The 144,179-nt window shown below is 40.1% G+C and overlaps 2 protein-coding genes and 2 long non-coding RNA genes across 10 annotated transcripts in view; 2 read left to right on the top strand and 2 right to left on the bottom strand.

Moving 5' to 3' along the window:
* LOC308193916 overlaps window positions 1-59,660 on the top strand; it is an 88,719-nt gene extending 29,059 nt beyond the window's left edge. Inside the window, exons 3-4 of the long non-coding RNA XR_013950054.1 lie at window positions 25,945-26,064; window positions 58,709-59,660. This is a non-coding gene — a long non-coding RNA (uncharacterized lncRNA). The remainder of the gene's footprint in view (window positions 1-25,944; window positions 26,065-58,708) is intronic.
* On the bottom strand, window positions 14,027-32,615 carry MFAP3L (microfibril associated protein 3 like). Of its 3 annotated transcripts, XM_080589051.1 has the most exons (4): window positions 32,435-32,615; window positions 31,763-32,072; window positions 20,856-21,263; window positions 14,027-17,822 (listed from the first exon to the last, which is right to left on the bottom strand). In XM_080589051.1, exons 3-4 carry the CDS (start codon window positions 21,154-21,156, stop codon window positions 16,954-16,956), a joined length of 1,170 nt encoding a protein of 389 aa, XP_080445177.1. In that variant the 5' UTR covers window positions 21,157-21,263; window positions 31,763-32,072; window positions 32,435-32,615; the 3' UTR covers window positions 14,027-16,953. The 3 variants fall into 3 exon arrangements, with proteins under 3 accessions (XP_080445177.1, XP_080445178.1, XP_080445179.1); XM_080589052.1 differs by lacking the exon at window positions 31,763-32,072; XM_080589053.1 differs by lacking the exon at window positions 32,435-32,615 and having other exon boundaries at window positions 14,027-17,819; window positions 31,763-32,395.
* Window positions 59,661-67,374: 7,714 nt separating the features above from the next.
* Window positions 67,375-85,653, bottom strand: AADAT (aminoadipate aminotransferase). 4 transcript variants are annotated; one of them, XM_080589047.1, is made up of 14 exons: window positions 85,533-85,653; window positions 83,790-83,858; window positions 81,974-82,142; window positions 80,870-81,002; window positions 80,192-80,266; window positions 78,728-78,937; window positions 78,149-78,214; window positions 76,860-76,942; window positions 75,535-75,631; window positions 74,658-74,719; window positions 72,300-72,364; window positions 70,732-70,838; window positions 69,997-70,098; window positions 67,375-68,811 (listed from the first exon to the last, which is right to left on the bottom strand). In XM_080589047.1, the coding sequence occupies exons 2-14, from the start codon at window positions 83,854-83,856 to the stop codon at window positions 68,773-68,775; spliced, it is 1,275 nt and encodes a 424-aa protein (XP_080445173.1). In that variant the 5' UTR covers window positions 83,857-83,858; window positions 85,533-85,653; the 3' UTR covers window positions 67,375-68,772. The 4 variants fall into 4 exon arrangements, with proteins under 4 accessions (XP_080445173.1, XP_080445176.1, XP_080445175.1 ...); XM_080589050.1 differs by lacking the exon at window positions 85,533-85,653 and adding an exon at window positions 85,312-85,381; XM_080589049.1 differs by lacking the exon at window positions 85,533-85,653 and adding an exon at window positions 85,187-85,279.
* Window positions 85,654-85,709: 56 nt separating this feature from the next.
* Window positions 85,710-132,985, top strand: LOC308193917. 2 transcript variants are annotated; one of them, XR_013950055.1, is made up of 5 exons: window positions 85,710-85,817; window positions 88,253-88,516; window positions 88,591-88,634; window positions 91,445-91,505; window positions 92,886-132,985. It is a non-coding gene; the product is annotated as an uncharacterized lncRNA (long non-coding RNA). The 2 variants fall into 2 exon arrangements; XR_013950056.1 differs by having other exon boundaries at window positions 88,253-88,634.
* The last annotated feature ends 11,194 nt before the right edge of the window (window positions 132,986-144,179 follow it).

Raw genomic sequence — 144,179 nt, 5'->3', positions numbered from 1 at the left:
TTATTCCCTTTTAAATAATGTGTGTAGATTTTTCAAAAAATTGAATGGCTTCTTCCCAATTTGAAATACCACAGTCTTTGGTTAGGCAAACTTATGTTTTCCAGCCAGGCCTAGTCTTTATCATATCCTTGCAATAACTGTCTTTCTTTAATAACTGCTGATGGAGAAACTTGAGGAAAGGTTTGCCCAACTGCTGGCAAAGTAGGCCACCTCTTGACTCTAAAGTCACTTCTCTAAGTACCAGACTGGAGGATGGAGGTCAGATTGTTTGAGCCCATATTCGCTTTTACTGTGCACAGTTCCTGTTTCTCAAAAGGTGAAATCACAGATCTGAAGGGGTGGCTGCCCAGGCATCAACCTACCAGAGTCTGTTACAGTTCAGCAACAGCAAATTGTCTTTCTTAAAAATGATCCAGCAGATACTGAGACTTCCAAGTTACTAGGTATACTGAAAAGAAAACATACTGTTTTTTCTAATAAATACCAAACAGCCATTAAAAACACTGGCTTTGAGGTTGCTTTTTATTGATGTCAGTGTAATACATATTGTACATTAGAGACTGTGTAAATACTGTATTATAAATCCTACATTACATTACGTACTCTAATGTAGTGTATGTGTAATGTGTAGGAAGTATTTTGTGCTGGTCAACAGTTAAAGAAAGAGTGGCAGCATCTCTGAATGGTGTGCAGCAGATTGGGGTTCAGGCCTCCCCTCTGACATGGATGTTCCATATCCCTTTGGGTATGCTGTGTAAAATGCCACCCTGTCCCTGTGTGTATCAGTGACAAATCATCCCTGTCATTTACCAATGGAAGATCATAGCCTTGTGCCTCCGTTCCCCGCATGTGAAATGGTGTTCCGAGTCTTCTTCCAATTTTATTGCCTTGCCCTTTTAGCCCTCAAGTTCTTTGTTTTCTGGAACAGTGTTGATGTTTTATTATGTACATGTTTGTACTGCACAGCAGGGACATGGATCTGAGCTGGGCTGCATAAATAAATGGAGTAATATAAATAAAAATCATCATCAGCTGATGCATCAAAGGCAGATAAATAAAATGAGCAGAAGACAAATATACGTGCTTGGAAGTAGTGCCTTAGAACAACCCTTTTGCTTTAGAATTAGATTTTTTTATGAAACAGCCGCATGTTCTTTATTACCTCTCAGAGTCAGTAATCAGCTTTTGCCTTTGTTTTTGTTCTGCTCAGAGATTAATGTGGGATTTCACCCTTGTTTGAATATTTTTACTTTGCTGGGTTAAGTCTCTGTTTGCCTGATCAGTTCAACTGACCAAACGAAAGGAGCTGCTTTTAGAATGCCCTGAAAGCAAAGCATTTTTGTATAGTTTCTCTCATAAAAGTTTAATGCAGTTTATAATTAGAAGAGGTTGAGTGCTTCCATTAATTCTGCAAAGTTTTCTCACCCATTTAGTCTGATAAGCCTAATATTTTGCTGACAGAACGAATCTAAGCGCAATTAGAGGTGTATGCAAAGACATGTATCATTGTACCCCTGAAACCACATCCCACAGGAAGGGAAGCAAAGCTGGAGGTTTCAGGAGGCTCAGCTGACATTTGCTGTCCTCTCCAAGCTTTAGGGAAGATGGAGCACTGCGTGGGAATGTTAAAGGCTGGGAATCCCAGATATGTGGTTAATGGAGTCAAGCAATGTGCAGATCAGTAAGATGTCCCCATGGAATTGGTGCTTTTCGGCTTCTGTTGCAGATCCCTTCCCCTAATAGCATGGGCTGGGCAGAGCCGTGATGTTGCTGTAGTTGTGAAGAAGCAGTGGCAGAAAGAAATTTGCAGGAGATAATGCTGCCTGAGGCGTCATTAACTCCTAATGGAGCTCGGAGAGGACAATATTGTGAAGATCCTGTCCTGCTTGAAATCCCATGCAGTCTAATCCCTCTGTGTACTTGTAATAGTAGTGATGTAAAAATATACATGGTTCTGTTACTACTTCCATTCTTTGCTTTCTATTTTACCTCTTTTTGCTGGAAAAATGACTAAAACTAGGCTTTCTCAGGAGTTTTCAGAAAACTTTATCCGTAGGATTATGACTTAAGGATCCCAAATAATACATGTATCTGTTACACTTTGTGCTTATAGCAGCCTCCAATAAATTTGGGGAAACACTATGTCATTACCTACACTTCTCACAAACTTGAATACTGTTTCCAAACAGTGTTGCTAACTTCAGAACAAAAGTAACATAAAGGAAATCGGTCTATAAATGTGTCTTTTAAGACACTCTCCCCTCTTTTTTACTGTCAAGTTTCAGTGCAAGACCTCATTAGAATGCAAAATTTCCGTATTTCCATGCAGTGAGGTACAACGTAGCTTTACTGTAGGCACTTCTGATCATCTCAGGGAGGTGATTTTGTAGTCTCTGGTGGGTGGCCTCGTAACATATGTGTGTGGATTCTTGACTCCTTAGAACCTGAGAGAGTGGCAGCATCTTACCTCCCCTCAAAGTGGTTCAGACTTCTGGACAAAATATAACGTCAGTGATTTCTGAGCTTGGTGGCTGCTGCTTTGGTGTCTAGCCAAGTCAGCACTGCAGAGTGCTGAAGGTAATGGATGGCAGCTCTTACGGAAGAACTATTGCTTTCTTCTGTGTTTGTATGTAGGTACCATGTGCGTATGGAGCTTTTCCTCATTAAATGTGGTTAGTTTGTCACCGGAGTATGACTGTGTGGAGGTTAAAACTTTCTTCCTTTAATAAAAGTATCTGACAAGCAGGCCCTAAACTTACATTGGAAATGTTTCAGTGCTCCTTACTGCTTTCTAAGATGCCTGCCCCGCTCTCTACCCTGTCCTACTCTCCACACACGTGCCGTGGTATGGAGAGTACAGGCTGTGAGTTATCTGTCAGAACATCTTTCCTGTTTTTCCACTGCATCAATATAATTCTGTAAGTTACTTGCACAAACAGATTTTGTGAAGTGCCAGGGAAAGAGAAGGAAGGTTAAAGAACCAAATGTCTTCCTAAGAAAAACATTAACAACATTTTTCTGTAAGAAGTGGAACATTAACCTGTAGGCAGATGTCTTAACTGCTAGCTGCTTCTGTGAAACAGGCTGGTGAAATTAGCTTGTAGCAGGTTGTAGCAGAGCATCTAACGCAGAGGCTATAATAATTTCTGCCACAGTGCCACTGAAGTTAGTTAGGGATGTCAGGAATGGATTTGGCTCTGCTGCTTGTTGGCCTTTTGTACTTTGTCAAAAAGATTTTCCATTGTCTGTTTCCCAAAACAGTCGTGTCTTTCCATAGAGGGCTGTGTTGAGTCCAAATGCGAGGGAACAGATGCCTCATCATCCATTCCAATTAAAGAATTTTCAGACGGAAGGAAATCCTGCCATGGTGCCTGAGTCACCGAGCTAACATCAGCAACCAGCATCTTGTTCCCATTGTGTGCTGACTCAGTCCTTCCTCTGCTGCCATTTAAGTTGTATCGCTTTCTCTGCTCTTAGGAATGTGAAAAACTACTCTGGGCTTCTAGTTGCATTGTAACGGGTATCTTTTGCTAGAAATTTGGGATAGAACTCTGAGATATAAATACTAATGAACTTTCTGAACAATTACTCTGAATTAAGTTTTGTGCCACAGAATTTTTGTTTAAATTTAAAAAAAAAAAAAAAAAGCGGAGGAAAAAAAAGTTGCAAGACCCTATTTGTCATAATTGTAAAAAAAACCTTCAAAATATGTCCTAGGCTTGTTTACGTGACATTATTCAAGAACCGCTATTCCTGAGTAACTCAATATGTGGATATTTTTATTCCATAATTAGCATGACTTTCTCATTTTTAGCTTAACTCATTTTCAACATGCATTAAGTTGAGCAAGAGCGAAGCAGTTTGAGAAGTGAAATTTAAATCCAGCCTCCTGAAAAATGCCTTCCTGTATCCCAAGACGGTATGCCTATTAGTAGTGCAGGCAGTTTACAAGATGGTTTGAGGACGGATGATGGGGATCGATCATCCCAAACCAGCTGCCAGCCCAAAGTGGTGACGTTATCATCATGGATGCAGTACAGAGCTAGTAATTAGCCACATAAAACTTTTTAAAAACAAATTTAGAAACGTATTATGGCCTATAATGTTCAGGAGGGAAATACTTTGAACTGAAACATGCACTGATTCGTCAGTAGGGACACGGGAAGAGTTTTACCCCTTGTTGATAGCAGTTGTTGTTAATTAGCCAGTCAAGCACAGAACCCAGTACCTCATCTAGCAAAGTGATGTTTTTCAACTCCAGGGGAGTGAAACGGTTTAACAAAGTGGAAATGGTCACCGGACATACTGGATAAGGAGGAAACAAAATAAGTTTTATGGAGCCCCAGAAGAATTTTAAATAGGAGCTGGCTTGCAGAGGTTATCAGTCCCCAGCAGGGTATTTATTCTGTGGTGACCATCGGCTGCGTGTGGGAGTCACCCAAAGGGGCAACCTTTTGTCAGGCATCTGCAACTCTTCAACTGCACCAGGAAGGAGAGAGAAAGAAACCTTTGTGATTTAAACTTAGTGTAGATAGAAAGAGGCTTTTATTTCCATCTTTCTTTACCTTGTTCTGTAGCAAGAGTGCTCTCTGAGTAGCTGGGTGATAAGGCATTCCACACCCAGCAGGGCGGTGTTTCTAGAGCCATCAGAGCCATAACTGGGGGACATCTGCAGCACTGGAGCAAGTGTTCTGCAGTGTATCCGAAGGGGAACAGCTGCATGATTCTGGTGGAAAGAGTGTAATTACTGGGGCCTAGAGGGGAAGGAGGGTTTTCTGGTGACAGGTTAGAGCTGATGGTAGAGCTCACTGACAACCAGAAAAAAATGGACAGCGTTCTTGGACTCTGGGTGGCCAGGAGGAGTTTGCTACAGTCAGCAACTACTCCTGCCTGGCATGAACTGCAATTTCAGCACCTCTAGTTTGCCACAGCCGTAAAAAAATACACGTGTCAGACACAAAAACCCGACTCCATGCTTCCCAGTATGGAGACCACACAGGAGCGGTAATAGGGAAATACCTAACCCCCAGCCATAGGTGGCAGAGGTATGTGTAATGGAGGGAGGCCTTCAGAGCCAGCCTCAGTGACTTTACAAAGTCTCTGGAGACTCTGTGGTGGTCACCACAGGTTGACTGACGTTGGAAGCAATTATCTGCTGAAGGGTTGAGAAGAAACAGGAGGATCCTTTGTGAAAATAACACCACCAAGAAACTCTCGGACAAGCACTGCCCCTTGTTTTGTGAGACGCTGTACTTCCCCCTGGTTATGCATGAAACAAAAGGAGTTGCTTGAAAGTGAGAAGTGCCTACTAAAATAGGTTTTATTTTTGTGTCTGTATCGGTTTGTTCTTTATTAGCATATCTGAATTGTTTACTTTCTGCTATTTTCTTTCTGTTGCCTAGAGATGTTTGGTAAGTTGTCAGCACTATAACAGAGGCAGATTTAAGATTCAACTAGAATGAGTTTTAACACAAAAGCATAGTCTTTTTTTTTTTTTTTTTTTTTTTATTAGGGCTTAAGCAATTAAGACTTCGTTTTAATAGGACAACACTGAATATACCTTCCCAGTAAGATCAGCTTCTTGTCTTTTACCCTGTAAGGTCCTGCTGAGGCAAAAATTCTCTCGAAAACCATTACACCTTTCTCTGCAAACCAGGCTGATGGTGTTGCATGCGTTACAAGTCACTAATTCAATACTGATTTTTTAAATTTGCTCTTTAAACTTTCCTTTCTGATTTTAATCTCAGAAAACTCTCTGCTGTGTTTTATCTTGGATGTGATGGGTTTATCAGAACTTTGACTGCAAGATTTTGAACACCTCCCTGAGGTATGCTGTTATCTCCCATTAGAGTTTATGGAAGTTTATGATGAAGAGTGCTTCCTCAGCATCAGTGTTTCTGATCAGATCATTCACTGTGAAGATGCACTGTGCCAGATACATCTGCAAAGTGTTCATGTCTGGCATTTTAGAGTAAATATCACATCAGTATTTTTAAATGACTGGTACAATATGTGGGTATCTACAACAGAAATTCCTAAGCCTCAAGTAGGATAATTGAGATGATTTGATTATATGAAAATGTTGCCAGAATTTATGTTAATGATAGGTCTCAGTTCATATCTAGCCCTAAATGTTTATTTTGCTTGTGAGACAGTTAGAAACATGTTGATTTTTCCTCCAAGTACGCACCACTGCTCAAAGATGAACGAATATTAAAAGGTTCATCATACCATAGAATCCACACTATTTATATTTAAGTAGTTTAGTTTTAGATTATTTAATACATAAAGTCCCAACTGTATTACAATTCACACATCTTTACTAATTCTGCTGAAACATGCAGTGATATTTCCCTAAGTAACTACCAAGATGATCTTCCTAACACTGCAAGCTGACCAAGGAAGCAGGCTGAGTAGTTGTTCTGACCTGTGCCGATTGCTTGAGATGCAAAGCAGTGCTGAGAATTTTCTGACACCTTATTTCAGACACGGTTGTATGTATGTGCTATGCCCCATATCTTCTGAGAACCTTATCCTCTGAGACCCGAGGGTGATCATATAAATAGCTTGCACCTCATTTTGAATTTACAGACAAGTCTTGGAATCAACAGAGGAAAACATGCAGTAATGGGAAAAAACGTAGCAACAGCAGAGAAAAGACTGATGGCAAATATTGGGAAAGAGCCAACACCTTTCACAATGGTCCTGTTCATATATATAAATCACATGTTTATGTGTTTTTCTGGATCTGGGCCTAACTGCACAACTGGCTTTCTTTTAAGCGTCAAGTAAGTGCAAGAGAAAGCAGAAGATAAACTTGGTCTCGGGTTCCTCTGGTGGACTGAAGATGCCTATCTTTTCCACCTTCTGTTAATCTTTGTTTTTATTTTAAGAAAATGGGGCTGGTTGTGGACTAAAGCCTTTCTGAGATAAAGAACAAGGCTAAATTTTGGTGTCTGAGGAGGCTTACTCCTGTTTCTACACAGAATAAGCTTTTGAAAGCTTTTCTAATAGCGCAAGAACCCTTGATTTGGTAATGGATGGTGAGCATGAACGCTAGTGAGAGGATGGGATGGTTTAACAGATTGGTGAATATACCGAGTGCTATGCAATGGAGAACCAAAGTGCAAGTGGGTTATGGCAGATTCCCTTAGCTGTGGAATCTTAGCTTTGTTAATATGCAGGAGGCAAAATAAATGTTGTTCATCTGCTGGATCAGAGATCCTGCTACCTTGCTTAATCTGTTCATTTGTCAGGTAGCCAGCTGGCAGCCTAAGCTCTGTGCCATACATTTTCTTATTTTTAGTGTTTGGGTGTTGCATAATAAAAATACGGGAAATGCAGAAACAAAATTGTAGTTTGATCTGTTTCATTTTGAAGCAAGTCATTCGAGTAGGAAATTTATGTCTATCCTAAGCCGTGTTTTCCTCTGCACAGATATACATGGAACTAAAAGGAGCATTTATTAGCTGATGGCACATTAATGTCATCTAAGGACTTAGTGAAACAGAAAGATAATTGGATTAATGTGTAAAGTATAATATTTGAGCCCAACAAATCTAACAAATGTGACACTGCTTTATCTGATGAGTGTAAATGAAATCTCGCACAAGATATTAAAGAATGCAGTGCTTTGTACTGCAGAATCCTCCATTCCTTTCCAACCACATAGCCATAATCATAAGTCATTCATGACAAAAATCAATGTCTTACTTTTCTGATGGCTTTTGTTCACTGTTCCTAGGAACTGTTTTCTAGCTTTTCTCAAGAGGGTATTTAGAATTTAAGCTCCCTCTCTCTGCTTGTTTATTATGTACAGTGCCATTCATTTGCTGAGTGACCACGGTGCCAAGTTCCAGCTTGGCATTTGTGGAACATTTTCCTTTCAGTCCCCTGAGAATGCATGCTTTGGCCTCTCCAGTGCCAGCAAATTCTCAGCACTCTAATGAAGTGGTGTGGTCTAGGCTGAAGTGGGCAGAAACGTTACCAGCTTCTGTCTTGGTGTTTGTAGCTGCACTGATGATAGCTTTTGAAAGAAAAAAAAAAAAAAAGACATTTTCTGATTATGTATTTGAATAAAATCTGATTGCATGGAGCATTCTAGTAGATGTTATGGCCTATAGCAAATTCTTAAGAGAAAAGAGAAAACGTGCAGTGGTCGGCCAGTAATCTCCTAAAAGATTATCCAATTCTGCTCCCATAAAAATGACCTTTTACAATCCATTATATAGTAGGTTAATACAAAGGCAACAGACCTCACTTACAAATGGGAATTCCCAGTGTAGCTGCTTTGCAAACAGGTTACCTGATCAAAAGCACTGGCTATCGGTACTGCTAATTGATAGGGCCTTAAAGCCTTTTGTGTTGTTACCTGGAGGCAAGCTGAGGACAACCACCTTCATTGAGAAAATATTGATTTTTCTAGGATATCCTGTGTTTGTTCTGCAAATTGCAAATAGATACAGAATACAATTTAAGTCTTTGTGAGAAGAGAGTGTTGTGATTAAGTCTGGAATCTGTGTTCTCTTAACCCTTCATTGCTCAATTTTCAAAGGTTAAAAAAAATCGTATACAACTCTCATTTACAACATAGCAATAGTTCAAGCTGCATTTTGTTAAATCTGGCCAGGATCGTGCCATTACAGAATAAGAAGCTGAATAAGGATGCAGGGCTGTACGAGGCAGCAATTTAGAATCTATTAATTTATGTTGAGGCGTCTAGCTTCCACACGTCATCCTTTAGAACAGAATAGTTCCACTTGAATGCTGGCAGGCCTCTGGGAGAGTCTTTATCTGGTACAGTGCAAAAGCAAGCTCACATGCGCTAGTACAGCATGTGTTTGCATGCTCTTCTTCAGCAGTTGCCTGGCTGAAGAACTCGTGTTTAGTCTCCCATGAAGAACTACGAGGCAGCGCTAGAGCAAATGAAGAGGGGTACTTTGGTCACAGTATCAAGGCAAAAGAAAGAAATGAGTTGTAGCAAAAGGGTCTGACTGCACCAGCACCAGCCTTTGGTTATGCTTGCAGTGCCCTTCTTTATCTGGAAAGAGGCTCAGAGACACTGTGGAGACACTGAACTGTATAGTTTGGGGACTGTATCATGTTAACACTATTCATAATCTCCTGCACATTGCCAATATACAAGATATGGCAGAATTTTTTCATTGTTAAAGTATTGTAGGCTACCCCGAGCAGTGTCTTTAGCTGCTGTCTGAAAACTGACTGGTAATTACCGCCAGAGATGAATTCGCATGCTTCAATGAGCACGTCTTTGGTGATACTTTAGCTCTTGCATCAGTTTTAGAAGGAAGACCCCAATAATTACTGAAGTTTGTTGTTGTTGTTGTTGTTTTCTGAAAAACATGTAAAGCCTGTGGGTACTCCTAAGTGTTTCTGTCCCTGCTGAGAAGAGATGGGTTTTCTCTGGAGCTATTTTTTTCTGAAATTGTATAGTACAGTAGGAACATAGCTCTCAGCGATGCTGTATCATATAACATTGGCTAGTGCTCTGGGGCTATTTCTAATAACTGCAACAGGAGTTACAGCATCACAGTAAGTATATTATATATTCTAATAAAATGACTAGTAGTCTGATGCAGACTACATGAATAACAGTGATTTGGAGCCTTTCACCTCATTTGTGGCATATATATTAAAGAATGAGCTCTATGCTTAGCAGAGATTACACAGAGATTACGAAATGTAGAAACTGTAGTTCCAAAAAGCAGTTTTATTCAGCAGCAGATTACTGTCATTTTACTGCATACTTATGAAGAACTTGAGTTTTTAGTTAAAAGGATACAGAAAAAACAGACTCTCTTAAAATTTAATTATCAGCCTCCAGAGAAATTCAGAATTTCAGTTTAAAAAATGTGAAAAAGCATTTATCAGTGCATTTGAAATGAATATTATTTACATAGTATCAGCAAGCCGTCTGCAGTCTTTTCAGAAATACCTAATTTAGAGAGGCCCCTGCACTTAGCAAGCTGTTCGATGAACAAGGTAAGCCAATACAAACAGTGGATAGCTGAAGTGCGAGTGTAGGAACTGTGCAAGGGTGTTAGTCCATCAAGGATGGGAGGCTAAGCAAAAAGAAACATGTTACTTAAGGCTGGGATGTATCATGTGTCACTTTTTTGAAGGGAACAACCAAAGGAACATAACATATTCACAGACCAGTTATGACTGGGTATACTTCTATTTCACCTGTGTCTTGGGAATGATGTCTTTAGCTGTTCTGTTGATGCTGCTCTGCAAAAGTATTTCAGTTTATTCATTAGTTCAGCAGGCACCAACCTAGCAGTAGTTAAATGTCCATCTGCATAACTAACATTGGATTATACAGATGGGTGTGAGTGATCCTGCCCCCATACAGCCAACCGAAAACAACAACAACAACAACAACAACAAAAACCTCCTCCACCACCAAAACATTAGTGTCCTCTATTTTAAAAAGGGAGGAATTTTAGGGCAAACAAAACAAAAGCCAAATACTAAAGCAAAATGCAAGAAAGGTATCAAAATGGAGTGCTGCCCTGGGGGATAGGAGCAAGATAAATCTCCTTCGGTGGAATATTTATTTTTATACACAAAGAAGAGATTACACATGGTAGAGAATATTTAACCAAGAAGACACCAGGAGAGAAATGTGCTTCCACAAGTCCCTTAAAGAAGCTGCAGTCATCTAAGCAGAACTATAAAAAGGACTGGAAATATATTTCTTGATAAAGGCTATCCTGAGAGAAGGACTCTCAGGCAATACTTTCCTTATTTTTGTGATGATTTACTTTGGGGCCAGGGGTGAAAAATTCCTTGATTTTAGGAATCTCCTTTTCCTCCATTGGAGTATGTTTAAATGAAAAAATGATTAAAATGATTTAGAATTTAATATACTTAGAAGATAAACACCTCTGGATGTTCTGAGTGAGGAGAAAAATTTCCCATTTTAATCATAAATTTATTTTTATTTTTACAATCTTTTCCTGAGGCTGTTTACTCTCACAGATGTTAGAGAGAAGGATAACGAAGCATTTTAAACAGGCAGGGTCCATACTTGTCTCCTTAGGACAGAGCTTCATTTTGTGACTGCTCTTTGCTTTGAATCCTGCTTTCCGACCAAGGTCCTGCCCCTCTGGCAGGAAGGTGCTAAAGGACACCCAAACCAGGCAGGAGATACCTGTCTGTCTGGGCTAATCTTTAGGAAGAAACAGTAACAGGCTGCAGAAAGAGGCGAGTGCTGGTGGCATTTATTTATATGTAATTATCAATTGAGAATGACTGGGCCTGAGCTGTTAATACAAGTGCTCTTTATTGGGTGGTATAATTAAGGCCTATGCAAGAGAAGACCAAGGTATTTCAGAAAGACTACCTTGTGCCTCTTGGGTGGGAGCTTCTCAGCTCCGGGGCTGCCTGTGCTTGGCCTCTGACACATAGCTATTTCAAAACTGGTGGGAGAAGGAGACAAGGCTCTTTCTGGTAACTTGCAGTAGTTCCTTGCCTACAGTGCTTGCCCGCACAGGAGAGCTCTCCTCAGAGTAGATTAAGAGGAATCTGTTCTCCAAATGGAAGGTGGCTATAGAATGGCAAATTGATTTGGTACTCATTAAATTTCTCTTAAATGATAAGCAAGGTTTTACATACACTCTCCATGCTATAGAAGGCTGGCTGTTAATAGTCATTCTCGTCTCTCCTTGTGGTATGAAATAACTTCTCCTTATGTAACTTCAGTGTCCTACATCTGCCGCATTTAGTGGTTGCTGCCATGCATTGTGATACAGTAGAAGAAACCAGTATCTTAGCTTCGGGTTCTCTGACCAGTTTATAGATGTGCACATGCTACCATGGATCTGTGAGTCAGCCTTTACTGTAAGAGTTTAATGACTCAGTTTGGGCCTGGGAGCCAGAGAGCTAAATATAGAACATAGCATTAGAGCCTGGTACAGCTGGGGAGAAAAAGTCCATTTGGGGACTGGACTTACAAAAAGTCAGTTTGGAACAGAGGTGCCTGTAATGCAGGCACACTTGCCCCAAGCACTGCTTTGCTCTGTTCTGAGACTTCTCATTCGAGAAGTAGCACTGCAGAGCTGGTAGGGACAGAGAAAAGAGCAGGAAGTTAAGACATGAGGAGAGGAGACGTGGAAGAATGGTCACCAAAAAGGAGCTGATTCTAAAGTCTCTGAGCTGGTTATTCCAGGCACTGGTGCAGGACATGAACTCGAAAATGTTCTCTTACGTGGGGAAGTGAAGTTGTAGCACTGCATATAGGTGGGCCCTGAGCTACGCACCAGCTTTCCCTGCCTCTGGTCTCAGTAAGAGAGCAGAGACCCCTCTGCCCATCCCCATCTTTCTCTGTCGAGATACCACCCCTCAGCAGCACTTAGTTTTGGGGTGCCTCTGTCGATATTCACATAAAGCATTCTCCTCCACCTGACAGATACCTTCCCTTCATAAGAAACACCTGGTCTGGGAGGAGCCTGTTTCACAGTGTTCAGGAGCATAGGCACGATCCACCAGCTCACGGGGACCAAGTGATTGGTGGTACCCTGCCTTCCTGGAAAATGCTCTGAGAAAGTTGTTGGGAGTCCTTCAGCATGCTGAAGGCGGGTGCAGCCTGAAGGGGTGCCGATCTATATTAAAAAAAAAAAAAAAAGCCACAGTGTATCAAGCTACCCCAGTTACAGACACGGTCCCACACTGAGACAATAAAATATCATATGGCTCTGGCCATATGTATGCTATTTTTATGCCCCCTTCACTATTTTTGATATACATTTGTAGATAAATTGTGGAAGTTTTTCATCACCATTTACTCAACTGAAACCACTGAAGAAAAACGTGTTCTGAATATGTTTTTCAAAGTTAGATTACCTTTCCAAAGCGCAGAGTTAAAAGATAAAACATTGTAGGTTAAAAATGCATTTCCTTTGCATCTACAAAGCCTTCAGTTGTCCCACGAAGTATGGCTTACTTAAGAGGCCAACTCTTAAAACAGCGTGCTGCCAAGATACTCCATGAGAACTTTTAAAATTCAACACTTAGCACTTTTCAGAATTAGTTGCTCTGAATCAAACGGAAGGTCAGAAAGCCCTGATTATGTTACAGTACTTTTGTCAAAAGGTAACTGCAAATAGAGGAACTGACACGGTATGTACATTAGAATAAAACAGGCACTGATTTAAAAAAAATCAACATCTGCCTGTATGCGCCATTCTGCAAGACTTATGATTACACAGTAATTCTTAAGCACAGGAGCAAACTGCTATGCCTCACCTAATACCAATAAACCTGCACAAAAATGCTGATCTGTACTTTAAAAAAAAATTTTAAATGACAATTGTAAAAAAATGAAGGGTAGAGATTTAATCACAAGCATACTCAAATCAGACAACAGAAGAGGGTCAGCAGTAAACAAATGCTGCTCAGAAAGAAAATGAGTCAGTAGACAGTGAGAACTACGTTCAAGCGGTCTGATTAATACAGTCTTACATTTAGTGCAAAAAGAATAATGAATGTCAGAAATCAAATCCAACACTGACTTCTTGTGCTGCAGAAATCTAGTCATGTTTCATAAAATTCCGGAAAAGTATTTTAAATGGTGTAAATATATCCTGTAAATCTCTTTTCCTTTCTAAACCCGACCTGGTGTTCTTTATGCTTTTAGAACACAAACTCACTTGGACAGGATTTTCCAGATGCTGAGTGTTTTACAAACAATTGCTGCTTGGTGATGTGATAAATAAAACAATATAACAAAAGGTGTGCATAGACCAAATATGAGAACAGATTGCTTAATGTCCCTGAAGTGCTTAAGGCGCATGAAAATACGTAACAATGCAAATGCTAATGTTTCCTTAGAACCATCATGGATTTTATATTTGTTAATAGTGTCCTTGCAACATAAAATAGCCATTCCCTTGGAAATACTGCAAAACAAAGTTGCTTACTTTATGATAGCACAGCCAGAAAATCTGAAAGAGGAAAGAAGGTTTGGATCTTTGCCCACAAAGCTCCCACAGAAGAAAGTACCTGAAAGCATGTAAAAAGCTTTATTCTTTCAGGTGTTATATAACAGATGCATAAAGACACATGAAAAGAGAACGAATACATAAAACAGAACCATTACAATCTGTATTTTCTTTAGATACAGTGCTGTTGTTTTTATTCTGGTAATACCACCAAGCTAAATGTCCAAAGGCTTTACTGGCTAGGCCAGTCCTACCTGTGGCCTCTCAGCTCTGAGTGACTCCGGCTCCAGCAAAGTCAAAGAAGTTCCTTTTGACCTTGCAACAGCGGAAATTCAGCACTGTACCTATTACATGCCTCTAATCCAAATAACTGTTGTTTATAAACAGTTTGCAAAGTGTGCTTGTATTTAAATACACAGTCTTTGTGGGCAACCTTTGGAAAAAAATATAATCTGTATCTTCAAGGAAGTTTGCACAGGGACAGTAAAGAAAACCATGGGGATTGTTTGCTCTTCCATATTGCTCAATAAATAAATAATAAACAGGTTGGGCAGCAGTCAGGGTCAGACCTGCCTGGTACCCAATCACCATATGAATATGTGAAGAGGTCTGATCCGCACTGTAAAAAATTTATAATTAAAATAGTATTAAAATTAAATACTGTACTTTAATACAATAAGCTAATATTGAACCTTTTTTGTTACTGAAGAGCAATTTTAAAGTTATTTTTATGCTTTGAAACAGAACATCCTTGCTCATCTGAGCAGTCTTAGTTGGGCACCAAGCAGATAACTTCAAAATGAATTACATTGTTTGTAAGTGCTGAGCAGGTAGAAAAAACAAGATGCATCTTTTCAGGAGATTAAGGTGAATAAAAGCAATTCAATGCAAGTTCCTGCTTTTGTTTCTGCCCTCATTCTTTTTTCATACTAGAAGCAAATTAAGGGACTTGAAGAAAAACTGATGTGAACACTGAACAGAAATGTACTTTGGACTCAGACAAGGAATTAAGTTTGCATCAGAAGTGTTTTCAATCGCACTGGTCAGAAGTGAGGTTCCTCATGGTGCTCTACCCTGTGTTCTACATTTATATTGCTTCTAAAGTATTTCCAGCCACATTCCTAAAGGGACTTTGCCCCTGCATGTTTCCTTTTGGGTATGTGCAAATGCGTTTTGTATAGATGCCTGCCACAGTGGTAAGCACAAATGTTAGGCAACTAAATGCTGTCATTTTCACAAGTTCAATTGCAATATCTGAAGACCTTTATTAAACAAGTATTTTTTAATAAGTATACAAAGGGAAGTCACAGGGTGTTCCTGTACTACACTGCTGTTGAAGCTCTGCTCTTTAATGTGAAGAAGTCCACAAAAAACCTCAGTGGTTTTTACAGATAGCTGCAACATTGCCTTTGCGTTGTCTTAATGACCTGTGCAGTTAATATAGCTGATTACCTCTGAAGGACACATGTAGATGTGACTACTTCAATAAAACATTCGGAGAGCCATCCATGCATCATCTCCACATAGACTTAACTGACTTCTTTTTCTTCAGTATACTCGATTCCAGATTTGAGTATCTCTACTTACAATACAGGCTTTCTTAAAAACTATCAGGTGATTGTTCATTAGTTCCAAATTAAATGTGTGTCAGATAATTAATATGCTATTAAGCCTACGAGGGCTCCTCTTGGAAGTGCTTTCTTTTCAGACTCACTCCAGAAAAGGTCCTTTTTATTGTCTGTCTGCAATAGAAATCAGCACTTTCCTTCCACTCCTCGCGTTTTCTGGCATAAATGTCGATCCTTTTTAATGCCACAATTGCCATAATCATTAAAGCTTTACTGGGATAGAGTCACGTGTTCTCAAGTAGTGAACATCCTACATATGTAGGAGGTTCTTAAAATACAAAAGGAATTATAACACTGTAAGCAGTTTGTGTGATCATCATTGTAATTTTACAGCACACTTTTTTGTTTGATGTTTTTTTAATTTGGATAAAACATTCCCAGACTTATGCTTACAGATGAATTTAGGCTTGCCCCTCAGAATATGAATCTGCAAAAAAAAATGAGAATCCCAGTAAAATGGTCTTCTGCCATTTCACCCTCGTCATCAGCTGTTCCCTGGAGTTTGCAGGATTGCTGCTAACGCACCTGCATGTCTTCTAGTAGGGCTGCACAAACTTACTCCTACCAAATTACTACAAAACAAGACATCTGGCAGATTTGCAACTGTTTTCCATATAAACTTCTGGCAAAGTCAGAGATGGTCAAATACATGCAAAAACACCCTGCAGAGCTGTGACTACAGCATTCTGTAAGATGCTGAAGGGCTTTCCTATCTGTAAAATACACCTCAAAGTTGTTTCTTGATGTGAAAAAAATACTTGTTGGCATCTTCATTCCATGGAAAAGAGGAAACTATTTCCCTTTGTGCCTAAGCAGCCTGGTCTCAAATGAAATGGAAACATTTTAACTTTCCTTAATAGCCCTCTAAATCACAATGCAGCTCAGCAAACAGGCTTTGTAAATGGGATCTATTAGGATTTTATTTGGCTATTGGAGTGCTGCCTCTTGGGCAATAATTCAAATTCACAAGACAATATTTGCAAAAATGCAATAGATGGAAATAATGAGAATGAAGGAGGAAAATGAAAACCAGTTTTGTGTTTAGCAAGTTCAAGTGTCCTACATCAGATACTACCAGTGACTTCAAGAAGCCACTTACAGGTGACTCTGACCTAGAAAATGCTGAGGTAAATGTTTCTTGGAAATACTCCTAACCCCAAAGAGCAATTAATATTAATGTATTAGCAATTATTCTGCCATACATCATGGTAAACTAAAGTCAAATTGAGAAGAAAGTGCCAGATAATCCACATACATGCTTTTGCTATGATAGTCTCCAGGTAAGGCTTAGCGGCAAGTACAATATGCATTTTTAAAAGAGCTCCACCTGATTTCCCTGCTATGCATAGATTCAGGAGTAACTATCCTACATGGCTTTCATATATAACACATGTACTTTTGTCATTTGCCAATGCTGTGTCATCAGAACTGAGTTCAGCAGAAGGTTCAGGAGGAGGCTCCACAGGAAGTGCTGGTGTTTGAGGAGTGCCTTCTTCCTTGGTGTCCAGCTGCATGCTTTCTTGTGACTGACCATCCATGCAGTCCTTTTTGGACAACGGGTGAACCGACACTTTTATTGCAATCTGTTGAGGTGGCTCGTGCAGTGACGATGCGTCAGAGTCAGCTGTGGGAGAGTCACTCCGCTTCAAAGCATTCGGGATCATATACAGCTCATCTGTTTCTGTGGTTTCCTGGCCTTCTGCTGTCTGCCGTACAAAATTCTGTCCTTGCTCCTCCAGACCGACAACCTCCATAATTTCTTCCATTATAGTCCTGCAGTTCATGATGAGAGGTGGCAAAGGTACGCTGCGAGCAAGCTCTTCGATGTAGCGAGCAAATTCCATTGTCTTGAACTGTGTTACTTTGGCGAGCTCGAGCGTTTTGGCTGAAGTGATAATTGGGATACGCTTTGCAATCTCAAAGGCTTTCTGGAGTTTCTCTGCTCCTTCCGTTCTGAAGAATTCATTGATTGCTTTCTCTGTTTTCTTCAGGTGACTGCTCATCATACATAACTGGGTAATGTTCAATATCATAACAATGGTAAAAGCTACGAGGCAGACAATCATATAATAGATTCCCATATCTCCGGAAGTATAGACAACCCTCAGTGTCACAGTATTGTTAACACTGCCATACGTATTAGATGCGACACATGTGTATTTACCTCTGTCTTCAAAAGACACGCTGGTAATGTTTAGTAGCCCATTGTCAAGAAACCACCATTTTCCTGCTGGAGAAGAGACAGAATAACTTAGTTAGAATATTTTGTTCGCATGATCAACATAGTCTTAAACATCAGCTTTGTCAAACTGGCCTCAGATTTTAGAGGAGGGAAATAATGTTGACAAGAAGACAATGAATTTACCATCTCAAAGAGTTTTCTCTCCCTGAGATCCTAGCTAAGGTTACTGTCAAATCATTGACATCAACTTTGAATATCATAGAATCATAGAATCATAGAACGGCTTGGGTTGGAAGGGACCTTAAAGAACACCTAGTTCCAAACCAACACTTTCCACTAGACCAGGCTGCCCAAAGCCCCATCCAACCTGGCCTTGAACGCTTCCAGGGATAAGCTTCATCTTTATTCAAATGTTGCTACCATTTAAGAGCTGGGGATGTATAGTTTTTTTGCTTTATTGTGTGTGATACAATTTATTAAATTGCAACTTTGCTGGAAAAAAACGCAGTTCAACTCCAATGTGAAAAGCTGGTATCGATTCTTTGCCTCATGGAAACCCACCCCTGTAAGTTCATACAGTGGATGGAACAGCAGAAAAGTGTATGAGTGCCTCTGTGCCTTCTGAATATTTCACACAGGGAGATACCATACAGAAGATTTCCCTGTATAACAACAGCATAGGCTGATGTAAGTGAACAAGATCATCTAATAAATACTGCTGCTCAGAGGCAGTCAGCTGCTTCCTAACACAATCCGAAGCCATTCCTGAGAGGTATCTGTGAAGTCAATGATGGATTTTCAATAATCTTCCACACCAAGGGATTTCAGGTGTTTACCTGAAATTTTGTTTGCTGTATGAAAGATGTATTTCCTTAAACCTAACCTGCTGCAATTTAAGTCTGTTGAGGCAGCTGACCAAAGACATTGAATCTGTGATTAGAGGCGTAAAACACCACAAAAACCCAGTGCAGTGGATTTAAATCACAAGGCCAAGATTGCAGTCCTGCCACAGGTTGGTATATGTCTTGCTTCTACATTTATTTTATCCTTTTTGTGGAAATTCTTTTGTTGTTAAGAAGATTGTTCTGTTTCTTACCTTATGTCTTTCATGGAAGAATCTGTGGGCAACTTTGAGACTCAAAATAAGTCTAAAAAAGCCTTTAATTCAGAGCAGTTATGGGCTTTTGCCAGTTTGAAAGTTTTTCTAACTAAACATGGCTTGTCCAAATTGTTTTTTACATTATCTCCAGTAAAAGCCTATATAGAAAATACTCCCCCAAGATCCCTACTTCAGTCCATATATGTAATTATATCTTTCGATAATCCTCATTTAGTGGTGTCAAGCTTACTAGAATTTATAACTTAGCCAAAACAGTACATTTGCCCTAGCTTAGTTCTTGAAAACAGCTGAATCACTTTGCCTGAAATTAAAAAGCATAGAATAAACAAAAAAATTAGTCTAAAGCAGACCTTCACACACACACAAATCACTCCAATCAGTTAAAGTTAGGCAAATTTTGAGGGAAACTGTCTTATAGTGGATGATACTTCCTTCTCCAGCTCTATGATAAGATACACAGTATTGGCTGCTAAACATTTCTTGGAATTGCAGCATTGGCAAAGTAGGTCTTTATTCACTGTAAAATGACAAGATGCCTTGCTGATGTACCCTGGCTCCAGCTCTTATAAATGACATAATAGCATTGAACTGTGACTCAAGTACTGGTTTTGTGCCAATGGATCCTGGCAGATAGTGTAAGCCTAATGAGAAAACAATGATTAGAAAAGGTATCATTGCTAGTTTTGTTATAACAATTCAACACCTTTTTCAGCCTAACCACATACATAGTAGAGGAACGTCTTGTGCTAGGAAACATTTCTTAAAGGAAAAGCATCAATTTCTTAAAGGAGGAGTGCAGTGTTGAAAGTCTAGGTTAAAGTTATATTGTCTTAATGCCACATATGTAATTTTTACTGATTTGTTCAAAGTTTTTGCTTACCTACCTGAATGTTTGTGTTAGTAGCTACCTCTCTCAGTCAACTACACAAAGACCTAAAGTTAGATGCCTAACTAAATGGGAAAACTTCCGGTGGTAAACTCTAGTAAAACACTCTGGAGCTCTAGTCACAGTATGTTGCCATGACCAGAAAAATTATATCTGAAAGTCTGCTTAACTAGCTCAAGTAGTTCTTTTCCCCAGCTTTACAGAGAATGGTAAAATACACCTGTTAAGCAGTTTACAGACACACTGTTGAAGCACATACATCTGGCTCAGTCGTTACTCCATCATAACAAAGTTCTCCCTCAGCCCAGCTATTATACAAGCTGTCCTGCATTCGCACGAATTACTGAGTTTATTCCATCCTGCTGTGAACAAAGCAGTCAGTACGGAAGGATTACATGAGCAAAATACCTTTCCTTCCCAGAAAATATTCCCTAGAAGTATAACTAGGATTATTCATCAAACCTTCCTTTAAGGAAAACATGCTCATGTGAAATGAAGGTCTCTGACAAATACACCTGAAGAGTCTTATTGCAGCCAGGATGGCTCAGACTTGGCTTGTCCCTGTAGACTGCTGCTCCTATATAGATTTTTCTCTTGGTCATTCAGGGCATCTCCTGTTTCTCACACTCCCATGGCACTATGCATAAAGACAAGAGGGCTAGCAGGGAGTTAGCTGTGTTAAAATCACGGCAATGAACTATTCCCATGTCAAGAGAATCCTTCCTTGAGTTGGATAATAGCTTTTCTGTGTTCTTTGGTGCCAAAGAAAACAAAGAGGAAAGAATGGGAAATAAGATCAAACCTGAAGTCTTCCAATGAAAAGAAACTTGCCCACACCTTAAGCACTTCAGCTTGTTGGTATGTTTTACTATACATAACACATCACAAAAACATTGTTGTTTTCTTCCCAGGTGTGCACAACACATTTATAGTTGCCATGATCCCAGTGTGCTTTCATATATTTTCCCGCAGGCAAACACCATTGTCAGGCCATTAAATTAAGGTTTTTAGTTACCTTGCTGAAATCAGAAGTGTCTCAGGACAGGCTACATTACTGAGAATAATAAAATCTTACCTTTATTCTCTTCTTCTTGGAGCAGCTGGCCATTGGAGTTGTACCATCTGTAATGCGGACTAGGACTACCTTGGACATTGCAGTCAATCAAGGCACTACTCCCCTCCTTGACTATAATATGGTCGATGCGGGAGATGACCACAGGCACAGATCCCGTGTTCATGTCAGTGCGGTTGAAAGTGCTATTAGTCACATCCTCAGCAGTCGTCAGAGCTGCTAGTAAGATGACAAGGTGAGTGGTGGGCAGAAAGTACAGAAAGTGGCGGCTGCTTAGTATGTTCATTTTCCTCCGGTGGTACATGCAACTGGCAGGAAACTAGAGTCGGAGCTGTTGAATGCAGGCCCTTGAGGTGAGGAGGTCACAGGAGAGTTTTACTTTGATCCATGCAATTTCATGTTTAAAATATCCTATAAAATAAATTAATAAGTACAATGAGATGGCATGTATAAACAATCCATTAGACGTGCTCTTTTAAAATAGTGACACATCCATTAATGCATTTCACAATCATCAGCTCACTGTCTTGTCTAAATGCTAATGTTATCACAGTCCTTTTTCTTACTGGAAAAAGATGCATACTTTTTCCTGACAATAGTGTTGTTCAGAGTGGCAGGCGTGGGAGAAGGCTTTTATCACCTAGACACTTAGGAGCAATTTAGCTACAGCAGCAGCTACAGTTTTATTCCAAAAGTTCTATAGATTTCTCTCTCTTATTTTTTTTTAACATTTGCAAAATCAACAGGAAAAACAAAGGTACAGCACATCAAAGCTGTCACTACCAATTCAGTGCTGCAGCTCTGTCATGTGCATGGTGAACTGCAGATGAACTGTGGAATGACATAAGAAAGAATTACTCCAGGAAAGGTTTTGGAGCTTGCTAGTGACATAATGATGGGCAAGGTTGCTTCGAGGTACAAATGAAATTGGGTCTTTTTCATTCCTTATGTGGCATTAAGTGTTTTGCCTTTACAGTTTTTGCACACTCTCACTACAATATTTTTCCTCAACCAATCATCTACAATGGGCTCTTTCTTAAACAGTGATTTCAGTTTGTAGACAGAGGACAGGGGTTTACAAATGTGCTCTCTATCGGCCACGTTACGCTCCCAGTGAACACAACTGGCATTCACTACTGACTGATAGCACAATGCTGGCCTCAAAATGAACACCATCGAAAATTTCACTCAGAGTCTAAGGGCCACAAATTATGTTTAAATCACATCAGAATATCTAACTCATGTTTTTGTAAGGTAAATAATACAAACTTCATGAAAATTATTAGTTAGAGAAATGTACCTGGAATCTAATATAGGACACAGTAAGTATCCAACAATCTTACCCCAACTGAACATTTCACCTGCAAAAGGTTTGAGTTTTATTAAAGACCTAGGTGACACCAAAGTATCTCATCTACCTTAGAACAGAAAAATTACTGCTGACAAGGTTAGACAGTTCCAGATATATGGGAAACACTAAAATAAAAACAAACAAATAATCCCCTTCCTTTTCTCCTTCATTCAAGAAGGAAAGAAAACGTTACTGTCTTTCACCGGTAATATTTGAGTTAGGCTGTTTTCTTCTCCATCCTCTGTTCTCTGTAAGGCACTGAACTTGATTTCATACAACTGTTATTAAAAGAGCAAATTAGTTTCCTCTGTGTTGTAGGATGAATCATTACTGGAAACGACAAACTATGTATTTTTAGGTAAGCTGCATGCATGGTATGGATGTCTGTCACAATTCCAAGCTTGCTCTCCCTTTTCCTCATTTTTTCTAAATACTCAATATGGAAATATTTGCCTTGAAGAGCCAGACTAATTTTTTAACTTTAAAATTAATATGCAAATCACATTTGTCACAAAAAGCTATATAAACATTGACTTCAGAAATCCATTTCCAATTATGCAAACTGTGTAGAGGCTGTGTTTCAGAAGCCCTCTATAGGTACAGCCTGTGTAAATCTGCACTTTGCAAAAAAATCTTCGATTCTGCCTGTTCACTTCAGTAACTATTTACATCTCATTTCTACTACTCCATTAACCTTGGAGACAGCCATTCTTTATGGCTACACATATTCAGTCTATAAAATGTTTTTGTACAGCGTTATAGATCTGCATTGCGCCATACAGAAAAGCCAAAAGACACGTCACACTTCCTGGCAAGGGAGCAGGAACAAAGACTGGCTGGATTAAGACAATGGGAAGGGCAAAAGAACAACATACATTCATCAAGCTTTGTATTGCTAATTACTGGCTGCAGCCAGTAATTATTGTATTTGAGCCTACCGTATTTTTTGATGGCAGAAAAATCTGTAGCAATCAAACACATTGTTTAGCATGGAGAGGAATCTGAATTCCAGAAAGAAATAAAAGATCACCTCAGCAGGTGAACAGAAACCATGTGAGGAAGGACCCCTGGTGTACTGGGAAGCTCGGTTCGGTTGGTGGCCCACTGAATCCCTGCAGTGTAGGGATACTATGGATGGATATTTTGCAGAATGTGATGGCAGTAACGACGTGAGGCATGCCTGCCTGTTCTGTATGTTCACCTGTGCTTAATATGGAGCGTATGAAAGTCGAACTTCTGTGTAGCAGTAACAAATCTGACTGGTTTACATAGCCAAAGGGCCAATCGCTTGTCTGAAAATAACAGCAGCTCCCTCATTCTGGCACCACAGAAGTGTATCATAAATAGCTGCAGTAAAATTGAAGAAATAGAGCCGAATAATTTACGTCTACTGTGGGAGATTCGTGCCTACTCGTGTCACTCTTGGGAATGTACTTTCCCATGTATGTTCCTGGAATGCAGAATGTTAAGAAAGCACTTAAAATGTCCGCGGATGCATTTCTGCTTGAAATAAATACAGTTTGATGGCTGGAATGAGCAATAACCAGGCAGGAGACTTAAAGCAGGATGTTTGGAAATGGTGGCTGCTGCTTTCACATGCCATCCAGGGAAGGGCTCTTGGGTATGTCTGAAGAGTCAGGGAGAGATGTCTCTGAAGAAGTGTTTTAAGCTGCCAGTTTAAACAAATGTTCCCAGGGCAACTAAGAAGTGATAGGGAATCTTCTCTTTGGCATGCATATCCTAGGCACTGTTACTGCAGAAAAAAAAAATGGAAGAAAAAAAAAAAGGTTTTCTCAGCCCTACGTAGCAAGAGAAAGTTAAAGGGTGGCCGCTCAGGGAGCTGCACATCCCAGACCCTCTGCTTATCTGTTTATCTGTTGTGCAGGACCACAACAGCTGTAATCAGGGTAGGAGAGCAGGAAGAAGGAGGGGGAGAGAGACAACTGGAAAAGTAGAAAACATGCTCACAATGGACTCTGGTGTGAAGGGAGATTTCCTGAGAGTTTCTGTCCTACTGCTTTGCCTTAGGCACAACAGCAGCCTAAGGATATTAAGGAAAACAAGTGTGGGAGTCAGCTGCTTTGTTAAACCTAAGTGATGCAATGGGTTATGATTCAATCACACAACTAAATGGAGAGGGTAAGGAGACTGAAACAGGGCTGCTAGTGATGTCAGCCCACTTCTGGCAAAGACATGAGAGAATCCAGGATACAAGAGATGTGGGCACAGTGCTACCATGCTGGATCCTGGCCATGACAGACGTTAATTAACTGTGGCCCATGATAAACCTGATGAAGGCAGCCAAAGTGGTAACCTTTTAACCTGCCCCTAAGTCAGAGAGCACAGCTAGGTTGACTAGACGAAGACTGCTGCAGTAACTCCTCAAGTCTGAGGATAACACAGGACACAAGACACTTATGTCTGCACTGTAAGTATTTGCTCTGTAGGAACAGACTCAGTCTCCGGGAGCATTTTTGCCCCCAAATGGGAGATTAATATAAAGTAAAATTTATGGTCATGGAAAGAATGGATGCATTCCTTTCTGCCATCCTCAAAACACACACAAGATACATGTAAAAGACTTAGAAAAACTAAAAGTTTATAGTAGTGTTAATGTGGTTACATACTCTTACCTTTTTCTTCTTTTTTTAAACTGTGGTGCATGAAAAGGAAAAGAAACACCCTTAGCTGTCTGAGCTACCTCTCCCACCTACAAAGCTGTAGCGAGGGACAGGCTTACCTGTGGTGGTACCAGAAGAATCCCTAAATTCTCCTCCAACATCTAATACACAGATAACATCCCCTGGCATATTGTATCTGTAGCAAAATTTGCCACTGAAAGATGGTTGCCAGGGTTCCTTACGTTAAGTGGTTTTGTTTTTTTCTTCTCCAACCCACATGGTGTAAACTGAAAATCTGAAAGTAACAGTGCTGCTCATGGGATTAACTTCCAAGGAAATATACACGAGACAAGCCACATGAGGGAACTATGACAGGTTTTCCTTCTAAGTGGAAGGACTCTGTCACCGCACGCGTGCCCGCTCCGTGCCGCTTTCTCCTCGCTTCAGCCCGCTCGCCCGGCGCTGCTCGAACCGGGCCCGTTAGGGAACAGCAGCACTGGCGAGCTCTGCCAGACCGCCCCCAACTTCAAGACCGTTTAAGTCCTCGGGGCACTTCTGCGATCGCCCCTTACCTCCTGAGGCTGTCCTGTGAAACGACAGGGCAATTTCAGCCAAGCAGCAGGAGGCCGTGCGGAGCGCCGGCGCAAAGCGGGGCAGCTGCCGCTCTCTGACAGCCCCGAGAAGCTGCCGGGGGGACACCTCGACCCTTCATCCGCAGCCAGCCCGCAGCCGGGGCTCCGGGGGCAGGCAGAGCCCCGGGGCCCAGCAGCAGCCCCGCTGCCCGTCCCGGCGCACCCCCGCAGCTACCCACCGCCAGCTGCCGGTGCCGGGCTCCCGGAACTATTACACGTTTTTCTTCTAAGTGATGGAATAGCTGTCTCTATGGTGCTATCTATGCGTTTTTATCTACAAAAGTTCCCTGGAAATAGGCTCAAGAACAAGCAGAGCTGCAGGCTGATGGCATTACTCGTAACCGTGAAATGGACCAACCTGAGGTTAAAATATCTCTGTCCAAAACCATCAGTGGTCTGATGAGAAGACACTTGCAGTTCAGACTGGCTGGGAACATTTATCACTCAGAGACATGTTCTGACCGACCATTTATTTTTTCATGTTGCAGATGAGTTTACTTCCCAGTATTCCCGCCAGGAATAAGGACTGTGGGTGAGGGGCTACATTTGTAAGTACTGCATTTGTGCAGAACGACGTGATGACAGAGCACAAAAGCACAGAAAAGGAGGTCAGTGATGTATACCTTTTCCTGGCTTGCTTTGTTCTGTAAGACTTGCCTGTTCCTGTACTTGGAATAATGTGTAATCCTATTAACTGTGAGGTTATTCAATTCAGAAGTGAAGCACCAGAAGTCAGCTCATTGTACAATGCATAAATTACATTCCGATAGCTTTAGCATCACAATGGTGTCTTGCTTAACTTGTAAGCGATCAAGAAAATGAAATTATTTTCATTCTAATTCCCATTTGTCTATAAATAACTACCAAGACGATGCTACAAAATTAAAGCTAATCCTTTATTATTTAAAAACTACTTACTACATTCCCTATTCAGACCAATCCCCTCTCCTAGTTGCCACGGGCAATGCCTTTTCAAAGTGGACAACAGTAAAAGCTAACAGGTGTTACTGGAACAGGAATGCAGAAGAATGAACCGTGTGGCATAATAACGGCACAGAGAAGCTAAGAAGTTGGCTGCCAGCCCATAGGCTTAAGAGTGAGAACCACTGAATGAAAAGATTAAGCTGTTAGGGTCCAGACAGGCAAGTGAAGAGAAATATCACTCATTTAACAACTAGCAGCAATGTTCTGACTTATTTCTCTACTCATTTGCTAGTCAATAAAATATTAAGGCTTGGTTCTGAAACAGCTACTCTGTTCATTCTTCTGGGGAGGACTTCAGTCCTCCACAGTCCTTTCTGCTTCTCTGGCTATGTCAAAAAGGTAGCACATTGGTAATGTTCATAGGTTGAAGAGCTTCCTTCTGCCCGTCTAGGCTGGTGCTTCCCAACTGGGCAGCAGCTCCCAGCTTATGTATGTGTTTGAGTCTCTTTGGCTGTATTCAGCTGCCTTGGTATGCTGGAAAGTTGCCTTCACAATCCCCTTTATAATCCTTTTAAATGTCATTTTAGAATGAGGAGACAAGCTGAGAGTGTTGACTACAGCCTAGAAGAAAATGTGCTTGCCCTTATCCACTGTACTTACATAACCTATGGTGTCTTTACCATTTAGAGAGGACTTATTTCCAGCCTAAGTAACTAATGAAACACCAAGTTAGATAACTAATAATTTATTTGGGGTATTGGCAGTATTACTTTTTTTTTTCCCCGACATGTAATAGTCAGATTCTAAAGTTCGTGGGTTATTATCTGCTGTTAAGTCAGGCCTCTTGGTGCTACAGAACACTTGGTTCTGCTAAATCTAATCTTGAAATGGAATAAAGCTGAGAGAAGCCAAAGACAGACTAAGATAACCTTTAGATTACTGACTTCAGAGGGTAGATGAGTAGGAAGAGATGTTATTAAAAATACACACAAAATTGAATGGCGTAAAGAAGACAGCCGAGGCATACATATTTGCTGTTTCTCATAATACTAAAACAAGACCAATTTTGAAACTGAGGTGGAAGATGGGACAGTGGGAAGAAAGAGAAGGAAGGTTCTTTTATTAACATATACCTAGACAAAAATTTCTTCACACAAGGTAAAATAAGGAAATTCATGGAGATTCAAGAGAGACCATATATAATTTACATGCAAAGGTTCCTGGATTATTATAATCTGTGCAGTATGTGGGGATTTATCTTTCTTCTGTGTATTCGTTGTCCTCTGAATGTACGGCTCTGGGTAGTGAACAAGAATGGCTGTTGGTATGGCAACTCGAACTCCTTTTTTGGACTCTTAAGTTAATTTTATGTTTCATAGACACTGGTAAACTATTCCAGGCAAACATTTATGAATTTGTTTTACAAGGTGACAAACGGTAAATAAATAAAGAAAATGGAAACATCAGGGGCCAAAGCTTATTCTACCACTAACGGCAGAAGTGGGGCAAAATTCAGAATGAATATCTTTCAAAGTTATTTTGTTCTAGACACAACCAACACTGTAGGGGAGTAAAGTTAATGACTGTAAAGATTCATGTATTTCAGTTTCAAGGTTCAATAGCGTATTGATAAATTGCAGCATGAAAGTACTAAGCAAAAAGGTTATTCCACATTCTGTATTTGTGACCAAACTTACCCTACATAGATAAAAATATCCTATATGCTATATCCAGACTCTTTGGGTAGGCAATGAAGCACACACCATCCTATTCAGCAATGGTAAAATGAAGTTCTTCACCCTCCAGATGTTGCCTTTACAACCGTATTAATGTTTTAGAAGCCTAATTGCAAATAGGTATTTTACTTGCAAGTTCTTCTCAGTACTGCTCCTCTTTGTTCTACCTCATGCCTTGATATTGCAAAACTAGCCAGCGTATGAAATCCTAGAGACTTTAAAACCCCCTTCGCTTTAAAAACTTGAATGGTAGCATTGATTTAACCATGTCTTTGAGTGGTCTGGTGGTTGTTCTCCTCACTCCAACAAATGCTCAAAGACCCTAATCCATTAACCTAAAAATGAATAGATGAAGCCTATTGTTAGGTAATTACTGGAAAGATTATTTAAAAGTACCTCAAGAATGCCAAACCTCTGGAAAATTCCCTTCTGATGTTGCAGTTCCTGTAATCTCAGCACCTCTGCTATATCAAGTCAACTTTTTGTGAAATACACTGAAAAAAAATGCTTAGGCAATTTGGATGCTTTTCACTAAGTAAGTTGTAGTTCATATGCACGCTATTATATGGCATGAGCAATTTGAGTGTTTTCTTGCAGGTATTTTAATGACTGCCATAAAAACAAAGTAAAATTTTACATTTAGCGGAAAAGCTTGCTGTTTTTATTCAAGACAAGTACTGTGGTGGAAATGTCCTTCTTCTGAGCTGTGGGCTACCCAAATCATAAAGCAGATTCAACACTGTCAGGAGTGGAGAGACTTCTAAAGGCCCAGCTCATGTTTGACTAGGTATAAACTCTTTACAGGACTTTTAATGTTCCAAATAAATTCTTCTTTCATGGAGATTATCTAGATTCATTTAGCATTTGTATTTATTTGGAGGCTGGACAATTGCCACTAAATGTAGTTTTGTGTATAGAGCTATTATTCTAGAAACATCTGTATGGCTTTAAGAGACAGACACTTGCTTAACTCCTTGCAAGCTTTCAGCATAGCTGCTGCTGTTTTACTGTTGGCAGTAAATGCAGATGGTTCAGAGCTTGAAAGTCCCCTTTGTTGAGAAAGAAGTAACAAAGAACATGCAGAGAATCTCTCCCACGCTTCCACACACACATGGCCTGGCCTCACCAAGTTCTAGGTATCTTTCGTTTTCTTTACTCACCTCTTATCTTCTATTTATACCAGCACTCTGTAGGCATTATTCTGCAAACAGCCTAAGTCACTGAAGTCAGCAAATACAACAGATCTTATATGTTCTCAGCATGGCTTATCTGTTCTTAGTGGAAGGAACACAGCAATGTGGAATGGGGCCCAATTCATTTCCTTCCACTTTCTCTTCTTTTGAGCTGTTTGCCAAAGCTAACCATCCTTCAGGCATATCTAATTGTTTTCTTTTTTCCAAATGAAGATGAAAAGTTCTACACGTAAGATGTTCAAGCAAGATACAAAAATTAGGTTTTCTTTAAACAAAGATATGAAGGGCTTTGCAGAGCTAAAGACTTCTACTTTTTAAATTCTAAATTTTGTACGTGCTTTGAATAAGTGAATATTTTCAATTCGCTGCATATAGTTTAACTAGAAACAGTATTTTAACAAAAGGCTCCCATTTAAGTGGGAATATAAAAGAGAATAAAAAAAACCTGGGAGAACACAGAGTAAAGTATGACTAATTCATCTATGTCCCCATAGAATCGCAAGATGCATATAATTACCAGTTTTTAATGACTGTTTTTCGCATTTATTGGTTTCCGGGATACTGCGCAAAGAGGTTACACGTGGGTGCTGGGATTAGGACAGGATTAAACTTGTGAGGGGGAATTTAAAGGAATCTAACCATTCATGACTGATTGCAGCAGAAAAGGATCATTTCAGGTTAAAGTGCATGTGCCTACTTCTTCCACAAGAATCAGGAGGGGACAGCAGACAGGATTCAAAGGAGTTTGCATTGCATCACACAGAAACTTGCTTGTATACAAATGGGATCAATACAGCCTTTTCCTAGTACATCTATATATGGCCATAATTTAGGTGCAATAATTTAAGTAGAACTCCTCACAAGTTTACTGAAGAACGTCTACAATTCAGACTTTTGTGCCATTTTATCTACTCTGGACTGAAAAATGTGACTAATATTGAAGTAGCATGACTGCCTAAGCATCTTTTGACAAGCTGATCACAGATTCTGCATGGAACACCTAGCATAGCAACATCAAGCTGAAATAACTGTTCAGAAACATGCTTAGAAATGAAAACTGTACCATGTGAACTGTTATACTATAGCACACCACAGCCCACTGGCATCACGCACCTACTATCCATGGACAAGACATACTGGAGAAAACCCAGTAGTGCTGGTAGGAGTGGGCACCGCATGGTCACACAGGTGTGACTGGGGACTGCACGCACAATGGCGCGGTTGCAATGCAGCGTACATCGCCTGTTCCTGCATGACTTGAAAATATCAGCAGAAATCTTTTGTTGCTATGAAACTCTCAGAGTGGCAGGACAACTAAATGTTAAACCTAAATAGGCTGTTCTTAATGTAATTCCCCCATTTGTTGTGGCCCTCTTCCAAAATACGAGATTTACACATCTGTACAGAGTTCCCTATTTCTGATAAACAGGCACCACTCATGGTAGTGACTTTACTCTGAAATAACACAGTCCACTACCATTTTTTTTTTTGTTACCTACATGAAAATCACTAAATCTGTTTGAATTCCTCTATCTTGATAGAGGAACTTACAGGAGAAGGTACAAGATTTGTCTGCCCTTCACACCTTTCTTGCCTGACAGATTAAAAAAAAAAAAAAATGTTCTAAAATGCTGTTATGAATAATTTTAATCATACTAACTGGTGAGAGGTAATAGCATATCCACTGTCTTGGAAGCGATGTTTCTCAGATGGCTCTGTATGTGGTTAGAAAATGCCACTGCTTTACTTAGCAGAACTAAGTAACAAAATTAAGACTACAGAGAGAGGTCTGCAAGGGTACTGATCTGCATGACCAGTCAGCAGCTCAGAATTGCAGGAATGAAAAAAGTCCAGGCAGTGGTGTATTGAGGAGCCAGGTCTTACGCTACAGTCTTCTGGTGACAGTTAACATAGCTATTCTATCTATAAGCTTTCACGACGGAAACTTGCCTGTGTTGGACAAATACCACGTATCTCTGTAACAAAGTAGGAAGAAAGCTTTTTCTTGGTGATGGTCTGCGATTTGTCTAAGTATCTGAAAGCTCTGAATTCTTCAGAAAAAAATGGTATATATGTGATGTGCACTCAAGCTGTGTGAGCTGCACTCAGAATCTACTGATGTTGATATACTGCAGTCTAAATTAGATGGCTTTCAAAAAAAAAAAAAAAAAGAAAGAAAAAAGAAAGAAAAGGATTCCTACTACAGCAGCCACCGGTACCCAATGGTGCTGTTGCTAACTGTACACACTGAGCCAGACAAAAGATTCCTGCCAAGCAAACATTGCCTCCGCTGAAAGGAGACCTGCCGTATTTTGTCCTACTGCAGTGAAGAGAGAAACTGTTCCATAATGCACTGGCTCTTACCAACTAAAATGCTGCATTTTCCCCTTTAAACCCCCTTGCGTTACCCATCATGAGCTAACTTTACAGGTTTTTTTCAGCCAAATACGTACCAAACGAGGTCGCATTTTGCATTTGGCATTGCCTGCAGCCGGTGCTTCTCCTTCCGAGCGGGGTTAGCAAGGAAGCTCCGCAGGAGACGCTCCGGCTCACCAACTCGGGGAGGACGAAACCCTGCAGGCAGCGCACCCACCGCACGCGTGCCCGCTCCGTGCCGCTTTCTCCTCGCTTCAGCCCGCTCGCCCGGCGCTGCTCGAACCGGGCCCGTTAGGGAACAGCAGCACTGGCGAGCTCTGCCAGACCGCCCCCAACTTCAGGACCTCGGGGCACTTCTGCGATCGCCCCTTACCTCCTGAGGCTGTCCTGTGAAACGACAGGGCAATTTCAGCCAAGCAGCAGGAGGCCGTGCGGAGCGCCGGCGCAAAGCGGGGCAGCTGCCGCTCTCTGACAGCCCCGAGAAGCTGCCGGGGGGACACCTCGACCCTTCATCCGCAGCCAGCCCGCAGCCGGGGCTCCGGGGGCAGGCAGAGCCCCGGGGCCCAGCAGCAGCCCCGCTGCCCGTCCCGGCGCACCCCCGCAGCTACCCACCGCCAGCTGCCGGTGCCGGGCTCCCCGGGGCGGGCAGACGCCCAGCGGCGCCCGCCGAGCCGGCGCCGGGCAGCGGGCAGCGGGCTCCGGGCAGCGCCTCCCCGCGCCCAGCGGCCGCCCCACCGCCGCCCGCTCACCTGCGCGGCGGCCGCCCCGCGGCAGCGCCCGCCGCCGCCGCGCCCCTCAGCGCGCCCCGCGCAGCGCCATGCCGGGCCCGGGGCGGGCGGAGCGCGGCGCTGCCGCAGTCCGTGGGGCCGGGCCGAGCCGAGCCGAGCCGAGCCGTGCCGTGCCGTGCCGTGCCGCAGCGCTGCCCCCCGCACCGCCGGCGCCGGCAGGGAAAGTAGGTCAGGGCGGCACTGAGCATGCTCGGGGCCGGGCCGGGGGGCGGCCCCGGGGCCCGCGGGGGGCGGCCGGGGGCCGGCGGCGCATCCCTCGGCGGAGGGGCGAGGCGCGGGGTCCCGTTAGGTGCGGCCGGGGGGGGCGCGGAGCCATCCGTCGGCTGAGCCGAAGCGGCGGGAGGCTGCGGGCCGGGGCTGCGGGCACGGAGCCGGGGCTGCCCCGCGCCGTGGCTTCACGGGGCGGTGAAGGGAGCGGCGGGGGCACACAGCGGGTGCCGGAGCTGCCGGGAGAGCGTGGGGTTAGGGCCGCGGCTCTGCGGGGCGCGTCGGGGCAGGTGTCGAGCCCGCGTAGGAAAAGGTGAAGGGGAGAGCAACGGTGGGGCAGAAAGCAAGGGGACGCTGACCGCAGGGAGTTGTGCCAAGGTCCCGGGCACTGGCCCCACCGCCTGGCCCGCAAGGAGAGCAGGGGCGGGTGCAGGCACTGGCAAGACCAGGGCTGCTGGCAGCCTTCCTCCTGCTGTCCAGGGTACCCAGGATGGGCGAACTGGTACGCAGCGGGGAAGAAGCATCTGATGTTGTCAGGTTTCGCCAGAGCCAGGTGCCAGCCGAGGGAACAGGTCGTGATTGCTTCTCGCTTGCCCAGCCAAACATTTTATTCATGGGAGGAGCTGTTTCGGTCACAGGACCTTACTTGCAACTGACCTGTGACTGATGCTGGCTTGGCCCCACTTAGCTCTGCTTTTGTTTTATCCTTCTTCTCTTCTTCCCATGTGTAAGCGTTGGTTCTGAACACAACTGGGTGGCTTTTATCTACCAGCTAATACTGGGACAGTTCAAAAACTGAGTCCCCAGTCCCAGAAGCTCCTTTCAGTCAGGTAGCACACTGCTGCTCTCTGTGTGCTTGTCAGATATACGTTGAATTTCTGTGTTTAGAAAATTCACACATTTTTCTTTAGTCCATCTCCAAGTGGCTACCACCTTGCAGTAAGCCTATGTTTTGGGAAATGGCTGTAGGAATTCAGATACCAACACACCCGTTGAAGAGGCAGCACTGCTGGGATTTTAAATTCACTTTCACATCTTGCTGTGAGCCCACCACCGACAGTAGAGTCACCAGTTACTTGCCCTGGGCCCCTTCCTGGGAGGTCACCATCTCCCATGCTTCAGGCGGCTCCCACGCTTGTCGTCCCAGTCGCTGTAGCTGTTCTGTGAGCAGCTCAGAAGGGAGATGTAGCCACATAGGCTGCAATGCTCTTCGTGGTCTGGAGCAGGTAGGCAGCAAGGACTTGCGCCACCACAGTGGTTAAAAGCAGTGGTCAGTGCTGCTAGCCTGCACTTTCCTTCAGTTCAGTGCTCCCCTGTGTTGTCCACTTCTTCCTTCCCCACCTCCCACTCTTGCAACCAACGTGTAGCAGCCCTGAGGAAGAGAGCTGAGCGGTAAAGGGGAACTGCCTTTTCCAGCACCAACGGTGCACAGCCGCTCTCTGACCATATACTGATGGCCAGAGGAGAACGGCCCTGCAGCAGGTCAGGCTGTCTTGCCCAGGATTTGAAATGGCTGATCCTGCGCTTGCTGCCGGCGTTAGATATACTTACCTGGTATATTCTCTGCGTCTCATATGCCGCAAGCTTGGCGTGCTTTCTGAACTGACTGTGCACCCTGGTGGCTATGTTTGATGCCTTTGGTGCATAGGAAATACTAGTAAGGGTCCCTGGGAGGTAGAGGGAAAGCTAGCTTCAAACTCATGCTGTGTCTGAAATGCTGGTCTATCAGTTGAGTGTGCGGACCTGTGGAGGTGCTTTCCTTCCCGACTCCCAGGTAGTGCTTCCACGTGCGCACGGAGATCAGCTGCGCGGGGCGGAGCGGGGGCTGGAATGCAGGCCTTCCGGACATGCACTCTAGCTCCCAGTTAGCTATAAAATCTGCTTAATTTACTTGAGATTAAATCATATACAGCTGAAAGAGCTTAAAGAATAAAACTGGGAACACTGACCTTTTATATTTAGTACTACAGTGAGCACATTTTACTCCTGTAAAACCACAGCATTGTTTAATAGGAGAAAGCCTTTTATCTTACAGTAAACAGCACTTTGGTATCACTAATAGTGGTATCTGAACAGCAGAATCAGGCAAGCTTTGTAATCAAGCCGTTAGAAATTTAAGATAAGATTAAATTGTATGTTTTGGGTAATTCAAGTCCCTCCATCCACTCAGTGGAGCAGACATAAGAAAGGCTGAGACAAGCCTGTGCACCACACAGCATGAGGTAACAGTAGAGAAACAAAAGAAAAAAGGGAAGCTTTCAAATGTTATTGGAGAAAATAGCCACGTTTGATAGCTTACCAATCAACATAGATACATGAGGTGATACTCCGTTTAGAAATCAATGTAAAGCTGGTGGCACCTCTGTAATAACATATTGAAGAAAGGGTAAAAAGTGCTGCACAGCAGTTGTGAGAGAGAGGAGTGAGAAAAGTGTGAGAGACCCAGCCCTGCAGGCCCCAAGGTCAGTGCAGCAGGAGGGCAGGAGGTGCTCCAGGCACGCAGCAGAAGCTCTCCTGTGGCCTGTGGAGAGGCCCCTGGTGGAGCAGGCTGTCCCCCTGCAGCCCATGGGCTCCACATGGAGCAGATCTCCACGCTGCAGCCCGTGGAGGAGCCCCCGGTGGAGCAGGAGGTCTGGGGGAACTGCTGCCTCTGGGGGACCCATGCTGGAGCAGTCTGCTCCTGAAGGATGGACCCCGTGGAAAGAACCCATTCTGGGGCAGTCCTTGAAGAACTGTGGTTCATGGGAAGGTCCCACGTTGGATTGTTTCATGAAGGACTGCAGCCTGTGGGAGGGACCCAATGCTGGAGCAGGGGAAGAGAGTGTAAACAAAGGAGCAGCAGAGATGAAGCTTTATGGACTGACTGCAAACCCCATTCCCCATCTCTCTGAGCAGCTCAGTGGGTTGGGGAAGACCTAGAAGAATCAGAAGTGGAGTCTGGGAAGAAGTGGGGACAAGGGGAAGATGTTTTTCATTTTGTTTTTATTTCTTCCTTTTCCACTCTGTTATGAATTGGCAATAAACTAACTTAGTCTTCCCAAGACAAGTCTTTTGCCCGTGAGCAATCTCCCTGTCCTTTTTTTGACCCCCAATCTTTTTCATTGTTTTCTCTCACTGTCTTGCTGGGGAGAGGGTGAGAGAAAAGCTGTGAGAGTGTCTGGCAGACAGCCAAGGTCAAACCACTGCAGTCCTGCAGTTTTTTTTTTCTTTTTTTTTTTTTTTTATTCTAGAAAGTGTCATCTTCTGAAGTTCAGTATCCCCATTGGTACCAGTAGCAGGGATACCAGAAGTGGCCAGGCTGGGATGAATGCAGAGAAATGCAGGTGGCTGGGCAAGAGCCACCCTTGGCGTGTGTGAGAGCTGCCGGGACATGCGGGCAGAGGTGAAGGGCTCTGTGCTCATGTTGCTGTACAGCAAGATGAGCTCTGCCACAAAGAACGCACGGGAACAGGCTGGAGCTGTTGTTAAAATTCTCACTTGCCTAAAAAAACTCATTTGTTTTAGTTTCTTCTCTTGACTTTGCTTCACCATCATCTCTAGTGTGATCTCTTTCTGACGCATGGTCTGTATTAGCTTGTCCAGGTGCTTTCTCTTCTTTCTGGTTCATTGTGTGTCTCACCCTCAGCCATGAAGCAGCTATGCAAGACACTGCTTCTCCAGACAGCAGCATACCTGAGGCCACAGCAGTCGCTGGGGTATAGTACTTTTGCATGTCTTTCTATCACTGGCAGCCTTTGCACTTTCATCAGCATCCGCCCCTAGAGTGCCAGTTGTTTGCTTTGCCCATTTCTTCACCAGAGACCGGCAGTGTGCAACTGCTTCCTTCCTGAAATACTTCTTTCTGCACAGTTTCCTGGTGTGTCTTGTGCCACTTTCTCCAATTCCTTCGCAATTTCCTTCAGGACTTCAGATGACCTCTGGGAATATTTTCCTGTTTCAGTTTTATAATTTGCTCTTTGAGGACCCTCGGGATGTCAGCTGGGCTCCAACACAGGATGCAGCTGAGACACAGGAGAAGCCCTCCCTGTGAGGATACTCACGCGATCTCCCCGCAGGTCAGCACCAGAATCCAGCTGGGAAGCTGGGTAACCATCGCCCACAGCCACACCTGTGGGATCGCCCTGAGGCTTAGGGACAGGATCACGCTGAGGAGTGGGGAAGCCGTATGTAAGCCGTATGTATGGAAGTATGGGAAGCATACCTACAGGGACAGCTCTAGGATGTCATCGAGGCTCAGGAACAGGACTCCACTGCGTGGCTTGACCACAGTGGCCTCTGGGATGTTCCTGAGGCTCAAACCCGGGGTCCAGCCAAGCTCTGCCATCACTGCTGAGCACATGCCATCATCCACTCCTAGTGCTCACCGTGGAGCAGCCCAGGCACCCTGGACACGCAGGGCCACCTGGAGGAGGATTTGGGGAGTGGCCTCTGTTCAGCACGGGGGCAGCCCCATCCTCTCATCTCACGGAAGCCGTCCTTGAAGCCCCTTTGCTGCCAACACCTTGCCATGTAAACCCAGTGCAAGGAGACACTTCTTTTGGTAACTGACAGGGGAGAGAGCTTGCTTTGTACCAGTCCTGTCAGAAATACCTCACTCTGAATCATGTCCTAGAGTATTGTGGCTTAATCATTGTGTTCTGTTCTCATTCCTCCTCCTTACATTTTGAAGTAACTCAAATTTAAAAACATTAGGCATGAAGCTTTTGATCTTACAGTGTTTTTTATGTTTAGCTCATAAAACCACGTAGAGGTAATTGTTTCCTGGGCTTCTGGATTTGTTACCTTCCAGTTCTGTTGGTTTTTTTCCTTTTTGTCCTCTACAAATGTATGGATAGGAATGACCAATTAAGTTTTATTCCTCCCCATGCCTTCTCTTTTAAGGTATGCAGTTAAAAAAAATAGCTTGGTTTTCTACCTCGATTACGTCCCTTCTTTTTGTTCTACCCAGGAGAGGAAGAATTTTTGTGTAGGAAGACTTTCACTGCAGTGATCCATTTTCATTGCTCATTTCTGAGGGAGCTTCCTGAGCTACGATGTAGACACACTCCAAAAGTGAAACAAAAACATTGATTATGTGGTCACTAGAATGCTCTCTGACACAAGATGGTGTGTAGACAGTTTTATTTATGTCTGTGTTTGTGATGAAGGCGCCTCAGCGGTGTGGGCAGCAGAAAGCCTACCCACGCGGCTATGCTAAACCAAGGTCAGGTATGCCTGTAGAAATTGTTGGCCGCTAAGGGGAGAATGAAATACACACCTCTTGCGATCTGAAGGGAAAATTTCACAATGAAGGAACAAAAAACTAGCTTCAGAGGGCTTGGAGCCATTGTTTAAAAGTTGCCAAGCTCTTTAGGACATGCAGAAATAAAAGAAGGGCTGGTGAAAGCACCTCTGCGCCCCATCCCTCCCTCACAGCAACTTGCAGAAAGAAGTCAAACCAATAAACCTTCAAGTGGATTTTGAGCCTATTTCCATTTGTTTGTTTGTTTAGCAATTTAACACAATCGTCAGTTCTGATTTGAGGCTTACTGCTTCCAGGCCAATTTCAAGCAAAAGCACCTGAAGCTTTTCCCTGGTGCAGAGGAGAGCAGACTTCCCAGGCACACGGGCTTTGGAAATAAAGGAGCCTTTATGGCATGGGTACATAAAAATGGACAGGAAGCACTAGCTGTACTTAAGGAAACTTGCCATGTATTAAGTTGCGGCCAACTGAGAACATGTTACAGATAAAAGAGTTTTGGTTCCTTTCTGTTTTTGTGTCCCCTTGTCCACCCTGGCCCCATCTCTGCTCTCCCACCCCCACCTTCCCTGCCCATGATTTCCTATCCATTTCCTTTAGGTATTGAAAACTGGAGGTGGGGTATTGCTTGAGGGGATGCTGACGAGATGAAACTCTAGGCTAGAAATCAAGAGTCGCTAAGCCAGGAACAGAGGGATCTCAGTACTCTGCTGAAGCCTAAGCAGGCTTTTGTCTTCTCAGAGCAATATTGGATGACAGACGGATTAGTTGGGGCCCTGGGTAAGCCAAAGGCCTAAGGGTCAAAGCAATTGGTTTACAGTTACCCTAATAATGTCAGATGCCTCACACTCTTTAATTCTTTTCCTTTCTACACCAAATAATCTTACTTATTTCAAGTTTCTATTGTATGAAACAATGGTCATTTCTCTGTCCGCTTTTGCTGACGTTGGCTGTCCCATAGCTCCCCAGCTGAATAAACTGAGAGAGGGCATCAAAAGAAAAATAAAAACAAAAACAAATCTACACCTCTAATTAGCTTTTGAAACAGCAGTGTTTACCATTCACTGCATGAACTGACTGTCAGACATTATACCACCATGGAAACACTCCACAGCTGCATGTCATGAATGTAAAATAACACGAGGCACAGAATACAGTGCTGAATTGCACATGAATGAAAAAATACCAGGAAAGCTGCGTGACCTTCAGCAAGATTCAGTGTTTATGTCATTGAGAAGGATGAGCCAAATTATTCATGAGACTGAAAGGGGGAGAAAAGACGTGATCTTGGAGCAGTAAGAATTATCTTATTCTTGTGGGGAAAAATCAAGATAACGACATTAATATTACCTTTTCCTTTACACTCTATCTGAGCCAGAATTTTAGTAATATGTGAAGCTTTGTGTGTATTATCCAACCGTCAAAAGATGGTAGGATTTTAAAGCATCAATCAATGCAATATTTATTTGTTTATTTATTTTTATGAAGCAAATGCTTTCAGAAGCAAGGTGAATCAGTAGGTGTGAGTTATGAATAATATGGCTATAGCATGGAGGAAGCTTTTAAAGAATAAAATGTATCACAGTATCACAGTATCACACAGTATCACAGATTTCTAGGTTGGAAGAGACCTCAAGATGATTGAGTCCAACCTCCGACCTAACACTAAGTACTCCATTAAACCATATCGCTAAGCTCTACATCTAAACGTCTGTTAAAGACCTCCAGGGATGGTGACTCCACCACCTCCCTGGGCAGCCCGTTCCAATGCTTAATAACCCTTTCGGTAAAGAAGTACTTCCTAACATCCAACCTAAAACTCCCCTGTCGCAACTTTCGCCCATTCCCCCTCGTCCTGTCACCAGGCACGTGGGAGAACGGACCAACCCCCACCTCTCTACAGCCTCCTTTAAGGTAACTGTAGAGAGCGATGAGGTCGCCCCTGAGCCTCCTCTTCTCCAGGCTGAACAAGCCCAGCTCCCTCAGCCGCTCCTCGTAAGACTTGTTCTCCAGACCCCTCACCAGCTTGGTCGCCCTTCTCTGGACTCGCTCGAGCACGTCCATGTCCTTCCTGTAGCGAGGGGCCCAAAACTGAACACAGTACTCGAGGTGCGGCCTCACCAGAGCCGAGTACAGGGGCACAATCACTTCCCTAGACCTGCTGGCCACACTGCTTCTTATGCAGGCCAGGATGCTGTTGGCCTTCTTGGCCACCTGGGCACACTGCTGGCTCATATTCAGCCGACTATCAACCAATACTCCCAGGTCCTTCTCGGCCAGGCAGCTTTCCAGCCACTCATCTCCCAGCCTGGAGCTCTGCTTGGGGTTGTTGCGCCCCAGGTGCAGGACCCGGCACTTGGCCTTGTTGAACTTAATGTAATCATGCATAATGTATAAATTAATATGTAGAAACCCAAATAATATGATGATGAGCTATTAAGGATTTTATAAAATAAAAACAAACCCTGAAACTCTTTCCAGTAACATAGCCTGAAGCTTTAGTGACACTCTACACTTATGAAAGGAAGTTGTGCATATTATTTGTGGTCATATTGCAACTGTAAATAGGAGATGTGACTTTGAAGATACTGTTCATCACGAGGAATAAAAATTCTTTTCTTCTACCTGATCTGCAGTTGGGTAGTGCCGCTGAGCTGCACTGATGCAATAAATGCAGAATTTATCCTGACACAAAAGGTGTGCCAGGCTGGGCCTTGGCACTTTTCAAAAGCCACATCTGGCACAGACCAAATGAAAAGCAAAAATATTGGGTGTGCAATGTCTGAATCGTTTCTGCTAAATAAAACCATGTAAAATGTGGACTGGTTCCTGCAGCCGTTTCCATTTACTGGCAGTGTACAGACATTTGACATCAGTGGCAATTTTAAACTAACAAAATGGTTAGTTAAGGAAAAAGGTGGTGGTTTTGTGATTAAGAAATTCTGAGGACTACAAATGAGTGTCACAAGTGTCATCTCCTTCGATGTTTGGGGCATTTAATGCCTTTTTTTCTTTACAGTACTCATCTCGTGATGCTGTATTGGCTGCCTGAAGAAAACTCAGTCAATTGGTTATTGTTTTAGTAAGCTCAGAGTATAAGTTGTCCACAAATGATTTCAGAAAGTGTTGACATAAATGGAATGACCACATTTATATCTGCCTCATGGAAATCGGGCTGTCCTTCAGGGAGATGCAGACAAAACCTCTGAGCACTTACAAAGGAATTCAGTTGATGGAGACATTATAAGTATTTGAAAAGCAGTCGGTAGTTTATTACTGCTTTGGCTGGAAAGAAGATTCAGAGAATTGTAGTTTTAAGAAACCGTAGCCTTGGCCATTTGCAGCCGGTTATTAAGTTATACTGGGCTGAGCAGTTCAGTTTCTGACATGTAATGAAATGTTTCTGAGATCCTCAGGGAGCATCTGGCTTTCCTTCCAGTTGTTTCTGAGGGGACTCCTGGCCTGTGACGGAGTTCTCCACCTGCTGCATTCACCATTTCTCCTATGAACAAAAGCTGCACAGAATTCCCTTTTTGGGGTGCTCTTTTGCATGGTCCCTAGAAAATCATGAACATTACACTCTCCAGCTGAACTGATTTGGTCCTGAAAGACACTTTTGGTATTCATATTCAGTAGCAAGAATCCAGTGGATTCTTACATTAAATATCGTGGGTTTTGTCTTGTGGTATAAACAGTTCTGTGGTACAACACAGTTATCTAAAAGAAGCTTACTTTTAACAAAGATCATTCTTCATGCTGTATTGAGGTTCCAGATTTTTCACTACCTTGAAATATAATATCCACATTTCCCAGCTCACATTAGATCAGTTAAGCCAGCATGTGTGCATGTGTTTATCCCTTTTCAGATATTAATTAGTTCGTTCTCTTGATTAAATAGACTTGAACAGCAGTGGAGTCTTTATCCAGCAGCCCTTTCAATTTAAGACTCAGCTTTGTGACAAGGTAACCCTGCCATCTACTGGAAAGTCTTTAGTAATGACTTTTGTCTCTAAAATCGGGGTGGGGTGGGGTGCCTACAGTTTTTACCTACACAAAAGGACACCTCTGTTCTGAAAAGCACAGGCTGATTTCCTGTTGTTCAGGGGAAATGTGTGTCTGAAATGTTCAGATGGTGAGTTACAGGAGAAGGCATCAAATATGTAGTAAAAAAGGACTTTTCCTTTCCATCTGGGACCATCAACCTTTTCTCTGTCAAAGCTTTCTGAATCTGTCATCCTCCCCTTCAGCCACTTTTTGGTTAGTGTCCCAGGACCAGGGGGATGGCTGGGGAATCCCCTGGCCTCCCAGTTCTCTGTGTGGTCAGAAAAGCTGGGAGCTCGCTGAGCAGTTGGGGTTGCATAGCTGCTTTTACAGCTCAGAGATTTCATATCTGTGGGTCTGAATTCCAGTTACGCATGGACCCCAGGGGTCATGAAGAATTCATCTGGGGAGATGGGAGAAGCAAGCATCTGGATAGAACAACAAGCAGCTGTGAAGGGGAGCTGTGCATGCATCCATGTTGCACGTCTCTAATTCCAGGTGATGCTGTGGAAGAGATGCTGGAGCTACACGGGCTGGTTGGAAGCTAGTTTGTCTTCTTTGTAAGTTACTTTGCAGCTGGTAGGCTGCTGGCATCTGGAAATAGTGGGTTTAGTAACAGGCAAAGGCTCTTCCTGGCTTTCTGAGCGCATGCTTTTCTCTCCCTGTGTATCTGTGCATCTGAGCAGTACAAGGACGTTGTTATAGCACAGTCAGACATATCCTGTTATATCTGTGCTTCTGGGAGCAACTCACCTTGAAGGCATCAGAGCTGACATCTCTACTGACCACAGCCCCACCCCATGTCACGCTCCTCCTATACACACTCCTTGGGGGTGAGTTTTGCTTTAGTTATTCCATAACACTGGTTTTCTGCCCAGAATTAAGCCCACAACTTTGTATAAAAGTCAATCTAAAAAGCAAGAAGGATTATCTTCTCTGAAAGAGAGGGAAACAAAACTCAAGCCAAAACATAAATCAAAATTTGTCACATAAGAGTCGAAGGAATTCGTAAATATCTGGCATTAGTTTTCAAGGACTGGAGGCTATGTCCCTGCTTAATCAACTGCCCTCCAGAGATTCCCAGATAAATTTGTCTGCAGGTGGTCTGTACCCGTTAGTACAGTACAGGCAACTTATACAGCTGTGTATGCTGCACAATGTTCCATGCTGGCGAATGGAGTCAGCTCTGACTTTAGCTGTGCTGGTCAGGACATAATGCTTGACCAGACTCGCATCCAAGCATCATGGGTGGGGTATCTGTATGGGGCTCCCTGCAGAAGGAGCGAGTTTTGATGTGCCAGCACCTGACAGTGCAGATATACCTAACCGGGACTGGCTTTGCAACCACTACAGCTTCCCGTTAGCGAGCAGAAGGTTCTCCAGAGTGATTTTTAAGTGTAAACAGCTTTGCAAATGAAGTATATGAAGCATCTGCTTCAGTTTTGTTTTTCAGACTAGATTGAAAAGGAAGATGCAACAGGCATATAATGTTAAGGATTATCATGTAATGGCAGAGATACCGTCAAAATCTCATTAATGCTCTCTTACCTCCATGTACTATTTTTCAAAAGAGGTGATACTTCTTGGTAAGAGACTCTTCTATTATGGGGGAATTGATGTAACTTTTTCTTTGATAGCACAAAAGACCAAAATTGTTATCTACTCTTCATTAAAATTGTCATTTTACAGCTCATCTCTTCATGGAAAGACCTTGAATAGGGTTGGTATTACTTTCAGATATCAAAAGAAAAAAGTAATTGGTACCAGCACATTGTCTGCTTATTAATATTTCAGGTTTACCTTTGTTGAAAAAAATGATTTATATGATTTATGATAGTTTATTAAATTATTAAATGATTTAATGATTTATGATAGTTTTGTAGTTTTTAAAAGCTCCCTAAAGCTGCTTCTTCCTTTTCACATTCCATTTAACAGGGCTCAGATATTTTAGCTTTATAAATCTTTCCTTTTGTCTACAACACAGGTGGATTTTACTGCCTACTCTCATTGTCCCCAAGCCTACATTAACAAGCCACAGTAGGAGAAATCCTAACAGATCCTGGCAGGTTGCCTAAGAGGGAGAAAGTGGTACCATCTGCTAGAATAAATCAAATTGCTACGAATTCCAAGACTCATAGACTGTCAAAATTTTCATTGTTGCAGAGTTAAATAGGGTAACTTTTGTCTCCGAAAGCTACCTGTGTAGTGTTCAGAGCATATGGATGTACTAAACTTTGAAAAACAGGAAGAGCAGAGCAGAGTATCCACCTGGCCAGCCTCCCGGCAGTAACCCTTCCTGGTGGAACTGGCTGCTGGGAATGTGGGTAATTTGTTCCTCTTTGCATATCTCTTGGTTCCAGCCACAACTGGAGTTAAATTTTAGTGCCACACCTGTAGTAAGTTTTAGTGCACTCAGTGTCTGGTCTGAAGCGCGCTTAGTTTCAAACCCAGTGTTACAAGACAAGAAAGGTAAATTTTGAAAACATTCAGATCTAGGATATAGACATGTCCTTTTTTTGGTTCCCCCAAATCTATGTTTATGTATAGTTTTATATATACCTGTAATATATATATACACACATATAATATATATATACATATGTACATATATTATATGGGCAAATGCGTGGTTTATTTATGTCATCAGTGCTCATGTATTGATGATAAGTGGTTGTTGAAAGTGTTTTCAGCTTAGAAAAAATAAAACACTTCCACTCTGGTGCTTATGGTTAGATTAAAGGTAAGTAATTTTGCCTGAGGAGTTTATTTCTGGAGTCCTGAGAACAGCTTAATACATTTAGAAAGCTAATTTTTGAAACTGCTGGAAAATGTCAGTCCATAGACTGTTCATTTACCATGTATACAGAATGTCTTATTAAATCATACAGTATTTAATCATAAAGGTGAAAACTTTATTTGATAATAAATACAGTATTTATGAATAATTTATATAAGAAATAAGGATGTATTAGATGAAACAGTATTCATATTTTCTTTGGAAAATACAAATTGGTCATTAAATGAATTGGACAGCTGTTAAATATCTACTGGTTTTAAACTCAACCAAGACTTTTAAAATGTACAAATTAAATAGTCATTCACTCAAATGCCATTCATTCCCATAAAGACAAATCAAACTCCCTCTGTTGGGCTGTGGGGGTATTTCCTGTAACTTCTGCTCAGAAATAGTTTATGATGACATTTTCACAATTAAACCTTCTGTTTTGAAATGACTTTGTTAAAAAAATCAGCAACATGATAAGGAAAAGAGACTGTGCACTGCAATAAGAATTTAACTTTTCTTTATGTAGAGTAAGGCCAAGTGCATCGGACTTACTTAGATCCCCTGTAGTGGTATGTAGTGTAGGGGTTCTGCTGGGGGGTTGCATGCTGCACTCGTAGTTGTCATCTCCCCCACATGCCATGCCTGGAGCACTGCAAATGTTCAGATTTTATGTAAAGAATATAGAATGAATCCTCATGAGTCTGCTCTTTCATATTTTAAGATCTAGGAGCGCTAGATAAACTGTATGATGACACTGAGTGTATGCAGCCACTTTCTTTAGTATTACAAACCTGTATGGCTGACATAGTAATGACAGTGCCAAATAGCAGGTAGTGCTTTCTCACTGGGCTTCCTGAACTGTTTATTGAGGAATACAAACACGCTTGTTAAAAAGGAAACAAAATCATTACACATTTTGGTCACACAAAGAGGCAGCAGTGCTAAGTCATACACCCAGGGGGCTGGACGCTCTGAAATCCCAGGCTCTCAGCAAGGTGGGTGTCCTTAAGCAAATCTCTTAAGGTCTTTGCCCTGAGCTACAGTTTATACACCAGTAACATGCAGGTAGTGTCTTCATAGTTAGATGATAGAGATACTTTAGGAGGTCCTTGCTGGATGTTCTGTCATTTGTATACACTGTGTAAAGTATTATTATTTGGATATTTGGAGTTATTGTCTGTTCCTTGTAGTTACTGAAGGTGATATTGCAACTTTTTTTTAATAATTATTATTTTTTATGTGAAATTAAGGCCACAATTTCTATACATTAATAAGCACAGGTTTCAAAAAATGCCAGTTTGTAAGAGAATTTTGTTTTGATCTCTTCATACAATTTATCTTACAATTTCTGACAGTTCCCTAAGCACCTGCTGTTGAAGGTATAGGGAGAAGTGGAAAAGTCAAGTGTCATAAATAAGAAAAGATGGAGCTGATTTAGGCCAAATATCAGCAACTATTGTACTGAATGCTAATATCAAAGTGCAATACTGCACTGGTAAGGGCTTTCAGCAGTAGTGCCAATTCATGTGTTAAAAACATCAGGCTTTCTTTCCATCTGCTCCCCTCCATGCCATTCTGCTTGATGGCACTCAAAGCCTTTGTCCTCTCAAGTAACAACTGACTTGTCTGCCCATTTAGGGTGGCCTGTAGGCTGATGTTCTGTCCTTCAGAATATGTACTTTAATGCAGCTGTTTGTCAGTGTCTGAAGTATTTTCTTTGTGCAACAACACTGCTCTGAAATGAACTGAATAATCCAGTCTGAGGGAGCCAGGGAGAAATGAGCACCATTTCTGCTTGCCTGGGACAGTCTCCAACACCCAGAATCGGCAAACACACTGACAGTATCTCTGAAAGCAGTGTGGTGAGAGACACAAATCATGCACGAGCAGGAGATACGCGGTTCAGCTCTGGAGAAAAGCATATGGAAACTCTGAAGTGTACCAGGAGAACTGCACAGATATGTCACTTTGTGTTTGTTCCCTTCCCTCGGGTGGTCTTGCTCCGCAGAAACCCAGTGCTGGCTCTGCCTGCTCATCTCACCTGCACCACGAGCTTTGCATCAAAGGGCTCAGAAAGCTGGGCAGCAGTAACCTGTACAGCTCCAAGTCAACAGGCATTAACAATTACAAACTTGCCAGTGCTGTAAAAATGAATCCAGCTGTCTACAAATAACGAAAATAAGCACACATTGGTGATGGGGTAAAAATAGGTGGCTTTTTGGGTTGGCACGTAAGGACAGAGAGAAAGTTAAGCATATGCCATTACTTTGCTTTTTGGTACACAGCTGTGTTGCGCAGTGTAAACCACTGCATCCCCCCTCTAACATAGCTCCACTGCTGCCAATTGAAAGCAAACCGCCTCTGCTAGTTTGGGGATTTGCTCCACACCCCTGTATCCATCACCTTTTCAGTCAGGCTGTGGGGTTCCTAGCCTGGGGCTGCAGATCCCTTTGTGTGGCTGTAGTGGGTTTATGTGGCAAGGTTTTGGTAGCAGGGGGCCATAGGGGTTGCTTCTGTGAGAAGGATCTAGAAGCTGCCCCATGTTAGGTAAGGGCCCCACTGCTGACCAGAGCTGAGCCAATAAGCGATGTTGTTTTGCACCTCTGTGAGAGCATATTTAAGACATGGAAAAAAACACGCTGCACCACACAGCAGCTGGGAGAGTGAGAGGAGTGAGGAACAGCCTTGCAGGCGCCAAGGTCAGTGAAGAAGGAGGGGGAGAGGTGCTCCAGGCGCCGGAGCAGAAGTCCCCTGCGGCCTGTGGTGAGGACCATGGTGAAGCAGGCTGTCCCCCTGCAGCCCATGGAGTACCACGGTGGAGCAGGGTTCCACGCTGCAGCCCATGGAGTAGACCGTGGTGGAGCAGGTGGATGTGGCCTGGAGGAGGCTGCGGCCTGTGGAAGACCCCTGCCGGAGCAGATTCCGGGCCGGAGCTGCAGCCCGTGGAGAGGAGACCACGCAGGAGCAGGTGACGTGGCAGGAGCTGCTGCCCGTGGGGGATCCAGGTTGGAGCAGTTCGCTCCTGAGGGATGGACCCCGTGGTACGGACCCATATCTGGAGCAGTTCTTGAAGAGCTGCTGCATGTGGGCAGCCCACGCCGGATCAGTTCAGCAAGGACTGCATCCCGTGGGAGGGACCCCACAGCACAGGGGACGAGAGTGACCGAGAAGGAGCTGCGGTGAAGAAGCGCTACAGACTGACCATAACCCCCGTTCCCCCGTTCTCCTGCGCTGCTTGGGGGGAGGAGGTGGAAGGGGGGAAGGTGCTTTTGGTTTCTTTCCTTTGTTTCTCGCTTCTCTAGCTTGTTAGTAATAGGCAATAAATCTTACTATCTCCCTACGCTGAGTCTGTTTTGCCTGTCACAATAATTACTTCGCGATCTCCCCGTCCTTATCTCAACCCTTGAACCCTTTTCATCGTATTTTCTCCCCGTTCCTCTTTGAGGAGGGGGAGTGAGAGAGCGGTTGTGGTGGAGCTCGGCCGCCCACCCGAGTAAAACCACCACAGCGGCCAAAAGGAAGTGCTTCTAGGAGGGAATAATCCACTCTGGATTTTACTCTCTAAGCTCCCAGCTTTAAAATGAAGATGTTATCTACTTTGCAAAGGCAACGTTGCATAGGCAAGTTGCAAAAATACCTACACTGTATATCCATCATTCCAATACTATGGTGAACTTGAACAAGCAGAAGCTGTTTCTGATTCTGTTCAGGATGCTACTTCTTTGGTCTTTTTGACTCATCCTCATGTAATTACTGACATGCAGGATCACATACTAGCTGTAAGCTTTTAAGAGACTTTTTAGCAGCTAGAGATAATCTCACTGCTACCTGGCATCTCTCCTGCATCTCTCCTGGAATTACACTGATCCAGGCTCAAAGAGAACAGAATTGGCTATAATGTTGTGACAATGTCAGATGTGGTTATAGGCTATAAATAACTAACTGCAGAGTTATCATGGACCAGCAAAAAATGGGCCAGGAGTACCAAGCTGGTGGGCGATATGTGGGCTCAGCAGAATTTATTTAAATGTCTCAGTGCATGCAGCAGTCTCTTGTACCCTGAGGACATAAAAAGTTTATTTTTCTGCAGCAAAGGGGAGGAGAGGATTTCCACTTACCTTTAGCTTTCTGCAGTCTTACAGTTCTTAAAAAAATGTACTGCAAAAGGGGGAAAATACTTATAAATCAGATTACTGATTTTAATATATCTGATTAAAAAAATTATGCTTTTGGGAATGGAACTTGGTTGACTGCCTTGGCAAGAAGTCATTGGCAGATGTGCAAGAGAAAATGCCAGACTTAATCTAGATGTGAACAAGAAATTCCTGTAAATAGTGACCTGCAGAGATGATCCCGTCAGCGGGGCACCCATCAGCGAGGCTGGTTGACCTTCCCCGAGCTGTCTGGTTTGGGGGAGCTGCAGGGGAGCACTGGGGGCCAAGCTGCTAGCTGTCAGTATTGAATCCTCTGCAAGGCTAAGCGTTGTGTCATCCACTTCAATTTTTTAAGTGTCAGGAGCACTTAACACAGGGCTGTGAAATTCATCTATGTTATTTCATTACAGAAACAAATGATGCTGTTCCCTTCAGACTGATGGGCAAGAGATCATGGCTAGCAGGAGCTGTGAAAAACTATAATTTCTTCATTTAAATGAGTATAAGCCAAACAGCAGGTTTAGAGGAAATGAACACATTTTGGTGGGTGTATGAGCCAGCTCCAGTGGGAACATGGAAACAAAGTCAAAGTTGCCAGATGATTGGGAAGTGGCTGTAAATATCTGAGAGTGGTGCAGTCCAACCTCTGCTAAGTGTCAGCTTATGAGACTGGGGAACTCAGCTGTTGTTTAAAACAAATCATTCGCATGTGAAGGAAAACAAAAGTAAGAAGGATTTAATGGGATTCAGCGGGATGAAAATTAAGAATTTCAGTCACAAGCTTTAGATCCCTCACAGCCCTCACAGCACTGATTTTTTTTTTTTTTTTCTGACAAGTTTAGGTGTATGGGCTATCCCTTCTCAGCCATCTATGGAGATCTTGCCTTCTTGTGTCAGAAGCTAAATCTGAGCCTGACAGAGCTTCACATAAGTAACTGCAAGTATTTTGGAGTAGATTCTGGCAAAGAAACCATACAACTATTTACAGAAATAATTGAGGTGTTTCTATTTTGTGGAAGTATTATCTCTGTTCAGTAGTGGAGGAAGAGTTATATGCTGCTTTGCTTATTGTATGAACATCCTGTGACAGTATAATAGTGAAGGAGGATTTATAGGATATCTAGAAAACTCCTGTAAAGTCCTTTTTGCTGATTGAAAAGTGATCCATAGTGACTGTAGGATTAGGAATGGGTGTATAGTTTTGTCCTGTAAGAAAGTAAGTAAGACAATGCCTTGGTAACGAGGGAACTCAATATTAGAACAAAAATTTAAGATGTAAAGAAAGCCAAGGATATATCTTAGACTTTAGAACAGCTGTTTTTTTTTTCCTCCACTCTAAAGTTTTTTTCTAGTTTACTTTTTTACTTTTTTTTTTTTAATGTGTTTGTAAGTTGTATAATGTTCCCAAGTGTTTATATATAAAAAATTTAATTGGTAAAGGAGTTTTGGGGGCTTCCAAGAACCAAGTTCCAATTTTAAATTGTCTATAGTCTGAGTACATACATTGTTTTGTACTTACATCTAAGGTGCAAGCCAGGTTTCACTGGGGCTGAATTTGAAATGCTGTCATTAGAGACAGCATTTTTGAATACCCGACTGTGGTCACTCAATTAGAAGACTTCGTGGCTTCTAGTGTCCTTATAATATTATATTTATTCTTTATCTAGTGTTCCACATTTTTTAATGTAAAACCTGTAACATTTCTGGAAGTTAACACTCCAGTTTTACTAATCTTATTATGTCTGCAATGATATCTTTGCTCATCATGTAAAATCTGTAGAGGTGCAGGGAAAAGAATTGGTAGAACCATTTTAGGTTATAGGTAAGAGGTATTGGTACAAAGATCCACCAGTGCTGGCTTTTGTACACAGACAGGGAGCCAAGTATTCTTCTTTGTGGGCATCTGTGTCCGTCTCATTTAGTGCAATCTTACTGTATTACATTCCCAAAGGAAAAGGTATGCAAATAATAGATCAGACCCAAATCCTTATAATGCTCATATGGTTCCCCCTTCCTACTCCTTGCAATTTTATTGTCCTGTGAAAGAAAATATCACATGACTCGCAGCATACTCAGAACAAGAAAAATTCACCATATGGGTAAACACGGTGCAGAAAAAGAAAACATCTTTCCTTCAATAGTTTCACTTACTCCTCTCTCCATGGCTTCCTCCATGATCAGCTGTTGTGTTTTGGAGATTTCCTTAATTGTAATCCACAAAACCATTCCAGTGGAAGGATGACTCTACGCTGCCAAGCCTGGCAAAAGAAAAGATACAAATGATGTTTTATTGATCCTGCGCTCTCCAACACTGTCATACTGAAAGTAGTTTCAGGATGGGCAAGGTTTCATCTCCAGTATTGTAATTTACTACACATTTTTTGTGGCCATGTTTTGTGTGATGACCAAGCGATTCTCTCTTTTCCTTCAGCCGGGGTTAGGTTTCCCTCTGTCCATCAATGATCATTGCAAATCAGCGATGTGTGCCATTCAGAATGACTTAATCAATGCTTGTTTTACATAAAACGCTTTAAAAAAATAAAATAATAAAAACATATTTATTCTCCATTACTAGCAGACGCATACTGAAACAAAAGGTAGAGAAATGCGGAAATGCTTTCTTAACTTGCACTGGGAACAGTCACACTACTTTGATCCTTTTCTGTTCAGCATATCTGTGTACATGTGTAGACCCTCTAGACTCCTGTTCAGAGCCTGGCAGCTTGGTACCTCGTCTCTTCCCATCATTTGACTTTGCAGTCTGTGGCTGCTGCTAAATTGTTTATTTGCAGTAAGTCGTGGTACCAGGTTACCACATATTTCTCCATGAAAGCTGTAACTTTAAAACCGTGCATCCTCTTTCCAGACAGCCTGCCTGTGACTGGCACCTTTCAGTTAAAGGCCTGCTAACTTCACATGTTGCTTTCTGCATTTATACCAAAGAATTGCTTCAGTGGTGGGCTGTAGGCTCATTGACAGAGTCAAAGCAAACGTAGGCCAAAAACATTCAAGGGAGAATTTCAGGCCTCAGATTATTCTTCCTAGCAAGTTTATATAGGTAATGCCTCAGATTATCAGCATTTGCAGCTGTTTGAATAATAATTATTCCCTCAGAGGGTTTATTTCATTCCTGTCCATTTTCTGCTCCTTGCCAAAGAAGCTAAACAGTGTTTTGAGGAAGATCTAGATCACCAGGTCAATTTTGCACAGCAATTGTTTTTAAAATAAAACAGACAGCATCACAAAACAACTTCTGGGAACATATACATCTCAAGTAATTACCTGTGAGTAAACCTATGCTCTGAATGTAAGCCCACACTGTAGGGCCGTTTGATGCAGACAGAAAGCTTTCTAATTAGCTTTAATATTTATGTCAATTTTTAAAAAGAAAAGTCCAGCAGGTTTAGTGAGACATGCCTTGCATAACTTATTTTTTCACCTGTTTAAGCGGTAGGGATAGACGCTCATATCATAAATATCTCTCTGAAGGAAATGAATTCTTTGTACTCTGTCCTGCACAGCCTATGTATGAACTCACAGCCTGCAAACCAGCGTTCAGTTGCCTTAGCAGTGCATTTCAGACACTCCTCGTCACACAAACCATCCTCGAGGCAAGCAGCTCGTGCCACCCAGGGCAGCAGGACAGGCTCACAACTCTCCTCTTCTGAGAACGGCCTGTGAGTTACTGACCATTTCCACCTCCTCAGTTCTCTGCCAAGAGCAGTAATTTGGATTAAAAACAAACCAAAACAATCTAATTAGCTTATGTTTTATGCTCTGACTGGAAAAGTTATGACTTACCAACAGAGATATGGGCGTTGGGCACGCAGCAGAGTGCAGTTGCTTCCCATCATCAGCGTGATGCTCCAAAGCTAGGTCCCTTCAGGTGCTTCCCTCTCTGTGAAGCTTCAGCTCTCAGCAGTGCTCAGAATATTTTTATATCCCTGCTAGGCACAAGATTTCACTGGCACTGCTTCCAGTTGCTGGCCTTTGACAGACAGCAGGACAGCCCCTGGCAGAGCCAAGGATGCTTTGTCTTTGGAGCCCCGTGACGTTGCTGCAGCAGACGAGTCGCCCACTTTGTGGACGCTGCAATCCAATGGGCTTCAGTCCCAGCTCCTTCCTGCCTGCACCTTGCTCCATGGTAGCTTCGGGTAACACTGCAGGTATCAGTTAAAATCTGTGATGTGATGTCCTGGGAGAGTTAGGCTCCCTGATTTTTGCCTCTTTTTTTTTTTTTTTTTTTTTTTTTTTTTGTGCTAGATGCTCACTGAAGATGAGTGGTAAGGTGTCACTTCCAGGATTGGCTCCTGGCTGAAATCTCCCTGACTCTCCTGTTCAGAAACCTGTGAAAATTGTCCTGGAGCTCATCCAGGTGCAGTCCTTAGCATCTGCCTCTTTCAGGGGAAGTGGCCCCAGGGCTCGGAGCAGAGGTGACTTTGTGCTGCGGGTGAAGAAGTGCTTCTCTGCTGGGCTCATTTCCTTCAGCATGGTGAGGTGTTACAGTGAGTGTGACCTGTAAGTTTAGAGCCAGAAAGGCTTATGCTAGACCTTCTCTATGCATTTCGGTTGCGTGTGCGTGTAAGTGTACATATGCAGACTCTCACTTCTGAGGATGGGCAGATTGCTGCATCACCTCTTCCCTTCGTTTGATTTTGTGGCTCAGGGCTGCTGCTAACTGATTACATCTGCAACTATTACCAGCTGCTCTCAGTTATAATTTAGTCTTGTTAGACGCTTGCTATGATGTAGGCAGAAAAAAAAAAAACAAAAAGACAGTTTCTTATCAGATCAGAATAGTCTTACCTCATGAAACCTTTCCAGTAATTACCTTGCAGTTAGGCAATAATGTGCTCTGATGCTATAATATAAATGGAAGCGTGAAATCCAGAGTAATATGAGACAGCACATGGGCACAGCAGACATTGTCTCATCTCTAAAACATCACTCTATCCCTACTGCAAGAAAAATAAGTTAATTTTCATCTAAACTCAGAGAAACCCTCTGATTCCTGTCAAGCTTTGAGCATTTTAATTTGTACAAAGTTCTCTTCGCAGTGCTTCTGCCTTAATAAAAGACACGCTTTTCTGCAAGATAGGCAGATCAGAAAGGCTGGTACTCCTGACGTTTCCTCCTAAATTAAGGTTTAAGCGTCCTGAGGAAAGTAAACATATTTTGCATAAAGTTAGAGGTTGCTTATGTAAATGTATAAACCTGTGTAATAATTAACTGTAATTAACAGGCCCTGCTAAAATAAACTGTGAGATGGCATAATCCAGTGTCACAGGGAGATGGGCTCTGAGATAGGAGGTTGGGTCACTGGGTAGCAGACAGGGGTAAGGTAGGGCTTAGGCTCCAAAGATAAAAGAAGAAATGTAAAGCTTGAATTCGTGGCAGGTTACCAGGGAAGCTTTTTAGATTTCAGGCATAAAGCACTGAGCCGTGTTTACACTGGGATCCTAAAGCAGTTTTTAGGCTATGATTAGCTTTGTCTGGCGGGAAGGTGAGAGGTCAGACCAAGTAAAACCATGATTTATGCAAACCTGAAAAACAATCCTAAACGGTGCCATAATCCTAGTTCTAATATCTAGCTGGCCTAGAAGAAGTGTGAGATGAAACTGCGTGATCTCAGTTGGAGAGATGATGGAGAGAAAGAATGGGGATGTGAAGGCTGGGGCTAGAGTGGGGAGTCAAGCTGATGGAGCTCCAGGGTAAAGAGGCTTTGTGCGAGGGAAAACAGAGCCTCTGTCCTGTGTGTCAGCTGGAAGCTCACCAGCAGGCTAGGAAATTACTCTGTGAAAGATGGAGGTGAGACTGGGATGTAGGTAGGGCTGTGGATGAGATTAAAAAAAAAAAAAGGATTAAGGCACTGATTTGTTTCAGACTGACTCGAGAAATGACGCTAAATTCGGTTTCTGGGCCACCTTTTGCTTTGGGGCTTAAATGACAAAGCTGGGGAAAAGGCTGGCGTTAAGGCTGGGGTACAAGGTAGCATTTGCTTCTGCTAATGCCATCAAGCCTTGCTGACAAGTTGGTTACACAGAGGTGGCCAGGCTGTGCTGGGTGTCAGTGCCAGTTTGTGTCACCACAACACGTGTACATGTGGGACTGGGTGGAGCCACCAGATTAGGGAGAAACCGAGTGTTTGCTTCCAGTGAGCCTGCTGAAGAAAGCGTGGAAAAACTCAGATGCTGCGGATTGCTCCGTATGTAGAGCTTAGGGATATGGTTTAGTGGAGTACTTAGTGTTAGGTCGGAGGTTGGACTCGATGATCTTGAGGTCTCTTCCAACCTAGAGAAATCTGTGAATCTGTGTGAATCTGTATGAATGTGTAAATGTAAATTAATGCTGATTAGTATTTTTCATGAGGCTGAGCTGGAACTACAGGTAAGCACTGCTCAAATATCATTTCCTTTGAATTTGCTTGGATCTTGGCAAATACAGCAGCAGCAGAGATGCTACAGACGCACCCTGTGTGCACTGACCTTTCAGCTGTTTGCCTGCTGTGTCAAGTGCTGTATCCTTCTGGGCCCTGGATCATCCCAGGACGCTGGAGGCAAACCCAAGTAGAAGTATAAAAAAATCAATGCTCTTGATTTCAAAGAGCAGCAAAGACATGAGTCAGTCACAGAGACGTCATTCCTGAGTACCCTCCCTGTTGTATTCAGCCATAATTTCATTGGAAATCAATCTTAAGCACTATCTTAGAGGGAACTTCTTCTGACTCTATTTTTTTCCCATGTTCTTTGAAGTTTCTTCATGAAAGCTGTAAAAAAACAACAAAGTTGGTGGCCAAACAGTGGCAGCTGATGGGTTAATTGAATGCCTGGCTTTGGAAGGAAGTGATCTGGCAAAAAAAAAAAAAGGGGGGGGGGGGCTGAAATAACCCTTGCCTAATTACTGGAAAATCTTCCTGGCTAACTGGCCAGCCTGCCCACATCCAGTAGGCAACCCTTGGAGGATAGCTGGTTCTCATAGTACGATCTAAAACTAAACTAAAAGGCAGGGCCAAATTCTGTTGTCTTTTACATGTGCTCCGTAATGGTCTATAGACCACTAATAAACTTTGGTCTATAACGCACCACTGATAACAGTGAGGAAGGTCTTGTGGCTGAATCAGAGAACCTGAAAGTCAAAATGTCTAGGTTTCCACCTCTGCCACAGGCATCCTCAGAAACTTTGGACAAGCAACTATTTTTGTGTCTCAATATTCCAAACTATAGAATAAAAATATTTAAGCTATGGGTAAATGTACATTTTTTTTTTTGTGAAGAATGTCTTGGAAATAAAATACTTTTTCTGGGTCTACCAACACGTTGCGTGCCTACATCCAGCTGGACTTCTGAAGCCAGGCATGGCGTAGTTCACCTGCTTACCTGAAAACAGGTACTTTTCCTTAATTTTGCTCTGATGTTGTATACAGGTTGAGACAAAAGCTTTGTTTGTTTGTTTTTAAAAAGTCATTGTGATTACACGCTAGTACTCACCCATGTGAACGTGTTGGTGTGCGTAGCCAAAGCATGCATGTGCCTCTGTTAACTTGAGCCCTATTAATAAAGTTTTGTCTCAACCTACTGAAAAGAAAAGCATCAAAACAAATACATAGTCTACGGCAGTTTATATTAGACTGTGTTTTTGTTTTGTTAGAATCTGCTCATGCATTTCATCACATTTTGGAAACCTGATGAGTCACTGCATTTGTAATGATCTTTGTTAAATTATTGTCTTCTATTATGTCATCTGCACCTTGCACAGTATGTGAAGTAATTCTGCCTTAATTTGCTTTATCATCAATCATGACAAGTAAAATTTAAATACAGAAGGAATCATCATGTCCACAGAGCATAAGGTTTTGTCGATGGACTGAGGGGTGATGCCTATTTGGTTCTTTGCCTTTGCTAAGTAGTACAAAGCCTGCTTGCCAAGGACAAACTCCAGAGGAACCACACGTCTATACATTTGTTTTTTTAAAGTATAATCAGTAAGAGGCCACTCATTAGTGACTCATAGTTGAATCTAGAAAGATCAGTGGTTGATTCCTCAAGGACTTGTCAGGGAGAAGGACTGTCAAAACCAGCCATGTGACTGTGAAGCACTGCAGAGGACATACAGCTCAGGTGTGTGGCACCAGGGAAAGCAGGAAGATGTTTTTAGACCTGTGTAATGAGGTACTGGTCCTCCACTGATCTCAACTACATAACTAGAGGGTTGCTTTATGCAGTGCTTGACCTTTCAGCATGCAAAGATTTTTTTCAGCAAAGGATATTGATGAGTTGAGGCTTGTCATTCAGTTGACTAGTACAGAAATCACAAACATGTTCTGGAAGTTTGTAACATGAGAAAACCTTCTGAAGCTGTGCTTACCCTGCAGAGGTGATTTTAGAAAAAGAATTAATCTTAACTACTTGACCATCAATGTCTATGGAAAGACAAGGTGTTATCTTAAGCTTTTAATATTTGTTTAAAAATAGCCTGGATGGAACAAAATGTAAAGAAAAAAATATATTCCTTCCGTTTAATTAAGAAAGTAAAATTGGTAACAAAATTGTGTCTGGCCTTTCTGGGCTAATAAGGCAGCAACCTCTGCCTTTGTATCTCTGTGAAGGGTCAGGTAAATTTCAGAAGAAACTCACTGTGCTGAGCTGTCTATGGGAGCAGAGATTCAGGGAAGCTGAATTTTAAGGCAAGTCCAGTGATGAGTCAATGGAGTTTCTCCAGCCAGCTTGACGAAGTCTACCTGCTGGGATCCTTGAGGAAAGGAGTGTGAAATCAGCATCCTTTACAGTGCATGTAACCCCTTGCTATCAAGTGTGCTGCCTGGGCTAAAGGAAGCACTCAGGATGAATATTTTGTTAACCGGCAGAATTGTCAAGGCAGCCTGATAGGCTCGACACCCCTCCCCTAGCTTTTTTTTTTAAAGCAGAGGACTCTTCCCGTATATTTGACTAGTTATATATGTTAGCTGGGACAGAAGAAAATGCACTGCTTCTTGTGAAAGGAAAATTGTGACAGGAATAGTAAAAACCACAAGCAAGTACTTTTGTATTCTTACTGAAGAATGTAATGTGGGTCGTCTCCTGCTGTAAGGAAATTGAAGGCTTGCAAGCAAGAAGAAAGCCATTCTCAAAAAGGACCTATTTTCTATATATATTCTTTTCATATCACCAAAGAGAAGAGGCAGTGTGATCAGTGACAGTGGAACAAGAACTAGTGTAATTAAATTTTATTGCTCCTGGAGCTCTTTTGTTCCCCTCAGCATACAGTCACGACTGAAATTGAGGGATGGTTATGGGCTGGAGGGAATGGAGTGCCTTCTAACACCTGCATGTGCAAAATCAATATTTTTCTCTCTGAGTTATATTCTGGCTCTATAAATTATTTTATGTTTCATCTCACGAGTCCTTTTTCTGGGTGAAAGCTCTGCTGTGATTTTCCCATTTGGCACCTGGTGTATCTCTTGTTTATGGTCAGTACTCAGTGAAACTCCAGTGCATTGCTACCATTTTGAGTGGTACAGGGGAACTTAGCTTTCTGTGTATCTTCTGGTAAACACCTGAAGAGAATTTATCTTTGTCTTTGGAAAGGAAAATGTTTCTGTCTTTAGTTTGAGCCTGACACATTTTTGAAGCATGCTGAATAGAACTGTTATAACTGAGCGTTTGTCTTGTGTGTGCAATCACATACACCGACTGAGAAAAAAGGAAGACCTCTGAACACATTCTGGGGAGACCTAGCAGCAAATACTCTGCATACAGATGAAGTGGTGCACTGAAGTTTGACACCTTTGACCTCTTTGTTCCACTTTTCAGATCTGGTGTATTTCCTCTGGAGATTTCTGAGTTTACAAAGGCACATGGAGCTGATGAGATCCTGGTTTCCTCCGCAATAGGATCCTCTTCTGCACATCTGGGGTTAATTCCTGAATGCTGAGGAGGCTGTTTGCTGCCCTTGGAGCTGTGCAGGTGATGGAGTCTAGGTCCTCCTAGGAAGCACAGAAAAGAAACTTAAGTCTGGTCAAAGTTGTATTACAACTTTGTCATTGATTAAAGGTGCCTTTCATTTGCACAGACTTATCGCTGCAAGTTTTCAGTGACTCAGCAAACTGAGGATTTTGACTGTCGGAATAAAACAGTCTCTTGTGGCGCAATGCCAGAGTTTGGTGTGCTTTCACTTAGTGTTATCAGAAACTGAAAGTCAATAAAATTTATAGCAGCAAAATTTACCGATGTGGCCGTGACCTTGCTGGAGAAAGTTCTGTATTCAGCGGTGTCAGCAACTGTCTCCTCTCTCTGTTCAGTAGCTGAGTCCTCTCTGTGGTTTGTATCTAACTGCCTCTTGTACACGAGGAAAAGGATGGAGTTTCATGTAATTTTAAATTCTAGTCTCCTAACATGGTACAATTTAAACTACATTATACATTATAAAAAGACTCCATCTTGGTTTACCAAGAATTGCAAAGCAACAGTTCTCCCTAAGAACTTTGACAAGGGATAATTATCCTGGCTGTTGGGAGAAGAAGAAAAAGCTTCAAAGGACAGAAATCTGCTTAATTTTTCTGGGCATCCTGTGTGTTACTTTCCAGCTGGAAGGGCATGGTTTTCTTGCACGTCTGCCTTTGAAAAAAAGATTTCCAGAAAATGATTACCTGATAGATTATTACTATTTTTTAATCATAAGAAGTATAATTTGGCCATATTTTAATTCCTTGCTTGCTTTATGAATGTATAATGTTCATTTCAGAATGCAGCACCAACCTCTCTGGCAGTCCCATTGCAAAGCACTCTGCTTGCTAGTTGTCTACGTGGCAGTATAATACGCAGCCAAGTGGAGAGGTTCCTCCTTTCCCATGTCCTCTCTGTCCTCCCATCCTCTGGCACAGATTAGCACTGCTCTACAGCTGTACGCAAATTTCAGTGCCAGCTGTGGTGACTCACATGTGCAGCTCTGCCATTTCAGTGCTCCAGAGACCTGTCCCTTCTGTACCATTTTTATTCCTTTAAAATTCCACTGGCGAATTAGATGTTCCTACAGAGAATATATACATAGGCAGAAAAGGATCTTCCTTTTTGCAAAGAAAACAGGTGGATAAAGGATCATTCTGGAAAAATGACAGAAAAAAAAAAAAAAGAGAGACCAAAAATAATTTCTACTGAGACAGGGTAGTAGACATTAGAAATATTTTTTGCCACAAGACAGACAAAGTTACATTTTGTACAGATTAGAAAAACTCACTCCGTTTAGCAAACAATTGGGAGTTCAGAAAAGATCACATCACCCAACAGTTACCAAGGGAAAATTTCAGCAAAGAATCACAGCTACCAAATAACACCTTGGGATTTGATCATGTGTCTTGGTTTACAAAAGAGCACATAAGCAGAACTATCAGCTCAGAGGAACTGCTGTATCTCTTTTAGCAACCATGTTAATAAAACATGGGATGAGCGATTCAAACATAAAAACAGCTTCAGTAGAAAACAAGCCAGCAGGAATGAGGCAGAAGGAAAGACAGAGGGGGAATGCATGCTTCATAAAAAGCTTGTTTTCATAAATAATTATTTGTGAATTATATTCCCAATCTAGGAGGGCCTTTTTATCTCTATGTGTCAAAAGGAAATTCAGTGGTAACAGATTATTTCATACACACCGTTTCATCCCAATCATCTGTGTACTTTGAAAACATCTTAAGTTTTGCACCTAGCTTTGCCCTGGGGTGCATGCTACTCCTGGTTTCCTGTGTTTGCTCAGGTAGTGGCTGCAATACTATTTTCCTCCAGATCCTTCCCTGCCCCAAAATCTGCAGTTTCTGTTTGCCTCAGGTCTTACTCCCGGGTTATCTACTGTTTTCTATGGAGCAAGGTGGATTCTTTATATTTGCCTATCTTGGAAGGACTGCAAACTCTGAAGTAAAAGAAATATACAATAGTTTATATCCATACATTGTTTCTCTGAAAACTCGCTTACTGAAGATGTTTGTTTTGTCTCTTTATGGAAATTCTTTGATAATCCTAAACAGCCAAAATAGGGAGAGGATAACCCTGTAACGTTTTTGTTTAGGAAAAGGCAGTAAGTTTCATTACTTCACTATGAGCCCAGGCCTTTGGTTCATTAAGGCATTTTCTCTAGTTCCTGGAAATATTTTGGAGAATGAGAATCTGAATGTAAACCGAAGAAATCCTATTCCCAGGTTGCACAGCCTGGAGGAGGCACACCTGCTCGCTTGGAACTGTGTGATGGGACAGACCCTGTGCTGCCTCGCTTCGGTCTTCACTGAATTAGCTCCAGCTCCCTGATGCTTCCCATCATCTGGATGCTCTATGCTCTCAGTGTTTAACTCCTGGTCATTCCTGATCTTTTTCTTTCTCTTGTTAATAGGATGATGACTCCTTTGTTTGCAGTAGATCTAATACATTGCTCATAAATCAGTTGGTGAAAAACTGCACCCACGTTTCTGCTGTAGAAATACTGCATCAGATGCTAGCGTTCCACTCCGTGTTTTTGGAACCTTTCCCGTAAAGCATTTAGTTATGTTTTCTCTTTCCCTAATTATATTCACCCTTATATTGATCTTTTTTTTTTTTTTTCCTTTTTTTTGGTCTACTTAATCTGTCTGTATAAACTAGATAGTGAAGCAGTGTAGTCCTTAGGCTGGCAACAGTGTTAGCTGTTGTTAAGGGAGCACTTGTTTTGTAAATGTTGAACCTGGGTCCCGAAATGCATTCTAATTAAAACCTGTGCTATTTGATATTAACAGATGATACTTGCCAGACCTTGGCAACAAAAAGCTGAGGAGTACAAGAATTAAAGGTGCCACCTGCTCTTAAATTCACTTGAAAAGTCCTTGAAGTAAGGTGGTCTCTCAAATAGGAGTACACATAGCTTCAGTGAATAATAAAGGCAATTAATAGACAAGTGCAAAACCACCTTCCTCAAGTTATAGCTGTTGCAGAAGTTGACCTGTTTACCACCTCAAACCAAAGCAAACCAAATCTGCTTTGACACTGTCCTGTGGAGAAAATAAAATATTCTATTTTCAGATGAGATTGAGAGAAAAATAGGGCCCCAGAATACATTTCAAACACCTTTTGATGAACAGCATTATCAGATGCATCTGTTCATCCAGGGCTAATTCGTGTTCAGCAGCACTATGCCTTGGTCCATCTGGCCCAGAGATGCACGCTGAAGGAAGATTATATGTAATAAACAGGATCTGTGCTACCATTAAATGCATGACCAGAGAACAAAGTACTTCAGAATTAACATACTGCAATAGCTTCCTTAAAGATGTACATTAATTTGAGATAATTGGCTGTATAAAATGTGTTATAAAAATAACTTTTGAGCTATAAAAATAATTTTAAAGGAATCAATGTATATTGTTCTTTGACTTTCCATTTATGTTATAGCTTAAATACATAGAATTATTTCTCCTTAGCTGCTGTTCCTTCCAATACCTCTACAGATCAGACACTTTCTGAAAACATGAGTTTTCTTTTTCCACTGTCAGGAACCAAACAAGAACCAAACAAGAGCAGAATTCTGTATCTGTGATTTTGCTGGGATTCAAGATGAGGGAAATTTTGAGACTGTAATTAAAAACATGCGAGAAAACAACAACAACAAAACAGTTTCTTAGAAATAGTGTCAAGCAATTTCCAATCTATTTTCCTTTTTAAAGCATTCCATTGCATCAAACGGATGTATATAGAATGGCCTGTGGACTACTAGGGATATCACATCACAGTTTTAGCAGACTGGTGGAAACTAGTTGAAATAATAGTCAAGTACAAACGTTTCTGATAATCCTTATATAAATTTTCTTTCTTTTTCAATAGTATGGCATTAGCTCCAGTTTGTGAAATAAACCGTAAGTATAGCTTGTTTGTTGTATTATATCTCATCATTTTATTTTGTTATTATTTTTTTCTGTCAGCATGCGTATGTTAACATTTCTTTCTCCCAATCTCTTGGCCATTACTAAGATAACTTGCACACATTCAATTGGATTAACTCATTCTGTATCATTTGAAATGATGAAGAGATCACAAAGCCCTTGACATTTATACTTACACTTTTTAATGCTTGGGTTGTAGGCTACTCGGTGGAACTCTCAGGGAAAGACACTGCTCCTAAACAAAATTAAAACAATACTGCTGTTTTCCCTATTCTGAAATGCCAAAACTTCATGGAAACCCCCAAAACTCAACACTTCAGTTTTCCACTTTGCTTCTCAAACATGGTATCAGGTCACCTTACAGGCTGGCTGAAACCAGAATGCTAAAATCTTTTGTACACTTCACAGCTCAAAAGACGCAACAGGGTAGTGCAAGTTAAAGTCACACAGTTGATATTAATGGTCAAACAGTGTGCTCATAAGTAAATTATCTGTCTAGTACAGGATGCTAAGACTTTTGGAAAAATGACATTGGTTTAAATGTTTCTGAGCTGAGCACAGTTTATGAAAATAGCTGTTGCTACTTTGCTCCATCTTGTTTGCACTTCCATGGACTTTGGTATTGTTGGGAGTTGGATCTCAGGAAGATGTTGCTGAGTTTGTAAGAAAGTTACAGAAGCTTTGTTAGCTCTTCCTTCCCTTCTTGGTCTGACAGGTAATGTTCCAAGCGGCAGATGCTTGGAGACCTCCCCTTTGGGAAGATGAAGTTCATGTTTGCTGTTACTTTGTCTTCTATCTAACTAATGACAGTTTCAGCAATGGAAATGAAGCATGTTATATAGCAGTGCAAACAGATCACTTAGCTACAAGCTTAAGGAAATCTCATTTCCATGTGTGAAGAAGTTGTTATAATAATACCCAAGAAAGAAATATCATTATTCCTGCTTAATAACTTGAATGCTGCCTTTCCACTTAGTGATCTTGTCCACATTTTGAGTGGTAGAACTGCAGTTTTGTGGATTAAGCTCTATCTAAATATTATCTCCTGGAGACTAACTAAAATGATTTATCCTTCTGCTTCTTTGTCGGAGCAGTAAACAACACTTTAGTTTGAAACCACTCATTGCTTTCCAGCACATTTTGTCCTTTAATGTGAACCCCAAGGCTCTACATATTCATGCTCTTTTAACAGAGGCGTTATGGACCATGTCCTTAATAGTGTAAGACTTGACAGAAAAAGCTTTGTTCCTTTAAAATTTTCTTTTACTGGCATAGTGTTCTTTCTGCAGGTCCTTCTGTTCTGACAGCTCTGTAACCCTGCTCCTGTTTAACCTCATGCAAGAAAGCAGAGTTGGCATGGATAAAAAGGAAAAGTGTTCCATTCTTATTTGTGCATGGGTACACACCTGTGTGAAAATCCCCAAATGTCTCTGAGATCTCTATTTGTAGAACTGTGCTGATAATAAAAGTTCTGCGGTCAGTTAAAAGGCCCAATTATATTTTTAATAAATCTCAACTAAAGAAAAAAGAGAACTCTTCAGGCCTGCTACAAAAAGGTACCTTTAATTGCAAAGATGACTGTATGTATGGGCTTAACAGTGTGACTGGAATAGAGTTATAGCCAGGAGAAGAAAACACACAGTGCTGAGAACCACAGCTATCTGCATATTGTAGAGTATTTCTTGGCCACTATTCTGGAGCAGCATTTAGCCAGACGGAAAAATAACAGACATGTATCAGTATGTCAGCTTCCACTAACAGAAATGTTGGTGAGTTAGTTGTATTACCACCAAATCCACTGTTTTTTATCTGCTTTCATTATCCAAGGAAACAAACAAAATACTTTAATAATTTCCAAAAACTTCCATTAGGCTGTCATTAATACACAGCTCTAACAGGAGATCTCCTGTGTAAGAACAGCAAAAATCTGGTATCATGAAAAGAGCAATGGAAGATGTGGTTCTTTGCACAGAGTTTTTGATAGCTAAAATATATACCTCTGTAATGAAGTGAGTCACTGTAAGCTCCCTTTAGGATCAATAGAAGGAAAAAGGAACCTTAGAAATTCATCTGACCAGTTTTAAACCTCAGCTATAAAAATGATGAATCTCATTGACTGATGTGAATTATTCAGATGCAGATATGTACATTGTTGCCTTCATAAACTGACATTAGTACAGATGGATTCCCAGAGCAACATCTAGTAAATAAGCCAGTTTAAAAAGTTTGTAAATATTAATAACATAATTTCCCCTCATAATTACTCTTAATGTATTGTTTTTTGTTTTGTTTTGTTTTTTCCATTTCTTGCCCTTTGCTTCAGAAAAACTTGAAATGAAAACACTACAGGACCAGTTCTTAAAATGGCACAAATCAGGGAGATGTTTTCAGGAGACATGTATGAGAGGACCCACGAATGTCAAGCATTGTGCTTCAGCGACTCTGCTGATGCTCTGTCAAATGCTGATGCACCTTCTGGTGGTTATTCCAGAACTACGGAGCACACAGATGCTCCATCAAGTCCTTAGTGGCTACAGGAGTGGTGATATGCACTGAAAAGATCACATTTCGTATCTGCTAACGTACCTGGACACTAGAAAGGTTTTAGAGCTGGCGTCTCAAGCTGGATGTGGATGCGAATTGCAGCATTCAATATCCAGGAACGAAAATCCTGGGCCAGGCCAATGGTATTCTACATCTGTTAGTGCCTGATTTTTTGGAGGAAAGTGCAGGAAAATCCTCTCTTAAACCTTTTATGTTCAAAGTTCATTATTAGCCAAATACAGTGAAAGATAAAGTTCAAAGTTCTATTTAAGTCAAGAAACTGAAATACCTTGTTATTTTTTCCAGGTCACATCATAGCACATTCATTTGCTATATCAATCCAGATATTATTTAATTTGAAAGTAAAACAAAATATAATTTTGAATGTATTTTCCAAATTCTGTATAACTAGCAGGTAATCTTTTAGCACCAGTCAGATTTGTTAACACATCTCTGGGATACTCATTCTCAAAAAGAATCAGCAAGATCCTTATCCTTATATAGTGATATATGAGCTTTGCAGGGTGACACAAAAGCCTCCACAGCTGCTATTATGAGAAAACTGAGGTACTGGCATTCCTAATAGCAATGTTAGAAGAATGAAAATGTATGTTTCTTTGTATTTGCAGAGTGCTTTTCACTCAGAATGGTTACAGTTCAAGCGCTGCAATCATCCTCTTCCCACCTAAGACATAGCCTACAGTGGGCTGCTTGAAAACTGCTATTAAATAATAAAGCAAACAGGGCAGATTAGGACATGAACCACCACAGCTCGGTGGAGATCTTTTAAATATTTACTCCAGCGTATCAGAATATGGACTGCACAGGCAGAATTGAAAGTACTGCAGATCTACAGGCCACAAGGTTTTAAAATACAAGGTTCTACACAGAGCAAACCATTATTGAAGAATAAAGTTTAAAATGAAATTTATGTTCAGAATTTATGGGACAATCCCCCAAAACTAAGCCAAATGTTTTCCACAACATGTCCTGTAAATTCCTGCATACCACCGCTGATACTCATGGATGCATTCGGTTGGATGAAGTAATTCTCTGTATGCTTACAGTTTAGCATAAGAATTGTCATAACTGTAAATGGACATAAATTCTCTCTTCTAATGAATTCCCCGTAAGTTTTCCCGCAGTCCCCCAATTATTCACAAATCAGATTCATGCTGGGAGGCTCTCATTTTGAAGTAGAGGCGTGTATTTTCCTTCTGATCAATGACCTGTGTGGACGTAAAATTTGCACATGTAATTTACGCAGAAATTTGGGAATTATGTTGGAGTTATCAAAGTTAATATTTCCGTCCTTGCTGGGAAAAATTGCACCCCCTTGCTACACCTGTACAACTCCCAAAGCAGAAGTGTGACATGCCACACAGTGAGTCTGTATGTGTGCAACAACACATGCACAAGTGGTATGTATAGAACGTGCTGAAATTCACAGTCCTTGTACAATCACTGGGGTCATGTATAGTGGCTAGTTGTCCAGAATTTCTAGGCATTTTTTGTCTACCAAAGGTCTGAAAATGCAATGGAACAGAAGTGTAGGTACGACAGCAAGTGCAAACAATTTTCCACTCAGAAAAGTGTCTGGAGCTCCAGCCTGCTCGGAGCTGAGCACCTCAGGCTGCTCTCTGTGGCGTTGCTGCAAACCCTTCCACAGCCATTGCTGCCCCTACCTCGGTAGCACCAGAGATGTGCTTACAAAATGGAGCCCTCTCCTTCCCCCTGTGCCCTCTCTTCCCCAACAGTAGATTGTGCTACTTGCATCAGATCTCTAAATCCAGCTATTAATAAAAGTGGCTATTTGCTTTTGGAGGGCTGAAATATAAAGGGAAAAAGAGCACTAACAAAACCTTCATTACCTGATCATTTCCATGTGAATCTGCTGCCTGGCATTTTCTTTTTGTATCTAAATGCCTTCCTCCAGGAGCATTTAATCACAGTGAATCCTGTGTCCCGGGAGACCAGAAACTGTAGTATGAAGTTCAGTTAAACAGCATGTGCATATAAGATTTCACTACCATTGTTCACTTTGCATTGTTCAGGATATTAATTTAATTTTAGATGGTTCACCACAGTCAGGGAAAGAAAACCAAGCTCTCTGCAAATTAAATTAGCTGATAGTAAAAACATCTGATGTGCAGCAAATGGGATTGCATTTTCCTTACATTCAACTAGATAATCATTTAGAGCTCTGAATGTTGAAGAGTATTATTGAACACATCACCAATGTAAGGCTTGCTTAATAATGATATTTTGATTACATTTTTCTTATTCGGGTCTGGCTTAACAATGGCAATAGTATTTGCCTGAGAGCTCTAATCAGTCTTAAATGACATTCTCATTTATTCCTCTGTAAAATACAACAACTATATTATTTTAATTAAATAGACACGTCAGCTCATTCTATTGTATAAAATGATTTTCTAAATTGAACGTGAGATAAAAATTGTTTTATTGATGATAGAAATGTCTGAGCTTTCAAAATCGCTACATGTGGTTAGGAAACTGAGTTGAAAGCTGAAAACTCGCTGTTAAGCAGCACTGTAGAGAGGACGCTGTTAGTTTGGACCTCCATCAGCGCCACCAAAAAGTGTAAAAATGGAGAGATTCATCTTGAAAGATTTGCAACTTTGAAGATGGTGTTGGTGCCCTGGGAGCAGCTTTGGGACTGCAGACTCCCCCCGGTGCTGTGCCACCCCAAGGGACTCTGTGCTGGGGCTGGCTTCAGCCACAGCACCAGCTTGCAGCGAGGATCGGAGGGAAACCTAGAGATGTGGCTTGGGCTGCAGAGTCATTAAGTAAAGTTGTTTTACTTATACCCTGATTTTGTCAGTTTCAAATTTAAAACATCCTTACATCATTTTTATCTGACCAAACTTTAGTAAAAGTAAATATTGATCTTCAAATCTTCAAAACTAGATACTGTACAGTGAGCCAAGACGGAAAGTGGCACACAAAAACAACTCCAACTTAAGGTGTTGCAGGAATGTATCAGCTAGGATTAAGAAATAATGCTTAAGACCACCTCAGGTGTAACTTCCTAAGTAACTGATTTCCCTGCTTCCCAACCCAAACAGAAAACAAAAGCGAAGAAACAAACAAACAAAAAAAAAAACCAACAAATAAAATCTAACAATACTATGGATTTGACAGGAAACAACAACAGAATATTTTGTTCTTAACTATATAAAATGTTTTTGAATTGGAATAAATCTAGTAATGTAATGTCCTGTCATAAAAAAAGGCAAATTGTTTCAGCTAAAAAATAGAAATAAAAATGAAAGAATGAAAAGCAATCCAAAGGAATCTAAGGAAACAACCACAGTGTTGTACTTGTTTTTAAAGTATTCTGATGAAATACAAGTGTTAACAAATATTTTCTGGAGATATTTTTGATTGCTGTATGAGCTCTGTTCAGCTTTTCCATCAAGCTTCTTTTATAAGGTCAGCCAGTCTCTTGAAAGCCTGCAATGATACAAAGATAGTTCTCATTCATACTCCAGCATTACTTAAATAAACAGTAAATCTGTAAAGCTACTAAAACTACCCTAACAATATATGAACTCACAGTTTTATACTGCCAAATTCGGCTGATATTCTCTGTTTTACTTTTTTAACAACGTATATGGGCCTTGAATCATATTGTGACTAGATAAAGCTTCCACTAATCTGATAGAAAACAAAAGGTAGGGCTTTCTGAAAAAAAAAGACTATGCATAGTGATGTTCAATGATTATTCAGAGTTCAACTGCAGCTAACGAGTTGTACTTTTAATACAACTAGTGATCCTTAGAAGTGTATCTCTTTTAAGCCAGTAGAAGAGCCTAGAGGCTCCAAAGTTAAGAGAAAAAGAACAGTTCAGTAGGGAAACATGTAATACAATGTCAGCAAGATACAATTTGACTGTCAGTAGTATGGTTATGAATTACTTTCATGAAGAAGGAATAAATACAGAAGAAGAAAGAGAAGGACAATAGAAACACCCATCTGTTACAAATATTTGTAACTGAATGAAAATGAAACTCCGAATACTGAACTTGCAAGCACCTGAATCAAAGGAGTATTAAATCTGCACAAATAAATATATCCTAGTCTTTCTCTCCACTGATTTTACAGATACAGCCAAATAACATCCAAAACATTTGTAAAATACATAGATTCCTGAGAAATGAAATGCAACATGTATGTGAATTGTAGGAAAGAAAAACAATATTCTTTCTTATGAAGGACTGACAACATATACAAAAAAGGTAATTCAGTCTCAAGAATGGACAACCTGGAAAATAAAGACACATGATGCTTCCTAGTGCTAAGACAAACAGCAAAACTTACTCTGACTTCATTAAAAACTTTCTGAATAATATCTGGGTTGATTAAGTGTGAGAATCTGCATGTATGAGATACACAGAAAAAAATCAAGTGGTCCTAAAAATTTGGTACCTTTCAGGTAATTTCCATACGAGTATCTTGCATAAGAAACAGCTAATACTGCTTTAGAAGTACTGGCTTACTGTGTAAGTACTAAAACAACTACATTAGGCAAATAAGAATATGCATAAGAAGTAAGTATTTAAAAATAAGGGAACATCGTTAATGTGAGAAACTGTTCTTGAAAAGAAAATAAATAAAAAAAAAATTCCTCTCACTTACCAGATCCATCTGGGCTGGAGAAGATAGAGAGAAGGAAGCTCTGACATAAGAACTAGGCTCTGAACTATTGATATTGAATGCTCTTCCAGGAACAAGTAACACCTAAGAAAAAGTGATTAGACACCTAGGTATAACCACTTGTATGGTTTTAAAACAGTATATTATATTAAATTTTAGAAGGCTCACTGTTGAAACACTGATATCAGAATGTGGCTAAATATTTTCTGCCTCTTCAAAACAGGAAGCTAAAAATATGGAAACTGGCATCAGACTTTAATAAAAAAAAAAAAAACAGAGAGCTCTTAGGCTGGTTGGTAACAAGGTCTGGCTTGTTATCACAATGTTTAGATGTACCAGTGCGGTGGGATGTAGTTTACTCAGTGCACGGTGTTGCCTCTTATAGATTGTAGAAACAAAATCACACTTAATTTCTCTTATTAAGAAGATATATTTCTGTATCAATGATGGCTGCCCACTATATTAGTATAATATATATATATCATATATATTATATATGATTTAAATTTAAGCTGATTAAATATCAACATTTGAATATAGACAAGAAAATATTTTATTGAGTCACGACATTATGTGACAGTTGTGACTCAGAGACTTGATGATTGTGCACTCAAGTTCCTTCACTTTTATGTGTGTGCATACGTGGGGATAGATATGGTAAATTTATTTTATCCTTTCCTCATTTAACATCATAAACCATTAAGCCATAAATCATACTTCTTTCTGCAAGGCTTTTTCCATGATCAGCTGCTCTGTATCAGAAACTCCCTTAATTTTGATCCATAAGAACATGCCAGCAGCAGGAGGATACCATTCTGCCAAGCCTAGAGAAAGAAAAAAACTGAATCAAGAAAGAAACTTCTGCTCCACCTGTAATAAATACATTATAGATTCGTGGATGTAGATTTGTTGCTCCAATGAACTCAAATGGAATTTGGCCACAGATCTAGAATGCGACTTGGTAAATTTATGATAATAATCAAATCTGTGTGGGCTTACTACACTCATGCTGGTATTTTCAGTACTTTTTGTGAAAGAGATTACTTTGAATTATGGAAAACCCAAATATTAAGAAATTAAATTTCTTGACTACATTGAGATCAAGTAAACACCCTCTCCAAGCAGTCTAAAATATTTTTTCTGGTGCAGTTTCTTCTAGTACTACATTGACTATCAATGTAATTTAAGTGTAGCAAAGCAGAAAACTGTTTTCCTTTAAATTGGTTATAGATTTTTGCCCAAAGAAAATGGGAGCCTAGGAGTTATGAGGAGGATGAGAGGGCTTAGAGAGGATTTATGTCTTAAATTGTATATGTAGACTTACTGTGTACCTTTGTTTACCTAGAAGTAATTCTTTACTTGTTTTAGGATGTGTTTTTTGTTTTGACTTATCATCTTCATCTCTTCCTTGATGTATTTAACCATTACATATCTACAAAATAAAGGTCTGTTTTCTGTAATAATATGGCTCCTGTTTCTAAAAAAATTTGAAGACCCTATAATCTTTTACATATGAGTATATTTTCACAACACACCCTAAGGTAACGCAGTGCTATTATACTGCTTTGATATTTGGGAAATTGGGACAAAGGGGGTCCAAAGTCAATAACCCATGATCATACAGAGCCACGCAGAAAAAGAGGAAATACTTATCTAAAATTCATGAATTAGCAAGAGTAAGTACATTAATGACCATATGGTACTCAAGTATCTAAGTCCCACGGAAGTGTCTCAGCTAAGTGGGCAGTTCTTAAATAATTATTGCTGATTCTACTTCAGACTGACTAAAAGCAGTGAGTCTGTAATGGTAATTGCACTGGTGTTGATCAGCTTCTTTCTGTGCTCTGATCAACCACAGAAGTGGACATCTGAAATTCATTTCTGGAAGAATGACCATCACTAGTACTGTATCAGTTGTTTGTATCTTCTTTTAAACTTAGGCCACTAAATCTGGGTATTTTGAATGGAGATTTTAAAGACAGAAATTTTAAACACAACAAGTATAAAAATATAGTGGAGTGAAATACATGCTTTTTGTAAAACTGCTTTATACAGTAATGCAGTGAGCTTTTTTCTCGTCTTCATCTCGTCCCCCACCAGAAAAGCATGAAAACAGCAGCTTTAGATAATTTGTCCTAAGCTTAATATTTAATGTCATTGATTTGCTTATAGTGCTTACCTATCACTTCAGTCAAGAGATGACCTTTACTGATTTTTCTTGAACACGAAGATGATAAATAGCTAGAGAAAAAGTCTAAGTAATTAGCTGTGTTGCACTCACTGACCTTTTAACCACTTGTCAGCAGCAATGAGCATTGCATCCCGCTGGGTCTTGTAGAACTCCACAACTCTGAAAGTAAATTATCAATTCCAAGTCATGATCCCACAGTGCTTCAGAGTCTGTTTCCAAAAGCAGAAACAAGGCTTTTCTACTTTAACAAATAAAATGCACGCTTGGTGGAAATATGAGTATATCCTAGATCAGCACAATACAATAATAATGTGTATATGAAACTTTGTATATGTATCAGAAAGGTCTTGAATGCTTCAGTGTCTCTCCAACAAAGCACAGATCAATCGGATAGAGGAAGTGCCTTTGTAGTTGCTTCTTAATATTTACAGGTCAGGGAAAATTCAGTACTAAACAATACATGATATCCATTCTATTATATTAGTGGATACAAGCCGTGTTAGCAACAGTAATTGCACAAAACAAGCATATGGAAGAAAATGAAGGACGTGTACTTCTGTAAAAGCACATAGTCGATATTGGTGCATTTGGGTTGAATTTCTGTAATAGGTACACAAGGAAATGATATTTCATAAAGTAAAAAGCAAATCATATGATAAACTTGTCATGACAGGCTTCCCCTGTTCTAACCCTTTGAAGCTACCGCCTTCATACTTTAACTAAAACTTCCAAATAATTCAGTATCTTACTTGGGAAAATGACCCTAACCTAAGTTTCAACAAGGACAAGTCTTGTAGTGTTACTACTTTTGTTGGCATAAAATTAGAGAGCTGTGATTCTGCAATGGTAGACAAGAGAAATGTTTGATACAGATTTCATAAATCAGGTGTAAAGGGGTTTCCTTCCCTGGGGATAAACTGTACTTAGTAAACTTACATTTACATTTTTGATACTCTTTGAACCCAGAGCTTTGATTTCTGCATGTATTTTATTGAACCTGATAGACAAACAACATGTATCTCAAGGACTCAGCTTATACCAATTGTTACACTCTGCAAGAAATGGTAAATCTTCTGCAATTTTTACTGCATCATAAATTGTCGTAACTTTTCTGCCTTTTTGTGATGTTCTTTCACTTTCATGTTGGAATGAAATTATAAGCACGAGACAAGACTTTCAAAGAAATTTAACTGCTCCAAACCACAGTCTAGCTACTAGTCAGGAACATGATCTGACAAGTCAACTGATCCCAATGAAATCATGAGGAAATTGTACTCAGTTGTTGGGCCTAATCAATAAGTCACCTGACAGTGGGGTCTAGAAGTTTATAAAGGGTTGTAGCTAGCCTACTATAGTACTGTTTTCATCATTAGGTCAAGAGGAAGAACAGGTTTCTGGTTTGAATAAGGTTACCTCACTGTCAGGAAGAAGGTAGGGGGAAAAAAAAGATGTTTAAGATGTATCTTCTAATTGCTGAAAGTAGAGCTGAAGCATGGTCCAAGTTCCCCTACAAAATCTATCATTATGCTCTCATTTCTTTTACCTATCCCATAGAACCTAAAATGAGGCAAAGATAGGACTGGTATCTTTTTTTTTTTTATTTTTTTAGCTAGCGGTAGTTACAGTATAGTCAACAGTCAGATGCTCAGGGCACAGAAGTGGCTGTTGCAGTCAGACATAAGAAACTTTTTCATGCTTTCTGACGTTCCTATTACAAGCCTTTACAATGCATAACATACTACCCCTTGATGTAGAAACTTGGAGTTCTAAGGGTATCTAAGTATGACATTTGAAATGAAGCATGGATACTTCCAGGAAAACAAATGAAAACTAATGTTGGTCACTGTAAGAAATGCCTCACTGAGTTAGACCCTGGACCCTCTGTCACCAAACGTGGTGATAGAGGAAATGTTTAGTGAGTCTAGGCGAACCTTGATGCTTTCTGTTCTCATTTCTCCAGCATCCCCAATAATTGGATTAAGGCTGTTAGAGGATGAATCACTGTTGAGTTAGGGAGGGAAGAATTCCCTTATAGACGCCATGCTGACTCCTGTGTAAGATTGTCTCAGTGATCTTAGTCTCTGTTATAGACCCTATCTAGCAGTGATGATATCTTCATTCACTGCCCTGTAGCTCCCAGGATCCTCTTCAGTTCTTTTCAGATGGGAGTTGCATAGTTGCTATGCCAGAGGACCAACAGATTGCCAGATTGTAGTGGTAGTTTACATGTCTTGACCTGCATTTGTGCAATTTCACACAGAGTTCCTTCAGCACTTCCATATGAATACTGCCAGTCTTGATGACCTGGCTTACCCCATTGGCCTAGGACTACTCATCTATTTACCTCAAACTGATGCATCTCCTCTGGCCTGTTCACTGCAAGGAATATTTTGTGTAGGTAACAAGAAGCAGCATGACAGATGATGGGATTCAGCACGTGACATGATCCTACCTGTCTATATGCTCCAAAAAGCCCTTTTCTCCCCATTGCTGAAGAAGCTGTGATATCATAATCTAAAGAAATAAAGCACACCATCAATACCATATTTTAAACTGGACTTTTCCACAATCATCAAAAGACATGTAGCCGTATCTTATTCAGAATTCCCCATGGGCAAGCAATTGCATGCATGGTCTCTTGGAGTCCTTTATAAACAGAGGTGGCAGCAGCAACAGACAGTTTTATTCCATGTTACAGCTGTCTCCAAGGTCCCTTAAGTATTTAGATGCTGGGGCAGGAGGAAGGAAGTGAATTGGAGAGCTAAAGGAAGGCAATGTGTGTGGCTTTACAGGAGTTTCTCCCACCCCATCAGTCTCTCTGCTTTAATACTGCCTCTATGATGAATTAGAGTTAGAAGATGAAGGTCATATCTAGATGTGCTTGATGTCTCTCTCCTTTACTTATTACTAATTATAAAGGGGCTGTAGATGGCTGACTGTGTTGCGATGCTTGTGTGCTGCCAGTAGTCTTTTAGCTACTGACTGTAATGAAAAATGGAGGGGGAGTACTTCCAATGTATGCTTCACATTGAGGTTTATCAAGTGAACCTACTGTCAAGAGAAAATAATTTAAATCTTGGTTCTTGAAATCTGATGGCTAAGGGCATGTTAGCTGAAGCAGTGGTGCTTTCCATGCACTAAGATACCCTCAACATCTGGTTGTAATTTCTTTGGTGGTCTCTCTCCTTTGGCAAAAATGACAACGCACGTTTTTATAACTAAAACTGAAAAGTGCAGAGCAACTATAAAATCTATTTGTTCTTGGTTTCCTGTATCTTGAAATATGTTATCTTTTCTCAATACAATTCAGTTAGCAGTTTAGTACTTGCCTGTGTGAAAGTGCTGGTGTGCATTGTTGAAACCTGAATGTGTAGAATAACTCTGTCGATAAGAGGCTTGGGACCTGTCAGAAAACCTATTCTCAACCTAGAAGAAATAAAAAAAATTACTACAGGAAATGCAATATGCTAATCTTTAAGTTATTGTTTAACTTATAACTGGAAAACCTGTAACCATTTCACTGACACTGTAAGGATCTTTTATGCATTTATATCTTCGTACTGCTTAAGTCCCAACTTCAAGCAAATTGCGAGCTAAGTATCAGTCATGAGAAAAAAATAAATAAAAAGGGCTTTTAATGCTCATAGTTGCTCCCTAGTTCTGGGACTTCAGGATGCATCCCACATTTGTAGGCTTTTCTCTGCAACCATAAAGATTACATGAATCAAAGGCAAGGAAAGGTGGATTATTCACATAACCAAAATCATGAATTCTCAAGTTTTATGGAAAAACAGATAGGAACTGACAAACAGGCTTGCTCTTTTTGCTTGCTTTCAGCACTGCAGAATAAACAGAATCTACACTGATAAACTAGGCTGTTATTCATTTCAAGGTTTATGACCCATTTTTACTCAGATTGTCTGGAGTAGTTATTTGAAGAAAAATAGAATCAGTAAGCTCAGACATGTCCTTGACAAAGATAAAATTGCATCATGCCTTTTTGTAGTTTCACTTCTCAAAGTGTAATCACACTTAGCATCGTGTTGTCTCCCCACTTCCTTGGGGATGGAGTTACAATCCACTAGCTGCCAGTGCAGAATTCACATTACTTTATGTCTATCAGAATAGTAAGCAGAAGTGAGTTAAAAATCAAACAAGTCAATCTGTGTGTAATTGAAAACAGCCAGCTTAATTTTTCAGGTGCAGACAACCTGTAAGAACTCTAAAGCTTGCAGATAAGAGATCAGTATAATGCTACGCTTGTTGAGAATGATGCCATCATTTCTCTTTTATATTGGAAGTGCAGGGAGTCTGCAGGAATGGTAAGAGAGAGGAGAAATGGTAAAAGAAGACAATTTCTTAGGAGTTGCAGGAACAGAGCTGCAGCCCAGCATCTCAGTCTTTCTGCCTACGTGGTGCTTGGAAGACTGGGCTGCCTGGGTCGAATGGCCTATCAGTATCAGGAGGGAAACTGAATTTGAAGTAAAATAACTGTCAAGAGATTACAAGAAAAGCGAGCAAACTGAAGAAAAGTACTTTCTAGAAATGAGTAAGTATTAGATGAAAAAATTGACATGTCTGATCATGTCAGAGGTAGTATTAGTCTTATGACATAATCAACACACAATGCTGAGCGGTCTGAAGCTGGCCTTACCCAGATGAGAGAATTTTAGAGAAAGAGTCAGTCCTGATAACTCGGCCATCCAAATCCATTGAGAGGAAAGTTGGAGCCCACGGCTTGGAAGAAAAAAAAAATTCAAGTTGCTAGTATGAATTATGGAAGAATTACTTTCTTTGCTATGAAGACAATTATTTCTTAAAAAAATATTTTGCTAGTAAATATTTCAGATGGATATTCAAAGAACAAAATGCAGTAACATGCTGACAAATGTTTATTTAGACCAGCTGTCTGAGATGTGATAATGTTCTAGGAAAGTCATCAAGAATCTACGTTGTTACTTTTTGATGCTTAGCCCACTGCTCTGCATACAAGTGCTCAATTCAAGTTTTGGTATGATGCCATAAGTAGGGAGACAAATAATGAATTCTCTGACAAGGTTTTTAGGGAGTGTACAGAAAGATGTTGTAATTTTTAAGGTGGGACACAGCAGCTTTTAGCTTTACCTTAAAAAAAAATATTAAGCATATGTCCAAATTTTGATCGTACCGAGTTCAACACACTTCTACCTTATGAGATATTCTACTACTTTTACACATTTTCCACTCACACTGTGTAGCAAAGCTAAACAATGCTATTCAATGACTTTGTAAGTGAAGCAATTTTATTGCCTCCTCCCACAAAAACACATTTCAAAACAAAGTATTACACTTTAGCTTCTACAAAAGTTTAACTGCTTTGATAAGACCAGCTTTTCATTCCTAAAGTTAGATGCTTGAGCAGATTGTGCTGCTGCAGATCCACGTATGAAGACAGTTAACTGCTATCATTACCCATGTGGGGAAAATTCAAAGGGAAGGAGGGAAGCTGCCTGTCCAGTACTACTTCCTGTGCTATTTGGGAGAACTCTCTTGGAGTCTCTAAAAGGCAAAGGGGTAGAAATGAGATGCAGTAGATTGGAAGTAGGTGGTCTTCCACTGAATGGAGAAGTGACTGGGCTGAAAGGCACATTAAGAGGCTGCTATTTTTAAGAGGCTGCTTCAGTGGCATATTTGTTTTGCTCTGCAGGCAAAGTCTTTGCCACTTTCTTAATAGTGAAGGAAATTCTGTCCTTTGTAAAGCTTGAGGAATTTAAACTGCCGTGATTAACTGGCTGATGCAATAAAATACCACAAAGGGGACAAAAACTGAAAGTAGCAATAGACTGCTAGGCCTGCAACTAATTTGGAAGGACATGAAAAAGAGCATGCAGGAAGATTCATGGTTCAAACCTTAGTTCTGTTTGGGACAAGAAAATGTGCTACTTAGTATAGAAGACAGATTACCTTTTCAAACTGAAGAAAGTAGTAAGGATCATCTTCTATTATAAGGAAATCATATTTTCTTGCAAGCTGAAGAAAGAAATGAATACAAAGAAAAGATTCATTAAAATGTAAAGACGGTAAATTCAGTTATTTCTATACTCTGGGCCTATTACCAGGACCATACCATGATCCCACTCATTCACTATGCACAAGACCCTATCAACAGAAGGTTTTACATGCCCAATTTGGAGCAATTTCAACAGTAGGCATAGTGCCTGCAGTGGAAGGACAGGTATGTAACTGAAGGTCTGTTCCATGTAGTGTTTAAACTGTACAGTACACTTGGAGTAAACCCACTCTGAAGCCCATGGCAAGAGTAGCAGCCAGCAATGGGCTACTACTGAAAAAAAATATTACCTAATGCATAGTCTACTTCTGCAGAGTTGTAATGAAAGAGATTTTACTTTGAAACAAGTTATGGGAAGAATATCTACTAGACCAATAATGAGCCCAATGCCACATGTGGGGTATCCTTAACTGAAACAAGACTGACATTTATCCATTTCTACCACCAAGTTTCATAAAGCCCCAGCTATGTACCTGGTAAATCTCCTTCTTGCGCTCTGCGGTCAGAGAGTTGCCAGTTGGGTTGCAGCCATTTGGAATAGTGTATAGGAATTTGGGGAGACTGTGACTACGATTTTTTGTATCTTCTGGACTCCAAGTAGATAGAATTCCTTTCAGAGCTTTTGGAATAATGCCATGTTGGTCACTAGGAACATTAATAATGTTACAACCCAAAGGTCTCAGCTGTTGATAGGAGGAACAAAACTGTTATAATACCGTAATTCTTAAGTCTTTCTTTTGTCATTGTATCACTAGAAATTTTACAATACCAGTCTTTATGACTTTATATCTATCTTCAAACTCTGCTTCCTTGTGATTCCACGGGAAGCTTGCCTCAGCTTGCTGTGCAGCTTGTCAAACTTAGCATGTAACTCTTAATTTGCCCTGTTAAGCCACCTGAGGAAAAGTGGGTAACTAATGTCTAATTGGTGCTCTTCTATAGGAGATGTCATGATTTTGCAAGCAGAAAGGACAACTCACAGGAGTTGTGATCTCACTGATTTCAGGAGTTGTGCTCTCATGTTCTCAACACAGAATAAGTATTGAAACTTCATTTCCTGCTGACAATTTGCATTCTACCTAAGTGGAAGTGCCAGAACTATATGCTACTCCTCACTGACAAAGGGCAAAGAATCTGTTCTCAGTAGATATATTCAGCAATACAAAGGAGAATGAAATGATGCTACTGTAATGACATGTTGACAGCAGTATGAAAAGATACAGGAAAAATACGAACAAAAAAGTACACTGTCTCCCCTCCGTGGAATTTGAATTTGTACCATGTAGCTCAGCATTTCAATGTAAAAATGCAAGTTGCTGCCAAAGTATCTTTGATTAGCCAAACATATACTCAAATTTAGCATAGCCAACAATATCAAAATTCCTTTTGATGCAAAGGGAAACTAGACTGGAGTGGTATATCATCTATCCCGACTCTTCTTACAGTTCTTACGCATTTTTAGTTGACGTTTAATTATGTACTGATTATTTTTTCAGAGGTAAACTGTTATTTTTGTACAGTTATTATTAATTCACATTTTAAAACTCATGGATGTTCCATGCCTATTCCAACTTATGGGACTTATAGGTACAGTTTAAGTGTAATCAGACTATAAAATACTTCAGTTATAAACATGCTGACATGATGAAATTACCTACTTATAAATTTGTTTCCAACTGAGTAGGCTATGATAGCTTTCTTCCCAATCTCAAACATGACCTTCGTCCTAGGATTTAGAAAAGGACACTGTGTCCTGGCAAGAGCTTTTATGAATTAATGTTTATGAACTTAATCAGACTTATGAACTTAACCAGACTGACAGTAAAAACTCGATTCTTAGATGTGTTTTTGCAGTAAATACAGGTCATATAAGCCTGCAGATGTACTATATTGCTGTTCAAATGTAACATTCATAGCTTTGTTGCTTAAATACTTACAGCTGCTAGTGTCCCAGCGTATGTAGGTGCATCCAAAAGGATGTTGTCTCCAGGATTAATGAGCATTTCAAATACCTGTGAAAGAAAACAGTGTATTTTGGAAAGATTTTACATGTACTTCATAGTTCTGACTTTAGTGGGATTATAAATCTTGATTACGTATTAGTGATTCTCTAACAATTTAACTAAGCTGTGTAGAAAACAGATGAAGAATCAGCTTTCGAAACCAAATGAAGCCAGGTAATCAGTTAGGGAATAACGATTTGAAATGGAAGCAGTTCTCTATACAAATGAAACAGTGCTTCAGTTACAGAAGGGATCAACTAAGCAGCAGTGGACTGAAAAGGCTAAGTATTTAAGTCTAACACAATTAGAATTGAGCTACAGCAAAGCAAATAATGCATCAATTACTGCACTGCTTGAGTAACGTGAAATGTTATACTAGATCTTCTGACAGACTTTTTGGTTTATCCGAACTCAGGTATTTTTGACATGAGACTGCCCAACCTGTTCTACATTCTATTATCTTGTGTTGATAATATGTTGAGACGTACATTTAACAAACTACTCTGCATATTGTTATATACTGACACTTAATGCTGAGTATAACTGAACTGATAGAAGAAAAAACATCTCTTTGAAAGAAGTACATTTAACATACGGAGTTTTTGGTCTTACTTTGCACAAGCCTTCCTGGCTGCCAGTTGTGACACACACTTCCATTTGTCCTTGCTCAGGACTATAGTTGGCTGTTGGGGGATTGTGTAGATTTCTCTGAAATTTCTTTAGCCAAGACAACAGTTCTGGAATCCTGAAACGTGAATAAGATAAGGTGCATCTAATATCTTATACAGGCCAAAGATGGGCTGCTTCTCTAAATCAGTGTCAAATCTAGCACACAGTTCAGAGTCTGATTTAACTGTCACTTGCTTTATCAAATAATGAAAAATATTTTTTATGGAAGAGCCGAAGAGATGAACATTTATAGCCTACAAACCAAACTATCTGGGTAGAAACGATTTAGCAATGATGAAATATGGATGGAGGCTAAACAGCGTCTTTTCCTAGGAATGATTTTTCCATACTCAAATGTGGCAATGTGACAAAGCTTGCAACACTTCTGGAAACAGGCTGTGGGCAGTAAGAAATCTGGAAATGGGTTCTTCAAAAATGTCTTAGGGTTCTGCAGGATGTTCATAACTGTCTGCATAATTGAGCTGTGACTTTTCCTAATATTTAAGTGAACACATTACTCATTAATGCCCTGTGTGCCTATGTAGGTACACAAGTATTTTTGCAAGTGTGTCAAAAACCTAATTTGGTGCTAGCTGTTGGAGAGTTTTTTGAGTGCTAAACTAACTTAATATATGCACTATTTATACTAAAAATGTCAATACTATAAATACTTCAATTCCACTACCACAAGTAGTATGGGTTGACTTCTTTAATACATGGTACCAAATAAGAGCAAAACAAACACTCCAAGATGTGGAAACTGTGCACTGCAATGCAGTATCATTTAATGAATGTCTTATTGCAAAATGAGTCCTTTTAGTTATTTAGGAGTCTGGATTCTCAAACACCAGCAGCAAGGAAATGCCCTGGCTTAAGAATTTTGAATATTAAATTATTCATCTACTCAAATTTCCACTGAAATGTAAATACTGAGGAAAACTGAAAGAAGTTAAAGCTGTTTTTGTGAAGATCAATTAATACAATAAAAAAGGATTTAATGATCCTTTGATTCCAGTATCTTTAAGTGCAAGCAGCCTTCATAGATACCCTGCTGAGGCGGAGTACTGAAGAGCCCTCTTCATCAAATCTTCCCCAATCTCAACAGCATTTCCATGTCCAATGGCAACAGTAGCCTTCTTAAATGGAAAAACATTAGGGTTTGGTGCCCCTCCAGCCAAAGAGATGAGAGATGGAGGAGACCTTTGCATCAATTCAGCTAGAGTAAAAGGAAAAAACCTTGATTACAATCTGATTATTGCAAGAGCTGCTCACACACTTTAGTCAGTATCCAATAATGGACCAGAGAAGTTTGTTCTATTTTTCACTTCATTGTTTAACAAGTCATGAATTGAAAAAGATGGTAACTCGTTTTAGCCTTGCCTTTCTCTGTGGTTTAAGAAGATGGGGGGTGGGTGGGGGAGGAACAACACCAAAAAATTCTCTTTAAAGTAAAAATAGCTTTTTTGCCTTATCTGGACTGTTTTTATACTATTAGAAAACTTTTTTTTCTGACTGATACCTCTAAGCTTGAGGAATTTAAAATCTTAATGGCCTTCTGTTTAGACTGATTTTGAATGATTGTTTTTATATTGTGCCTCATTTTAGTTAACATGGCAGTACACTGCTACCAGTGTACTACATCTATGATGACAGTGTTTCCATAAGGGAGTGGGAACTGTTCTGGCAGCACAGCTTTAGTGGCAGAGCCACTGTGTAAATAAGACAGTATACAGAAAATGTTGACAATTCTTGCTTTAAAGTCAGTTTCACAATCATTCAGATCCAATCTGTGCTCTGCTTGCAGCACAGACTGGACTGTACTTGGCAATTGCACTTGACTGCATTCAATCTAAGAGCTCAGAGTATGGCACTCATGCTGGCTTGATGCTTTTACATCAGATATGAGAGGACAGAGGATACCAAATCTGGTGTTGAGCCTCCTGATATCAGGTTTATTCTCTACTACTTATTAGCAAACTTGAGCATGGGGAGTTAATTCTTATCAGTTCAGCAGTATTGTTCATGTCTCTGACTTTTGGTTTTGTAAGATTTACTTTATCAAAACTGCAGTGTTGAAGTCTTTTTGTACAAGCCATGCTACTTAATATTTGTTATCATGTCTATCAATGTATCACTTAAAAGGTGAATAGAGAGTAACTAGAGTGAATTAGTTGACTTAGCTGTACCTGCATTAAATAATTTAAGCAGAGCAGTAAATGCCAACCCCTTGCCAGGAGAGGAAATTGACCCCTGAAGGCTTAACTACTGAAGTATGTCTCATGCTCTGATTCTGTCAGGTCCCCGTAGGTTTCAACTGAGTAAGCAAGTAGGCAGTTAACCTTTTCTATTTGTCACCCAGAAGACTATGTAACATGGTAGCCTAAAGATAGCAGTGTAATATAGAAAAGGAAAGTGTAGTAACAATGAGCTGGGGTTGGGGAATCTATTAGTAGGATACAGGAAAGTGAGGTGGAAAGAGACATGCTGGGACTGAATTTCAAGACATTAGCAGTTTTGTTCCTGGGCAATGAGTGTAAATTGAGTAACAAGCTGTGCCAAAAGCTCTGCTTCAGAAGCAGTAGCAGAGACTTTCAGGCACATGTTTAAGTGACAGAACAATGCTATTTCTTCTGTCCGGATGGGTTTCTGAAATGGTTTGAGGCAATTTACTTTTTTTTATGCCTGCCTGATGTCTCCAGTTTAAAAAAAAAAGTCAGAGCAGTTAACTGGCCTTGCAAATACCTGTCAGCTTACAGCACAATATTCTCTTAAGCCATTTCAAGTTGTTAGCCATGATACCTCAGCAAAGTCCAGAACACAATGATCTTCTTCCAGAGTCCCTACAAAGAAGGTGCATACTCACTCAGAAGTCTTATTGGAGATTCCTTTCTTGCTGCGCTCACAGTCGTGATGAACCGAGAATAATTCATATCTGTGGGGAAAGAGCAGTTAGTTGGACATAAAGCTGGAAAAGTGCTTCTGGTATGGAAATCTGCCACAAGTAAAGCCTCCAATTTGTCATCTGCATAGATATGGCCTTTTGTAAATCGAATGTCAATTCATCCATGTTAAAATCAGTGTCGGATTTCTTCCGTTTGGAATTAGGTGTTTTTTCACTTTATGCACAGTGGTTACGTCACAGCCTCCCAGTGATGCTGGCACAGGGAGATTAGGCCAAATGCTGCTGTTCAGATAACAGCACTACGGCATTGATCCGGGAATTTGGTGCTTGGCTACTGAACAAATGTTGTGGTTTAACCCGGCTGGCAGCTAAACACCACACAGCCGTTCGCTCACCCTCCCCCCTCCCTCTCTGGGATGGGGGAGAGAAACGGGAAAGTGAAGCCGGTGAGTTGAGATAAAGACAGTTTATTAAGACAGGAATATAATAATAACAATAATAATAATAATAGTGATAATGGTATTATTAACAATAATAATGTGTAAGAAAACAAGTGATGCACAATGCAATTGCTCACCACCCGCTGACCGATGCCCAGCCTATTCCCGAGCAGCCGGCCCCCCACCCCGGCCAGCCACCCCTATATATTGTTTAGCATGACGTCAGATGGTATGGAATACCCCTTTGGCCAGTTTGGGTCAGCTGTCCTGGGTCTGTCCCCTCCCAGCTCCTGCTGCACCCCCAGCCTGCTCGCTGGCAGGACAGAGCGAGAAGCCAAAAAGTCCTTGGCCTGGTGTAAGCACTGCACTGCAACAATTAAAACATCAGCATGTTATCAGCGCTCTTCTCATCCTAATCCAAAACATAGCACCCTACCAGCTACTATGAGCTACTTAACTCTGTCCTAACTGGAACCAGGACAACAAAAAAAAAGTCTTTCCCCTCCTTTTACTTTCCAGGTATTTTAAAGACCAGCTTACAAATGTACAGGTGTTGATAAGACCTTTGACACCCATCAGCTTTTTAAAAATGAGAATCCAGCTGAATAAAGCTGGATTAAGTATTGCATTTAATGTGCTTTAATGATTGCAAGCTAGCATTGAGTCACAACACTTCTCAAGTTAGAGGTGTCTGTTTTTAGGAAGGGTCGTTCAGGATGTCTTTCGAACTGCTACAGCCCTGTGTTTTCCTCCCTCTTCCTGGTGCCCAGGTTCAGATGATAGCAAAAAGCATTCCTGCAGGAGGCTTCTCGGCCTGCTCTCGCAAGAAAGCTATCTGCTTCCTAGAAAAGCATAGCAAGCGAGCGAAGGGCGAAAAGATCTCGTGATTTCGAACAGTATTTCAAAGCGTGCTTTTACCGAGCTCGCAGAAAAGTCACTCTGTAGCAACACGAACAACATGTTTGTAATTAGAACCGACCCGTCAGGCAAGAATGATTAAAAAAAGAAGTCACGCTTTCTGAAAACGCCGTTTCCAACCTCACCCCCCAGCAGCAGCAGCACGCCCTACGTGCCGGCATGCCTTAGCTTCGGGCACGGCTCCGGCCCTCCCCGCTCCCGCTTCCCCGCTTCCCGGCTCGGGGGCGGCACCGTCCTCCCCCGAGAGGGCAGGGCCGCGGGTACGGAGCCCGGGAAGGGACGGACGGACGGAGGGAGGCCGCTGCCCGCTCCCCTCGCTCCGGTGGCCGTTGGGGCAGGCACCTACCGGCGGGACGGGGCCCGGGACGTGGCCGGCAGCGGGCGGGTGTCGGCGGCGGCTGCCCGCGGTGCTGGGCATGTGCGGGCCCGCCCGGGGGCGGGCCGGGGGTGGAGGGGGGCCGGCGGCGTCCTGCCCGGGGGCTTCGGGACGTGGGTGGAGGAGGGAAAGGGGAGGGAGCAGAGGGGTCTGCCTGGGGCCGGGAGGGCAGGGGAATCTGGAGGCGAGGGGACAGACTGTGCTCCGCCTGGTCGCTATGGGCTCTCCTGGAGCTGCACAGCGAGAAGGAACTCGGTGGGTTAAAACACGGCAGAAAGGGTTTCATTTTCCAACCAATTCATGCTCTAATCCACTTGCGTTTTCACTAAAGTTTCCTCTGATAAAAGGGAGGGTGACAGATCAAAACTTGAAGCAGGACATCTAAAAGTAATCCCCCCCCCGATAAGTAGGATCTCAACACAGGTGCTGCACACTGATCGTGCAACGTGTAGCTACTGCTACATAGAAAGGCTCAGAAACGTGGCCTCATCTAGTCATGGCTTTGGGCTTTGCTCTTCAGCATGGTCTCTAAGCACTAATGCTGCTAAGTGTGCAATGAAAGAGAAGGAACTAGCTCTAAAGTATGGTCTGAAGAACCGATGCCAAAGACATATGAGATCAGGCACGCTTTGTAATGTGCAGGTCTTCCTAGTTAGCTTGGAGGCAAGAGTAAAAATGTTGAAAGAGGTGAGCACTGGAGCATCTGATGCTTTAAATCAGTAAATCAACAGGCCTTAAGGTGTCCTGTGTTTAAAACGCATTTTAGCTGGCACCTCCCAAAACCTGCTCTAGGGGAGGCTGAGATGTGTGAAATATTCCTAGCCAAAAAGAAGGTGCCATTGCAAGATACCATTTTTCCTCCTTCTCGGGTGACTTTCTAGTGTTAGGATCAGCTGACAGGCTTCCTAATTAGATGGAGTAAAGTGAAATATAAATGTGGTTCCCTCCTAGTTTCTGTAATGTGGGTGAGGAAGTGTTGTTTGCTTAATTGGTATGTGAATGCTGTCACACTGAAAATCATTTCTGACTTCTATGGCCTGAAGATTTCATGTTCAAGTTTAGGTAATTCCCTTCTAATAGTATGAAGGAGTAAAGACAAAAATAAATGAAAAGGATGTATAACTATTAATTAACGTATATATTAACAACCTGTAAGAAAACGAAGGGGTATATCGATTATTACTTTAAGCAACCCCAAACAAAATAACACCAGACCTCTGTGGGGAGCTGGCTGTGAAAAGACCAATTTAATCTGAGCTACTTGTTGTGTAATCTTGTTTTTCTGTTTCCAGGCTGTCAGTGTTGCAGTTCATGGCGCATACCAAAGCCCAGAGAAGTCCAAAAAAAGACTTCCATTGGTTTCTGTGGGCTTCGTTTGGTTGCTTAGCCAATTACAGTATCATCATATTGAGACAAATAAAAACAAAAATATGTGTACAAATGTTTGGATGCTTATCCCCTCTGAATTCATCTGGCAGATCTCTGCATTGCTGTTGGTATTCCTTAGCAACCACAGATCAAGTACTCTGTTTTCCTACTGTGTAAGAATAGTAATTTCCTTGCTGTCTTTGTGTCTTACATGCACACTGAGAACAATGGCTATTTGGTGCAAGTCTTAGGGAATTCATGAAGCAATTGGCTCCGCATCGGTAAGGCCTCCGAATGGATGTTTCTAGTGGGCAACATATCTTGTCTTCCTAAAATGTACTCTGCATCTCCCCAGGATCACTACATGCTGAGGCTTCACTAGGTCCAGTTACACATCTTAAAAAAAAAAAAAAGGGGGGGGGGAGGACACAATCTAAAGCATTTTGAGTTGAGAACAAGGATATTTGGCAAATAATGTTGTTGCACTTTCTTCTTCCCTAAGGATTTAAATACCAACGATATTCCTTTTAAGAGGGCAAAGAGAGCTGCTTTGAGATAAACACCAAAATTCAATGAAAATGCTGTCTTTTCAAACATACCAATTTTACTATGAAGTGTAAATAACCTTAAGCTGAGGTTTCTGTAGCTTCTTAAAAACACATACAGTTTTAAAGCACATATATTCTATTCTGATTTGTGGCCTATTTGAAGTGATAACATCATATATGTTGAACATGATTCTGTGAAATTCTGTGAAAAATAGTGCCTACAGAGGACCTCGTCAGCAATAAAGCTTTGGGAAGCTTTAAAACCTGTGTTGGTGTTCATAGTGACAAAAATGTTGCCTTCGAAACCCTGGTGTGTGGGCTCGCACCGACTGCCACTGACCATGAGATGGCGCATAGGCACTTCATTTCCAGATAGTGAACTCCAACTAAATAAAAATTTCAGATAAAATCATATTGGCATATTTTATTTGATTGTAATTGCTTCACTGCAGGCGGTCTCTACCACTCGAAATTGAGTCCCACCTGAACAGCTTTGCTGTCTGCATTTCAATTAATGGGTTAATTTTTGGCCAATAATGCTTATTACTAGATGGAGACAACAGAATTAGAAAGTGCTGTCAAAGTAGTGTAACGATGTGAAGGTGAAAATTTTACTATGATGAATTGGTATGGCTGCTCATGAGAAAATCGCATATGACCAGAAAATGGCTAAATGTGAGAACAGCCATTTTAAATATCAGAAACAAATTGTTACTGCCAAAAGCTTCCTTCCACAGGAAAAATGCTGACTTTAGCAATGCTTTTGTGTTGCAGAAAGGCCCGTGTACAACAAACTGTCAGATGCGTGGCAGTTACTCTTGTAGCTTCACACCAGCCCAGAAGATCAGGAAGATTTCCTCAGCAGTGCACAACAGAGTAAATCGAGGATGTGAACAGCTCTTGACACAGTTATTATAAAGACCAGAGATACCTCTCTTTCCTGAGGGAAATTAAAGCTGCTGGGAGAGTTCTGGCTCTGTCTGGAGTGAACTCATGGAGGAGATGTGACATGTTGTCCTTTGGCTTGCAGATTACTTGGTAATTTCCCGACTCTTTCTTGGACTTCACCATAAGCTCTTGAGAAAGTAACCCTTTTATTCTTCCTTATGTAGTGCCTATACAGTGGGACCCTGATTTTCCTGGCACCTAATCAAAGGTACTGTACTTCAAGTATGATGCTGTGACTTGCTCCTCTTCCTCTCCTTTGAAGCAACCCCATAGTAGAACTTACAGTATTTTTTTATCCAGGTTTTGAGAACTCAGTGCATCCTAAAAATGGTGAGGGACTTAGTTATAAATCCTACTGCCTATTCAAATGCTATTGAACAGCAGCCTAGGCTCACCTGTATGCCGTTACTGCCAGCTTAACAACTTACAGTTAGGAGGACATTCTTATTGTCTCAATGTGCTTTCTGTTTGTGCTCATTTTCATAGAATCATAGAATATCCTGAGTTGGAAGGGACCCTTAAGGATCATCAAGTCCAACTCTTGATACCGCACAGGTCTACCCAAAAGTTCAGACCATGTGACTAAGTGCACAGTCCAATCTCTTCTTAAATTCAGACAGGCTCGGTGCAGTGACCACTTCCCTGGGGAGCCTGTTCCAGTGTGCAACCACCCTCTCTGTGAAGAACCCCCCTCCTGATGTCGAGCCTAAATTTCCCCTGCCTCAGCTTAACCCCGTTCCCGCGGGTCCTGTCACTGGTGTTAATGGAGAAAAGGTCTCCTGCCTCTCGACACCCCCTTACGAGGAAGTTGTAGACTGTGATGAGGTCTCCCCTCAGCCTCCTCTTCTCCAGGCTGAACAGGCCCAGTGACCTCAGCCGTTCCTCGTACGTCTTCCCCTCCAGGCCTTTCACCATCTTCGTAGCCCTCCTCTGTACACTCTCCAACAGTTTCATGTCCTTTTTATACTGTGGTGCCCAGAACTGCACACAGTACTCGAGGTGAGGCCGCACCAGCGCAGAGTAGAGCGGGACAATCACCTCCCTTGACCTACTAGCGATGCCGTGCTTGATGCACCCCAGGACACGGTTGGCCCTCCTGGCCGCCAGGGCACACTGCTGGCTCATATTCAACTTGCTGTCTACCACGACCCCCAGATCCCTCTCTTCTAGGCTGCTCTCCAGCGTCTCATCGCCCAGTCTGTATGTGCAGCCAGGGTTTCCCCGTCCCAGGTGCAGGACCCGGCACTTGCTCTTATTGAACTTCATGCGGTTGGTGATCGCCCAGCTCTCCAACCTATCCAGATCCCTCTGCAAGGCCTTTCCACCCTCATTCGAGTCCACAACTCCTCCAAGTTTGGTGTCATCAGCAAACTTGCTCAAAATACCTTCTATTCCTACATCCAGATCGTTTATAAAAATATTGAAAAGTACCGGCCCTAAAATGGAGCCTTGAGGGACCCCACTGGTGACCGCCCGCCAGCCTGACGCAGCCCCATTTACCATAACCCTTTGGGCCCTGCCCGTTAGCCAATTGCTCACCCATCGTATGATGTTTTTATTTAGCTGTATGGTGGACATTTTGTCCAGTAGGATCCTATGGGAAACCGTGTCAAAAGCCTTGCTGAAGTCCAAAAAAATCACATCAGCTGGTTTCCCTTGGTCCATCATACGGGTGATCTTATCATAAAAGGAAATCAGATTAGTTAGGCAGGACCTACCCTTCACAAACCCATGCTGGCTGGGACCAATGACTGCTTTGTCCCCCAGGTGAGCCTCAATAAGTTCGAGAATTTTGCTATATTTTCTTTCTTTTTTTTTTTTTTTTAACCGCTGGCTCCTTATTACACTCCACAGACTGTCAGATGAAAGTAACAGGACATCCATGGTATTCATAATATTCATAGCAGCTGTCAAATTATACTGTCTTAGTAAGACTCAGGGTTCTGCAGATTGACAGCTGTGGCTTGTCTGTTTCAAGCAGCCCTCTGTGCTTGAAAGGTCATTGCACCCAGATGTGAAGCAGTCTTACTCTTGGATTACTGATCTGTTTTTCTGTACCGGGGCTGCTGTTGTTGCTTCCATCTTTGCCTTTTTCTAGTCAAGCAGAGGAGAGAGCACTATCTAGAAGTAGTTCTAGATATTCTAGTACAGATTCTAGAGAAGCTGGCTTTCACAGTAAGGTCTTCAAAAGGACTTGCTTGTTCTAGAAGGTATTCCTCTGATTGGATGTCTAATGAAATGAAATGGTTTTCCTAGGCATGCTATGGACACTTCTGTGCTTAAAAGAGGAGAAAAAAGCCAGACGTGGGTGATATTTTTCAGATCACTTTGCCCATGTTGTAAAAACTGAAATTGAACAGAGTAACAATCAATAATGCATCCAGCTAATACATTGCCATATATATGAAATGAATCGTAAGAAATGAAATGACTTTGCCTGACAATCTTGAGATAAATGCTGTTCCATAAAACCTCAGTCTTGTCAATTTGAATCTATATTATGGTGAAACAGCTGCTGATGTGAACTCTATTGTGTAAATCTCCCAGGAAGTGGATATTCAGTATTATTTGTGATATACGGTATTCCCTGGGTTAAGCCTTTATTGCATGTTTTCATTTAGTAGGTGAAAATTTTTCTCCTCTGGCCCTGTGTGCTTTATTCCTAGTAAGATCCTATGTTTTCTTTTGAATGAAGCAAGAGTGGCATGGAATAAGGAGTGATCCTAAAGGCAGGAATGAGGTTGTGGAAAAGCAATATTGTTGCTTCATTCTTTTCATTGCCTGGAGAAAAGATATTTCATAGCTGTGGTAATAACTGATGTGCTGTATTTGCGTTTTGAAGTTTGGTTATTCTAGTCACCACTGAGTAGTCTGCTTTCACATTTAATCTAGTGTTCTTCAGACTGCTGAAGGTACCTTTTCATTGCTGTTAATTCTTGATTAGAATTCAGCCTTTTGTAAGAATGTTTATCTTGGGCATTTATCTATTCAATTTTAATTTCTGGGCTTTGTTTCTAGAAAAAAAAATAATTCAGAGTATTCTTCATTCTACTGCAAGCCAAATTTGACATTGAGCATGGTATGTATTTTATCATTATGTATTTTTTGAAATGTTACCACATTTGACGTATCATATTTACCTAGCTGTTAGCCAATGCCTGTAAGATTCAAACATAAAATGGGTGAGAAGCTGCAGAAGATGAATCCTTTCTTTGAGATAAATTTTTATAGGTTACATGTCAACTTCATCTCTAATGAAGGTTAAATGTTCTTCAACATACTTAAAGAAAGGAGGAAAAATGACTAGGGAGGACTGGGGAGAACTGAGGTGGTGAATGCTGTCCATCTGTAGGGATAGGAGCTTCAGGGACTTTGTCTAATCTAAGGCTATCAGCTTTTTCCTCAGACCATCTATCATTTTGTCCTTCTCCTTTTCTTTATACTTGAGAACGTCTGTCTGTCAAAACATGCTCACAGTACTGGTTACCCTTCTGTGGACAATCACTACATCTTGCGGCTCCCTTCCTAATGCGATTTTTAAATGCTCAGTTCTGGTAATGCTAATCTGTTAATTCAGGTTGAAGGAAGATTTAATTATGGTGTCTTTCTTTACTCCACAATTTGTATTTAAAGAGGTGCTGAGCCCTGCAATTATGGGAGTGAAAAATGTGCACTGTTGCTCAGGTTTCTGGGCTTCTGTCCTTGTAAGTGGTCAAGGTGATCCTTTTTAATGAAGTATATTCATGTCTGCCTGAACTCTGTAATGCTGTAGGATTTTTGTTTGCACATCTCACTTTTCTCTTTCAAACTGTTCATTCCTCAGTCTTGTTTCTCTGTCCTGCTTTTCTATTGTACCTATAGCTGTCCTTGGTTCCTTGAACTGCCTTTTCATTTTGCTTTCTTACATATCACTCTTTCATATTACTTGGTACAGCTTCCTAGTTAAAGCAAATTCAATTTCCTTTCTCTGGTTTCAGAGGAGATACTTAGCCAGCCTTTTTGGGTTATAACCAGAGTATGTTCTGTTGTCTACACAGTACTTTGTACCAAATGTGATCTATTTTAAACTGCACTTTTCTTAGACAGTGGCCAACTCCATTTTGCTGCTGCTATGCCTAGTGATGTAGTTAGTGTACACTGTAACTTTCGTAGGATGACCAGTATGTATATTTGTGAGAACAACAGGACAGATGGAAGCAAAATTGTGAGGTGCACAGATTTAGTACATGTTGGAAAGCACTTGAATGATAAATACAGATTGCATAAGTTTATTTTAATTCACCAAATAATAAGAAAGTTATAGGAGGAATAACTATGTCATTTTTAAATAACAGTTTCTTCTGATGTTGAACACATTGATCTCCCTTCTTAAAGCAACTTTATTCCAGAGTCTTGATTGTGAAAACAACTTTGTTGTGCTATCATTGTTTAATGTATTTTGTATTTGTGTTTGTCCCAGGCAGGTTCTTCATCCTTTTACTTTCTGGTTTATCAAGGGCATCGTTCAAAATTCACAGAGACATTTTCAGCCAAGTTCATTTTTATGATCTTGATTTGTAAAGCATGCTATCTTTCTGTATCTTTTCATGTCACTGAATTTAAAAAATGATAAACAGTTCTGCAAGCACCAGCAATCTATGGGTTCATACCTCTGTCAACATATTCAAAGGATGCAATTGCATTCACAGAATAACAAACTCTGTCATGTAGACTATGAACAGCATTTTAGCATTCTTCAAAAGCTCTTAGCTCTGTAGTTTTTGTTTTGCTCTGTTTGCATTCATGGTATAAATACTTACCTTTAAAATGGATTTAGAAAGTGCTTTTCTAGCACTTAATACTTAAATGGTGAAAGTTAATTTCTCAGGATGTTAAGTTACTTATACCAATCTCTGCCTTAGTTCTACTAATTAATTGGACTTGTATAAGGAAGATTTGTAGAATGATGGAAGTAAACATAGAAAATAAGAGTATTGACAAGGCAAACTCAATGGGTGACATAATGAACCAGTTTATTTTCACATAAAGAATGTCTGGATTTTCTCAGTATTGCTGAATGAATATTATTTTCCTTTCAGGATGGCTGCATATTGCCTGTGCAGGTACTTCAGGCTGAAAATTGCAGTTCTTAATTTATTTTTTTTAGAAAACTAGACTTGTGTTAGCATATTTACCCCATGCATACTATTAATTCCTAACCAGATTCTGGCTTTTCTCTGACAACATCTACCATACATAGGTATGGGGGGTGAAACATATGTAAACATGTTATTTAGAAAACTAATCGTCTTATTATGCAGCTCTTGGGATTTCCCCACACGTTCTTGGGTTGTATTGTACTCTTTAGTGTTACCCATGTGTATTACCAAGGAGCCTTATGTATATATGATTGTCAATATAAAACTAAACTCTGCTACTGAAGGTGCTTTGAAGTTATCTCCACTTTATGCTGCAAGAAAGCCATAGTTCCAAAAGAGAGCCATGTGTCAGTTTCCTGTTTACATCTTTATGAAAGACTAAAGTGTTTTCCCAGGTATTTGCTATTGGGCCTTAGACTTGTCATGCTTGGTAAAGTATCAGGGTTTCTGTTTCTGTTATCTTGATGAAGACTGTCATAGCTTCCGAGGTATGTTAGACAATTTTGAGGATTTCCCAGCAAATGGAATGTTTTAGCCTTCTCTAGCTATCAGTCAGCTTGATGGTTCTGACTTAAGATATTAGTATCTTGACACCAAAGCACCTGGAGGTTGTGAAATACTATGGATAAGGTTTTGTAGCTGAGCTTTACTTGGGCTGGGGGAGGAAGAGGAGAAGAGTGCTATAAATACAAAGCTGCAACCCTTGAGAGTCAAAGGAGTGAGACTCAAATGGAAGAACAAATGTTACATAGACGAGGGGCGCTATTAACATCTTTAAACATTTGGGCTGCAGCCTGTATCTTCCTGTAATTAAAGGAGGAAGCTTCTTTCCCCAACCTGCAAGTAACAGTTTCAGGGTAGAGAACATAGTGTGAGATACTGAGAGAGCTGAGGTCTTACCTACCCGTTTACCCCTATAATTTGCATTTACAACACTTAGCCCACCAAAAGAAATTGCATTTGCAGAATCAAGCCTCTTGACTCTCCATATTTCCCATAGATGGAAAAAGGGTGCTGAGATTGGCGTTGGAAGCTAAATTGCAATTTAAAAGTCAATTGTTATGAAGTGTTTCTGAAAATTTGATCTGATAACCCATGAAGACTTTTGGTTGCTAAATAGGATGCGTGTAGATCATAGGAATAATATTTTCATAGAATCATTAAGGTTGGAAGAGACCTCCAAGATCATCTAGTCCAACCATCCCTCTACCGCCAATGTCACCTACTAAACCATGTCCCAAAGCGCCAGGTCCAGCCTTTCCTTGAACAGCCCCAGGGACAGCGACTCCACCACCTCCCTGGGCAACCCGTTCCAATAACTAACTAGTCTTTCTGAGAAGAAATGTCTCATTTCCAACCTGAACCTCCTCTGGTGTAACTTGAGTCCATTTCCTCTAGTCCTATCACTAGTTATCTGTGAGAAGAGGCCGACCCCCAGCTCCCCACACCTTTCTTTCAGGTAGCTGTAGAGAGTAATAAGGTCTGCCTTGAGCCTCCTTTTCTCCAGACTAAACAACCCCAGTTCCCTCAGCTGTTGTTGACTTGTGTTCCAAGGTTTTCTAGGCTTAATAAGAATTGCTTGTAAACTGGTTAAGGATTTATGAAGGAACTTGCATCAGATTAAGTGGATTGATAAACTGATTATAATTTGAGCATTTTAGGCAAGACTTGTGCAACAGTTCAGAAAGTGAATTTTATTATTGCTGTGTCAGTTGTTAGTTCTATTTCTCTATTCTTCAAAGTCCCTACAAGCTGGACCAGCTATAACCCAACACATTTTATAAACCATTTTAGCCTCTTTGCTTTTAACAGAGAAATGCTTATTTGCATGATGGCCAAATGATTCTTCTCTATTGAGGTATAATTTTGGTTTTTACAAGTTCCTGTAAAACTGCCAGTAAGCTTTCAATAAATAGAATTGTTAAAATTATGGGTTAATGTTTGCTGCTAGGTGGAGAACACATTAAATTTAATGAAAGATTTTGAAGGTTTGAGTGAAGTATAAGAGTATTTTGAAAATTTCCAGGCGAGGATAAACACCCTCATCTTGATTGAAATATGTTTTATAACTCCTGTTTCAAATTCTTCCCCATTATCCTCAGATTTCAGACTTTTCCCCTCAACAGTGTGCCATTGACAAAACTGATGTTCATTTTATGAATCTTTGATTTTGATATAACTGCATCTCCTGATAAAGACTCTCTCGAAGTTTTGCTATCTATTTCTATTGCACTTGTCAGCTTTATGGGATGACTCTGAATTTTCATAAACCGAGGTGCTGAGGAAAGTCACCTAAGAAGCTGTTAAGGTTCTGGAATAGTCTGTGAGCAGTTTTCCTCCTTTTTTTGCTGATAGTAACTTTACTGCAGCTGACAGTTTAAATTAAACACGTGAGTAACATTTCTTTTCCACCCTCTAGGTTTACACTGCTTCCATTCACCAGGTAATTGCTGGCTGTATTGTGGTCATAGGCATGATATTTGTCAACTTCCAGACTTGACTGAACCAGAAATGCTGAGTTTTCAAGTTTGAAGCTCTTCTTTTATAAATTGTACTGTAGTCCACGAAAGAATAAACCTAAAATCCTATAAGCTTCTTCAATCTTCAGAACTCAAAGATCTGAAATGGTCTTACATCCTTACGTCATTTCTCTATTGAGGAGTGAATGATATCTGCAGTAGCTAGAACAGAGTATGTAGAGTACTGAATGTTATTTGGAATGCATACTTTACCTCATTTTCCATTTGCTGTGGTATCTGAAGTACGAAGCACTGATAGTTGTTAATGACAGCGTGCCAGAGGGTGGGTGTCAGTTCTTGGGTTCCAAGTCATGCCTTATAACTCACTTTGTCTAAGTTCTGGAGGCCACTTCCTGCATGTAAGGTCTTTCATATGAGACACGAGTAATAATGCTACAAGAATAATTAAAGTATGTCTAAGCTGGAAAGATTGAATTTCATAACTGTTGGGACTCCAATGTTTGCTTCCAATTAAATAGCATAAAATGAGAAGGCTCAGTTATTAGACTCATGAAATTGGAGGTATTTAACATTTTCCCTCATCCCTGACTGCTATGAAGCACTGTGGTTCAGTGACCAGAAAACAATTTTTAAGGTAATCTTTGAAACAGATTAACGTAGGCTTTAGTGGCACATAAAAGCTTCCTACCTACTATTTTATTTTCTATTTTAGCTTATTTGTTAACAGTTAAAATTAAATTTCTGAGGTAGGAGAACTTGCACAAAAATGGCAAATGCAGAAGAAAATGTTCTTTTATCGTACTTTACATCCAGATCACACTTCTCTTCATGTCATCTGAAGATGCAGCTGTTCTTTCAGATAGTTAATTCATGCCACCCACAATTAAAATGTCCTCTCTATTTAAAAAATGCTTCTCAGCATGTCTAAAAAGGTTGTCTAAACAATGGCTTGTTCACAGTGAGAGAAAAGCTCTTAATGCTTTATAGAAGACTGATGCAATGACTTGATTAGAAAAATCTGTCTATCTGATTTCCAAGTTGTGTATTGTCTTGTATCTTGGCAGTTAGTTAAAAAACAGATCTCCCTGCTTTGAAGCCAGAGATGGTAAGTTACACTGTAGTTGGGATTTCTGGAATATACAACATTTACAAGTACATTCATAGTGATCTCGTTAAACACAGCTGTTTCTGTCCAACACTTTCTTACACCAAATTACTACTTTTGTTATAGGTACTCAGGGATAAGCAGTCCAAAGTTTCTGGTTTTGACCTTTGATTATCCATAAAAGGAAGTTGTATTGCTGAGTCCTTTAAGGAAAGCATCATCACAAGACTTGTTTATTTAGTAGTGGTTGGGCACTTGGAAAATAATGAAAAAAATACTTTTTTTTGTTCTTTAAAGTTGATGAAAAGACTGAGTTGTCACAACTCTTATGACAGCATCTCATTTTAACCTGGCTGCATTCTGGAATTTACCGCCCCAAGTTAGACACCTAGGTCAAGGTGTCTTGCTGTTCAGACCGGATGATAATTATTGCTTGTGGAGGGAGGGTTATTTCAGTCCCTGTTCAGTGAAATACGGAAACATGCACTGAAGCAGGAGCCTTGATCGGTAGGTCTGTGATGTGTATTTCCAGGCTTTGGCTCACAGAGGCCATTATTCCCTTCTGAACTGCCAGAGCTTCAACTGAAGGGTCATGAAGGGTATGTCATAGTGTGGAAGTTAGTTCAGTTGGTAGGTAAGAGCCTTCTGCCATCTGGGCTGTTTTCCAGCAGTTTAGTAGCTAAAGCAATGGCCAGCCATAGCTTCTGCACTATTTTAAAGCACTGTTCACAATTAAGTGTTGTGAATTTCAAGTAGGGGACTACCTTTTTGCAGTACAGAAGCAAGACATCTGAATGGCACTGCTAGTTGGGTTTAGGGTAAAGGTGTCTATTTTCCTTTTTCTGTGATTTGGTCAGTGTGAGGACACCTGTCAATCCTTCCCATATATTCTTAATTACCCTATGTATTAAGTGAGTAATAGAACCCTCAGGGCTTGTGGGGTTTGCAGTTTCAAGATGCTTAAGAATTGAGTACCCCTGTTCCAAACATTGTTGTGTCTAGATCCTTTTGAAAGACCAGAGCACCTGAATTCAGTGAACTTGATCTGGTGCACCTGTGGTGCTTAAGCCTAAACATTTTTCTACTTTGAAAGGGCTAAGCCTTTCATCCCTTTCCCATTATCAGTTCTGTGCACAGATATGCTCAGTGCGATTGTCATCATATTCCTTAGAGATGGCTGCAAGCGTGTGTGGCAAAGGGCTTATGACATTGATGTGAGTTTTACATGAGGGCTGCTAGCAGCTGAATGCTCTTGTTATACTTTGAATCCCAATGACTCCACTACTAGCATGTTGCATATGGAAGGAAGTTTATTCCTACGAAAACTATTAAATAATGACTGTTCATCTTGTCTCTTTCCTTATCTTCTGCTTGTTAATAAAAGCATCACTTTCATGTAGCTTGAATGTTTTTTGAGGGAGGCACCATGGTGGTAAAATCCCTGCCACACTGAAACCAATAGGAACTGACTTAGGATTTCACATTTAGCCCAGCATATTTATTAATATTTGTTACTTTGGGAAAAATATGCATCTCATTTAGGAAGACCTATTTGCATGCCAATTCTCATGCCCCTTTTCAACAGCTATTTTTGTCCTCATTCAAAAACAAGATGCCTATAGTCTCATTATACTAAATGTTTAAATCAATCACTTTCCTATCTTGTAATGTGCAATAGCAACCAAAAAGTCCCCCTTCCTGGGAGCTATACTTTGAGGCATACTGCAGGTTGCTGCAGGAAAAATGAATTTGCACTATAGAGGAGTAAATGTGGTGTAGTCATGAAAACAATGGAGATGTTTCACCTCTTTCTATAAAATATAAAACAGCCTGGATTTTATCAGGCTTGTCTCCCCTTGTCCTGGGGTGGCAATTTCCTGGACTCCTGTGCTTCATGTCTGTCACGAGATTAAGGAAGGAATGAAGAATCACGGTACAAACAAAATCAGCATGTAGCAGGACAAATAGCAATCTATTCAGAGCTCATCACTGTACAATTTAGGATTCATTGCATTTTGGTACTATATTTAATTTAATGAGGATAGCAGCTGCTCTGCTATTTCTTATAGAAGTCACAGTATTATAACGCCACACAGAGGGGCTTTGTTTATTTTTATCAGCACAGAAGACTGTATATTCAGCAAGTAGTATTTCAGGGGAAAAAAATGCCTATGTTAAGAGACTCTTCAATTATTCCCCCAGCTCCATATGACTTCCACCCTTATCTCTCCACTAGTCTTCATTATTCAAAAACTCATTTTACCATTAAATTATAAGAAAATATTTTCCACAGATAATGGAAATAAAAAAGTCAGGGACAAGTCAATAAACCATTATGAGAATCACAAACACAATTTTACAAAAATGGCATATGGCCTGCTCAGAGCTACAGTTGTATTGCTCTGGTCTATGAGAAGATTAATGATTTAGCAGTTTTTATTTTTTTAGCTTTACAGAAGAGTAGCTTTCGAGTTGATTACTACTCTTTTTTTCCTGAAGCCCTATGAAAGAAGGGTTTGGGCTGGTCAAGTGAAGTCTAGTATGACTAGATTGCAGTCTAATACCTTAAACCAGCACTGGATTTCAAGGAGCAAAAGACTTCAGGCTTTTGTATTAATTTGGTATGTGCTTGTGTAGATGTCCCTATAGGTCAGACTTTCCATGCTGATCACAGTATAAGAAAAAATTAGTGCTTTTAGATGTGATAGTGCTTTTACATGTGACAGTTCTTTAACACCTCAGTAGCATTGTCACTTCCTCCTACACAGCTCTTTCCAGTAGGCAGAGGGTTGATGATCTGTTTTTGCAGTCCTCTGTGAAAGTGAGATTCCAACTGAATACAAATTTCACATCATGAGAAGACAGAGGACCTCTAAGTAATTATATGTGGTTATACAGCAGTGGTGTTCTTTGGGATGGTGGAACTGTATGAAGGATCTACCTGTTGCAGGTTATTGCATATTCTGTGGTGTCTCATACAATTTTGGTCAGTTTTGCCAGGCAGATGACATTTCCTAAGTAATCATTCTGAGGACTAACAAAGGTTACATTGTGCATCTAAACTGGAAGTCCATTATGTGACTGCTTGTAAAGGACTTGTAGTAGAAATGGCTGGCTGCTTCATTTTTCTTGGCACAGCATAGGTCCAGAGAATGTTAGTTGAATCTGCAATTTATTTCCCGTTACAAGAGGTAAGAGCTGTGTTTACAGTGAAAAGAGAAAAGGACAAAGTGAAACAGGTTAAGCGAAGTTATTAAGAATTGAAATTGGCTGACGTTCTAGTGGGAGATGTTTGGTTCTTTACCATGAACTTGAATATTTTCTGGACTTGTAGGAGAATTTAAAGATATACAGATTTAAAAAACAAACAAACAAACAAAAAAAACAACAAAAAAAACACCATCATATGCCACTGTTATATTTGACTCAGCTAATTGTGAAGAAATTTTAACCAAAACATATCAGTCAGTGGAAGATCTTTCTGACATGTTGTAATTCTCTAACTATTCAATAATGTTTATTCATGAAAGTAAGTCCTACTCAGCTGAAACATCTTGCAGTGAATTTAGGTAACAGAGCTGTGCTTTTAAAGAAATGAGTTAATTTGACATTTAAAGTGCTGTTTCTGTTATGATTAAAGGTTTTGGTGACAACACTGACACTAGTGATTTCATGGGTATTTTTTGAGTAATGCTGTTAACACATGTTGACTGAATACTTGAATATGATGTGAAAGATGCTGTAACCTACGTGATGAGATGGTGTACACACGATTTGATTTGTAGCTTATCCCACGTATTGGTAACTTGGGCTTTGGAAGGAAAAATCTGTTTGCCAAGAGGTGGAGAATATGCTCAGTTTCCCTGTATAATTTTGGAAAACGGCATTCAGTCTGTTATAACACTGTTTACCTATTCATGCTTAATATGAAATTTTGTGAAACACTATTTTTACATTTGGCATTCCAGGTAGATTTCAAGACTTGTCTTATGTTTCAATAAAACTTCTGACCTGCTGCTCCCTAACCATTAGGTTTACCCAAGAACATCCGTAGTACTGCTGTTCTGTTTTCCCTATGTGAACCCATCTGCAAATTTGCACACGTATAAATAGCCACAGTCATGCAGAAATGGAGACATTCTTTGCTCTCTTCCCCTAGGCAAATCAGACACTGAGGTTCTCAATGTGATTTTTATTTACCCATAGGAAGAATTCATGATGAAATCTTGCTAGCAGGATTTCAATTCCAGCATGGCAAAATGTTGAAAACCAAGGAATTGTCTTCCAGTGATACCTGCTTTCCCCTTCACACTTTAATTTCTGGAAAAGTAAAATAACAAAACCACTATATTCTTCCCTTCCCAAATCACATGAATGGTGGGGAAGAGGGTGTCTGTTTTTGACTTTCAATGTTCTGTGTGAAAGAATTATCAAGAGTAGGCTCAGCAGTAAACAAAACAGTAGGGTTATTCTGGTGGAATGTGCTTAACAGTTGCTTACTATAGGAGCTTCTGAGGAAAGCCTGTTTACCTGTAATAATTCACTTAGTTTTCTGGTCCTTATAATGCAGCTCTTAAGTAAAATGGCATGTATTTCATAAGATTTTTTTGATCTGAGACTTATAGCATCTGGCTTAGTTCTTACAACTTTATTCTTTCAACTGTATGTAGACAGTGTTATTCTTGGGCTGAACATGTTATCTCCTGCACAAGTTTTATAGAGGGTCTCTACAGACGTCTAATCATATTCATATCCATTTTTCTTGAATTTTACTGGATTATTCACTTCATTGAACAAAGGCAATTGTAAATCTCTTGAATTTATTTTACAGGACATAAAAATCTAGCCCTTTTAATATCTCTAATGTATATTGTAACTTTGTTTCACTGAATTGGTATAGTACTCTAGCTGGCCGCCTCTTAGACAGGAGGGCTCAGTAGGTTTTCCAGTGTTTTGTATGTTGTGTGTATAGTTATTGCTTGGTATCAGTGTGGAACTTAATGAGTTTGAAGCAGACAAATACTTTCAAAATGTTTTTTTTCTCCCTTTGACATGCTGAAATTTTCCTTTTGTTTTGATATTTTTGTTTATAAACTACCTGTTTTTCATAAGTCTTCATAGGTAGTCTGTTTTAATGAAATGTATTCTAGAATAATGCATGAATTCTGTGGCTAGATGTATGTGTAGTTCCACATCTGTACCAGCGTGTTTGTTTTCATTGTTTATGCATCTATATACAGGATAGAAGCAGCAGCTGTGCACTTACAAAGGGGGCAGGCAAGAAAAACAACTGAGGTGGTTGGATAAGTATGCAGGGAGTGGGTGGTTAGGACAGGAAAGGTAAGAAGACAGCAGAATAGGTCATGGCTCACTTGCCTTGACTCATCAGCTGTTGGCTTGTCCTTCCAAACTTAAGTAGAGTTATCTAGAGGGTTAGGTAAAAATGGCTAATTAGTCTGTAACACCATTGGAGTGAAATTGCTATCTGCAGCATCCTTTAAAACATATCTGTGATGGCCTGAAACATGAAGTGATTTTACAGTGTAATTATTTTACTGAGGGAACATCTCAATAAGGAAGTTCATATCAAAAATTTCTCTTTTGTAGTATTCATTGCTTTCCTTTTATTCCTTGTGTGTCACACTAGGTAGATCTTAGAAAAAGATCTTAAATCTTAGATCTTAGAAATTAAATCTACCAGGTATTCATGGGTACTCATGCTCACTCTTCACCTCTAATAAGCAAAGATATGTTTAATCTTTCCTGTAAATCAGCTTCTCAGTCTTATCACTCCTCACAGCAGCTCAAGCAGAATTGGAAGAAGCCAGCTAAGATATTTCATCCTCTTTGCATACTTTTCACTTTTAATGCACAACAAATACATTGTTTAAAATAATTAACAGCTAGCTTTCATAACACTTTGTAATGTGTGTTTTACTAGCAACTTTTACCTTCTGCAGGTGTTTTGGTATATTTGTTGCTAATCTCCAGATTTCTCAACAAATGCAAAGAATAAAGCAGTAAAACATCAGGAGCAGAGCAAATCTTTGAGCTAACCAGTGTTTTTGGCTTGAACAGACCAAAATCTGTAGTGTAAAGTAGGGAGCAGGGGATGCTTACCTGGTCAAGGAAGAGGTGTATGTAGAGTGAATCATTGTTGTAATAAAATGCATATCTTTCTGCAGATCTTATTTTCAGAAATCTCAAATTCCTTTTCAGTAATTTCAGAAGTCATGTGCATATTATTAAAGCTTGCATACCACTAAGAAAATATGAAATACTCAAAAGTCAATGCTCTGTAGTGCAGAGTGCTGCTACAGCATTAGTTGTGCTCTAGAAATTGTCAAAGTATCACAGTATAATTTGGTTTGGAAATAACTTTTTTTTTTAGCACGTGTCAAAAGAGTTAATGGAACCAAGGCTGTGTTTTTGCCTGTTACCGAAGCCTTATGTGTACCATATACAGAGAAATTTAATGAGAAAGTACTTTCTAGAGAACCACTTCATAGCTACAAGAATTGTGTATAGAGGTATGCCAATTTCAGTTAGTATCTAGGCCATATCAAATTGACACAGTGCCTTTGGGAGCTTTTTCCCACGTAGTATGCAGTTTTTTCGAAGCTGTACTCTGCTGACTCTGAAAGATGCAGTTTGCAACTGTCTTCAGTCGTATAAGCAGAAGGACTTGGACATGACCTTTGAGAGTGATTGCCTTTCTCTTGACATCTTACAAGTGGGACTGTTGAAGATAGATTTTCTTCAATAAAAAAACAGATGACGGGATTCTCAGCTTCAGGATTCTGTGCTTGCCCCCCTTGGCATAAAAACTGTGACCTTTCAGATGCTTCTAAAATGCGGGGGAAGTTTTTGTTTATTCAGATAGCAAATCCTAAACTCGCACATTTATTCCACAGCAGGAGTATGTGTGAAAGTATTTTTGTAAGTGCTATTTCAATTCGTTCCTATGAATGCAATGTTTAAGTCCTCAGTTCTGGTTCTTGGCTTCACTACAGCTTCCAGCTACAATTATAAAGAAATTCCTTGTTGGCTGAACTATGCTGAACTATGATCAATGCAAGTGGTAGCTGTGAAAGTTGTAGCACTGAATCTCTGGCAAATCTTTCTCTTTAAATTGTGCAAAGTGTAGAGTGATGGAGGTGAAAGCTGTACACTGAACAGCCTGTTGCTGTGTTTCGCAAGTCTTGCCTCCAGATCACGGGAGCGCTTGAGATCTTGGGTATTCAGGTGTTGATTTTTGATGCAGAGGAGGCGTCCTTGGCAGACTTAAACCTGAGCAGTTCAAGTGTGTTCAAAGTTACAAGCAACTGAAAAAATGTTACAGTGAAGGGAAAGGAAGATCTTAAATATTGTCTTTTAAGTCTGCTCTTTGCATGCATACAAACTTGAAGCAACAATCAAGGACACTGTTACCTTGGAAGCTGGCAGGGCTTTACCAGAAGCTCTGGTCTTGGCTATATAAATGTACATTACTGTGACCTTTCTTTTATAAGGTATTCTCACAAATGCTTATAAGAAATCCTGATTACAAGACAAGATGTAAAGGGATCTTGCAAACTTCATTGGGGTATAGGCACGGCTTGAATCTGAAGTTTTAGTTATTTTAAAAAAAATCTGAAATAACTTACTCTATATAAATATCCAAGGAGGTCAGGTAATCTGCTTAATACATTTGCCGACTTTGAAAGTTACCACCTGTTAGCAGTACAATAATGCCTAAATACTACATCAAATGTTCTTGTAAGACATTGAGCATCTGTAGGAAAAACTTGACTCTTCAGTAGTATGTGGTGAAGATGAGTAGGAGTTTATCTGGCTGTCTAAATGTGGAAAAACATGCTGGCTGGCTCATTTTTCTTGATTTAGCTTCAGTATTAAAAGAAATTTGGTTTGTGTTATGAAGCTTGCTGATAAAAAAAAAAAAAAAAAAAAAAGCCTGGATGGCATGATGTTAAAGCGGAGTACAAAGCAAGCATGTAAAGAGGCCACTCAGTTTTTGCTGATCCTTTGTGTGAGGAGGAAGAAAAATATTTGCTTTTCAATTCCTCTTCCTTACCTGCATGACCCAAACCTGCATGACAAAAGCCTCTCACTTAAGTGGTAGAGTTTTTAGAAGGACAGCTCTGTCATTAGTTACCAGATTTCCCATCTCCTCTATGTTTTAAAACTGGCTGTTGTCTGGAAGCTTCATTTTGTAGGTGAAATGATCAACTCTACAGAGATCGGGGGTGGGAAGGGAATCAGTTGATCACAAATATAGTAATTGCTCTGACTTGTAATTTGTGGGGGGAAAAAAATGTGTACTTTCAATGTATATTTGAGTAGTTGGTTGCTAATTCAGCTTGAAAGGGGACAAATATCACCAAATTCATAACCTGACTAGAAATTTATATGACTACTACTGGAAGATTTATTTTTGAAAAAGAACTGTTGATGCCCATAAAATAAAATTTGTAAAAGATTCAAGGAAGAAAAGCTTTATTTTTCTTGCCTTTAAAGTGGGAATACCAGGCGCTTTTTCTGTTTTCATCAGTAATAGTTTCCTTCAAGTTGGGAATAAAAACCCAGGCAAGCAAAAATGGCTTGTACGGAACAAGCTTGATTTCATTTATGCCACTTATTCTGAGATACCTATAGAAGCTAGAAGCTAATCTAGAGATATCAGGATACAAAATAAAAATCAAGCTTACATTTTTGTCCAGTTACAGGCTGCTCATGTAACTTTTTGCAGGCTTCTATGTGCAGTAGTTCAATGCATCAGTACACTCACGTTGGTGTATGAGTTTATAATGTCCCATGTCTCTAGCAAGAGCTACATTTTTTTATTTGGATAAGAAAAATGAAAATTCACAAATGTTTTTGATTCTTTTCCTAAAAAATTACATCCTTGAGTAGCAGGCTTTTCAGTGTAAACTTACTTCAGTTATCCTGTTCTTTAACCTGAAATAATTCTGCATACAAGTTGGCTGCCTGTGAAGTTCATTGCTTCTTAATAAAAGGCGTTTTATCTTCACCAGAAATGCATGCATGCACACACACATACACACACACACACACAAAAAAAAACAACAAAAAACCACACCAAACAGCATTGCTTTATTAGAATCATCTTTGTGTGCCTCTTCTTTGATCTTTGTATCAATGGTATGATATTGGTTCTTTCTGATAATATACAGGGATATACTTGTTTTAAATGGTATTTTCCATATAGTACATGGCATCAAGGTTGCTGTAATCTGAGACTTCCCTTGCCCCTACCCTGAACAAGGTACTAAATCACAATTTTTGTCCCAACAGGAGAAATTTATGTTAGAGGAGGAGGAAGCCTCCACACAAATGAAGATGACAAATGCTTTCAAGCATCCTATATATATGCTTGATTTTATTTAGTGTTTTATAGTTTATCTGGAAGCTGGAGAAGTAAAAAGCAAAAACAAAAAAGTGAACTTTACAAGATGTCTGTAAAATGAAAGGATTTGAAGATTCAGACTTCCATGTGTTTTGGTTAAAAATCTATCTACAGCCCCTATGTTCACTAAGTTTCATTGCGGGGAAAAAATGTGGGAATAGTATTTATCCTATGCCTCCATTTTCAGTAGCCACAGATAGCCCCATTGCTCTATAAGCTTCCTCCCCAAGTGATAAAGGCCTATGTTAATTGCCACTCAGTAGAAAAAAAATTTGAAATATCACCTTAAAATATCACTGTTCTAGTAATTTTTCTCTGTTACTTGGAGCTTATCCCAAAGAAACAAAAGGAGTAAGCTGAACCTCATACTCTAGTGTTCACTTAAATGAGAAGGTGAGCAAAAAGCCCAGAAAAGTTATTTTTGTCTGGTGTAGTGTTTGCATTTATCTGGAAAATCCATTTAGGTCTGGAAACAGATGCTGAAGTCATGACAGCTGACTTTCATGTGGGCTGGTGTTAATTCAGTATGCCATAACTTTTAGGATCTTTAATTGTTCTGGTACTTAAACATTCTTTAGTGGGACAAATTTTCCCTCCTCATTGCTTCCCTTTATTCCCCTTATTGCTCCCCCCACCCACAAAAAAAATGGTAGTGTTCAGAAAATTGCATGTACAATGTGTTACCTAGGTTAGTTTTGAAACCTGCTTACTCTGCTGTAGGATGGGATGGGAGTCTAAGGAAATATTCTGTATAATACAGTGGAGAAAAATAGATTTTTGTTGTGACCTTTAGGTTGAGCTTTTCTGTTCTGAACCATATTATTTTGTTAAATACAAGGGAACTGGGGCCAGCCTGTGACCTTTTGTTATCATGCAGCTTTGAGAAATGGCAAAAGTCATTCTGATGCTCAGAAGCTCTATTACAGAGAGATTTGTTTTTTAAAGGAAAAAAACAACCTTGAAGAGAATCAGAATTGTAAACCTGTACCAGAACAATATAAGTTTTCGATATTGGCATAAATTAAAGCTTTTTCTACAGATTCAGTAATGTCTGAAGTTAGCTGCAATCCACATTGTCCTCAGCCCCTTTTGATCCCAGAGATGCTCAATACCAGCTATAGATTTTCACCTCATAAATCCTTTCAAGTGAGGAAGTAGTAGCAGAGAACGGATGAAATGATTTATCCTTACTGTTCTGTGAATTTCCATTTGTGACCCTGTATCTTTTGCTATCATAGATGGTTTGCTTTTAACTGGTGTCTCGTTGGTAGCTTGCTAATGGGGAGAGAGTGATTGTGCAGAGGTAGGCTTTACTTTAATTATTGATGTTGCAATTTAATACTCTTTCTTAATCCCTCTTCCCACTCTGTGCTGAGGCTCATTGGATCCTCATGCTGAAAGATGTCCTTCCCTGATCTTTGCAGTGCAGGGTTGCCACTGAATGATGATGACAACATTCCTTGGGGTGCCAGACCCTACAAATGCAGCACCTGCTCAAGATTGCTCTTCCTCAGGAATGAAGTATTTGGGACTTCGCCTGTAATTCTGTAGTGCTTTGCAAAGCTCTTCTCAGTCACTGTGTTGGGATAGATTCAGGGCACTAGAAAATACTTTGTCTTGAAGCTACCTGTGACTCTGGATAAAATCAAAAATATTCCTTTTGTTTCATCGAGCAGGCTGCCAAACAAAGCTGCTCCCAGGTTGTCTCCCATGTTTCTCCAGAGGTGAGGTACCACCCCCTAAACAAGCTTGGTCCTTAGGTGTGTCTTTCTAAAATTAATGCTGAAGATTCTTCAGATAAATATTCCCCTCCTCAGTTTTACCAGAGAGGATCCCATTCTTTGTGCTTCTGACATTCTTCAGTTACCATTGATTTTGTTATGAGAATCTCTCTTCAGGCCTGTTTCTTTGGCGTGCATCATAATGAAGTGATAAGTGACACTTTGGGAATGCGTATTTCAATCGGACCTTGGCGTATGGTGTATAAAATGCCATATCCACCTTATGCTAGAGCCCGCTTCTCTAACAAGAAAGGCTTTCTGGATATCATCGAATTCAAATATACTCTAGGCAATGTACAGATTTAGAGTTACTTGCACAAACCTGTTAATGGAAGCAGGGAATCCAGTTGTGTTACTAGCTCCTTAGAAACTACACCCTACTTACATTGAGAAACAAATGTTTTTGATAGTGTTAGAAATGAAGGACCTCAAAACATGGCTTTCTGGAGCTGTGTGGATCTATTAGTTATTGATCTTAGAAATGATATGATGGTTCGAGTTGCATCCAGACTGAGTGGGATTGCTTTATTTTGTGTGGATTTGCTTTGTTGAAGGAAAGACCAGATGCACTCTCTTTTTAAAGTACAGTCTAAAGACTGAAATCTTACAGTTATGTAAACAATACTGGGAATTTTGGGTCTGTATCCAGTTTGTTGCTGCATTTCCAGCAGATGGGCTCAGAGTTTTAGATGATGTAGATAATGCGTATTCATGGTGTCACTAACTGCTATTCTGTTTTTAAACACCAGTTCCCTACATTTACCACTGCAGTCCTCATCTCCCCATGCTTTCCTCTTCTGCCCTGGGCTCTTGGGATCAAAGCTTTGTGAATCGTTAGGCCTGATACCAGAGGCCTAGCTGAGTTGTTAGTCCAGGACCAGGTAGACTGAGGGATTGGAGAAAAAGGCTCTAGGCTATCAGGTCTTCTGATACAGTACTGACCAGACAAAATCTAAAACAGCTAGACATTTCTCTCAGCTGGGATACATGCAACACTCAAATAATACTGTTTTTCTAAAGCTGTACCCTGAAAATGCCCGAGTGGTTATGGGGCTGGGCAGCCTCATAGCAGCTGTATGAGGGGAGTGAGAGCAATATGGTGGTGCTGAGCTGCCCGTTGGTGTCAAACCATCATGATTGTGAAGCACTACTCCGTATTAGTTTTGATTTAGACAACTGGCTGGTAGCAATGTGTTGCTCTTAGACTGATACAGATCCAACCAGGCCTCAACATGTCTGAGCTTTTGGTTCATCAGTTAGCGGAGCTGCTCCAGTCTGTATACGTTTACCAGTTCATTCAGCTGAAACATTTTATGACAACATGAGATACTTGTCTACTGGTCTACTTGAATGCAGCTGATCTCCAATATGGAGAGAAGGCCTAATTTCTCTTATGTGCCATTGTCAGCTTGGAATGCGACACGAAAAAGTGGCATGAAATCTCTAGTCCTGAAACGTGGAAGAACAGAAACCTATTTCACTCATCCTTTTCTGTCTATTTGCTTGCTTATCTGTAATATAGAAAGGCTTAAGTGTCACTGAATAGTGAAGGTCTCTTGTCTAGAATTTACAACTTTGGTGCTTTTTTTTTTTTGTGAGACCACTGGAGGTACAACTTAATCCTATTGCAATACATGGAGAGATTAAAAAAAATCTATCTGGTGACAGAAGAATGCTTGGTATAATAATACTATAGAAATTTGGTTTTTATAGCTGAAATATAAATCCAAGAACTGCATCTCATAATTCACATAATTAATAAGGTGTAGTTTTGTTTTTCTTGTTTTAATTTTGCTTAGCATCTAACAGCAAATCTGAATTGTCTATTTAATTTATGTGAAACCAGTGAGGCAAATGCAAGTTCTTTATTCACTGAAGGATAGTTAAAGTACTGGGAAAATGCAGGCAATGGAAGTTCCACCACACTTCAGAACAGATCTTGTATTTGGAATGTTTATAGGAGCAGTGTATCATGTCTTAGATTTTTAGTCCTGTTTGAAAAACATGGATAATTTTTTTCACTCACCATGATTAGGTGGAAGTGATCAGAACGCTAAAAATTAATATTGGGTAAACAATAGTGTTGCTTCTTAGTTTCACAGAATCATTGAATGGCTTAGGTTGGAAGGGACCTTAATGATCCAGTTCCACCCCCTCTGCCATGGGCAAGGACACCTCCCTCTAGACCAGGTTGCTTAAAGCCCCATCCAACCTGGCCTTGAACACCTCCAGGGATTCACATTCACAGATTCTCAGGTTTTTTGCTGGTCAATCTAGTTCTCTGTAAATGTAACTTGTTGTCTCTAGTCTGGATATGCGGACTTGGTCTGTACCAGAGCTTCTGTTTTTCTTTCAGCCATAAATATAAATTTGTGTTCACTGGTATTTTTGCCTTTATTCGTTGTTTTATGCCCTATTGATACCCTTTGGTTTCAAGACCATTCTCCTTGTTTGTGCTCTGGTACGAAGATTGCTGCATTTATCCGAGTGTCTACTGATGATAGTTAAATCTATAACATGAAAAGATAAAGAAAAGGTGAGGAGAAATCCACCTGTTTGCTTCTGTGAATTGCTTGATTGATTCAGGTGGTAGCTTTGGAAGTCATGGACATGTTTCACATACTTTTTCTTGAAGGGTCAATCATGTTGCAGCTTCTCTATTTATCTAGCATTGTGATTTGGCGACACACCTATTTTTATAGATGGGAGAAGATTATTAGTTTTATTATATTATTAGCGTATTATTTACTCTACTCAAGAATATTGTTTTGTATTTTATTTCTAGAGCAAATAACTACTGGGACTGAAAGGGTTTGCCCATTTTATCAGAGCAGGCAGTTAATCAGTCATGGACTACAGGGGCTTCTTTTGCTCTTTGTTTGCGCCTGTGCCATTTCTTGTTGTTTGGGTTGTTTCAGCACATTACATCATCCTGTCCAGAGCTCATGCAGAAATGTTAGCAATTCATCTTAGCATTTTTCCTATGTCAGCTGTGGTTGTAAACCAAACTAACGTCATTTTTCAAAATGCCACTTTCGGTGGCAAGGAACTGTATCCTGTAGTCCTTATTCAGACAGAAAAAAAATTATTTGCCAATTTAATGATACAGAATTGGACTCAACTGTCCATAATTATTTTGTTCCAAAGACCCCAGCTAATTTTAGTTACTATTTTCTGCCAATATTAAAAACAAATTGCATTGCCTTGTAGATCTCTTTTGCATGCTTGCAAGTATCTAAATGGTAATATGAGATGTGAAATTGTTCAGGTACAGATTTTAACAGCACAATTGACTTCAGGAATAACACTTCTGATTTATATTTGGGGTAATGAATCTGGTCTTGTGTACTTTCTTCTGTTTATTCAGGTTTATATGGGATTTTTTGACCTGCAGTCTAATGTAATCAGAACTCTGACTACATTGTCTGATCAGATTCAACCAAATTTGATAGCAGGGTGAGGAGCTAGAAGATGGTTGCCTTCAAATTTCGTGAAAGAAGGTAGCTAAGAGAAAACATTTCATGTCCAAGAGAACCGAGAGTTCGCAGTGTGAATTCCAACCTGTTTAACAACCTCCTTTTGAGAATTGTGATGATAATGACCTAAGATTGTTAGATATCGTGCTGTATTAGAAGCCAGATAATATAATGCCCTGTTAAGCATGCTTTTCTCTTTAGATTTTCCAATGTCTAATAAGGAGTGAACTTAAACTTCTTAGAATTATGGAGATCTCAGAAAGGCTTATGTGCTCAAAACTCTTCTGCTTTAAGTGGTGTCAGTTGACCTAATAAGGTATTACTTCTCTATACGCACTTTGTCTTGTCTCATAATGCAGGTAAAAATATCAATTCTCTGTGAGACATTTACAGAAGAAACAGGTGTCATTTGTTTCTGTTCAAATTTGTTTGTTTTATGGTCAAGACTGGCTTCCTTAGGGAGAAGAACTGCTTCTCCTTAAAACAACAACAAAATACATCTTAGAAGAGCTATAACTGTTAGTAGCTATTAAAACTGGTATTACAAAAACAGTCATACTTGTCATTAGGTACTGCAGCTTATAGCTTCCTTTATAATGAAAGAAGGTATAAGAATGTAGGAAATACCCCCATGTTAATGGATAAAACCAATGTCTCTTTTGAGTTTGTTTCCCACTTGCATAGTATCGCAAGCATTAATTTAATCTTTCCTCATAGGTTGGACAAATGATCACCATCATTTTGTATATTAGTATAATGGAAAGTGCAAAAAAAAAATGAGGAGCTAATTCTGGCAGGTTGCATTTACAATATCACTTTCATTTGGAGAAAGTGATTTTGGAAGTGAATCCCCTGGCTATTCTCACAGTTGTGGGTTAGGTTTGCACAATGGTTTTGGGGTGCACAAACCAGACAGCTTCCAGGATGGTCCTTTCTGAAAGGAGTCTTCTGAATATCTCATTTAAATCAGACTCAGGTATGACTGAATATCTTGTTGAAATTAATTGCAACAGCCAGATCCGTAAATGTATTTGGTTGTCAAGAAACCATCATGGAGGTACTATTGCTTAGCTGCCATCTTACCCTGCAGGGTCTTGTTTCTACAGTCAGTCATGTCTGAAGGGCTGATTAAACTCCTCAGGCCTCAAAACCATGTACCATTATAGTTGAGACTGAAGCCTGGTGTTTCCTGAAGTAGGATTATTGAACCCAACCATAGAGGAGTGTGAAGATTGTAATGTTCACATTTGATATGTGATCCTGTCATTTGAAAACAGCTATGTAGTATGCAAAACCGACTTCCACAGTATTTTCTACATTCCAGGTGAACCTTAAACCCATGCAAGACATAGGGATATGTTTGCTTATTCTTTATTAGCTTTCCTTTGTTTTAGAAATATTTAGGGCACAGTATTGCGTCTGTTTTTATGGCTTAGGCAGTTGCTGGCTATGAAATTAGTCTAACAGAATCTATATATGGTGACCGAAGGGACTAGGGGTCATGCTTTTTTGCTCACAATTCTGTAGTATCTTTGATCTTTGTGTAGTTTTGGGACAAGCTGATGACTCATAATATTCGCAGGGTATTATAATTGTTCCCCCTAACTTAAGATTTACAACAGAGTAAAAGCCTTTCCTGATTTTGATTGCTTTCCAAACAAAGGTGAATGGACTAGCTGGTTTAAAATAAAAAAGGGGGGGTGTGTGCAAAATCCAAGTGAGGATCTCTCCTGCATTTGCACCAAAAGCAAAATGTTTGATGAAACCCGTCTTTGTGTTTTTTGGACAGGAAAACAAATCAGATGTAGTAAGTCTTTACCTCAAAAGATCTGCTGTTTTAAGAGTTAAACAAAGCAACATTGCTTTTCTGGAGAGAGCAAATGAGTATGCAGTATTCTGAAGATGTTTAAAACAATTGAAGCCTAGGTTTCATTTACTTCATGCTTTTGTCCAAGGTATATTAATTTCTGACTGAAGAATGAATAGAAACCAAGAAAAGAACAATTCAAGTCATCCTTTTTTGCTTATTGAAAAGATAACTGAGTAGTCTAAACTGAGTACCATATATCAAAGTTCCTCTGCTCTAAGTCAGACCCTGTTGCTGAAATGCCTGTAGATATAAAGGACCCATTTTGGAGTCCTGATAGGAGAAAATACAGAGCTGAAAGATAGTTTGGGGTGTAATACTGAAGGGCCGACCTATATTTCAGGTCACCATTGGCAGTGTTTTACTTTTTCATCATAGTTTTATTTCAAAATTTCTTAAATCAATTTTCTTTGCTTCTGTAACCAACACTACTTTGCTTGAATAAGCTGGATTGTATTCTTTATGCTCATCCGGTTAGTCATTAGTATGAACACAAAACCTGAGAGAGATTGGGCACTAAGTTCCTTAGGAATACAAATTTGGCATCAAGCAACAGGCAGGTATACTTGTGGAGAGCTTGGACCTTGTGGCATTTTAGAAGTGAGGGCTTTGGATTCAGATAGGAAACTGAAAGTGTTGTCTACTGACTTTGTAGAGTGGAATCTGTATTAGTAGGTGGTTTCAATCAATTGGCAAGTAGTGAACAATGGGAAAACACCTTATGACTGAAATTATCCACATATATCCAGTCTGTTGTACTGAATACAATTTTGAGAACATAATTGCTGGGCACAGTAATGCTGAATCTATGCATAAGGTGCAAAAAGGAGCCTTTCTTACAAAGGCTTTGTGACATGTCTCTGAGAGAAGCCTTGTATCTAGGGGCAGTTTGAAAGTGCACCATTCTTTCCACTAAAAAATAAATAAATCTATTGAAGCAGAGCAAATTTTGTTTTTACATTTTGGTAAAAGAACCAAAGATCTTAATGCTTCAGGGCAGTCTAATCAATGTAGCTGTTCAGCTTGCATAAATTAGCATGAAGCAATGTCAATCTCCTGCCCAAGACTGCATGTCTGATAACAGTAATTGCTTAGACTGTAAGAGTCTGTAACATCAGGAAGTGTAACATTCAAGGAAGTGTATTTGGTCCAACAGTTGTAATACTGAAAAACTCAAGATCAGGATTCTGGTTCGAAAAACTCTGAAGTTACAGCTCTCAAAAAAATGGGGGGTGGTTTTCAAAGTTTACAGTAGTAACTTAGTAAACTATGACATTACAGAAATGGTTTGTGTTGTCCAAGTATTTGAAGGTTGGAGTGGGTTGCAAGAGGCTTTTTCTGAGCTTTTCTGAAGTAGGCAGAACTCAGCTCACTTAAATGTTCAAAGGGTTCAGTGTTCTAAAAGTCCCTGTATTCCACAGAGATCCTCTTCCACTTTATGGAAGGAGGGCAGTGAGCTGTCCTTTAAGTTTTACTGTCACGTATGCTATCATTTCTTTCTGTAGTGTATTTGAGGAAAGCGCTCATTTGAGGATCACAAGTGACTGACTACGGCTTTGTATTGGTGGCATTATGTAATTGACATCTAGGATAATTTTATATTGGTTGCTGACCTTTTGCAAAGATATTTAAAGTGTATGACTATTGGAGTAATTCCTTGATTAATGTCATGTAGATATTTAAATTGATGAATCAGGGCCTAAGGGAGATGTTTAGAAACTGATCAGCAGGTGTGTGTAAGCCTGAGTAAGTTCAGTTTGGAAATTCAGTTTAGATTACTACTTGAAAAATAGAGGATTAGTTAAGAGAAGACATGTCTCCATGTAGAGTGCTGTTCTGCTTTGCTTGTCTGCTTCTCTCCATTGCTGCCATTCTAATTCCTCAGTGCTTCAGATCCTTTCAGTTCCCAAAAGCAGAGACTTTGCTCCACTAACCTGAACCATATTTAGTAAAATTTGATGTTCTATGCCAATTAAGTAGCAACGATGCCTTTAAAGAAAAAAGGACCCAGAATTGTTCATTTACACTGTTGGCCACAGGAGTGTGTCTCACATATGTTGTATTGTTTCTGTAGCTAGAGTTACGTGTATTTCAAAATTAGATGGTCAAGTTTATTGCATCTGGCAATAGTAATTAAAATTACAGATAAAGCTTTTACTTTCTGCCTTAAGAATAGAGGCATTTTCTGATTTCCTGCTCATCCTCTCCACAGGATGAACAGGTGATCTGTGCTGGCCTTATATGAATCCAAGTGCTGTGGCTCCAAGCTACTACAATTGAAGTTGCTCTTGGCTTTCTGCCAGTTTCACGTCTTTTGAGGATTTAATTTTGTAGTGAGGAAAAGAATAGAAGACAGGGTAATGATAATCTGTCATGCTTTAGGATGGCTGCTACTTTCAGGTATGCTCAGAAAAGTTTCGGCCATTTGAATTGCAGTAGCTGTTTCCTTTGGTGCCATATAATGATGTGAACTCTTTGCCTGAAGATACTGTCTTGGGTACCTCTCTGACATGAGTTCATATTCAAGATTCTGATTCTTCTCTTCAAAGGACCTAACAGAAACAAATCCAACAGGCACTTCTTTGCTGTAAGATCCAACTGTCATGATCTGTTGTGCAACTTTGTCAAAAACATGGCATCTCTTAAAAGGACAGTGAATATGTTTTAGTGCTGACATGGTTTTGGACAGCTGCAGATATCACTGCCTTCAGGATCTAGTATAAAACTTGCCTCTTTTTAATTTTTTTTCCCAAGTCATAGTATATAATAAAGAGAAATTCTAGATGTGCTCCTGTCTTACCTATAAGTAAAGGAATAGCAACATGTCAACAGTGCTACTGTGTGGAGGTGCATACTGATGAACCTGGCACCATACCCGAACAGGCAAAACACAAAATGCATGGAAATCATCCAGGATATAAAGCAACCCCAGAGCTATTTCAGCACTTCCAAAAGAAAGTGGGAAAAAAACCTACCTGTACATCTTCTATAAATGTTCAACACCGAGTGCTCCAGGAATTCATGTTATTACTGCAATTGATTGATCCCATGCTCTGTACGGCCAAAGTGCTGTGTTGCAGCTTGTAGTTCTGTTCTCCCAGGCTTTCTCAAGGTGATTTTTTTTTTTTTTTTGCGCACAGCCTAGTGCTATCCCTGTCAAGGTGCTAAGATATGCAGGGAAATGCTTTGTAGCTTTTTACTCTCCTCGCATAGTTTTGGGATGTGCTGAGGGCACTCGTTGAGATGAAGTACTGATGGTCAAATGTAAACTCAGTCAAAGTGGAACTTTGAATATTTTTTGCAGATCAAAAATGCAAAGTACAGATTTCCCTGAAAATTAGAAATATCCTTTAAACATGTTTGTTGGAGATGAAGTCAAATTGACAAATAATTCCTTAGGTATGTTGTGGTCTTTACAGAGGAATTAACGTGTAAAGCTGGATCATATGCTGAAAGTAGCTATGGAAAGTATTCTGCCTTAGGAGATGCAAGGACAAAGCAGGCATTCTGAGAATGTTAAGATAATTGTGATGAATACAGGAGTTTTCCCTGCTCCAATTATAGCATCTGGAAGTTTAGATATCTTTACAATGGCCCTTGATTTTTTTTATGCACATATTTTAAGGTTTTATAGATAAGGATGTAGTTGATACTGAAGAAAAACTTTCTCTTCAGGTATTAATTTTCCTATCTGCATAGCTGACACCAAAAGACTCTAACACCTTGCATGTTCCTGTCTCCGTAACTTTAATTGTGAAGGACAGCTACAAAAGGACAAATGTGAAATACAAATGGTCAGCAAAAAGATCTGCTTTTTTTTTTAAAAAAAAGAATGTTATCATCAAACAAATTAGCTTCAGCACATGTGACTTTATAAAACTTGTATATTTTTTACACTTCACTAAATATTTATCAATTAAATCAGCCTCAGTTGGTTTCAAAAATGCATTTGGAAAATGGATTCAGGTTTAGTTTCACTCTTCTTTCTGTAAACAGTGATGTCTTTCTGAAATGCTATTTCAAGGAGGCTTCTTAAGCATAAACTTATATCCCTCTCACTTCCATGAAAACAGTGTGAAGGGATGGATTTCCAGCAGACGAAGAACCTCCAAAATGTAATAATATTAAAACCTTCCTTCATTAGAAGAACATGGAGTCAAAGTTGCAGCTGTTTTGGTTTTGCAGCACTAAGATGTGTGTAGTCTAGACATCATTTGGAGTTAATTAAAACTTGCATCAAAGCAATCAGTTCAAGGATTAAATAGTCTATTTTTCCCAATAGAAAGGATGAGGAGCAAAAACATCTGTCTATATAGAGCATGAGTGGTGGGTTTTCATCAGAATCAAAATAGTGAAGTTTAAACATCTCTGGAGCATACATCATTATCCCTGGTTACCTGACTTATTGTGGCATTCTGACTTTGCAGGAAAGGTGTGAGCAATCTAAGTTTGAGAAACAAGATCACGTGCATGTGGCGAGCCATTTACGTAACATACTTGTTGTGCATCAGAGGGCTTGGTGGGTTGATTTGTGGTGTGGATATGGCATATGAGTGCTACATGCTCTGAGCAGTACGGATGGACACAAAAAGAAGCACACCACAGCTAATATGAGAACTGATATTGGCTACAACACCTAGTTAAATGGTCATCAGGGATGGCCTACAACAACCATTTAGACATACCCACTAAGAACTTTGTTATCTAGTTTACACTGAACTGTGTCATCTGTCAGTTGAAAACCCATAATGTTATGACTGAATGAGATTGCACTGAATGTGTTTTAATGAATACCAGACAATCCCATCTTTTAGTCTCTTAAGGTCCTTACTCTTCAGTCAAGTATAACAAACTTGGCTAGGCTTGATGGGCAGGCTTTGCGCAAGAAATTTCAACGTTTGGGGGAAAACGTGCCATGCCACAATACACTTCCAAGCCCACCCAGACGTCCTCCTGTGCTCACTGTTGGTAAGTCTCAACCCTCAGCTACTTTGCATATTTTGCTTTGTGCAGCTTTCTTTAGAGCTAATGTAGAACCTATCCATGTTTCATGTGAAGTGCTCTCTGTATATATTTTTCCATTTGCCCTCTTGCAATTTTTGGTAGGTCTTCCATTGCTGTGTTTCATATTTTTGTGGGCTCTGCGACTATTTAATTTTACAAATGTCTGTAATTACACTGAATTCAGTGTAGCTACTCATGTGACTCCTTGCATTTAAATCAGGACTACTGTTTAATCTTCCATTTCTTCTGGGAATCAAGATTTTGCACTGTATTATGCACAAGACTAATTGGAACAACATTCTAATAAAAATGTTTACAAGTAATAGAGAAAACTATTCTTAAATAAGGACTCAGGCCTTGATCATGTCTTTGGGACAGTCATCAGCAACACTTGTGAAATTGCAATGTGCAGGATGTATATGAATTTAGTTGATATGTGATAAAATCTTAAAACGTTGTTTTCTTGTTGGGATCCTCACTTTGTATCTAGAAAAGTAAATTCTTTGGAAAGAGTAAATAAAAAAATATAGTATAGTGGAGTTAGTGTGACATTCTATGATCATAAACAGAATTTTTTTATTTAGGTTAGAAAAGAGTCTTAAGATCATCTAGTCCAACCAACAACCTAGGACTATCCTGTCCATAACTCAATCATTTCCCTCAGTGCCACATCTATAAGTCTCAAGTATCTCCGGGGCTGGCAGCTCCATCACTTCCCTAGGTAGCCTGTTCTAATGCCTAACCACCCTTTCTGTGGAGAAATTATTCTGGATATCTGATCTAAACCTTGCCTGGCTCAACTTGAGGCCATTTCCTCATGTCTTATATATTTTTGGCATTCCCTTTGTAAATGATAAATCTCATTGATCATGCAAATTAAATGTCTAAATCTGCAGGTGTGTTTTTTGACAGTAAACTTCAGATTTATTTTATTCTACCTGATTTTCTTTTTCCAAATAGCTCTGTACTGATAACACAACCTATGTTCTGGTAAAGCACCTGTAGCCTAATATTTAGAGTTGCTTGTCTTTGGTCCATGAGTCTACGTACCCTTTCAATCCATTTCTTTATTATGAACAATTGAAGCTTTGCATGACATCCTCCAGAAGGAAGAAAATTCATTACTGGCATTAAATGGATACAGCTGTACTGCTGTCACTGAAATAACATCTGCTTATGTGGGGCAAACTTTGGTCCAATATTTTTTCCTACATCAGTTCAATGAAATTAGGAACCATATTTTTTTTCTGCATGATAATGGTAAATACTCTCAGCAACTGAAAATCAGTAATGTTTTACAAATGAGCATATAAACTCAAATGTGTGTTCCTTTGGCCCTTTAAATCCTGCTTTCAGCACAAAGACAGATTGTTGATGTAGTAAATTAAAGCTGCCTTACTGCAGCTATTTTGTCCACTGTTCTATCCCAGTCCCATATTAATATTTTATCCACTTAAATAAAGCCTGCATCATGTAATAATATTAAAATGGATTTGACGGGCCTCTTGGTTGGCTTGACCACCAGAGGGAAAAATTAATGTTCTGCATTTAATCTCAGCTCAAGGCGCTAAATTATTTTGGAGGTCGAAGCTGTCATGCATATCATGCTAAATTATTGAATGTAATAACTATTAGCCTGATGTCTATTTATAGATTTTTAAAAGTTGTTTACTTCATGCATCTTCAGCTAATTTTGAAGGGAATATCTCAAGTTTTTCTCATCTGGTACAGTACTACTGTATCTTTTACGGATGCAGCACTGGAGGGTATTTAACCAGCAATAGAAGAGAAGATGATGGACTCAGCAATCTTTAAAGCTGTGGAAATAAAATACATTTCATGCTGATAAATTACATAGTACACAGGATGCATGTCATACAGTCTTAACTACTTCAACTCAAATATATTTAACTTTAAAAGTTTATAAAGGAATTACTTTCTTGTTTTCAATATTGTTGAAGAGATGCAGATCCAAAGGGGGAATTGTGAACCACGAAGCATGGAACTTAGGAACAGATTTAAAGCTCAAGGACAGTGGCTTGTTACCTTAAGAATACAGTACGCTGTAGGAAAAATGTAATGCAGGATAGACTGAACTATAAAATGTTACTAGCAGTTAAAGGAATGGTACAATAGCAACTGTCACATTAAAATCTGAGATAATACATTCTCACTGCTACAGGTATATGTTTTTCTAGCTTTGCATCTCCCCTGCTGCCTTAATCTGCCTTGCTAAATAAAGTAAAGATGTCTGATAACATATGCAATAAAGAACAGTTAGGCTTCCATGTCTGCTGGTATAGTGAGGGCTCTGATGAAAGCCACTCTCTGATAGTGGTCACATGTGTCACGTGTTCTGGTACAAGCATGAATTTAACTCTCTCCTCTTGTTTTTACTTTCATGCTAACAAAGATCAAAGAATACTTTATTTAGTAACAGCCCCTGTATGATGCTTTCCGAAATCAGACTTCTGTAACTGTTTCCCTTAAGACAGTTTCCCTTTTTCCTTAAAACACTGTCAGTTGTGATTGATGGATTGTAAGGAAGCACTGAAATCTGGAAGGCTGTTTGTCTTCCTTACAGTGAGTAGTGATGGTCCAAAAATATTTGTCCTATCAAACAAAAAATGCTTATCAGGGAGGTGGAGACCACTGTACTAGCTGTATGTGAGTTGACACACTTTTGGTTAGATGTATAACAAGTAATCTCAAGATGTGTCTGGTAGGATCTACTGATATATCAGAGCAGTTAATACAACAAGCACTGATAAAACTGGAATAATTGCAGCATTGTCTTGTCATTCTGACAAAACAATGGAATGCATCCTTGTACAAAAGCCCATATAAAAATGACACAAGTCCAAAAATATATTGTGAACCAAGGCAGGGCTTGTTAGTCCTGTTAGACACCAAGTTGAACATGAGTCAGCAATGTGCCCTTGCCCCTAAAAATGCTAATTGCATTAGGCAAAGTATCACCACCAGGTCAAGAGAGGTGGTCCTTCCATTCTCCTCAGTACCTGTGAGGCTTTACCTGGAGTACTTTGTCCACTACTGGGTCTTCCAGTAGGAGAGAGACATGGACATGCTGTAAAGAGTGCAGGGGAAGGTGACCAAGATGATCAAGGGACTGCAGCACCTCTCCTGTGAGGAGAGGCTGAAAGCTGGGCCTGTTCAGCCTGGGGAAGAGGAGGCTCAGAGGGGATCCCATCAATGACTATAAACACCCGAAGGGAGGGTATAATAAAGGTGGAGTCAGGCTATTTCAAGTGGTGCTCAGTGCTAGGACAAGAGGCAAAGGGCACGAACTGGAACACATGAGGTTCCATCTAAACATCAGGAAGCACGTATTTATTGTGTGGGTGGAACAGGCTGCCCAGAGAGGCTGTGGGGTCTCCTTCTTGGAGATCTTCAGAAGCTGCCTGGACACGGTCCTAGGCAGCCTGCTCTGGGTGGCCCTGCTTGAGCAGGAGTTGGACCAGATGGCTTCCTGAGCTTCCTGCCAACCTCAACCATTCTGGGATTCTGAACAAAGAATTTTCATTATTATTTTTATTTTTTAATGCAGAAATAACTTATTTAAATAATTCTGCTGCTCACTGTTTTGAGTGCAGTGGAATGATATATGGGTTTCTGAATGAGGTACATTTTCCTTTCTGTCTTTTGATGTGCCCTCTAAACACCAACCCATATTTATCTCACAGTCTAACTCTTCCACTGCTGAAAGTTCCTTATTGTAATACAGGGCCTGAAACTTCACTGTACCAGACTATTGAATAGCTTGAGTTATAAATAAGAATTGATAGACAAAATAAGTGCCTTGTCATTAGTGCACAAATGTCAAGAGCAGAGCAAAGTCACGGATAAAGCCTTAGGTGGTTCAGCTCTCACTGTGTGCCCTGACCATGGTATTTCGTGACTCTAGGGAAAAGAGTTGCTTCCCTTTGCTTCTTCAAGAGCCAGACCTTTTCTAAAACATTTTCCTTTTAAAGGTGTGTCCTTCGATTTCAGTCTTAGAAATAAAGAAGAGACTGTTTTCTCTGATTTTTCATGAATTTTGTCTTTTCCACTTAAACTTTAACCTCAAAATCTTTAAGTGAACTGGTCTATTTTTTTCTTTTTTTTTCTTTTTTTTTTCACCCAAGGTATTTAGCAGTCTTGAACTTGAATGTCCAAGTTGTAAGCTTTTTTCCTTATAAAGGTTTATTGCTTTTAATATCCATGTCTTCATTGTGTATGGCTGAACAGGCCAAACACTCACCAAGCTCCTGCATTTAGCATCCATATCTCTGTGGTTTAGACACATTCCAGCATTATTTCATTTCATTTTTGACCCTAACGCTTAACATCTAGGCACTCTGCCTCCTACATCAGTAAGAAAACGGAGGGTCATATTTAATTGCCCAGGCTTCTAGGACCAGTGCTGATGCTTCAGTGTCTCTGTTTCTAAAGCAGGCTGTTCTCCAGAGCTTTTGCTTACTATTTTATGTACTACTTGGTGGACTAGAGAAAATTGAACACAAATATTTGTGATTTTTTTTTTTTGCAAAAAGATATTCTGAACAAGTACAGCTGGTAGAAGATACGTGCAGATCCTGATAAATGATAGAAGTCTCTGTATGCTTTGATTCTTCACTTTTTTTTGGTCTGAATTACCTAGAATATTCCCTAGATTGTTTTTTCCTTATACGTGCTTTATCTGAGCCAGGTAGCCTTTTCTGCTAAAATTGCAGGGTATTTGAACGTAAATAGAACAACACTGAGTCTAAGTTACATGCTGGGGTGTATTACAACTAATTTTACTATATTACTTATTTGTATGTTATTATGTTACTTATTCACTGTTTTTCTGAATCTTCAAATTCCCGATTCTAAGTGGAGATAAAAAAGGCAGTCCACAAAATTTGTGACTGAAGTAGTATTTGTAGTTTTAAAAGTGCAGGGAATTCTGTCTCAAACCAAAATCATAAATAGTCCATAGACTCCCTTCTTTATCACAGCTTGCATTTTGCTGTGGATTGTGAAATGCTGATAGAAAACATATGAAAGACTAGTTTTCTGGATACAGTATATAAGTCATAGCTTTGCACGCAATATTTCTGTTACTTTTTCTGCTAGCAAATCAACATGACGTGCTACTGCTAAAATAGTTAGGGTATGCTTTCATTAGCAAATAGGTGTCTGTCTTTCAATCTTGTTTGCTCAGTTGAATGAACTTAATATGAATAACATATCTTTAATTTGGTCAGCTATCATGGCTTTACATTTTACAGCCAGCTCCTAAACTGAACTTTTCAGTCATATCAACCTCATTCAGTTGAGTAAACATGACTGAAAAACACATCAATTTTTTGCTCATTTTGAGACCCAGCCTTAGAGAAATTAGTTGGAAAAAGGTCTGAGGATGCCAAATTTAACTGTTTGCTTTAAAGTCAATGGTAGCTTTGCTATGAAATTCCACAGGATCAAAAACATAGTATGGGAACATGATTTCTCAAGCTATTTCGCTAATTAAAATTTGATTTTTGGCTTTGTGTGGATTAAAGCTGCTAGATGCACAGTTGTGGGTTTTTTACTTTCGCACCCTGTAAGCCCAGTTGTCATACGGCCCATACAAGAACTGAGCTGGAAACAGTGGTAAATCTGATTCTGCTTAAAAAAAAAAAAACCAAAAATATACTCAAAACTGTGTACAACAACTAAGTACGCAGATATCTGTTACCAGCAGAATTTCACTGACTTTAATATAAAGCAGTTGTAGAACTGTCAGAATCAAGGTTAGTTACTTTTTCAAGGCAGAATCCAAGTTCTGACTGTATCTTGATTCTTATTTTAACTAAAATTCTGTATCTCAAGTTCTTTTTGGACTGCCAGTTTTCACTGTCTATGGTGTGACTTAAATTTAGTTATTTCTTAAGGGAACCAATAAACACCTGCTGAATTTAATTGCATGTTTGTTCCTCCTCACAAGGAAAAACCTTGCAGTTGACAGCACTCTACTTTCCAGGAACACTGATAAGATGTCTCTTGCTTCATCTGTCTAGCAGCATTTGAAGTCTGAGTAGATTCCTTCTGATTCTGAGCTTGTCCAGTAAAAAAAAAAAATAAATAAATTTCACAAGCTATTTTCAATTTGATTAATATGTTGAAGGTCATAGCTCAACTCAGAGGAAAGTCTCTCCGGACCATGAACTTGTATTACCATTGAACAATTGTAGAAATTTCTTTTATACGTTCTCAGGAGTAAATTCTCTTCATGACCTGGTTTTTGTTTATTTGGTTCAGTTTTATTTTGGTCAGGTAAGTGCAAGCTGTCAAATATATAAGCAGTCTACAAATCTGCTGCAGTGCTGCATGCTTGAAGCAGGTGGTGTGTATGACTTGTATGCAGTGACTAAAGGCCCTTAAACTGCTTAAATTACATTAAAAGAACTTTTCCTGTTGACTTAAGTGGGAAATTCTCAGCCAAGCACTCAGAACTTCATCCACATTACCACTTAACATTGCACTCCTTTTCCTCATTGTGATAGATGCTGCAGTAAGGAGAATTAGACACCTTGTTAGACAACAGATGAGCTTTCTGGTTGTAGGCTTGAAGCAAATGGATAGACTGTCTGGGGAAGTTCTGGACCCTCAATCAAGGGATGTAAAAAGAGGTTAGACATGCATCTCATACATCTCAGATTAGTTCAGGCATTCTTGATCCTGGATTGGGATAGGGATGTGGCCTAGATATTCCCTTTAAAGCCCTGCCAATACTATTTTCTGACTTAGCTACATTATACCTAATAGTGTTCTGACTTAGTTATGTTCTGACTTAGCTATGTTATACCTAACAGTGCATTAGTATAGGTGATTTAATATAACAACGAAGAGAAGTTAAATAATAGAACATGCTTAAAATAGTACAATATATTTCTTTGCTTTGTCCTTTAGAGGTAGAAAATCTATGTTCTTTTTAAACTTTCTACTATTGTAGATACATAATAAGAGGTTGTACTTTGATTATAAGCTTCATCTGGACAAACAAAACAATCTGGGAGGAAGGTACTGCGGCCTCCTTTTAACACATAAATAGCTGGTTCATAGTGAGGCTTGGAGTTACTCAGAGAGCCTCAAGTGATCCTTGAATATAAACCAATGTTGTTAGTCATTGACCATAAGCAGTGTTTGCTTAGCCGTGTGTCCTTGGTAGCAGTGAAATGTGTGGGCATCCAGGAACATATCAGAGTAATTTCACTGTTTTAGAGATATGGAACATACTGTCCCTTCAAGCATTTAACTTTTAATACTTAAAAAAAAAAAAAAAATAATGATTCTGTGCTTAGTAAGTTAGGAAGCACTGGGTTTCTTTCAGCAGGGCTCCATTTTAGGGCATTTTAGGTGAAGCTGATGAGAATTCTCATTTTGCAATTTTTACTGGTGAAAAGGACATTTTTCATATTTCTGAAAAGATATTTTTGTATTTCAGAGGCAGAGCATACTGTCTCTTTTCTCTGGTGTTGTTTAATTGGATGGACAAAGCTCTTTGAGATCAGCAAAAAAGGTGTCTGAATGACAGTGGACTATTAAGGAGGATTAAGAAAGTAGCTATCTACACATTGTAGAGTGGATATTTTCATGATGAAACACTCCTGTATATGCAATTCTATTGCTGAAAGTCCACAACCTTTCAATACTTCTTTCATCATTTTCTATAATTTCGCATTGTATTTACAGTTACCTATAATTCAAAAATCCTGATGAATAGTATTTGGTTGGCTTTCATTTCTTAGCAATGATCCTTTTATGCAGTCTTACCTTCTGTTGACCTACATTTGAAGTGCAGCTCTGTGCTGAAAAGCTGCAACCGTTTGTTGAAAAGCATTGTGTAAAATGGACTTCACTGCGCAACATCCCTTCTTAGAATGAAAAGTCAGCAAAAAATAACATTCCTGTTTCTTTTTTCTTTTTTTTTTTTTTCCTGTGAGCAACTCCTAGGCAGTAGTCTTAGAGAAATACATCAGTTGCATGGCCAAAGATACTACTTTCTCTTCTGTTTTTCTTTCTGAGTGTTAAGTTTCCAGTAGGCAGAATAAAGGCTTGCCTTTGGTATTAGTTCTGGCTTGGAATTTTCTTTAATCATTATCAAGGCTGGAAGTAGAAATAGAGTAGTAGATGGGAAAGGCAATTGAATAACAAACGTTGGACAGTCTTAATCACTCAAGAACCATTGCAGACAATTTGGGTAGGATCAAGGATAAAAGTTTTCTTGTAAGTCAGTGAAGTTACAGAAATGCATGTATTTAATAAGTGATATATAATCCAGTTATCGAACTGTGCTAAAGAAAGAGGAACGATAGTATGCTTTATGGAAAGAATTTTTGAGAGATTTCAAAGCGAAACAAGATCAATAAACTTTAGAAATGTTTTGAAAGATTTGTGACTTAAGCAGGTTTTGAGGCTGGTGGCAACTCTACTGCGAAACTGTTATAATGGAGGATTGTGGTTAAAAAAAAAAAAAAAAAAGATTGCCAGAATATCCTGACTGGTTGTGAAAAAAGCAATGAGAAATTGTCTGCTGCAGAGAATGAGACCAGACTAGAACTGGACAAAATAGAGGGCAATGTTAGCCTTGAATCTAAGCAGCAGTTTATAATATAATCAAACTAAGTTTATATAAGAAAAAAAAAAAGGAAGATAATTTCACAAATCATGAAACAAAACCCTGTCTTAATCTGTCCAGTTTTTGGAAAGGTAATTGTGAGAAGTGAGTTCAGGTGTGCTGAGGTCTGAAAGTAAAAATGGAAAATATCTGAGAGGAAACAAAATGTATTTTTTTGCAGCAGAGGAAAGTAATTGTGAGAAGTTTTCCATAGACAGTTCTATCTAGTGACTACGTTATCACCTTCAAGACAAATGAATCTTATATGCTTATAAATTTGCCCAGTCATGCAGAAACCAGTACACTGTAACTAAAGTTCCAATAAAGGATATACAACCTAGTCACATTGAACGTACACAGGTTTTTGTGTCTCAGCTTGCACAGCGGGGGAACGTGCTTACTAAATATGCCTGTAAACTAGACAGGATTGCTTAAGGAAATGAAATTACATATTCTAGGGCTGAAAATATGCCAGGAAATAAAACTATCATATCATCAGACATGCTATCATAGAATAACAGGAACTGCTGTAGATAAATTAAACTGTAGAGGAAAAAAAGCCAAACTCTGTGAAAATACGGAAACAATCTAGGAAAGGCCAGATTCCCTGAAAGGAGGTAAATGATGCTGTTAAGAAAATGTTAAAATTAATATTCAACATCATTCAGTATATGAAAAAAAATGTTATACATGTTAACATACTTAAAGAAATTTAAGGGCCTTGGTCTGAAACCAAAGTATTTGTGTATCTTGTAAAATAATTACTCTGTGGTCATTCACATGTGTATTATTTCCACAGTCCTGAAATAAGATGTCAGATTGCCACTCCTAAACATGTAGCTTGCTGCATAAATTCTCTATTAAATACTAAGTGTAGTAAGTACAGATCGGTTTGATCCTTATGAATTGCCAAACCGAAGTACAGGCCATCCAGGGTCTGTTCTAGCATGTGGTATTGTCAGCTGAAACTCTGCTTGTTAGAAAACAGAATGAGGTACTTGGTTGCGTGGTCACTCCTGTTAAAATAGAAGAGATCATAACCAGATTGTATGCTACAATGCATGTTGACATGACCTAAAACTTTTGTAGCTACAAGACAGTGCATATAATTGTCTAGATGTATAACAACATGGGCATGAGATGCTAGTTTTTCTTGGATTAAATTATCTTTATGAGGTACTTAACCGAATCGGAGGTCACCAGATAGATTAGGACATGTTAGTTTCACAACTGGAGATATTACAGAGGTGTATTTGGAATTTCAGCAGCCCAAAAGAGCATTATTCATGGAGGAAACAAGTAGCACCAATATAAGGAGCTGAGCAAAACAACGTAGACCAGAACTGCCAAGCTACATCCTTTGATATGGACAGTGCTATCACGGACTATGTGATAACTTTGATTTACATGTTGTTTTATGAACATACTTTTTTCTTTCCAAGAAGGGAATGATAAGAGCTAGATTAGAGTTAGACCCTGACAGATGGAGATCTGTTTCTGCCTCTCATGTGTTGCCTTTTGTTTAAGCAATTTTCTTTTATGTACCCAATAAAGATATATAAAAATCATAGCTACAAGCTCATTCTCAGGATTTTCCTTGGTACCTTCACCTAAAGAAGTGCAGGATGTTGTTTGTAGGCTGGTATCTAATATTGCAGCACTAATTGGATATATTCTTTTTTCATCTGTATTTTCTCTTACATGTCAAGGAATGAAAAGCTTTTAAAATGTAAGATGTCAAATGTCACAATTCTTCTTCCATACTTTTTTTTTCTTTCTTAAAAACAAAACAAAACCCCCAAACTATACTTTTTGCTGTATCTGCTAGTTCTAAATCAGCTGACTGCTTCTGCTCCTTTAAACAGGATAGATGAAAGCAAATGATCAAGATACAGATGTGAAATCTCTTTCCTCCTCGTGGTTAGTCCTCTCTTCAGTATTGTTAATTACCATGGCAGTTCCATGGACAGGACCAGAAGGCTTTTCTGACCTCAAGTTAATTTGGTCTGTGAGTTGCTCCATGTAAGATCAAAAATGAAGCAAATTTATTGGAGTGAATTTTGAAGCTGTGTAGTTTAGGATGCATTTTCAGCTGCTCAATGCAAACATTTCAAGGTCTCCACTTTGGAATCAAATTTGTCCTAGTGCATGAGGAGAAGCCAAAGGATCTTGAGTTTTATACCTTTGTTTCCTTCATTCACTACCATGATAAAGTAATACCAAAGTTCTGAATCAGGCTTATCAAATGTTCTTCGTCATTACCAATATACATAAATGCAGAATCCCACAAATACAAATTCATTTAACTCTGCTGAAGTTTAACCTTCTCCTTTACAGCTTTTCTGTGCCAGTTTTTCACATTCTAATGAGAAGCATCTCATTATCAACTTCTTATCTGAAATAATCTACATCAAGACACATTAAAAATCCACACAAGGATATAAAGCTTCTCATATCTCTACCTTTATCATTTCTGGATTTTTGAAAACAAAATCCTTACTTGTCAAAAGGAATTTAGGAATTTTCCATCCCATTGTGGTGGCAGAGCAAGAAAACTGGAATTTTGCCACGAGTTCTGAAATATGATAAATTGGTTTTGTAGAGGAAGCATCTTTAGGTTCTGTGGCTAATTCACTTAGTATGTTTTTACATGTTGAAGCAATGTTTTATTCTGTGAGAAGTTCTATGAAGAAATGTTAATAGAATGTTCCAACATTTGGGGGAGGAAATGTAAGAAATGATGGTTTTAGAGGGTAGAAACCTGAAGGACTTGATCTAACTGTATTTGAGCCTCTGGATGCATGATCCTGTTGTGCAGCCACGAATGCAACAGAACGTATATCTCCAGGGTAAAAGAATGCAAGATGTTGGTTCACTCACTTGGGGACAATGGATGTGATAGATATTGGAGTATTTCCTTACAGCTGATTCATATCAGCTGATAGCTTGTTTTCAGTAGCAATGGTCCAGTCATATCCTTTCATCATGCTTCTAATTCAGTGACCTATGAAATCAGAAATGTCATAAAAAATACATATCTTATGAGTGCATATTACAGTTGATAGTATTCCGTTCAAGCTGAAAATAAAACTGAATTTCATCTCGAAAGTAGTGCTTGAAAGGATGTTTTAAGAAAAATGATATGCAAATATGATTGAGGTTGGTAATTAACTATAAATGCTTGTCTTCTGGGAAGCTGAACTAGTGCAGCAACCAGAGTGCCAAAGGCTGCCCCCCTCTGACCTCCCTCAAAAGGTTACAAAACATCAGTATTCTGAGATTCCAATTGCTAGTATTTTTGCCTTTCATGAAATTAGTTGATTTAATTATATTTAATTTATTGATTGAGATCAATTTAGTTGATTTAATTATATTTAATGATAGTACTCAGATTCTTCTTCAGGTTACTTTTGATTTATTAACAATTGTTAAAAATATTTGTCATATTCAAGATGCAATACTGTCCATAGAAATCAGTGGCAGTATTGCTATGGACTTCAAACAAAAAGTGATGTTATCTACTAGACCCTCCTCTAAGTAGTAATTGTATTGTATTAAAGCAAGAAGTCAATAGTGAGCCAAATTTTCTTTGGAAGGGTGAAATACTATTTAAATCAGGTCTCAGCTCATTAATATGTCATCTGCAAGGCTGGCTTTAAAGTAGTGTTATATTTGCTCAGTTAAGCATTCAGATGCCAGGAAATGGCAAATCTTGGTCTTGTAGATCTGTAACATCAAAGTTCCTATTTAGATTAATGTGTAGTTTTCTCAGATATTGCATTATGATGTTTAAGTGGTTTACTCATTCATTAGGTTGTTTTTTCAAACCTTTATTCTTCTTTTTATTTAGAATCCATGGTTACATACAAAAATAATTTGTATAACATAATTCAAATAATGTAAGAAGACAATTTTTTTCACACAGAGGAAAAATGTAGCGTGTTTCCAGCACTATCTTTTATAACCTCCCTGCAAATGAATCTTTCTTTCCCAAACACCACATAATGATGGTACATATTGTGCTATGCTCTTTAGTCTTGTACAGGAAACAACCCTTTGATTAAAGAAGACTGAGATTAAGTTATGAATATTCTCGATATCATACACTTGAAATATGTAAGGTGGATTTATTTTTGATAGTTTTTTTTCCCTGCAGTTTTTCACTGTTGTTTTTGGTGATCTCAAGCATCTCTGAAGGGGAGGGGAGAGGTAAAGGTGGGAGTAATTCCTTTGCTAACAAAGTGGAATTTTATGGTACCATCAGGTGATATCTAGTGTTCCTGCAGTATGCGCCCCCTCCCCTTCAAAGCAGAGTTAAGTAGTAAAGGTAGGCAGTAATGGTCGTTGTATAGGACTGGGATAGAAGAAATAGCAAGAAGAGAAGAAGACATTGATTCTATTACATTTAACCTATATTTTACAGTTATTTTAACCCCACAGTGACAATGGCAAAGCATAAATACACTCTATATAATGGCTGACTGCTTATCACAATTTGGTTAGTGCATAGCTGCTGGTTCTTTGGTGCTTGCAATTCTAGTTTATTTATTTTTGTCTAAAACAGAGCCAGAATTCAGATTTTCTTACTAAGTAGTTTAGAAAAATTTAAAATGTCTGATGTGGAGCCACAGACACATTATTTGGAAGAAGAATGACACTGCTGCTTTAGGTATGTTCATGCCTGTGATTAAAAGCTCTTTACATATTCATCCATCTCCTTTAGTTGTTCTGCTGCTTCTGTTTGAGAATAACAGTGCTATCAAAGTGACAAAAGGCTGGGTTGTGCTCCTAAGGGAAGTAATTATAGCAATAAAGAGCAGAAGGTAAAATTATCATTTGTTTGCTATTTTATAATGCAGTACCAAATATTTATCATAGTATTAGAAAAAAAGCCACAAACTTTATGTAGATTGTAGAATGTAACAATAAATGAACTCATACTGCAATGAAAAGCTAGTTTTTCACAAGGCCCAAAAGAAATCTGTGCTAACAATAGTTTAGTCACTGTACAAAATATTCAGGATACAGCATTGTGCTAGTCTTGTCTTTTTTAACAGAGAAAAGATGTTTTATTTGTGTGTATTGTTACAAGTTTGGATAGACTGTTCTCAGGCTAAGCTTTAATTGTTAGGGCTCACTGTATCAGAAGAGAGATGTCACATATATGTCTAATGTAGGAAATGTTCTTCACACTTTAGAAAAAGATATCTGAAGGATAACATCAAAATCTGGATGGCTACTTGAGGTAGCAGTGTAAAGGAATATTTTTCTAATCTGAAAAATTTGGGATAGGCTGGACTGTGGCAGTAACAAGTTAGGTATTTCATGCAAGTGAGAAAAGAGCACTATATATGCTTCAAAAGAGACAGCTGTGGTGTCCTGCCTCGTTTCTTCCTTTTCTGTACTGCCTTTCCTGTGGTAACCCTCCTGCAGTCCTTGAAATCGCAAGCTGCACATGGTTAAATTTATTTGGCTGATAAATGACTTGCGTTAAACAATGCACCGGTGAGTTCTCACCGCCTTGCAACTTAATACATATGGTGATTATGCTTCTTTGAACATGTATAGCCACAGGACAGATACAGACCTCACTCAGATTGTGCGCTCTGTTCATGCGTGTAGAACTAAATGTTTGCTCTTCCCGCAGCAGCCAGTGGGATGGATTGCTCAGGATGTGATCTGACACATCTGCACTGCTCAGGCAACGTGCAAGTCTTGTGCCTAGGTGGCATATGAGAGCAGCCCAAGGTTTGCCTGCTCGTGTCTTGGGGCAGCATCCGTCCTCCTGCAGCAGAGGATGAGTATGATCAGCTCTCTGACAGCCCTCCCCCTGTGCCACAGTGCGCTTAGCAGAACTTCAGTGCGGGGAAGAGTTTGTGTTCCCAGTTTTGGTAGAGCAGTGTGTGGGTGCTGAAGAGCTTGAGCTGATATAGTCGCTGAAGACTGAATTGGATTTGTTCTCCTGTACTACATTCCTTGGAAATTTTATCTGCTGGCTGACAACATTCGAGGTGCAACGTAACAGACCTTCAGTGTGATTTTAGGACAGAGAACATTTAAAAACTCCAACCTGGGATTCTTGCCCCCCTTCTGGGGGGAGAAAAGGGGATAAATAGGGATAAGCATGTAGGTTCACGTGATGTTACAATTTGTATTTTGAAGTATGTTATTAATTGATAAAATCATCTTTGCTGGGGGAAAAAATGATTTAATTTCATTTTACCCGCACATGCTCAGCTCTGTAGACCAGTAATAACCTGACTGATACATTCATTGCATTTGGTGTATCATGCTAATATGTATAATAAACAACATCAACAAATTTATTATATCTTTATATTGATTATACATTTACCTAATATATATATTATCAAATGTAATTACTTTGTGTTTTACCTGCTTCTGATATTATCTTATATAAAAATATTGAAAACCTCTCAGAAAAATTTGGAGTAAAAATAATTAGCATTGCATATCAGTTACTCATCCCAAAATATGTTTACCTTGCATTTAATCAGTATCTGTGTATCCAGTAAGAACGATTTTGGTTTTCAGATCACTGAGTTGAAGTCCTTCTCTATGAATTTTGAATTAAAATCTATTAGAAACATTTTGCAAGTGTGTTACACTGGAAGATACATTTTTATTAACTTGTAAATGCAATTAATATGCTTTAGACAGGATAGGGTAAGTGCTGTGAACAGTAATAGATTCCAGGTTGTACTCCCAGATGGGGGCAGCATTGCTTTAAAAAGAAATGGAAAAAAAAAAAAAAAAGAAAGAAACAGGCAGACCTGGACTGGTAATTAAACTGTTCACTCTGAGAGAAGTAGATAGACTCCCAAATCAGACTAATAAATCTGTGGGTTAATAACACGTTAGTCAGATCAGCATGCCCCATAATCACTGCTGTTGATCCATTTGTCTGTCTTTACACAGTGACTTGATTTTAACCAAGGATTCATCAAAATGGAAACTTGTAAGAAAAAAAAAAAAGGCAGAAAAATTAAGGAAACCAACCATGTTTGCTTCTTCTTTATTTCTAATGGATAATTTTTCCTTAAAATTATGGTGCTATTAATTTATTGGCAGGATTAGCTCTTTGAATTTTAAATTTTAAATATTCGTGAAATGTCATCCTTGTGTTTCCCCTATATTTCTTACTAAATTCTTATCAATTTCTTATTAATTGATTACTTAATGAATTCCAAGAACAAAACTGGTGCTGTAGAGATTGGATGTAACTGAGTTTACTGCTAACAGCCTGCAAAAGCATTGGCTTCTGTGCTTTGTTTGTGGCTGTGCGTTTTTGTTTTCCATAGCAAGAGAGGAATTCCTTCTTCAGTCAGACAGGTGTTTATGCATACTCACCTCCCATGTCTCAGAGGACCACTGTAGCAGATGGAAAATCATCTTTATTAATTCTGGAAAACAGGGTATACAGAAAATGGCAGTTGGCTTGATAAAGGAAACAATAAATGGGTAATGAAATGATATTTAGAGTGTTTTACAGGTACAGGGAAGACAGCGCTCAGACCAATTTCAGGTTCTGGTGCTTACATGCTTTGGAACTAGGTCATCATTTTTCTTCAGTTCATAAAGTTTAGTTGCACTGCCAGAGTTTTCATACTGTAAAGATAAGAGGTGCACAAGAAGTTAATGAATTTCTGAGAGCAATCAGGTAACTTTTTGCAGCTTGTTTTTCTGTGGCTAGAGCAAAGGATACAGTGAGAGGAGACATCCCGTTACTTCTGCTGCAGAACTGCTAAATTATTTGGCGTTGAAATATGCTGCCAATTGCTTGTTCATTTGTTAACTGGAACAATCCGTTTCTCATTCAGTTTGAAAATGAAGGTGTGGTGATCAGGAGATTTGCATCTTTCTTTTTATTACCAGGAATGGTGATCAAAGCCTTCCAAGAATAAATTTGTGACACTTGCTGAAGAAAACTTCTTCTTTCAAGCAGGTTAATTGTCAACTATAAAATCCTCTTTTGGGATGAAAGCAAGCTGTAGAAATGTATATAGTTTTGAAAATAACTTTGCACTTGAGCGCATAAAAGGTGTTTGTGGACTCAAACATAACCCAGTGTGTATTCGTGTGGATATATCCACTAACAAAACATAAAGTCTTGGTTGTACAAAAGCCCACAGAAGTACATTTTATAAGAGATAGAGTAGTGATTACAACCAACAGGAAAATTACATGTCTCCTCAAAGACAGATGCCCATACTCATAACTTTTGTTTCCATGTTTGAATGCAACGAATGTCATAATAGTGCTCATGGCAAAGGTTTAAAGTTTGAGTGGAAAAAATGTCAACAGAGCAAACACCCTTCTCTTCCCCACTTCTCAGTAATTATTAAGAAATTATAATAATATTTTCTAAAAGTGTGTTCTCACGTTGACCACTACTCAAGAAAACCCATATGCTGCATGTTATTTGCCACGCATATTGCTTGACTTTAAATATTGCACAGAGTCACAAATGTCACTGTGTTCTCTGGGTTGGTTCATATAATAAAAGTATGTGCATCTCTGTTATGGCGAAGGGGACTGAAGTCTAGATAAGGCTGAAATCTTTCTGGATGGCTGAACATATTAACTGTTGGATACATGGGATTGCCTGCAGCGGGTATAAAATTACATTATGTTCAACCTTTGTGTGAGAATTGCGAGATGAGTAGTTTTGAGTTGCAATTAGAAAGAGAATAAACCAAAATACTTCCTAGAGAGACAAAACCTGCAGGCAAGCTGTGTACGGAGCATGTTCATTGTGTGTATTTCATATCTGTGTCTACATTTGTAGTGAGAGGTGTAATTACAGCATTCAAAGGCATAACTGAGTGGTCTGCATCCAGCTCAGCTGAACACTGATGTCTTAAGGACATGGTAATACTTCCCTCAGAAAGTGGGGGAGCATCCAAACAGATGTCACTTCTGTTTTAGTGAAAATAGGACTAAAATTGTGAGAGTCAGACCTTTAAAATGTAAACTAATATCCTTTAAAATAATATAACTGACATTAACCCCAAGCCTTCTCTCTAGATGGATATCATATATACATATTATCCATAATCAGGCTTATAATAGCACGGTTCGTGTGGTTAATATTAAAATATTCTCAAATTCTCAAAAATTACTCATATAGTAAAATAAAAGATGAGGCTGAAGTGTTAGCATTTCTTCTTTTATCTGATTATGGAAGATAGGCTGAATTTGTGGGACCAGTTTATAAGGTGTAGTCATTATAAAAAAAATCTGCTTTATTTTGTGTTGGCTTCAGGAATGTGCTTATAAAACAAAAAAACTACTGCAGACATTTCAAGAGATTGTGTGGCTATGCAGAACTGTAAAAAATGGAGGATGTAGTAGAGCACTAAATATTAGTGTACAGAAGAACGATATTTTCTTGCTCTCTTCCCTTTTCATGGTAGATTCTTTTAATTGGAACAAGTGAGCTATTAAACATAGCTTGTATAGATTACTTAAAGTATTCCCAACGTTTTATGCATGCAGGTTGATTGCAAATGTATCATGACTAATTTATTTCTCAATTAATGTTAGTCCATTAACTAAAATATTTGTCTACTTGGACATTTTTTTTTTTAAGATAGTAAACTACCTCTGGTTCTGTGCAGCTGCATTTCAATCTCTGTAAAGAAATACTATTTGCAGAATAAAGATAATGTATCAGATTTATCCTGGTGAAACTCCATTGACATTGGCCATATCTGACTTCAAGTCAGCCAGGTTTTACCGCAGGTGAAATTGACTTGTTGAGATTGGCTCTACAGCAATTGCTGATGAAACACTAATGGTATGTTCTTTTTGGGATGTGAATAATATTCACTGGTATGGCAGATAGGTGGAAAAACAGCTCTTATATTCAAAAAGGAAAGTTCTGCAGAGCATAATTTTTAAACCATATTTGCTATATTTCACTCATAAAGAAGCTTCTCTTTATTTTCAGACTATCTTTAATACCAAAGTATAACAAATTGTTCAATTAAACCCAAGACAGGTTATGAGGAAATCTATATGCAAGGAAGATGTGAATACCTTCAAATCTTTAATTCATGATACATTTAACCTTAGTAACCCATATAACTCTTGGTCAAGAGATAGAAGAAGAGGGCTAGCTTCTGTCGTAATGTATTTTATGCTTAAATACAAGCAGGCAGAGGAGTGCTGGGGGAGGGGACCAATATGTTGTATTTATGTCTTTTTCTCATCTTTAAGAAGTACAACTATAGAATCATACAGGTTGGAATAGACCTTCAAAATCATCAACCTGAAAAGTCCTATCACTAAACCGCATCCTTTAGTACCCTGTCCACATGCCTCTTAAATTCCTCCACCATTTCCCTGGGCAGCCCATTCCACTGCTTGACCACCCTCTTTGTGAAGAAATTCTTCTCGATATCCAGTCTAAACCTCCCCTGGCTCTAACTGAGACCATTAGATAGAGTTTGTATTTATTGTATTTTTAAGCTACTGTTGTGGTTTAACCTGGCCGGCAGCTAAACACCACACAGCCGTTTGCTCACCCTCCCCCCTCCCTCTCTGGGATGGGGGAGAGAAACGGGAAAGTGAAGCCTGTGAGTTGAGATAAAGACAGTTTATTAAGACAGGAAAATAATAACAATAATAATAATGATAATAGTATTAATAATAATAATGTGTACGAAACAAGTGATGCACAATGCAATTGCTCACCACCCGCTGACCGATGCCCAGCATATCCCGGAGCAGCCACCCCCAACCCCGGCCAGCAACCCCTATATATTGTTTAGCATGACGTCAGATGGTATGGAATACCCCTTTGGCCAGTTTGGGTCAGCTGTCCTGGGTCTGTCCCCTCCCAGCTCCTGCTGCACTCCCAGCCTGCTCGCTGGCAGGACAGAGCGAAAAGCGGAAAAGTCCTTTGCCTGGTGTAAGCACTGCACTGCAACAATTAAAACATCGGCATGTTATCAGCGCTCTTCTCATCCTAATCCAAAACACAGCACCCTACCAGCTACTAGGAGGAAAATTAACTCTGTCCTAACTGAAACCAGGACAGCTACCAACTAATTTCCTGTTTTCATGATGCATACAAGAACCAGTACTGGTCCTTTCAAATTGTCATATTTTTGGTAACAGAATGTGAAGCTAAAAGTACCAAAGATGCAGCATGATGGTATCATGGCATTGTGAGAGCTATCAAAGTGAATTCAAAATAGAAAATACCGGAGAGTTTCTAGAGGAACCTATTTTATCACAAAGGACCCGGTAGTGTTGGTTGCATTAATCAAGGATGTAGGGCTTGCTCTTGGCTAGCTCCCCTTAATTTTATGTGAAAAAATCTGAAGTTTTTGTTTTGTTCTTATATGGAAGAAAATCAGTGTCTCAGCCTTTAAACCTTTCTTTTTTTTTTTTTTTTTTAAAAAAAAGTATGTTTATTTTCTGGCCTGTCCATTTGTTTGGTCCTTGTGTTTACCTTCAAGCTCTCTCCAGTACAGCATCTTCTCCCATACGGGTGCTGAAGCTATAGTTTGTTTCTTATGTGTCTTTCTCCTTCAGCAATGCAGGCCTCTGTCCTAGTTTTTTTGCAATTCTTTGCAGTCTTTCTCCACTTTTACTGATACAAAGTCAGTTTATGTCTGAAAAAATAAGTTGAATGCCCACTCCCTTTACTATTACTTCCAAATTGTCAGTATAAAATGTTTAGTCTGACAAATTCTTTTCATATCTTTTAGGTGGCAGGCAGTAAAAGACAAAAATGAGAACCCTGGTTATCAGTATTTTAGGCAAGTAAACAATTTTAAATGAGAAAAAGTATTTAATAGTAATGCATCTTGTCACACTAATGCAAATATCTTGGGTGAATTAGAATGTCTTCACAGTAAAAACAATGTGAAAAATCTTCACTGAAACAAAGCTCTGTTCATCTATGGTTTTCTTCTTGAGACAGAACTCAGCCAAGTGTTTTCAAGAGGATTTGCAGGTTCAAAGCTCTTTCATTCTGCTTGGATGGCATGCACAGTGACATTGATGCTACTTCTGTATGCTCTGTATTTTCCACTAGTTAGTATCCATTGAACCCATGAACTGGAATGAGGCCGGGGGAAACAATGGCTAGGCCGGGGAAGAAGGCGATGGCCCAGCTGAAGTGCATCTACACTAATGCACGCAGCATGGGTAACAAACAGGAGGAGCTGGAAGCCATTGTGCAGCAGGCAGGCTACGACTTGGTTGCCATCACGGAGACGTGGTGGGACCGCTCCCACGACTGGAGTGCTGCAATGCCTGGCTATCGGCTCTTCAGGAGGGACAGGCAGCACAGAAGGGGTGGTGGCGTGGCTCTCTACATTAGAGAATCTTTCGATGTTGTAGAACTCCAGGCTGGGAATGATAAGGTTGAATCCCTGTGGGTTAGGATCCGCGGGAAGGCCGGCAAGGCTAGCATCCTGGTGGGGGTCTGTTATAGACCGCTGAACCAGGATGAGGAGACGGATGAGGAGTTTTATAGGCAACTGACAGAAGTTGCAAAATCGTCGGCGCTTGTCCTCGTGGGGGACTTCAACTTCCCGGACATATCCTGGAAACACAACACGGCACAGAGAAAGCAGTCTAGGAGGTTTCTGGAGAGCGTGGGAGATAGCTTCCTGACGCAGCTGGTCAGTGAACCTACCAGGGGTGGTGCCCCGCTAGACCTTCTCTTCACAAACAGAGAAGGACTGGTGGGAGATGTGGTGGTCGGAAGCTGTCTGGGGCAGAGTGACCACGAAATGGTAGAGTTCTCTATTCTTGGCGAGGCCAGGAAGGGGACCAGTAAAACTGCTGTCTTGGACTTCCGGAGGGCTGACTTTGAGCTGCTCAGGACGCTGGTTGGCCGAGTCCCTTGGGAGGCGGTTCTGAAGGGCAGAGGAGTCCAGGAAGGCTGGGCGCTCCTCAAGAAGGAAATCGTGATGGCACAGGAGCGGTCCGTCCCCACGTGCCCAAAGATGAGCCGGCGTGGAAGAAGACCGGCCTGGCTCAACAGAGAGTTGCGGCTGGAGCTTAGCAGAAAAAAGAGGGTTTATAATCTTTGGAAAAAAGGGCGGGCCACTGAGGAGGACTACAAGGATGTAGCGAGGCTGTGCAGGGAGAAAATTAGAAAGGCCAAAGCTCATCTGGAGCTCAACCTGGCTACTGCCGTTAAAGACAACAAAAAATCCTTTTACAAATACATCAACGCGAAACGGAGGACTAGGGAGAATTTCCATCCTTTACTGGATGCGAGGGGAAACCTAGTTACTAAGGATGAGGAAAAGGCTGAGGTGCTTAATACCGCCTTTGCCTCAGTCTTTAGCGGCAATACCGGTTGTTCTCTGGATACCCAGTGCCCTGAGCTGGTGGAAGGGGATGGGGAGCTGGATGTGGCCTTCACTATCCATGAGGAAATGGTTGGCGACCTGCTACGGAGCTTGGATGTGCGCAAGTCGATGGGGCCGGATGGGATCCACCCGAGGGTACTGAGAGAACTGGCGGAGGAGCTGGCCGAGCCGCTTTCCATCATTTATCGGCAGTCCTGGCTATCAGGGGAGGTCCCGGTTGACTGGCGGCTAGCCAATGTGACGCCTATCTATAAGAAGGGCCGCAGGGCAGACCCGGGGAACTATAGGCCTGTCAGTTTGACCTCAGTGCCGGGGAAGCTCATGGAGCAGATTATCTTGAGGGTCATCACGCAGCACTTGCAGGGCAAGCAGGCGATCAGGCCCAGTCAGCATGGGTTTATGAAAGGCAGGTCCTGCTTGACGAACCTGATCTCCTTCTATGACCAAGTGACGCGCTTGGTGGATGAGGGAAAGGCTGTGGACGTGGTCTACCTTGACCTCAGTAAGGCTTTTGACACCGTTCCCCACAACATTCTCCTCAAGAAACTGGCTGCTCGGGGCTTGGACTGGCGTACGCTTCGCTGGGTTAGAAACTGGCTGGATGGCCGGGCCCAGAGAGTTGTGGTGAATGGAGTCAAATCTGGTTGGAGGCCGGTCACTAGTGGAGTCCCCCAGGGCTCGGTACTGGGGCCGGTCCTCTTTAATATCTTTATTGATGATCTGGATGAGGGCGTCCAGTGCACCCTCAGTAAGTTTGCAGATGACACCAAGCTAAGTGCGTGTGTCGATCTGCTCGAGGGCAGGAAGGCTCTGCAGGAGGATCTGCATAGGCTGGAGCGATGGGCTGAGGTCAACTGCATGAAGTTCAACAAGGCCAAGTGCCGGGTCCTGCACCTGGGCTGCAACAACCCCAAGCAGAGCTCCAGGCTGGGAGATGAGTGGCTGGAAAGCTGCCTGGCCGAGAAGGACCTGGGAGTATTGGTGGATAGTCGGCTGAATATGAGCCAGCAGTGTGCCCAGGTGGCCAAGAAGGCCAACGGCATCCTGGCCTGTATAAGAAGCAGTGTGGCCAGCAGGTCGAGGGAAGTGATTGTGCCCCTGTACTCGGCTCTGGTGAGGCCGCACCTCGAGTACTGTGTTCAGTTTTGGGCCCCTCGCTACAGGAAGGACATGGACGTGCTCGAGCGAGTCCAGAGAAGGGCGACCAAGCTTGTGAGGGGTCTGGAGAACAAGTCTTACGAGGAGCGGCTGAGGGAGCTGGGCTTGTTCAGCCTGGAGAAGAGGAGGCTCAGGGGCGACCTCATCGCTCTCTACAGTTACCTGAAAGGAGGCTGTAGAGAGGTGGGGGTTGGTCTATTCTCCCACGTGCCTGGTGACAGGACGAGGGGGAATGGGCTAAAGTTGCGACAGGGGAGTTTTAGGTTGGATGTTAGGAAGTACTTCTTTACCGAAAGGGTTATTAAGCATTGGAACGGGCTGCCCAGGGAGGTGGTGGAGTCACCATCCCTGGAGGTCTTTAAAAGACGTTTAGATGTAGAGCTTAGGGATATGGTTTAGTGGAGTACTTAGTGTTAGGTCGGAGGTTGGACTCGATGATCTTGAGGTCTCTTCCAACCTAGAAAAATCTGTGAATCTGTGAATCTGTTATTAACCCTCCCTAAAGATTTTGTTCCACTTAAGCTCTAGTGTTTGAACTATTTCTCAGTTTGTAAGAGAGGATATCTTTGAGATGTACTATTTGTGTTTGACCAGTATCTAGCATGATGACTTTTTTTTAACTGAAATTTTCCTATTCTGATGCTGACTTTTCACCTTCCTCAAAAAGTGCTTTGCTTTTTTTAAACCCATATAGTAGACTGTCTGTGAAGTGATCAAACTACTCATAATGGAATCTTTTTTTTTTTTTTCCCCCTTCCTTTGGAAACCTTTAATAACATTACCATTTTGTGGCAAGACTTAAGATTGGGGCAGAGAGCAAACCTCTTAAGCAGCTTCTTTTCAAAGAATCTGATCTCAGTCCAGAGCCATTCATAAATAGAAACTGCCACACTAAGCTACTCAGCTTCTTACCAAAAGTGAACCTTTACATGCATCAAAGAAGAGAATTTGAAAAAAAAATCTGGAAGATTGCTGACTAATTCTTCTTATAAAGGGTAAATTCCAGATGTAGAATGGGGAATTTCACTTACAAATTCTTTCTACAAAAAGAATTTCACTACCTCAAGTGCATCTCTTTAGATAAAAAGTTTTAACTGAAACTAATGAGCATCTTCAGTTTTTGAATGAGACTCAGCCTTTTATAGGCTCATTATAGAGCATACACCATTGTGTGGACCACATGAAGGATGGAGTTTCTATGAAACTTTTAAGGTGTGGAGAAAAAAAATAGGATTAAAAGTTGTTTTAATATCTCTAAGTGTAAATTTGTGCAAGGGTGGTGATTGTGTGAAGTTTGACCCATTAACGGAAAGTGATCCAAGTCTGAGCAAATGCTATGGGATGTAAACACCCCACAATGAGCTTTAACCTGAGAAGCTCAGAGCTGTGCTCTGTGGTTGTCTCCCTGCTCTATTCTTCTCTGTTTTCTGCTTGGTCTTCCAGTGACCATCCCCAGGGCTTCTGAGCTGAGTTTAGGACTGTCTATCTTTCTCCTGTCTTGAACACTCTGGGATCAGTGCTCCCTCTATAATTAGGCTGGAGATGGATTCTGCCCTTTCCTGGGCTTTTGCTGAAATCAGTCCCTGAATCCTGCTGCAGCAGCTCCTTTCAGACACCAATGGTTCAAGGCTCCAGAAGATTCCTTCAACTACCTTTGGTCTACCAGGAGCTATGTCCTCTGCATGCTTCCTTGTCTCTGTCAAATTTATCTGTGCCTTTTCTTGCTTTCTTGGAACCAAATCCAATACAAACAGGGATAGATCCACTTTTTTTTTAATCTGATCAACTGTACGTTTTACATTCTTTCTACAAAGACACTGGTGTAGGAGTTCCTGGTAACTGTCAGATTCCCAGAGCTCTTTTGTAAGCAATTGGAGTAAGAAAAGCAGGGTTGCCAAATATCAAAATTGAATGGTCAGAATGAACATGACCAAAGAGTAGATAAAAAAAAAAATCCCTTAATCCCTTATCCACAGCTGAAAATCTGGATGGAGGACAGCTAACGTTTTGGCATTTTGAACTGACTGCCTTAGCTCAGGCTGTTGCAAAAAGTTTATTTCCGTAAGGTGAAAACTTACTGTGGTTGGGAGAGGGTGGATGAAGCTGCTAATCATTATCTGCGCCAAACTGACATAAGAGGGAATTTGGGCTACTGTAGCTTGTTTTTAATGAGTAAGCTAAACCACAGATTTATGCACCTTATTGCAGTAAAAATACTGCCTTCAGATTTGCCTGAAGTTTTATTGCATATAGCTACAAACCGTGAGTTCAAATGTGAAGTTTGACATTATTGTCAAGTTGCATTTCATGAA

This window comes from Anser brachyrhynchus (assembly GCF_964034855.1).
Source record: "Anser brachyrhynchus genome assembly, chromosome: 4".
Lineage (NCBI taxonomy): Eukaryota > Metazoa > Chordata > Aves > Anseriformes > Anatidae > Anser > Anser brachyrhynchus.
The sequence above is the reverse complement of the archived record's forward strand: the minus strand, read 5'-3'. Positions and strand labels throughout refer to the sequence as shown.

Coding starts and splice junctions, on each gene's coding strand:
- MFAP3L (XM_080589051.1), bottom strand. CDS start 21,156: ATGTACCACCGGAGGAAAATGAACATACTAAGCAGCCGCCACTTTCTG. Junction 17,823..20,855: donor CCAAGAAGAAGAGAATAAAG/GTAAGATTTTAT, acceptor TCTCTTCTCCAG/CAGGAAAATGGTGGTTTCTT.
- AADAT (XM_080589047.1), bottom strand. CDS start 83,856: ATGAATTATTCTCGGTTCATCACGACTGTGAGCGCAGCAAGAAAGGAA. Junction 80,267..80,869: donor GCCAGGAAGGCTTGTGCAAA/GTAAGACCAAAA, acceptor TTTCTTTCACAG/GTATTTGAAATGCTCATTAA. Junction 68,812..69,996: donor CTCCAGCCCAGATGGATCTG/GTAAGTGAGAGG, acceptor GTATCATTGCAG/GCTTTCAAGAGACTGGCTGA.